At 54.3% G+C, this 132,866-nt stretch overlaps 3 protein-coding genes and 2 long non-coding RNA genes across 9 annotated transcripts; 2 read left to right on the top strand and 3 right to left on the bottom strand.

The window, feature by feature from the left end:
• The first annotated feature begins 3,377 nt into the window (after positions 1–3,377).
• Positions 3,378–84,603, top strand: ABCG1 (ATP binding cassette subfamily G member 1). 5 transcript variants are annotated; one of them, XM_058732090.1, is made up of 17 exons: positions 3,378–3,443; positions 4,411–4,458; positions 23,559–23,802; positions 56,214–56,331; positions 58,021–58,153; positions 60,010–60,060; positions 64,415–64,560; positions 64,845–64,968; positions 66,054–66,168; positions 68,082–68,266; positions 68,404–68,505; positions 69,374–69,542; positions 70,352–70,452; positions 70,567–70,725; positions 71,755–71,873; positions 73,517–73,741; positions 83,550–84,603. In XM_058732090.1, the coding sequence occupies exons 2-17, from the start codon at positions 4,456–4,458 to the stop codon at positions 83,746–83,748; spliced, it is 2,193 nt and encodes a 730-aa protein (XP_058588073.1). In that variant the 5' UTR covers positions 3,378–3,443; positions 4,411–4,455; the 3' UTR covers positions 83,749–84,603. The 5 variants fall into 5 exon arrangements, with proteins under 5 accessions (XP_058588073.1, XP_058588071.1, XP_058588072.1 ...); XM_058732088.1 differs by lacking the exons at positions 3,378–3,443; positions 4,411–4,458 and adding an exon at positions 16,760–16,926; XM_058732089.1 differs by lacking the exons at positions 3,378–3,443; positions 4,411–4,458 and adding an exon at positions 16,761–16,926 and having other exon boundaries at positions 68,082–68,230.
• On the bottom strand, positions 11,618–16,615 carry LOC131512897 (uncharacterized). The gene is made up of 3 exons (XR_009262369.1): positions 16,036–16,615; positions 13,154–13,342; positions 11,618–11,798 (listed from the first exon to the last, which is right to left on the bottom strand). It is a non-coding gene; the product is annotated as an uncharacterized LOC131512897 (long non-coding RNA).
• Positions 84,604–91,726: 7,123 nt separating the features above from the next.
• On the bottom strand, positions 91,727–95,005 carry TFF3 (trefoil factor 3). The gene is made up of 3 exons (XM_058732093.1): positions 94,872–95,005; positions 93,141–93,287; positions 91,727–91,959 (listed from the first exon to the last, which is right to left on the bottom strand). Exons 1-3 carry the CDS (start codon positions 94,951–94,953, stop codon positions 91,946–91,948), a joined length of 243 nt encoding a protein of 80 aa, XP_058588076.1. The 5' UTR covers positions 94,954–95,005; the 3' UTR covers positions 91,727–91,945.
• Positions 95,006–120,731: 25,726 nt separating this feature from the next.
• Positions 120,732–123,784, bottom strand: TFF2 (trefoil factor 2). Its single transcript, XM_058732094.1, has 4 exons — positions 123,657–123,784; positions 122,829–122,978; positions 121,783–121,929; positions 120,732–120,918 (listed from the first exon to the last, which is right to left on the bottom strand). Exons 1-4 carry the CDS (start codon positions 123,739–123,741, stop codon positions 120,905–120,907), a joined length of 396 nt encoding a protein of 131 aa, XP_058588077.1. The 5' UTR covers positions 123,742–123,784; the 3' UTR covers positions 120,732–120,904.
• Positions 123,785–124,044: 260 nt separating this feature from the next.
• Positions 124,045–125,626, top strand: LOC131512900 (uncharacterized). Its single transcript, XR_009262370.1, has 3 exons — positions 124,045–124,287; positions 125,148–125,386; positions 125,471–125,626. It is a non-coding gene; the product is annotated as an uncharacterized LOC131512900 (long non-coding RNA).
• Positions 125,627–132,866: the final 7,240 nt, after the last annotated feature.

Here is a 132,866-nt window from a genome sequence, read left to right on the forward strand (position 1 = left end):
TGAGCCGAAATCAAAAGTCAGTCGCTTAACTGACTGAGCCATCCAGGTGCCCGAAAATTAATTTTTATCTAGAGACTTGGTGTTGCCCAAGACAATTGAGTGTGGTTTGTGGGAGGGACAGACGCCTCCTGATGTCCAGTGACCACACAGTTTGGGTTATTGCATCGCTGTTATTACTGAGGGTGGATAGCAACGCCCGTCTCCTGACCGGTTCCTGGAAATGTACACCAGCACCCTAAGACAAGCACCCCCCCCCCCGAAACAGCCACACGCTGTAGGTGAGAAGTAACACAGCACCAGGAGCCGTATGAGTCAGGAGACAGGCTTCAGTTCACCTCCTCTGTGGAAACGGCTCACATGTTTAAAGGTCACACTTCAGAGAATGACTCAGAAAAAGCATTAGCAGCCCCTGACATCAAAATAGCTACGATACATATGTGAAGCATAGAGTAAAAGGTAGAGAAAATCAACGCAAAGAGGGGGCATTTCGCAGGAGAATTGGAATCTACGAAAAGCACCAAGTGGGACATTCTAGATGAACAAATAAATATTTTAAACAAGGGTGTTTCAGGCGGCTTTCACAGCAGACTGAATACGGCGGAACACAAGAAAATAAATCTGAAGAGAGATCGGTAGAAAATATCCAAAATGAATCACAGAGAGGAAAAAAATCATAAACCCAGAACAAACTGTAAGAAGGACATGACCGATAGCAAACAGGTGTAGGGGAGCCAGAGAGGGAGAGGGATGGAGAGAGAAAAGCAGTATTTGGAGAAAAAATAGCCAACTATCTTCCAAATCTTACGGAAGGTAGTAACCCATAGGTTCAAGAAACTAAATCCAACCAGGATGAATAATTTTAAAAAATTATTAAAACTTAGGGGCGCCTGGTTGAGCGTCTGATTTCTGCTCGGGTCATGAGCTCACGGCTCACGGGTCCGAGCCCCACGTCGGGCTCTGTGCTGACAGCTCAGAGCCTGGAACCTGCTTCGGATTCTGTGTCTCCCTCTCTCTCTCTCTCTCTCTCTCTGTCCCCACCCCCTGCTTGCTCTCTCTCTCTCTCTCAAAAATATATAAAACGTTAAAAAAAATTTTGAGATGGATCCTAAACTTAGCTGTGAAAGCAAAACAATGGTGCTTCTGGAAGAAAACACAGGAAAATATTTTCATATTCTTGTCGTAGGCAGAGATTTCATAAAGAAGGCACGCCTACAGATAGAACCCCCACCCATAACCATCAAGGAAAATATGGAGAACTTGGATTTTATGAAAACAAGGAACACAAGAAACTGAATGGCGAGCCGCAGACTGGGAGCACACACTTCCAACATACCTATGGGACGGAGAACACGTATCCAGAATACATCAAGAAATCCTACCCATCAAGGGCGTCTGGCGGGCTCCATTGGTGGAGCGTTCGACTCTGGATCTCGGGGTTGTGAGTTCGAGCCCCATGTTGGGTGTAGAGATTACTTAAAAATTTAAAAGTCTTGATTAAAAAAAAAAGAAATCCTATAGACCAAGGCTAAAGACAAAACAATGCAATTTTTTTTAAATTTTTTTTTTAACGTTTATTTATTTTTGAGACAGAGAGAAACAGAGCATGAACGGGGGAGGGTCAGAGAGAGGGAGACACAGAATCGGAAACAGGCTCCAGGCTCTGAGCCACCAGCCCAGAGCCTGATGCGGGGCTCGAACTCACGGACCGCGAGATCGTGACCTGGCTGAAGTCGGACGCTTAACCGACGGAGCCACCCAGGCGCCCCAAAACAATGCAATTTTTAAATGAGGGGAAATGGAACTGACGCATCACTAGTCAGTACAGGAAGGAAATTAAAACCTTGGTGATACAATCACCACACACCTGTCAGGGTGGCCACGTTTTCTAAAAAACCAAAAATGCCCAGTGACGGTACGGGTGTGAAGCAGCAGGGAGTATGAATCGGTAGAAACGTAGAAAGCTGATCGGTAGGATTTACTAAAGTTAAACCTTCTTACTTCATAGCCCAGGGATTTCGCTGCCAGACTTTTCCTCAAGGGAAATGAATGTCCGTGTCCCCCAAGAGGACGTGCAGGAAGGCCGATATGACAGCAGTTTCACTCTAATGGCTGAAAACCGGACACAGGCCACCTGCCCGCCTGTGGCAGAAAGGAAAGCAAACTATAAAGGAAGGAGCCGGGGGTGCGCACACATCCACGTGTGAATGGGTTTCAAACACCCCCTGTCGAGTGGAAGAATCCAGACATGAAGAAGTACGTTCGATAAGCCAATTATATGAAGGTGCAGGACAAACAAAACTCATCGATGCTGATCAAAGCCAGAGTAGTACTTGTGTTCAGAGGCGGGGCTTGATTGGGATCGGGCACACGATACAGGTCACACGGTGAAAATGTTCTAGATGGAAATGTTCTATATCGCGATCTGGGCGGTGAGTATCCAAGTGTAGAGACATGTAAAATTCACCCATCCTGACATTGACATTTTTGTGCTCTACTTTAAAAAGTGAAAAGAAATCCTTCCTACGGGGGGAAAAATGTTGCGATCTCTGGAGCCAGCCTTGACTGTTTAGGCTCTGAGATTGGGTCCTGGGAGAGTGGGACTTCAGGCAAGTTACATAACCTCTCTGTGCCTTACTTCCCCACTGTGGATAGTAATAGTGTCTGGCCCACGCAGTTGTGATGAGGATTAAGTGAATTAGCAGCTGTAAAGTTCAAAGCACTATTCTCGAAACCACCATGGCCTCTAAGGTTATCAGTTTTTGCTATTAGGTGATGGCTGCTCTCCCCTAAAGCCCTGAGCTCTCAGAAGCTTCACTAGCTCACTTTGTCCCCACTTTGCAGCGACGATCATTGACCAGAGTTATCATGATATGATGTTATGTAAGTTATTCTAGACCTTCCACTAGGAGATGCTCCCTTTATCCTTGACTATTACCCTCAAGGCCCTGATGAACTGTAGTCTTTGCTGTTAATTGTTTTAAACGTGTGTCATTAAAAAAATAAATTTCACAGCACTCCAAAAAGTGAAATCTATCATCTGACCAAAAGCGGGAAGCTACCCGTAGACGGGCACTCGGCCAGTCTGTGGGCAGACAGGTGCTATTTTGTGACAGTAACCCCAGAGGGAGCAGACCGACCCTTAGTAACCTCTCATGCTTCCTGTTTGCTGCAGGAACCATTGCACTGGTAATATTATTATGCATGTGATTGCATTATGCCCATTTTAAAACAATTCGTTTTGTATGGACACAGAACAGAAACTGAAATCGTGGCTTCTGGTTTGGGGGTTTTCACATGTCTGCAGTGATGAAAATTGAAATCCTGGCCTGCATAAGGCAGACGTTACTTCCCTTTCTTAATGGCAAAATAAATACGTTGCGTGCAGAGGGGTCTGTTTTGCAGCAGAAGGGCTCCCTGGGAAGTGTTTACATCTAAGCTTGTGGGTAAGTCGCTGACAAGGGGCTTTTTAGTAAAAAAAAAAAAAAAAAAAAAAATTTTAATATAAATGTATACAGTAAATGTAGCCAGTTGTAGATCAAAGAAACGATGTCGTGTGTGTTAGCACGGGCACCGACAAAAATTTATAATGTAAGCTGTGACGTGAAGTGCCTGTGACTGAGATCAGTCAGCCGGCAAATACTGGACAGCCATGTAGGAGGCAGGCATCTGCTGGATGTTGGGGCTCAGTGAGAATGGGCCAGAGCCTCTCTGTCCTCCGAGCCCACAGACCAGTGAGGGAAACACGACCAGTCCGTAAATGTGGATGAGTTGCCTGTCAAGGAAAAGTAAGATGCCTTAATTTTTTTCCAGTTTTATTGAGAATGAATCGACAGGTAATATGGTACTAGTCCAAAGTGTGCCATGTAACGATTTGATAATGTTTGTATCTCCAAAGAATCACCACAATAAGCGTAGCTGACACCCATCACCTCGCATAGTTACGAGTTTTTTTCCTGTGAGGAGAACTTTTAAGATTTATTCTCTTAGTGGGGCGCCTGGGTGGTTCCGTCGGTTAAGCGTCCGACTTCGGCTCAGGTCATGATCTCCCGGTTCGTGTGTTCGAGCCCCGCGTCGGGCTCTGTGTCGACAGCTCGGAGCCTGGAGCCTGCTTGGGATTCTGTGTCTCCCTCTCTCTCTGCACCACCCCTGCTTGTGCTGTGTCTCTCTGTCTTTCAAAAATGAATAAACGTTAAAAAAAATTTCAGATTTATTCTCTTAGCGGTTCTCAAAGACACAATACGGTAATGTTCACCGTGCCCTACGTACGTTACATCCTCCAGGACTTACTTATCTTATAACTAGAAGTTTTAACCTTTGACTACCATACTGACGCCTTAACATTTGATATTGAAATGTCACTCTGAGCTAGGAGTTCCTTTGTACATTTATGCACCCATTTTTCCCACACAGAACTGTTCATCACAGGAAGAAGAGAAGAGTAAGCCATTTGGGAGGATGGTGAGTAATGACAACAGTGGGGGAGGGTGGGAGAAGGTCATGGTCTGAGGACCTGGAAGGCAATATCAGAGGCACACGAGCTACCCACTCTTCCCTCTTCTCAGCTCCCAGGCACTGTAACTACCCCATCTTATCCAACTGCCACGGTGGTGCTCTTGATATTCCCATTTTGCTGATGAAGACTGAGGCTTTGAGACGTTAGGACCGGCTCAGCACCACAGATGGCTAACGATGGGGCCCGCATCCTATCCATCACTGTCCCTGCAGGTGCCTGGGTGCCTGTGCACGCACACACATAATTTCTAGTAGGGAGGAAGAACACTGTCCCATCCCTCCTCACCTTCTCACCTTCACAGTTGACAAAGAACGGTCATAAATGCTTCGTTGCCCAGCAGCCCACCGTGTGGTCCTGAGTGACCTAGTGCTCTCTGGTTCCGTGTCCTCTCCCTATTCATCCCTAAAACTCTACCTCCTACTTCCTCCCTCCCCATGCTCCATGCGACGTCTATTTTCTGCCACAGGGTGGTCTAAGGCCACCTCATCTGGAGTGGCCTCACTCAGGACTGTCCTGTGACTTAAAAAAAAAAAAATCAGTCTTTGAATTTTGAGTTAATTGCAGGCTCCCATGGAGTTGTAAGAAAGAACAAAGAGAGACCCTATGTGCCCTTTACCTAGCTCCCTCCATGGTAACATCTTGCAAAATTGCAGTACAACGTCACATCCCGGATACTGACACTGATAGAGTCCAGATACAGAATGCCATCCACACAAGGGTCCCTCATCCCCCCCCCTTCTATAGCTCCATTCTCTTTCTTTCCACTCAATCCCCTCCCTAACTCTTGACAACCACAAACCTGTTCCCCATTTGTGTAATTTTGCCATTTCAAGAATGGCACATAAATGGAATTATACAATGTATAACCTCTTAGGACTGGCCTTTTCCAGGAGAATTCTCCAGAGATCCATCCAGGTTGTTGGGTATTGAATAGTTCTTTGGTTTTTATCGCTGAGTAGCGATCCATATTACAGACGGGCGACAGTTTAACTATCTACCTATTGACAGACATCTGGGTTGTTTGTAGGTTTTGGCTATTACAGATAGAACTGTGTAAACATTTCTTGCTAATTTTTGTGGGAATGTAAGTTTTCATTCTCTGGGACAAATGTCCAGGAGTGCAATTGCTAGAAGCTGAGGCGATGGCCTTCTATTTCTATTTTTCTGAGTGCTTTTTTTAAAGCCATGAATAGGTGTTCAACTTTGTCAAGGGCTTTTTCCACATCAACTGGCACGATTGTATGATTTTTCTTCTTTAGTCTGTTAATATGGTGTACTACAATATGGTGTTCACATATTGAACCAGAGTTGCATGCTTGGGATAAACCCCACTTGGACATAGTGTATCATTTTAAATGTATATTGTCGAATTGTTCGCTAATATTTTGTTAATGGTTTTTGCGTCTATATTTATGAGGGATTTTGGTCTGTAGTTTTTCCTTTTTTAATACTTCACTGATACGAGGGTAATACTAGTTAAATAAAATGAGTTGGGAAGAGTTCCCTTCTTTTCTATTTCTGGAGGAGATTGTATAGAATTGGTGTGAATTCTTCAAACATTTGGTAGAACTCTCCAGGGAAGCTGTCTGGGCCTGGAGAGTTCCTTCTTTCTTTCTTCCTTCCTTCCTTCCTTCCTTCCTTCCTTCCTTACCTCCTTCCTTCCTCTTTTTGAGTTTTAAAATGATGAGTTCAATTTCCTAAATAGTTATAGGGCTATTCAAATAACCTATGTCTTTTTTGAGGAATTCATTCATTGCATCTAAATTGTCAAATTTATTGTGCAGAGTTGTCTGTATTGTTGCCTTACGGTCTTCCAGATGTCTGTAGGATCTGTATTGATGTCCCCTGCCTTGTCTTTAATATTGGTAATTTGTGTCTTCTGTGTTTCTTCTTTGTCAGTCTTGCTGGAGGTTTTTCAGTTTTACGGATCATTTCTAAATGATCGTGTTTCATTGATTTTCTTTATTCATCCATTTTTAATTTCATTGATTTCTGCTCATATCTTTATGATTTCCTATATTTTGGTTTATTTTTCTCTTCTTTTTCTACATTCTTGAGGTAAGAGTTTATATTATGGATTTGAGATTTTTCTTCATTTTTAATGAGGAAATTTTAACTTTAAAATATGCTTTTAGCACTACACATTTCCACTCCACACTGATGTAGTCCTCACATGTGTACTTTGATACAGGTACTTTCATTTTAATTCAGTTGACTGTATTTCATTTGCCCTTGGGATCCCCTCTTAGACTCATGGATTATTTAGAAGTGAACTGTTTCGATTCCAAGTGTTGGAGATTTTCCTATCATCTTTTTATTATTGATTTCTAGTTTGATTCCATTTGGGTCAGAGAACACCCTCTGCATAATTTCAGTTCTTTTGAATGTGTTGAGGTTTGTTTTATAAGGATAAGATCTATGTTGGTCAAATGTTCCATGAACATTTGAGAAGAATGTGCATTCTCCCATTGTTGGCTGGAGCGTTCTATAAATACTGATTGGATCCTGTCGCTCAGGGGTGCTACTGAGTTCTGTAACCTCGCTGATTTTTCTGTCTAGTTGTTCTAGTGGTTGTTGAGAGAGGCGATTACGTCTCTGGCTGTAATTGTGAATTTATCTATTTCTTCATTCAGTTCTATCAGATTTTGCTTCACATAGCTTGTAGTTCTGTTGTTTGGGGAATTTACACTTAAAGGTTTTTTTAATGTTTATTTTGAGAGAGACAGAAACAGAGAGCCAGCAGGGAAGGGGCAGAGACAGAGAGAGACACAGAATCTGAAGCAGGCTCGAACTCACAAAGCGCGAGATCATGACTTGAGCTAAAGTCAGAGGCTTAACTGACTGAGCCACCCAGGTGCCCCTGTAAGTATTGACATGTAATGTAAGTATTGACATGTTGGGCTTAAGTATGTATTTTATTTTTTATTTTCCATGTTCTATGTTTTTCGTTTTCCTGTTTTCTTTTTTCTGCCTTCCTAGGAGTCACTTGAACATTTTTTGTTTAGAATTGCTTTCTGACTTCTCTGTGTTTTGAAAGCATCTCTTTGTATTACTTTTTTAGTGGTTTCTCTAGGTGTTACATTACATGACATCAGTCTTTTAGTGTCATGGTTTTATAAGTTGGAGTTGTCATGTAGAGATCTTGTCTCCCCTTATACCTCCTCACCCTCCTTTGTTTATAATGTAATTGTCTTAAATATTTACTTTACACACATGTAGAAGCACATCAAACAATATTACAACTTTTGCTTTAACCATCAAATGCAATTTGAAAAACTCAAGAGTGAAAGGAAAAGTTTATTTTGTTTACTCATATTTTTACTTAAAGTGTTCTTTCTCTTTTTGGATGTACAAAACTTCCTTCTTTTACCATTTTCTCTATGTTTTGGAGAATTTCCTTCAGCCATTTTTTTAGGGTATGTGTACTTGTAACACATTTTCTTAAATTTGTCTTGATTTCCCTTTCACTCCTGGATTTTTTTTCTGGATATAAGAGTCTAGGTTGATAGTTCTTTTCTTTCCGCGAGTGAAAAATGTTGTGCCAATTCTTTCCAACCACTGTTGTTTTCAGTAAGAAATCTGCTGTAATTTGAATTGCTTTTTCTTTCCAGGTAAGATGTCATGTCTCCCTCACTGTCTTCAGTATCAGAAGTTTGACTATGGCATGTCTTATTGTAGATTTATTTGGATTTATCCTATTTGGAATTACTTAACTTCTTGAATCTTTTGAATCTGGAGGTTTCTGTCTTTTGCCAAATCTGGAAGTTTTTAGCCATTATTTCTTTGAGTATTTCCAACCTCCAAACACCCTTCTGAGACTATAGGTATTCTGTTAGATCTTCTGTTAGGGTCCCATAGAGCCCTCAGCCTCTGCTCATGTATAGTAGTCCATTTTCTCCCTGTTGTCCAGACTGGATAATTCCTGTCATTCTATTGTCCAGTTTGTTGATTCTTTCCTTTCTCCTCTCCATTCTGCTGTTGGGCCCATCTGCTGAGTTTTCCATTTTAGGTATCGTATTTTTCAGTTCTAAAATTTCCATTTCATTTTCTTTATATCTTCTATTTCTTTGCTGAGACTTTCTGTCTTCATTTGTTTCAAGTGTTGTCACAATTGTTAACTGAAGCATTTTGATGAAGGTTGCTTTTAAATTTTGTGAGGTAATCATGGCATTTTTTGTCATCTTGATGTTAGCATCCAGTGACTGCTTTTTTTCATTTGAATTGTGATTTTCTTGGTTCTTGGATAATGAGATTTTTGATGGAAACCTAAATATTTTTGATATTATGTAATGAAACTTTAGATCTTATTTAAGCTTTCTGTTTCAGTTAGCTTCCTCTGATATCACGAAGGTAGGAGAAGTGGGAGGGCACTGCCTCGTTACTGCCAGATGAGGGTAGAAGTCCAGGTTTTCTGCTCAGTCTTTGTTGACCTCCAAGGGAGGAGCTCCTCATTACTGCTGGGAAGGATTGGAGTTTGGATCCCCTCTTGGCTTCCACCCATACCTCCCCGGCTGGGAGAGATAGGGGACCTCATTATGCTCCCCACCTGATCTCCACTGGCACCATGGTTGGGGGAGATTGTAGAGTTCCTGTTGACACTGGGCGGTGGTGAAGGTCCTGACTCTACTGGATCTCCTCTGCCACCGTCCCAGTGAGGAAAGGGGAGGCTCCTCATTACTGCCTGGTGCGGACGGATTCCAGCCTCCGTTTATGGTCTTCTCTGCCACCATGTTGACCAGGGATGGGGACAGGTTCTGGTGCTCCATTATGGCCTGAGGAGGGTGGAAATTAGGCTCGCCACTCATCTTTATTGGTGTAGGTGGGATGGGGCCACACTTTATCATGTGGTGTTTGACTGGAGTAGAGCAGTAATTGCCGAAAAAACGTCTATATTTCTAGGGTGCCCCTTTTCTGTTCTTTTGGCTGTTTGGGGTGGGGGGCTTTTTTTTTTTTTTTTTTTTTTTTTTTTTTTTTTTTGCTTGTTTGTGCCCATTAGCATTTCCAGGTTGTTGGTTTCTTCAAATGAGTGTTTGGGATATATGAGTCACAAAGAAAACCCGGGGACCTCAGCCAGTGTGGTTCCTTGCGTCCCCTAAGGTGTGCATTGGTGGTATAGTGGTGAGCATAGCTGCCTTCCTTGGGTCCCCCAAGGTCCTTGGGCCATGGTCTCCTCACATTTGTTTTGTATAATGTCCAGAGTTTTTAGCCGTGCTTCGGTGGGGGGAATAGAGAAAAGCACATCTGCCCCATCCCCACCCCCACTAGCATGCCTGTGATTTTTAACACATCGAACACGCACTTCTTTTTTTTTTTTTTTTTTTTTTAAATTTTTTTTAACGTTTATTTAATTTTGAGACAGAGAGAGACAGAGCATGAACGGGGGAGGGGGCAGAGAGAGAGGGAGACACAGAATCGGAAACAGGCTCCAGGCTCTGAGCCATCAACCCAGAGCCTGACGCGGGGCTCGAACTCACGGACCGCGAGATCGTGACCTGAGCCGAAGTCGGACGCTTAACCGACTGAGCCACCCAGGCGCCCCGTGAACACGCACTTCTTCTGATCTCTCTCCCTGTTTGAAAGAGGTGTGGTGCTCAAGTGCGAAGAGTACTCAGCAAGAGTCCGGAGACCCGGGGTTTCCAAACCTCAGGGAACCCGCATCACCGTGTTTCCAAGGCAGGATCATTTACTGAGATAATTTCGGAAGCTGATTTCCTTGCTTTAGCTATTTTCCCCTCCCTTCCCTTAAAAAGTAGCCAAATCTTTTTAATTAAATTGTTTCTCTCTTGCCTTGGGGACTTGTGAGTTGCAGGGGCCTGCCCAGAAGTTTCCAGCCATGCAGAAAATAATCTCCCCAACCAAATTTTTGCTTCCAAAAGCCCAGGTTCAAGTAGGTGATTGCCCAGGTCTTCCTGGGGAGTTGGGGGGGGGGGGGGCGGGTGAGTGGAGGAGAGAGGGAGGCGGCTCAGGAAAAACATCCCCTGGCTGGGGAGGGGACAGGTGGGGTTTGCGGATCACAGGAGAGCTCCGGTGTCTCGGGGAGGCAAGAGGACTTCAGGGCAAAGAGCACACTGGACTCCACCTGTGGTCTTTGGAGCAAGGAGAGTAGGTCTGTACCAGAGCTGACACAGTATGGAGGCCTTGCCTTCCAGGGACCAGGGGCAGATTATTTGACTGCTGAGAAAAACAAAATGTGGTCTGCCCTGTACTTGGGGCTGGAGTGTCAGATCCTAGTGTGTTCCAGTGAGGGCATCCGCCTTCTTACCTTGAGGGGACGTCCTGAGTGTCACATGGGACAATGCCTGTTAGAGCACCTTCCAAAACATTAGAGGTTGTTCAACATAACTCATGATTTTTATCAAGCACCTACTCTGGCTAGATGCCAGCATGATTTTGGAGACAAAGAAACATTCCAGAAGCATTGGGATTTATGACCTCCTGGGGGAGATAAGGCACGTGCCTAGGTGAACAGAGGCTAAGGCAATAAAGGGTTATGAGGTTGACCTATAAACTCGTTGTGAGATCTCCTCCATAGACTGGCTTAGGGGCCCTGACTTTTAACAGACTGTGTGTCCTAATCAGGATTTTCAGGCTTCAAATGACTGAAACCTAATTCGTACTAGTTCAAGGTCAGAGGGAAAGTGCTGGGTCTCTTAATGAGGATGACCAACATTTATTTATAAGACACACACTATGAGTCAGACGTGATTATCAAAAATTTGACTCATTTAATCCTCCCAAATGATCCTATGAGGTGGACACAGCTGTCACTCTCTTCACAGCTGCGGTCAGGGAGGTGCCAAGAGGCACGGACCTGTTCAAGGTGCCCAGCGGGTCCTGCCGTGCAGGCAGGGAAGATGGCCGCCACATGGGGAGGTCAACTCTCTTCTCAGGGCCCTGGCGAGTCCCCGGGACAACTCTGATGGCTCCATGGGGCTTGCAAGTCCTCTCCAGAAAAAATGCAGTGGCCCGAGGGTTGGAACGTTCCGACTGGTTCCCGGTGGGGGTTGCGTTCTAGGATTGATAGAGGGAGGGCAGCTCCACAGAGGAAAAGTGGGGTGCACCCTATGGGTTTGGTTATTTCCCAACTGGAAAGCTCGAAAGGGCTCAGTGGAAGGTTTTTATTTATGTGTGGGAGGAGGCCTCCAGGAGTTTTCCTGTGTCTGTCTCTGAGACTTCCCCCCTGATCTTCAGCTTTGGAGGTCATTTCATCGCCAGATGTTATTTTCTCTTTCTTCATTTGTGGAGATTGTTTTCCTAGAACTTTCCTGCCACTCTCTATTCTGTGCTAATGGAGGAAAACAGGAATAATCTGCAACACTTACTACTTCCTAATTTAGTTTGTGAATATTTACCTGCATTTTTCTTTTCCTGCAAGCATCCCTCATGGACCTCATCTTCCCATCTTCTGGCGCGCCCCCTCTCCCTCCCTCCACCCTGCGTGCACCTGCAGCCCCTCTTCTGCCCCCACCTCCCAGCAGGGTGAGGAGACAGAGGCCCCCTGGGGGACTGGGCCAGAGGGTGCCATGCGGGACTGGAGACGGAACGTGGCAAGAGGCGGGAGGGCCAGCAAAACAGGAACCCAGCAAACCATGGAGACGAAAACAATGTTTCTTTAGAATGAAGCAGCTTATAGAGAGTTTGCTACGCAGGTCCAGCCTAGGCTGCCCTCCCTGACACCCCGTATGTGTCTTCCGCTATTTCCCATCTCTGCCCACAAGGGCTGGGACATGGTTTTCCTTTGCACCTGCTTTAACCTCTTAATATTCTGTGTCTTCCTTCCCTCCCCACCCCTCCCGCCTTCTCTCTCTTTCCCTCTTTCTCTCTCTTCCTATTTTAAAGTGGAGGCATTGGCTTTCATGTAAACAGAGACAGAAAAGGCCCAATGGCCCTAATTCTCTGCTAACATGGCAGAGAAAGGATCAGAAAAGCCAACAGGGCATGGGCCACGACCCCAGGTAGGTCTCTAGCACCTGCTGCGAGGTCGTAGGTCTGGGATACAGCAGGGGTGGGATTTACCCCGCTGGCCCAGCCCAGGGGTCCCCACCACGTTTCCCCCCCCCCCCACCATGAGCCAGGAGTCCAGGAGGAGTGACAAGCCCCTTTCCTGCTGGCTATTATGACACCATATTTGCTTTTACTTGTCTGAAAACGTTCACCTTCAGAGTCAGAGCTCTGGGTGGTAGAAAGCAAAGCTAGCAAACACCTCTCTCCACCGTCCCCTCCTAAACCCACTTTCCTTGAGGCTTTGGGGAAAGAAGTCCCATTAGCCTCCACGTTGTCACTGTGCAGAGACAGGTGTAGTGGAAGGGGCGCTGGAGACTGGGCAGGGAGACCCGTGTGGTTTTGTGTTTTCCTCCATGAAATGGTGGTGTGTGAAATGAGGGAGATGTTCTTATGCTGGAAGATGGGCAGGACAGGCACTTTTCCACCCCGGAGGGGATGCCGGGAGGCCCGTGCACCCCACTCTGCCTCTCCCTTAAACCACACAGCAAGTGCGCAGCTCAGGTAAAGAAGGATCCCTGAAGTATGGTGAGTTCACGGGAGAAGTTACAAACATACCCAATCTGGATAAGAACTTCAACTTTCCACCGTGACTACCGCCTGACTACACTATAGGGCAGGGTTTTCTCTGTTTTGTACCCTGTGTTCCAATGTGGAGATCAGCTCTGGGCAGAGCAGGCAATCTCTGAGTGTCCGCTAAGGCGGGGCAGGGGGTGGGGCTAAAGTCGTAGGTTCTGGAAAACGAAGTTGAGGTTGGTGTAGCTCTGTTGTTGAGCAGAAGAAAAGCAGCCGATAGAGTCCGCTTAGATCAGTTCAGAGCCAGCCACCCTGTAAGCAAAGAAGGTTCAAGGTCAAAATTGCTGGAAACCAAATTGCCAAAATATGAAGAAGACCGTTTTAATAGAGAATATGTTCATTAGATGTCTTCCTCGCCAGCTGGGAGTGGGGAGGCTGGGAAGCCATGGGATGTCCCCAAAGATTGCTCTGGAGGGATCTTGTGTTGGGGACCTGCAGGGGTGGGGCAGTCCAAGAGGCTAAGCCAGCCTCACCCCTTGCGGCCGGCTCCCTGCAGACGTTCACCTGTGTCAGTCCGCAGGCCCGTTATGAGCCCGTCTGGATGTCTGACCAACCATCCCTCCCTTCACTGGACACCAAGGGCAGAACACTTGCACCCAAGGCCAAGTCCTCAGGGTGCCCCCCCCCATCTCCCAGCCTTAGTGGCTGGCCATCTTGCAGAGATAAATCGGACAGCCTTTAAAGTGGAATTTGGGGGATAACAGGCCAACTAGGCAACTGTGAGTACGTAATTATAAAGAAAGTGAATTCAGTCCCTGGTGATTGAGTCCACTGGCCTGCGTGTGCCCAGGGTATCAGGGAGCTGGTTCTGCCCCGGGGAAGCTTGTCCTTATTGGTGGTCTGAGTGGAGCCTGGGAACACTGGCTTCCCAGTGAAAGGAGGGAGTACCTTGAATAGGCAGTCAGTGGTTTACCCCAAGCTTCACGAGGGACACTGGGTAAATGGAACCCGCACAGGGGAAGGTAAGCAGGAAGAAGGGGCATGGTCCAAGAAGCAACGATGGGGGGCTCAGGGACTTTCCGTCTCTAGGCAAAGGCCTGGAGAGAAATACAGGGCCTTGATCGAACAACTCAGGGCCTACCGTGGGGAGGAGGGCTGGCTCTGTGACCGTGGATCACAGATCACCCAGGGTGACTGGGAGTCCAGTTGGGCACATGTTGGCAATGACATTGCTGGCAATGACAGCTACTTAGTGTCGCAAGGGCCGCATGATGGGTGAGTGCCTCTCCACGGGAAGTTTTCAAGCTCGGCCCGGCCCGCCTGTCAGTGGTGTCTTAGCAGAAATTCCTATTGGGTTTGGGCTCTGGACTGGACAGTCTTGTGACGAGCTTCTCTTGTGTTTGCCTGCGTGGCACACGCACGTCCGCTCAGAGTGCTCCAAAATGGCCTCGGTGAAGCACCCGTGTCCTAACCTTTCTGCACGGTTCCCCTGCTCTCCCCTGTGGCCTGTTTGACCGGGCTAATCGATGTTTGGCACGTGCAAGCCTGAAGCTGCTGGGTGGGCTGGGCAGAGACAGCGTTGCTGGGGGTGGGCGGTGGGGGGGGGGAGGTCAGCAGAGGGATGGTGGAGGCATGGAAAAACCTAGAGATCAAGAACCTAGGACAACGCATTACCTTTAACATAACCCAGTTGGGGTTGAGTTTCTGTTACTTACAACCTAGAGTCCTGAGACAAACATCACAGATCTGACTTAGTCTGCTGTGTGCATATTCCCTGCTTTGGCACCAGAGGATTGGGATTGGATTGCTTGCCAGGGGCCATGCATGGTGGGAAGTGCTCAACATGCCCTAGTTCCCGTGTGGCTGAGAGTCTAATTACCCAGTGTGCAGATGTAGAAGGGAGTACTCTTTGAGCACCTGCAATGGGAAAGCCGGCAGCTCGAGTCACGCCAACAAGGCCCCGCTTTCCCGCTGTCCTCCCTCCCTGGCTTCATACTCAGCTCCTACATGCTGTCCCCTCGGCCATCCCCTGAAGCCCAGCAAGCATCGCCTTACATCTCTAGTTCCTCACCAACCAGTGCTATAAATTGCATAACACAGAACTGGGGGGGGAGGGGGGAGGTTTCCAGAAGGAAATTCCGGACATGTCCCTGGGAGTGAGGAGAATGGATACTGGACAGAGAATGGAGGCCAGCACAACGGGACCACAATGTCACATTACTTGCCCTGACCACAGAGCGGGGCAGTGTCCAGGCATGTTCCAGGAGAAATCCCATCTGCCCCAGAGCAGGTGCTGGGCTGCAGGGCTGGTCAGCCACCCTGGGCCCCAGAAGCCAGGCCCCTTTGCCTCTGCCTTTTGGCCTCATCTCTCCCCAGGAGGCTTCTGCATTTGAATCCTCTTTCCAGAACACTTGGAGTTTTTTGGCTTCCCCGTTCACTACGTTTAAGGCACCACACAGCCTGCTGGGCCCGCCGTGCACAGTGGCCCCTGAAAATACCGTGGTCAGGATTCCTTCGTCTTGGCCAAAGGTAGAATCGAGGTAATGCGTCCACCTTCAAGCGAAACTATTCGGACAAAAGCAGGGCCACACTCCCCTTGAACTCGTATATTGTAACGCCCTTTCCTCCTTTGATCTGAGAGGAGAATTCGGCCATGGTCGTCAGACCCCTGGGTGTGAAGTCCACCTGCCTGGCAGGAGAAGCCCTGACTTCTTTCTAGGTGAGGAGAAAGATGGGGACTTGGCTCCTTTGAGGTGTGGGGGGACGGGTGAGCCAGGTGTGCTGGGGTGAGAAAAAATGCGTTCCTACCTGCGGACCCAACATGCAAACCGCTGAACAAAAGCATTAGCCTCCGAGACTGGGAGTAAGAATGTCTTGTCACCATGGTTACCAGGAAATGGACCCACTTATATATAATAAGGGCTTTAGCAGACGCCAGGCCATCTGATATTCCAGTCTGGGGCCAAATGAGAGGGTGCCTGGAGTACCATTCCGTACGCAGTTACCTGAACACAGCTGTGGGCCGTACTGAGCCAGGCGCCGGCAACAAGCCGTGTCTTTTTTTTTATTGGGGTGCGGCCGATGGGCGGGGGCGAGGACAGAGGCCTGGGCACCTTCACCTGGCGTCCCCTTGTTAACCAAAGAGTAGTTCTGCATCTGGCCACAACAGTGCACCAGGAATGCGAATTTGCATCGTCTCAGTGTGTGGAGGAGGAGGGGGGTGTCACCCCAGATACTGAGCTGTAGTGCGGAGGGCAGTGGACCGGCCATCTCTTCTTCTCTAGTCCTCACGCTCCGACCTGGCAGAAAGGTGCTCAACAGTGAAAACAGAAAAGACGCCCTGTCCCTCTACCCTCCTTCCAGACGCCCCCTCGGGCCCCATCCACATAGCCCCGCAGGCTCGGAGGCGGCGGTCCTGGAGGGAGACCCCGGCCGTCAGTTGGACGCCCAGGGCCTCCGGCCCAGCCCCCGCGAGTTTCCGGACCCCGGGGGCTCCGGGGCTGGGGAGGGACAAAAGCTGGGGAGGGACCGCGATGCCGGCCAGGCGGGGGCGCGGGGCGCCGGGGAGAGCGGCGGACTTCAGCCGGCGGGCCCGCCGCCCTCCGCAGGAGCAAAACAAGAGCACGCGCACCTGCCGGCCCCGCCCCGCCCCGCGCGCCGGCCAATCGCGGGGCGTGGGCGGGGCGTGGGCGGGGCCGGCGCGGCGGGCGGGGCCGGAGCCCCAGCGGCAGCAGAAGCCCGAGCCGGCGCGGGGCGCAGCGGCCCAGCCTGGAGCGAGCGCAGCCTCGTGCCCGCCGCCCGTGCCCGCCGCCGCTGCCGCCGCCGCCGCCGCCCGTGCCCGCCGCCCCCGGGGCATGGCCTGTCTGATGGCCGCTTTCTCGGTCGGCACCGCCATGGTGAGTGAGGGCATCCTTCGCCTCCGGGGCTTGCTTCTGTTTTCCAGGAGAGCGAGAAACGCACAAAGCCCCGCACCCTCACCCTGACACCCGCCCCCTGAGTCCCCGGGGAGAAGCCCGGTTCCCATTGCCCCCAGCCCCGGCCACCTGACGCCTCGGGATGCTCCCCGCACCGGCAGGGGACGCGGGGCAGGCGGAGGGGCCAGGAGTGTGCGGGAGGCGGCCGGGCAGCCCCACCAGTGCACAGATGGCCTCGTCTGGGTCCCCTCTGGCTAGGGGCGTGGGGCCTGGGTTCCTGAGCGCACTGAGCTGGGTGGCAGCCTGGGCCCGAGGGAAGGGGGGGGGTCCCTCCCTCCCTGCCGGCGCGCGCGCGGCCCGGACGCGGGGAGCCCGCACTTCCCGCGCCACCCTCCGGAGTGCCTGGCACGGTCTGGGGGAACAAAAGAGGAGGCTGCTCCCTGAGAGCCAAAGCCTGCGCTGCCCCCCGCGCTCCTCAGGGACAGCCTCTCCCGGACGTGCTCGGGAGGGGGTGGCGGATTCCGCGGAGGCAGCCCAGGGGCGAGCCGGATACCTGCAGGCCACCTTCTCTGCACCCTGGAGAGAGCCCAGGGTGGGGACAGGGACGCGGATCTCCCGTTCCCGAGGGTGCCAGCTCCGTAGGGGGACCACCGGGTGCCGGCAGATTCAGCGCTGGACCCAGTGTCAGCAAGTGCTGTTCTCATTGGTGGCCCAAAGTCTGTTTTTGCTCCTTTATACGAGCTCCAGAAACTCACATTAGGAAAAAAAAAAAAAAACAACAAAGTAGCCATCGACCCGTCCATCCTAGGGCCTTTCATTTTTATGCCTAGCGCACCGACCTTGCAGTTAGGTACTTACAGACTAGATTTCAGGTCACCTAAAGTACAAATAGAAAGTATTCCGTTTTCCAACCCACCTTGCCCTCCCTCTCCATCCCTCTCTCTATCCTCTGTCTGTGGATTTACTATCCTGCTAATTACTCCCCATAGGCTGTAAGCCCACGGTGCACAGCACGCACCCCCACCCCTCGCCTTATTTCATTTTTAGCATCCTGTGTTTGAAGTCAGCAGGGCTCAGCAGGATCTGACCGACAGTTACCTCTTGCCTTGAGCCCGAGGAAAAAAAAAAAAAAGTAGCTGACGGTCTGCGCATGCTCTCTGCTCTCACAACCGCATCCTATGCTCCAAACAGGTTACTGTGGAACACATACCGAGCGGCGCCAGCTCATTATGTAATGATTTTGTGTAAACCGATAGAACGGGGCCGCAGACATGTTTAGGAGGTTGGTGGAGCAGAGGCTGGCGGGAGGGGGACTCACTGACCAGGTCCCCTCTCTGGGCGTGCCCTGCCTTCATTACTTGGCTTCTCACCCGGAAGGGGATATGGAACCACAAAAAAGGCAGCCCCTCTCACATTTGCTTTTATGTGATTGAATGTTTGGGGAACACTTGGTAATTCTTCCTTTCACATTTGCCCATCTCTTTGGGTTTCCTAGATTATGTGGATAATGGAAAATTAAGGCGATCCTTATTGTTAGTCGTAGGCAAAGAAAGTTTCAGATCTTTGAGATGCCGGGTAACTCCTGAAGTCCTTTCAAAGCTGCAAAAGTGGTTTATCCGTGTGGAAAAACCATGAATCCAAACGTTTTAAGGTATTGATGTTTTTATGTCAGGATTTTCTAATGTTATGTTATAGTTTGATGCAGACCCAGAATTCCACAGTGTTCTGAACTCAGATGGACACACTAGTGGCTGGGCTCATTTTTTCAGGAAACATTGTTTGGTTTGAAAAGCATTTTCCTCCCCCCCAAAATCGTGTAATTTTTTTTTTAATTACAAAAATTCTACCCAAATCATAAACAAAGAGCACTTGAGGGAGCCCCAGGATCCTGAGCTCTTTCATTGCCCCCTGCTCTGGGGTCCCACCTGGGACTGAGTGCGCCGGCTGTGAACCTGGAGAAGCTGGTTTAGAGGATGAGCAGAGCACCCAGCCCTGAGCTGGGCTGGGAGGGGCGGGCACGAGGTCCCAACGGGATGGTGGTATTTGGAGCCGTATGAAGTGGCTTTTGGTGATGGTGAGGTCAGCGGCCTGAGTGACCACGCAAGTGGCACTTGCCTTTTGCTTGGTTAAGGGTGTGACATTTGGATCAGTCTCCCCAGGGCAATGGCCTTGAGGATTCTTGGCCGGCATTGTCCTCTGATGTGGCCAGCGTCCCTGGGAGGGATCTGCCCTCCAGTGAAGGGCCCACCGGTTCCAGGTGGGGACCAAGCCCAGCAGCTACCCGCGGAAGAGAGAACCGAGAGAGAAGCGTGTGCCAATGCCTGGCGCCTGCGCCTTCCTCTCCTTTTCCTCCCTTCCCCGTGAGCTGCGGGAAGAAGTTGCTAGCTCTCACTGTGTGTTCCCGGGTAAACAGAGTGAACCAGCCTCACAGTGGACTGGGGGCGGTTGCTGACTGTCAGAGACCCTCCCCAGCTAAACACGCATCTCTGTATGCTTGCCTGCCAATTGGTATGAGCGCCCAAGAAAATACTCTCATGAACGGCAGGCAGTAACAATCCAAACAGGGTCTCCTCGGCATTCAACACCACGCATGGACGTGTTATTATTTACCACGTATTATGTAGCACACACTGTGTGTAGATGGGGAGGTCAGAGGCAATGTGTGGAGAAGACAGGGAAACATACAATGAAAGGGAACAAATGTGCAGGGAAGATGTATTTGTTTCATTTTTAATGAGCTCAGGAGGCTGAGGACAAGTTAGCTGTAACCTACATTGCCGGCCGCTCTCATCTGAGGATGTGTTTCCAGAGAGCTGGTCTATTTCCGAGTGACAGCCACTGCCTCTCATCATACAAGATTCCATGATTTTAGTAATTGGGCGAGGTCATTGGACACCCGCGGAAGAAAGGTGGGTAACGGTTGGTTTTTGGCGGGGGCGGGATGGTATGGTTTCCTCAGTTCCTTGTGGATTTTCCTACAACGGGCAGGGGCTGGGATGACCCCGGGTCACCTACAACTTGCCTCGAGACAGCTGAGCAACCTTTGAGCCCCGTTAAGGACACTGGCCAGGAGAACGGGGCCCAGAGAGGAAACACAGGGGGCTGGACCCTGACTTGGCCACTCATGAACTGTGGGGTGTCGGGGGCAGAAGGCGGTCTCTGTGCCTTAGATCCCAACTCCAGGCGGAGTGGGAGATGGTAATACCCCCTTCGGGTGGAGACAGGAAGAGGCCTACTCCTGGCAGTCTGGAGTTTACAGGCACTTGTAATTGCTGAATCAATAGTCACCATTGTTTGTAATCACTTACCTAGTAGGCGGGAGGCATTATTATTTAATACTTTAAATAATGAGTGCTTGACGCGCGCTCTCTCTCTCTCTCTCTCCCTCTCCCTCTCCTCTCTCCCAGATCAGTTTAGTTACCCAGCTTTGTCTTACCGGGCTTGTCCCCTTGTGTCCCTCCCCACGGCCACTTGCTGGTTAAGGCCACTGTCACCCTCCCATCTGCACGTTGAGGCAGGAGATGGTTTTTAATTACAGTTCTGGTCTGCTACCCCCCTTTTAAATCCCTTGGTGCCCCCCCGCCCCCAAAGGACTTGTAGATAAAGTACAAAACCCTTAACAGGGTTTGCAGACCCTGTGTCTCTAGTTTCATTTTACCCTCCCTCCCTCCTCCCCACCACCTGGAAGGGGGCCCAGCCTCTGAATTTCTCTCAGATCCTCCCCCCCCCCCCCCCCCCCCCCCCCGCCACCTTGTTCCACTCCCTCCTGCCGCTGAGCCTCTGCACCTGCTGTGGGGAACATCAAGCACCCTCCCCCCACCTCACCCGGAGGATCTCAGTTTAGATTTGATTCCCTCAGAAGAAATTGGTGCTGAGTGCCCCCCACCACACCCCGGGGTCTGCTGCTGCTTTGGAGGTCCCTCTGGGTCTCTGCACAGGGCTCATTATAGCTCTTGCCTCCTGGCATTGTGATTGCCTGCATTCTTGCCTGGGGCCCAACCTTGAAGGGAGCCTGTGCTGAGGCCACAGGCCTTGTCTGCCTGGCTGACTGCTGACCCCCGCAGCTCTGCTTGGTGCTCTCATTCCTGAAGGAGCCAGCGGGGGAGGGAGGGAGAGAACAGGTAGCCTTGGAGTCTAGAGGGGAAGTCAGGCCCTCATCATCACGTGGGTTCGGTATCCGCGGCAGCCGGCGGGTGAGCGGAGTGGTGGCCGTCACCCCTGCGTTCCCGTGGGTTTTTATCAAAAAACGAAAGACACCACCCATCCCTGGAACTTCCTCGAGGGCGACGCCTGTGGTGGGTGCCGGGGAGAGGAGGGCGGTAGGGGTGGGCCGTGACAGCTGGAATGCCGGGGTGCTGGTCCTGGGGGCCACCGCTGGAGAGGGGCTGCTGGATGCCCCCTGCTGCCAGCTGAACCCAGTGAGCGGGGACCCCCAGGGTGTGGGTTTGGTAGCAGACATTTAGCCTTTCCACTAAGGTGGCAGGTGGGGGGTGGAGAATGGGCTTTGGGGACCGGCCCTGGAGCTCACGGCCATCCCCACGGCTCTCTCCTCTATCCTCCAAAGCCAGAATTTGCAGTCAAAGCCGGCCGTCAAGCTGGAGCATGTGCCCCCCAAAGGGCAGGATGGATGGGCAAGGGGATAGCATGTGGTGCCCGCGGTAGGTGCCGGAGTGGCCTTGCACATGCTTTCCCAGGGGCCAAAGCCAAGAGCGAGCTGAGCAAGGGTGGGCTCCCGTTATTCCTTCAAGAGGCCCCGGCACAGAAGGCACTGGGCAAACCCAGGCCCGGAGGTGGTCCGGCAGCTTCCTCTTGGGAGCGGGACGGCCACATCCCCACGCCAAGGCTCTCAGGAGTCCGTTGTCAAGCCTTCCCGGACTCTGCGTCTGGAACGTATGAACCGACTTATGTTTGCATTTGAAGCGTTTCACATGCTGGGTGCCAGCAGCCAACCAAGCTTAATTTTCTCAGTTTTACTTTGCACTTTAATTTTTATCCACAGAATGTTATAGTCAGTGAGCTAAGTTTTGATCTCAGTGAGTTAAGCTCTTCAGAGGTAGGAGATGCCTGGGAGGGGGGTGTGCGTGTGTGTCTTTCACTCAAATGGCAAAACAACACTTGCAAACATCACAGGAACCAGAAATCTTGTGCGCACCTCTCCCCTCGCCCCACGTGTACTTCAGATATTCAAAACCTTCAAGCCTTCCAAGACTTCTGAGCCTTTAAATCCCATGATGGAAATTATTTCAGCTCTTCAATGATGCAGTCACGTACCCTAAAGTGGGCCCTGTAGGTGGGGGGAGAGCTGGTCCGGCCGCTAGAATTCCCAGGGTTTGTAGGCATGTTCATCGACGATCCACTTTCTGGTTTTGTTTTGGGGTTTTGATTGGAAACAATAATGATCAAGAAGCTATCGCCTCTAGAGGAACACCTAGCAAACCTAATGGAAACAGAACAGTGTGGTGCTGTTCTGCTTTAGAACAAACGACAACGTGGCAGTGTGTCCACAGTCCCGTGGCCTGAATTATCAAGGATGGTTCTCGATGGGCTCTCCCAATCAGGCCGACTGTCCTCAACGGTATGGAGGACAGTTGCCAAAGGCTCACGCTTTCGGCACTGTGGAACGTTCTCCTTGGGGTCGAGAGACGGCCAGGAAAGGCAGAGCATAATATCTGTCCACCCCAGGGTTCTTCTGCGTTTTGGGGGGTGGCTGCGGCACATTTATCTGTTCGGGGTTGCCAAGCCATTAGATGAGGATATTCCTTCCTTCGCACAAACACTTTTGAATCTTGGCACATCTGTACCAGTTCAATTGACTCCCCATGGAAGCTTTAAAAGCCAGGGTAGGTACAAAAGATCAGGTCCCCTGGCGTTGCAGTGCAAGGAACCCCTGTTGTTTTGGTGATTCGACCCTAGGAGCCATCGTGCCCCTGCCCTGATCCTAGGGCTCAGGGCAAGCTCCTCAGACTGGCTGTGTCTCCATTGCCTCGTCTGTATAATAGACAGAGAAAAAAAAAAAAATCGACCTTTCCAACTTCCCAGTGCTACTAGGAAGATGCAGTGAGAGGGAGAGTTGGAAGTGATTTGCAAAATTTACAAGGAAGACACAAATGCTGACTCCCACAAACCCCAGCACTTGATGTAAAGCCACTGCTCTTGAGAAATGTTGATGAGCCTACACAGGAAGGCACTAAAAGAGCTCATTTTAAATAAAATGCTTTCAATTACACACTTCTTAGGAACCCCAAGCGTTTTTATTGGGTTTTTTAACCGGTATACTTAATGTAAACAGATCATTTTTTTTTTTATGGTGGCCCGTGTTTGATTCTTTGAGACAAGCAACTCGTTTCTGTTACAGTTTGGGGAGATTTTGACTCCAAAGTAAGACTTTGGCAGGTTAGTTTCGTGTTCTCTCTTAGCGTTTTTTGTTTTTTTTTTTTAAACGGAAGAGGGAGTCATGGCTGGAGATGACAGATCCCTCCAGGTAAGCACCTTGACGTAGTTTCAGAAGCGTTGCCATGAATACTCAGTGACCCCGAGCCTCAAGGCCAGTCCCCTACGCTCTTCCCTCTATGGAGATCGTGACGTCTCTTGGTGCTTCTTCCCCGGTTTTCTAGAACGCCAGCAGCTACTCTGCAGCGATGACGGAGCCCAAGTCCGTGTGCGTCTCGGTGGACGAGGTGGTCTTGGGCAACATGGAGGCCACCGAGACGGACCTGCTGAACGGACATCTGAAAAAGGTGGACAACAACCTCACGGAGGCTCAGCGCTTTTCGTCCCTGCCCCGCAGGGCGGCCGTGAACATCGAGTTCAAGGACCTCTCCTACTCCGTCCCCGAAGGACCCTGGTGGAGGAAGAAAGGTAGGGAAGGCTGTTGTGTGCCTCGGGCCGGGAGGAGCCTGTGGAGGAGGTGACAGGTGTCTGGGGCCATCTGGGTCTGGAAGCCAGGAGGCGGGGAGTCTTCCCCCCCGGGTCACTGCCACGGCCAATTTCTTCATGCCCAACTTTTTCTGACCTCTACTACAAACAGCTCGGATTAGAGACCTCCGGACTTAGGGTGGCTCTTACAGCCTGATATGATTACAGAGGCTTTCACAAGGGCTGACCCGTGTCTGTGTGTGCTGGTTCCTCATCACAGGCTGCTGTTCCCGTTAGCCCTCCGAGAGGGGACTGTTTCATAACGTTTCAGAGCAGAGAGGAAGGCAGGCGCTCCGTCCCAAGTTTGAGGGGCTACGAAGTAGCCGTGACCTAGAGTGGCCCCCCGGGAAACCAGTCATCTACATTAAGAGTGGTGCCGGTGGGCTATAAATAAACTGTTATCAAATGAGCCACAGAAATAAAAATAGAAGGGAGAGAAAGGACGGGAGGCTCAGGTATTTGCCGCGGCTTGTCACATGTTAACGAGAATTGACGACCCACGGTATTTCCAGCTTCCTTAGCAACCTGGATGTCCCTGCGTTAGCTCTAGATTTTCAAAGTGTGTAGAGTTAATGCCTCCCTGGGCTGGCGTTTCCTTTTCCAGCCTGACCTATTTCTTCCCACGGAACTTACTCCGCATGTCCGTGCCCCCGTCCTGCACCCCTCTTTCAGGCGGGTGGGGGGCTGGTTAGGAGAGGGCACGTCAGACCTCACCAGGGAACATCTACTGAGTCACTCGGAACGGTGTGTGGAACGATGATGGTGACTCAGGTACCGCTGGAATATCGTACGTTAGGATTCTCCGCTCAAATCCAGAGTCAACCCTTCTTCCTTTTTGAGGAAGACCCACGAGGACTTTTTTAGTTTTCGTTTTCCTGTCTTTTCCCGCCGTCACCTCTGTTTTGTTCTCCTCCTCCCTTGAGGCCGAGTCGCTGAGATTGTTGGCCTGGGCACTCTGGGCTTCCTTGTGACCACGGTGTTGGACCCTCGGCTGACTGGCTGCTGGGACCGGCAAGCCGCGTTGGTTGCTGGATGACTTCTGTCTGTTTGTACAACTAGGAACAGACCCTGAGCCTTATCGATGGCCGAATGGACATGGCTGATACTTCCGTTATCCGAGTTTGCCAGCCAGGGTCATAGAGGAAGAAATTCTGTGAAGGCTCCCGGGTGGGTCCATTCGTGTGAGCCGACTGGAATGTCAGTACAGGGTTACAGCCTTTTCCCAACTCTCACGGTGAACAAAAGACTTTAGGGCAAAACTCGCCTTGTTGTGTTGGCTCGATTTGTCTATACAGACACATTGCGGCAAACCCGTGAGAGGCAGAGATGGGATTCTGTACACCTGTTAGGTATGGCCGGACGTCCCGGTGCGTGGACGGGTACCCTGTAAGCAGAAGGTGGGCTTGCGGTGCAGACATGGGAACACTTGCAGAACCCTGGCAGAACCCAGGAAGTACTCTGCATTTGCAAGTATTGTTTCTTATTTAGGTAAGGGGCTTGTTAACCCTGTATTCTCTCAGTGTTAGGACCGGTCCACATAATTGTCAAAGCTAGCCAAAGGTGACGGCATCTTAACGAGTGAGGGAGGGGCCGCCGCTGTCCATTCCCGGTGGCCTCCTTGGAAACTCCACCCAGGTGGCCTCCAGACAGACACTTGCCCTACAGTAACCTGTGTGGGCTCGGGAGGGGAGGAGTAGGAAGTGAGCCCCACGGGACCTGCCGGTGAGTCAGAGATGGCGAGGGCCGGAGATAGATGGGCATGATCCGTCTGGCGTGTCCCAGTTGCTGGTTTCTGAACCGGCGGGGCCTGATCTCGCTGCCTGGCTTCCTTCCCCGCTCCCCTCAGCGGCACCTGTTTCTGCTTTGCTCCCCCTGCCCTTCCCCCACTCGGTGCCCCATGGTTTCCTTTGTTCTCGGTGCCCTGTGATTCGGAATTTCGATGGCTTTCCGCTCCCCGTAAATTCAGCGGGGGAAATACTTCTCACAGAATAGAAAGGAAGCTGAGTGGTCAGGGGGCTTGTCCGCGCACCTGAGCTAGTCAGCCGGGGTGGTTTCTAACTCTGTAGCCGGGCTGCAGGGCCTCGGGGGTGCCAGGGTCCCTGTAGCCACAGGGAAGCAGCGTTCCTCCTGGAGGCTTGGTGCCCACAGGGCCTCACTGCTGGCTGCTTGGCGGCTTGGCTGCCCCGTTCGGCTGCAAGCCGCGGCCAGGGAAACCTAGAGCTTCCCGAATGAGGGAAGTTAGCCGCCCACGTGGCTCGAGCTCACTACCTCATCGCCAGCTGGCTCTTGAGTGGGGCCCAAGTTCCAGTGGGGTCAGAACTTGGGGACCGTAGCACCCCAGCTAAGAGCCCCCGCCCAGGATGAAGAGTAAAAGTAAGCATTGAATCTGGAGGCAGGCATCGGGGCTGTCCCCCGACGTTGGCGGCGGGGGGGGGGGGGGTGTCCTTAAGCTGGTACGTGTGTGTCTGCTCGTTCTTTTCCTGCTTGGTTCGCCGCGTCCTCTTCGGGGAGCCTGCTCCTTCTCGGGGTCCGTCTCCTTCGCCCTCAACGTGGGACCCTGCCTTTCCCGATTTTGTTCCTCTGATTGCTGCTGATTGCCTCAGCCCCCAGCAATGATTAGGCCAAGCTGAGAAGTCAGAGCCAGCCACCCTGCACCCCCCTTTTCTCATCGTGGCCATTCTATATCTGGCGACACTCTTGTAGAATTCATGTCGTTTGTGAGGCCCCTTGGCTGTGCGGCCGACCTTCGGGGCAGGGGCTCTTTCCCTTGCTTCTCTCACCATATCAGTTTTCAGTTTTTTAAAATTCGGCTTTACGTGTTGCACTCCCTGTAGCGATCACACAGGGCCTGGATGCCCTGGCGTCTCCGGACGCTGAGTTCCCGGAGGGCCCGGTGACCGCACCAGGTCACAGCCAAGAATGGACCTGCGGTCCGACTCCTGCTCCAGATTTCTTTCCATCACAGAGACACTGGACCGCTCTGTAGATTCCACGGTTTCTCCCAGAACCAGGCGCTGGGACACAACTCGACACAGAAGCTGTAGCAAAGCTTGGTGTCGCGATGAGAATAATGTTATACACTCCTACGTGATCGTTTCCAAGAAAGAGAGCTTCGTAATCCTTAGCAGCAAGGTGTCCGGTGAATCAGTGACACTATTTGTGAGATGTCAGGCACTGGCTCTTTAAGATCCTTGAGCGTGACAATTGCCAACCCCTGAATACGGCATTTAACAAAACATCTCGCATTTTCAATTGTAGTAACGTTTTCACCATATGATTAATGATGTCTTTGGAGGAAAAACTAGATCATGTAATAGATTCCTAGTAGAGAACACAATTGTGAAAGGAAGTGTTCTCAGGAGAACACAGCTCACCCCAAGGATAATCGCACCGGCTTCTGATACAGTAATTACTCTTCCCCAAGGAGTTCGCTCCCCTAGCACAAGTCGATGGGACAAATGTTCTGGAACGGTGTGGACGTCGGCCCCATCACACAAGCCATCGTGTCGGGGATGCGTCGGAACAATCCGGTCCGGTGGTTCTCATTCACCGTCAGCGTGACTTACTTTGAAAGCAGCTTTGGTTCCTGTAAAGAAGGCGCTGCGTTGGGAATATTTAGGAGCCCTGATTACGAACAGAATCCACATCATGAAATTCTTAGGTGCACGTGCTACTGCCACAGGGGGCGACGAGGACGTTTTACACCGAAATAGCACCTCCTGGCTTGGGGAGCACTTACTGGGATGTGACCGATCGGAAGGAATGGATACTCAGGGTACCAGAGGGGTGCTGCTCGCCTGGGGGACCAGTGCCGTCTCCATTTGTAGAATTCATGTCGTTTGTGAGGCCCCTTGGCTGTGCGGCCAATTCTGCCCTTTCTCCCCGTGGGATCCCTGAGGCTCAGAAACAGGGCCCAGATCACAGGATCACAGAAGACAGCCCTTGAAAGCGGGTCTGTACAATCTGAGGCCAAGATACAACAAGGAACCTGGCAAGCTCCTGGCCCTGAGGCGAAACGCCACAGGGCCACTCTGGCAGGGATGTGCCTCACCCCACTTTATGAAACCGTTACGCATCGCCTTGACCGTTAACGCCGATGTATTTCCCTTGTAGTTGGCCTCCTGCGTTGTCCGTCCCCTTTGCCATCCGTGAGGACCCATAAAAGACCTCCTGGGCCTTTGGAGAGGCTCCAGCTGTCCTGTCCCGTCACCAGGGGAGGCTGATGTGCACGGCATGCTGTCACCCAAACAAGTGACATGATTCTTAGAAATTAAATACACCTCCCATGATTACCTTGTGATGAAGTTCAGGCGGAGACTGAAAGTAATCGTATCTGGGGCTTTAGAGAGCCTGGCAATTGTCTCAGCGTGGTGAGTCTCAGACGGAAGGGCAGAGAATTGCCTCCTCTGGAGCCCTCCCTCCTTGCCCGGGATACCGGGATGGAGTTCAACATTCTGGGCGGGCCCACCTCAGATTATTGGTCCTGGTTTGCTTCTAAGCTTTAAACATGCGTTTCTCAAATGAAAGTTTGCTTTTTCTTACTTTCCAAAGCTATTTCGTGGGGCCTGCAACGACAGGCCGGCGAGTATGAGTGGAATGTGCCACTAATAAATCCCTTTCAGGAATTCCGTTAAGGGAAGACTGGATTCCAACCACGCACTGGCCGGCTTGATGCGGCCCACGGGAGCAGGGGTGGGGAGGAGCGCCGTGGGGATCCCACAGCAGCCATGGGTCTTCCGAGGGGTGAGCCGCTCAGGTTCAAGGGGGTTTGTACTCCCCAGCATGAATGAATGGCTTTCGAGCTTCTTGGGAACCATCGCACTAAGGTGGATTTTCTTTGGGGTACAAAAGAATATTGTCTTTAATACTCTGCCTTTGTCTCTGTCTGAGGCTGTAACTAGTCTGTAGGGCAGTGTGGTGAACCTACACCTTGCTCACAAGGGCTCTTTCCTTGAGGCTGGGGTGTTTACAAAGGAAGCCCAGTGGTCCTACGTAGTTGCCGTGGTGAGTCCAGACACTGGAGAGCTCCTCCCTTCCCCTCCTGGGGCCAGTTCTTAGGTCCTCAGTACTGGGTGGCTCCCCGGGGCAGGCAGGCAGGCCACCCACTCAGGCCCCGTAGTGGTGAGGTCTTCTGGAATAGTTTTGATCTTCTGTTCTCTAGGCTTTGAAAGAGGCTTTGAAAGACGTGTTGAGAATGGGGCCGGCTCTCACACAGAATCACGATAGATACAGTGACTGTGTTCAAAACCGGAAAGGCCTGCTAGTTTACAAGAACTTTTAACACCCAGGGGTCAGGGTGCTCCCCTTTCTCCAGCCAGCACATCCTGTGCCCTCGAGCACCCTGCGTGGAAGCCGGGGCCTGGAATCAGGTGCCGGGATGGAGAAGGTGGCACCGTCCAGCTCGATGGCCTCTGCAGACACGACTCAGGTGGCCCGGCCATCATGGGCCTTAAGGCTTCCTTTTCTCCTCCGCCTCGATGTCTGGCCACCCTGTCACCTTCCCATCTGCAGGCTCTTTACCCGGGCATGCTACCCTTTTGTCACTTTCCCAGAGAGTCTGCTTCATTCTTGAATCATCTGGTCTCTTCGATGAGACTTTGCAGGGCTGTGCTCTGCTTGGTGGAGCGTTGGTGTCACTGTTTCACCTTCTAAGGACGTTCCGGCCACACTTATTTTCACCTGCTGCCCTCCTTTAACACCCCAAATATGTTTGTATCTTGAGAACATCACATTCTTGAACTAAAGTCCTCTGTTAGGAACCAGAACCTAATCTTCCAGGGCAAAGCTATAACCCAAGGTGATATTTTGCTGAACCTGAAACCATTTCTGTTGTTTCTGAATTGGCAGAAAAAAAAAAAGTTTAGTAACCATACACCTGCTCTTTTTGAGTTCAGTTCTGGAATCAACAGATCTGCTCATTTAAGGAACAAAGGTAGCCACGTGGTCAGATTACATCTGACCTGTTCCATCCAGGGGTTTGTAGAAAGGTCGTGCATTCTCTCTGTCAGCCCCGTGCTGCCCAGCTTCCAAAACCTTTGTAGGAAAGCTTACCTTCAAGTGAACTATATCTAATACTGACTGTCTTGCTCATGGGAAAAGGCACCAAGAGGGGTTTTCGGAGTCAAGGGTGGAGGCCGACATGCCTGCTGGGAGCCAGTCTGACCCCAGCCATTAGCTTCGTTCCTCACTCTTGGGCTGTTCTGTCGGCCACCCAGTGCTCTGTGGGGGTAAATGGCATCTGATGTCAAGATTAAGACATGCCAGAGTCACTTGAACACTCTTATTATGTCCAGCTCAGGCCTGTATTTAGAGTCCCAATCTTGGAGGCCCAGGGGGACCTCCGAGCTCCCTCAGGCCGACCTCTTACCGGTGGAGGAACCTTCCTTGCTGCATCCCCACCAACGGGTGGCCAGCCTTTCTCTGGAAACTTCCAGCAACCAGGCACTGGCACCTCCCCGGGCAGCCAGGTCCTTGCTGGCACAATCTAATTCTTAGAAAAGGCCTCTGTCTGTTGAGCTGAAATCTGCATTCGAGTTCATCTGTTGATCCAAGTTCTGCTTTTTGGAACTCTGCAGAACACATATAACCTTGGTCTTGAAACGAGCTCCCCAATGAGGAACAGAAAAACTTAACCAAGTACCAAACAGCAACCAAGTGCATCAAGGCCAAGGACGACCTGAGGAGGAAGAGACAGAAGCACGTAGCCCCAGAGTCTTGCTTTGGGTGTGGGCATCCCAGTGACATCCCTGGGGGGGTGGGGGGTGGGCAGGGCAGTGAGCAGGAGCCTCTGCCCAGAATATTCTTGCTCTCTCGGTTTGCAAAGTGACGAGTGGAGCTTAACAGAAGAGGAGCATGTGAGGCCCCCTTTCTGTTTCTTTTACTGTCATAAGGCAAGCAGTGTGCTCGTCCAAAAAGTCCCTCACCTTCATATATCTCCATGGCCTATCTTGAAACCGAATCTTTTTAGCAGGAGTTTTATGGGCTTTCTCATTGTTATGTCTGTCCTCCCGCTTTTTTTCTGGAAGGGTTTATTTTTTATTACAAAATAACTGTCCACTAAGCAAAACAGTTTGGCTTTTTAGCACACTGCATCCTTAGGCACTTGGGGAAGAGTCGTGGGGGCCTATCTGTCTGGACATCCTACCCAGGAGCAGTGGAGGTTTCCAGGAAGGTACATCTTAGATTCAGGCTTAAACCTCAAGTCTTAACTACAGTCTCTCAGCAAGCTCCACGGAGAACTCCCCTCCTTTTGTCATTTCCTAGGCCCAGGTAAAATGAACCGCGTTATCTTTGCCTGTGACATACACAACCCCAGGCCCTCGGGGCAGCTGAGGTGCCACAAAAGGCCTCCCCACTTCCCTGGGGCGGGGTTCCCAGATTTCCTTCCAGGCTCAGGAGGGGCACTTCCCTCTGTCCTGTGTAGGATCGCTGTCCACCTGCCTGCCCTCACCCTCGAGGATGGGGGTATCGGGCCACCCGCCCTCCTCCCGGACGGCCCTTCCGAGGGCCGTGAGACTGGCCTGTTCCCAAAGAACGAATTCATTTTGGCCAATTTTCACCTGCACGTTCTCGGGGGAAAAATGAGGTTCTGGCCATCGGCCTAGCGGAGGCTCTCCAGCAGGCTTTCAATACGGAGTAAAACCCCATCTCTTTCCCGGTGCGGGGGCCGCGCTGACTCTGCGGGCCTGCTGCCCAGGGTGGGGTGGGGGGTGGGGGTGACGTGTGCGCTGTCCCCGCCAGGCGGCCCGATGCACCTGCTCCCACGTGCAGATCTAGCCGCGGGTCTGGAGGAGGCTGCCTGGAAGACTTTCGTGTTCTTAGAGACCCTAAATTCTGAATGGCTGCGAGAGAAGAACGGGGCCGGCTCCCCAGCGCGCGCAGGTGCGGGCGGGGCAGGTGCGCACCCCCGCGCGTGCGCAGTGGCCGCCGGCCGCCGCCGCCGCCGCCGCCGCCCGCGCCGGGGTTACTCTCGGTCAACGCTCGCTGGTAACCTCGGCGGCGCGGCGCGATTGGCTGCGCGCGGGGCGCTGCTACCAAGCGGGAGCGGAGGCGCTGAGCGCGGGCGGGATGCTGGGGCCCTGGGGCGGCCGGGTGTCCCCCCTCCCCGGCCCGGCGCCCTCTGATCCTCGGACCCCGCCCCGGCAGACCCCGTGTTCCGCCCGCACCCGCACCGACAGACCCCGGCGCCCAGACCTCAATCTCTCTCTCTCTCTCTCTCTCTCTCTCTCTCTCTCTCTCTCTCTCGTGTCGGGGAGCCTAATTTTCCTCCGGAGACGTCCCTAAAACGGACCTGATGCACGGAGAGACTCTACTCCCTGCTTATTATTTTGATGTCCGTTTAAGCATAATTGGGCGCTTGCTTCACCGGAGTGGGAACAGCGCACAGACATTTACAAAGGCCAGCCGCAGGAACACGGGCAGGTGTCCTGTGCAGTGTCTGTGTCCTTGTAGCTTTCATCCTGGGCAGGCTCCACGACTTTTCCAGACTTCTATTTGAAGTGGAAGGTGGCGCCATGAGGTCGGGTGGCGCACGTTCCCTTTGAGGCGACCGACTTCTCAGTCCTCCTGAAAGGTTCTTGTTTTGTTTTGTTTTGTTTTGTTTTGTTTTGTTTTGTTTTGGGCTCACCTGTGGGTGAGGTGCTATGAGGCCGGCCTCTGGGGGTGGGGCCGAGCGGGTTGGGAGGAAAGCACCCAGCCCCCCTCTGGGCGGTCAGGTCAGCCTTCACACATGACCCCGGGCGGGCGGGTTTTGGAATCCTGGAATTCCCCTTAGGAATCTGAAGCGGGGGATCCAGTAAGGCGGCTGGCATCCAGAGAGCCAGGCTGCTGCTTCCCTGTCTGCTGAGTCACTTCCACCCTGGGCGTGTCCCCGAGGCCAGGAGAAATAATGGCTGAACTTGACCAGCGTGTTTTCTGGAGCATCTAGTGCACGTTTTTTGCGAACTCACAAACAGCGGCGATAAACATAGTTTCTGCGGTTGGGCTCCGTTCCAACACCGCGAGGGCCTGGGAATGCCGTGATGGGATCGGGTGCCCTGTGTCACCGTTCCTGGGGACCGGGGCCCTCCCTGTCCAGACACACGCTGGTCTGGTTCCTTTGGGCTTAATTTCCGTGTGTCAGGAAACCTTAAACACTGTCATTCCTATGCTCTCCTCAACCTTTCGGTTTCCTGACCCGATGTCTAATGATTTTTCTCGTACTCTTGGGTTTTACTGGGCTGCTTACGGGTTCTGTGACTGTAGCCTTGACATTTTTGTAAACCTGCGTAGAGACCCTCTTAGTCCTCTGAGACTCGCTGAGCTGAAGGTAGCATCTAGGAAGTCGGAGACGGCGGGGGGCAAATTTCATTACCAGAAATTCCCTCTTCCGTTTTCTTGAGGTTTTGCTAGTGAGGAGGGTCCCAAACCTTTGCAAAAAGAAGGAAGTGTACGTTTAAGACAGCTGCGACGCTCCATCGTTATAAACAATAACAATGCATATTGGCAGCATAAGGATATACTACGTCCAAAATTCTAGTTGACGAGTGGGGAGCCCTTAGGGCGGTTTTCAGAGGCCCCCATCATAGGAAAGGAAGCTTGTGGGTTTCCTGTTTCTGAGACCTGCATATCAGCTCGTCCAGAAAGTGGTTACGTTTTAAATGGGGTGAGCTTTCTAACCATGTGCACCTCGTCCTCCTTCCTTTTGGTCGTTCATGAATGTGTCACGTGCTCTGAGCCAAAGTTCAGACGTCTCCTGCCTCTCGTTTTGATAAGGCTCAGGGAGGAGAGGGATCACGGTCATCTCGTCCCTTTCTGTCTTCGTAGGAGCATTCTGTACCTCTTGACTTTGGAACTGGCCGTGTCTCTCAGGGGCTCTCCTCGGCCCCTTCCTGCGTGCCTCCAGCCTGTCTTCCCTGAAGCTGCTCTGCAGGCAGGGTGGACTGGCAGAACTGCCTGGTGAGAAAGACGTCTGCTGGCAGTATATGTGTAGTTCTTCTCCCGCGCCGTGCCCTCGGCCAGGAACCCCGGCCGGGGAGGTGTTCCTCCTCCCATCCTCCCCTCTGTGGCTTGTGCCTCCATACCCTTGTGCCCCGTGGTCGTGGCGCTCAGCACACGATTTTGTGTCTTTTTTTTCTCCGCTTCCGAACAGGAACTATGTCAGTGACCCCTTATGGCTGCAGTCCAGCCCAGGGCCTGACTCAGCCCGGCCCGCAACGCCAGTCCAATGAATGGTGTCACAAAAGCCTAGGTCACAGCAGACAAGCGCGGCCTCAGCCTGGAAGAGGTCTCGGGGACATGGGACGCTTTGATCTTCCCATGCTGTATGGAGCCCATGAGCCCCCTCTGACCGATCACCCAGGAAGAGGCTGCCTGCTGTTTCCTTGGGTCATTGCAGCCCCGGGCCTCACCTCCAGCAACCTGGGTGGGCAGGCAGGCGGGTGGGAGATCGGTGGTGGCTAAGTCTGGCGTCTGGGGCAGACACCCTGCTCTTGGATCCTGGCTCCACCCCCCTCCCCCCGAGCCATGTGGCTCTGGGTCTGAGTTCCCGCATCTGCAGAATGGGGTGAGGAGGGTCCCACCCTCAGTGGGTGCCAGCGGGGAGGGGCGGAGGTCCACCCACACACAGTGGGGCACAGTGCGTGTCGGTACGGTAGGTCAGACTTTGCTGAAGTCCTGGTTTTTGTGGTCTTGCTTCCCTGGGGATTTTACTCATGAATAAGAACGACCAGTGTGTTTGTCTTCCCAGCATCCGCAGGGGAAGGTCTCCTGACCCCCTTCTCTTGTGGCTCTGAGCAGTGAGGTCCTCTGCCCGAGCTGCACAGAGTGCCCTCCCTCACCTGGGACCCTCGACCTCGTGTCCCGATGCCCTGGGCTCTCTGCCCTGTCCGAGGAAGACCGTTGACAAGCATCCCAGAGTTGTGCTCTGGGGGAATTTCTGTACTTCTCTAAGGTGGCTTCCTGCTCCTGGTGGCTGTCAGGACTGACCCCCACCGCATCAGGGATGTGAATAAATACCTTATTTAAGGCTTGTGCACGTCCGTGGATGAACTAGACAGAGGTTCCATTATTTCTGGGAGGTCCTGCAGGCACGTTCAGCTTGCCGGCTGATGAGTCTACTGACACGGAAGTGTCTACACTTGGAGTGACTGGATGGAAATTTCCACCGCAGGAGCAAGGCGCCCAGCAACATTACCCTTCAGCGGTTGGCTCGGGAGCTAGGTTCATTGGGTTATCTTAGGCGGGTGTGAGATGTTACAGGGCGCTGTGCGTGTTCCTCTTGTTGGCTAGAGTTTCATGGCTGGAAATGAAGGACGTCGTGCCCAGTGCTGAAACGTGGCGGGGTCGGCCGCCTCTCGGGCATGCGCGGTGACGGGCCGCAGTCTCGGCGTGGTGGCAGATCGCCGGCGTGTGAATCTCTTGGATTTGCAGATACAAAGTGTGAAATCCTGCCAGGTTGTAGTTTTGTAAAAAACGCATATTCCTTCCTTCGAGTCGTAAGTTAACGTGTAACGAGGTGGAGGAGGGTAAGACGAACTGAAGTATATACACGGGGCTTAGTCAGAACCTCTTTCTCTTTCTCTCTTTTAATAAAAGGACTGCGGGTCCAGCACCTCCTGGCAACGTATGCTTTGTGGCGGAGCGTTTGGCTTGGGAACGTGGGCTCCAGAATAAGGGAGTCTGTGTTCGTTCGAAGCCTGGTTCTGCCACCTACCGCCTGGGCAACTGGGTGAGTCCCCTCGCCTCTCTGTGAAAGGCCATCATCATCCTCACCGTCATCATATCCCTCTTACTGGATCCAGTAACCTCATATATATGAAGCACCATGCCCAACACGTCGTGCGGAACAGACAGTAGCTACAATCCCTATGAATGGTTCTGTATGCGACATAATAAAATAGTCATAATAGCCTTGAATCGAGGGTGGATCAAAGCCCTTCAGTTATCATTCTGAGAGTGAGTTGGGGGCAAAATCTTAGGCTTTACAAATAAGAGCAGTGGAGTTGGTTCACGGTGACGGTAAATGACGTGTCACCACCTGTGAGCTCACATGACCCTCACCTTGGCCCCACGGAGGGGAGGGGCCCTCGTGAGACAGCCGGGGTCACAGGCTGTAGTCTTGGAGGCTCCGCCCGTGGGTGGAATAGGAGAGAGGTAGGGTGACCTGTCTTGCTGTGTCCACAACACTGTGTCCGGCAGCCTGTTCCCGTCACCCATGAGGAGACTGTGGCTGGAGAAGTGTAAGCCACAGGTTCAGAGTTCCTGCAGGAGCCACTCAGACGCCCGATCACGGCCAGCCCGGCTGACCCCACTCTCCTCCTCTTTGCCCTTGATCGTGTGAAGCAGGTCCAGTGCCCACACTCGCCCATGGCCATGTTGAGTCAGCTCCCTACATGAAAATGTTCACTTCCTTCACGGTTGTGCCCTGCAGCCCTGTTTTCGGGGAGAACGAGGCAGTGTCCTCAGGGAGTAAGTCTGAGGAGCTCAGAGCACAGCCGAGTGGTGGAGGCTGCAGCCGGGGGTTCTGACGGGGCCCAGACCGCCCCCTGCCCGTCCCCGGGGACGGTGTGGCACTGTGATGGGCACACACTGCACTCGCTGCCCCGCCTGGACCCGGGGCGGGCCTGGGCAGGGAGGGGTGAATCCAGACGCTCTGTCACCTTGTCCGCTCAGGGCAGACTCACCAGAGGAGAAGAGGGGCCTGGGAGGACCAGGGAGGGCCTCTCCGGCCATCCGGTGTCCACTGCGACAGCTCTGCCCGCCTTCTAGAGAGGCTCAGGACGCCGGGCCACCAGCTTTCGTGCACAGCAGTGCGAAGTGGACGTGCCTCGTTCTTGACACGTTGGGGAGCCCGCCGTCAGCCAAGAAGGGGGGACGCGTCGGGCCCGTGTTTCTTCTGTTGGGGGTTTGAGAATCCACGGTAGCCATGCAGTGTTTTCTTAAGAAGTCCCGTGGTATCAGGAATGCTCCGTGGCGAGATGCATTTCTAAGACCCGAGGGGCCAGTGCTACGGTAGACTCCTTAGTGCGTTTTCTTTAAAAAAAAAAAATTTTTTTTAACGTTTATTCATTTTTGAGAGACAGATTGAGACAGAGCGTGAGCGGGTAAGGGGCAGAGAGAGAGGGAGACACAGAATCCGAGGCAGGCTGCAGGCTCTGAGCCATCAGCACAGAGCCCGACGCGGGGCTCGAACTCACAGACCGCGCGATCGTGACCTGAGCCGGAGTCGGTCGCACAACCGACTGAGCCACCCGGGCGCCCCACCCTTAGTGCATTTTCTTCTAAGCAAAATGACCAAAGCGTGTGCTGTTCTCTCTACTTTATTTTGACTTTCTGAGCTTCCGGTAGGGGACACTGGCTTTTTTAAAGCTGCGCAGCAAGAGGGAGGGTACTGTGGTGGGCAAGAGCCTGGGTTCTGCTATCAGACCCAGGCAGGGGTGTAACGATGCGGGTAATGGGGTGTATTGGCTGCAGGGAGAACACTGGCGTTTCGGGGCCTCTTCATTTCCTCTTGCTGTTTTCTTTCTTCTTCTTCTTCTTCTCTTTTTTTTTTGCTATTAAAAAACTTTATTCTTACTGTATTTTTTTTTAACCAAGAATACGCCCAGCTGGGGTTTCTCTAGCTCTTTTGTTATTCACGCCTCCCACACGGCCCCCCTCAGAGCGGATGGAGGGGCACCAGCCTCTGTGTTGTTCTGTTTGTTCCTCGGGCATCTTCAGAAGCTGAAGTGACGAGAGGCAATCAGAGGAGAAGGGGCCCCACACCTGAGTGAGTGCCAGAGTGGCTGCGAAGCCTGCGAAACGCAGGTGGCCGGTGCCACCCAGAGGGTGGGATTCAGCATCGGGGGGCAGGCGAGAATTGGCACGTCCCTTAGGTGTGGGTCATGCTGCCTCTGCTGGCTCAGGGACCTCACTCTGAGAACCGCTGAGTTCAAACAAAGAGGAGCTGGTGGCCGTTTGACAGCCACACTGACCCTGTGGGAGCTGGCCCAGGAAATGGCCCCGCCCACGCCTGCACTGGAGGCGGGACCCAGGGGGCGTCAGGGTCTCAGCAGCCCTGGAGCTCAGGGTCAGCTTCCCTGGGGGACCTAGGAGGGTGGGACCGGGGTGCAGGTGCCGCTCCGCGTGCAGCACAGGGCCGGGCCCAGGCTTCTGAGCCCCGCTGTGGACTTGGGGAGCCTGTCTGTCCCCTCCTCTCCCCTCCCCTGAGGACTAAAATCTCACTGTCCTCCCCCGGAACATCTCTGGGGAATAGCAGGCTTCTGGATGCTGGGTAACAGGGCGGGAATGCCTGGATTCAGCGATTTTTAGTGTTCGTATTCAAGAGAACACACATTGCATTTTTGTCTCTGTCTCACCCAGAGCACAGTATTTTAGATACTCTGTGTGCGTGTGTGCACGTGTATGTGTGTGTGCGCCGTCTGGTTTGAGACCTCACCCGTGTGGGATAAAGAAGATAAGGCTTCCTCCTGCTTGTTTGTAAAGCTTGTTCAAGCCCCCAAAGAAAGCTGTTCTGATCTCTGACACGGCTGGACTCTTGTCCACTGGCCAGTTCCTCTGTGAAATCTGGGAAGAGGGCCGTGTGAAGGGACGGGGGTCCGTTGTGGGAACCCCGGCACTGGCCGGACAGAGGAGGTGGGGGAGCGTAGGGGAGCCCACTTCCAACCTTCCAACCTGGACGCCCTCTTTCTTTGTCTGTAAACCTGCCTCGTCTTTGACTAACGGAAAAATTCCTCCCTTCTGGCTAAAACGTCACTGTAAGCCGCAAAATCTTTTGCGGAGGCTGGAGCCTGAGGTCGGCCCGGGTGGGAGGGCACGGCCAGAGTAGACAGGGGGGCCCACGGGTGTTCAGAATGGGCCCTTCGGACCCCGGGCTTCTCCGTTTCCCTCCCGGAGCAGGGTTCCAACACGAGCCTACCTGAGCCGTCTGTCGGTGTTTCGTAATACTCGCTCACAGCAGAATAAGGTCACATTTCCAAAGTCCTCTGCACCAGCTCCAGGGACTCGAGAAGAAACACCGCGGTCGGCACGGCCACCGCTTTGCCCGTAGGCGGGCACATGTAAAAGCCCCCCAAATCTTGTTCTCTGATGCACCACGTTCCCTGTCGTCTGCTGTCTTGCTTTGCAATCCCCACCCCCTTCTTGGCAAAGAACCTGAGCATCTTCCTCGTCTCGCAGCGGGTAGATTCTGAATCGCAGGACGGTAATTGACGAATTTAAAAAAATTATCCTGGGAACACAGAGGCGGTCCTAATGGTGGGAGCGTGAGCGGGGCGACTCCAAGGCTTCTCGCCTCTGTGCTGAAGGGCAGGGGCTGTTGGCGTGACGCCCCTTGCCCCACCACCTAATAGTTGACTCTGCCACTGAAGTGTCTCCGTTGGAAAAAACTTGCTGAGAACCGGCCATGACCTTTACCACGGGGGAAGCACCTTCACATGCGGCGTGACCGAGGCAGAGAAATCCCCAAGCTTGCTGGCAGAACTGGAGGTTCACAGAGGGTTGTTGACTTGGCAGGAGTCATGCGGGGGGGACATGTAGAAACCGGAAGCGTGAACTCTCTCGTTTTCGACTTGCCGGCTGAGGGTGACTTCCAAGCAAGAAGACCCTGTGCCTGGCGGGGTCCCGGGTCCCCCAGTCACCGGCCCAGCTCTACCTCCCAGGTGCCTGCTGCAATTCAGACCCACCCTACGAGCTCTGCTGAGCCTGTATCCCCTGGGCTGCCTCTGGACCTCTGGAGCCTCCTCCAGTAAATTCTGGATGCCCCGTGCTCTGTGCCAGAGTGCGTAGGGGGAAGCAGACGTCGGCATCTGAAGACTTCTGGGACTTCGTAGATGGAGGAACCAAAGAAAATGGGATTTACGTGAAAACTCGAGCCTCTCCGTTGGCTTGTGGATAAGCTTGGTCTATAAAGAAGCTGTTGGATTGGGGTTTTGGCATCATAAAAATTAGAAGGGAACTGGAAAATTACATTCTTCTCCAGCTGACTTGAGGCCTTCGGTGCAGATAAGGGGATTATTAAGGGGGGGTGGGAAGCAGGACTTCACCCCAATTTGCTTCACCATACACAGCAAGCACTCTCGTGGAGAGTGGGGTCCATTTGCCTGCAAGCTGGGGCTTGCCTCGCGTCCTGCAACCCCACACAGACGAGGGGCCAAGCAGGGCACAAGGAGAGGTCAGGGCAGACGGCAGAACAGAAACAAAGACTGTGGGGGGGGGGCGTGGAGAGGCCCACGAGGCTGGCAGGAAAAAGAGAACAACTCAGGGCTGGGATGCGGCCAGGCCAGGTGGGCAAAGCTGCAGGGGAAACCAGGCAATCCAGGCACTTCCCCGTCGGTTCCTGGCCTCCGCCCGTTATGGCACACCTCCACAGCCAAGCGAGTGTCTCGGGGGGACCCTGATGGCCGAGCACCAGTGGGGGGCCATGCCTGCCCTCTTCTCCCTGGGGAACATCCTGGAAGTGGGTCAGGAACAGTGGCCCGGGCAGGAGACCCCAGAGAACCCAGGGCGGATCGGGGAGGAGCAGGCTGGTGGGGGGGGGGGGGGGGGGACAATGACACAGACACATGTCCAGTGTCCAGTCCAGTGACTGGACACAGACAGTGATCCCGACCCCCGGGGCGGCTCCCTGCATCTACAGGTGTCAGCCTCGAGCTGTACGACCTTGGCCATCCATGCACGTCAAAGGAGTCAACGTGGGGGTTTTGACGGAGGCTGGGTATGGAAGGCAGTTTCTTAAGAGGAAAAAGAGTCCTCGGTGGATGTAAAGAGGCTTGAAAAAGGATTTATTGCTCTTGAGGCCTTCTTCACTCGTGATGCTGGCAAAACATTAAAACTGTTACAGTAAATTACCTGGTGATGAACGTTTTCATAGAGTAGCCTCAGTTCAGTGCAAGAAGCATAAACAGCTGCCGTGGCTGAGAGAAGGTGGTCAGCCACAGCCTAAAGCCCCTGATGTACAGGAATGAGCGATCTCATGAGCTTTCTTCCGTTTCTTCGTCATAATGTTGCCTTACAGGGAGTCAGAGATGTGATTTCAAGATACAGCCGCATAAGCAGGTATCAGTGCTTGTATGTGTGATGTATTCACGTATGATTACTTTTATATGTGAGTATTGTGTTTTAAATTTTTTTTAAGTGTATTTATTCTCGAGAGATAGAGACAGAGCACAAGCAGGGGAGGGGGAGAGAGAGAGAGGGAGACGCAGAACCCGAAGCAGGCTCCAGGCTCCGAGCTGTCAGCACAGAGCCCGACGCGGGGCTCGAACCCACGGACCGCGAGATCATGACCTGAGCCGAAGCGGGACGCTTAACCGACTGAGCCACCCAGGCGCCCCTATGTGAGTATTTATTTTTAAGTAAGGAAAAGAACTTAAAGATTCACCGAATCCAGTTTTCTAGAAAAATAAGGCCTGGGTTGACAGAGTTGGATTTAAGATAAATCAGCTTTTGAGATCAAACACTGTCCCTGCCACATCTAAATTTGTATCTCATGTGCGTATCTTTATTTCCTTCTGAGTGAGAAGGTGATATATTATTGCCTCTGCTATCAGCACCAAAGCCGCATGTAACCAGCTTAGGATAAGTGGGGCGGGGGGTGGGGGGGAAGGAAAAGCCTAGGATCACGAGATTGTAAACTTGACCATGATTTTTAAACTACACCAGGGAAACCCTTTTCTGCTTCAAATTAGACAGGAACATCTAACGTAAGAAACGGGAGGTGTAGGGGCGCCCGGTGGCTCAGTCGGGTAAGCTTCCAACTTTGGCTCAGGTCGTGATCTCATGGTGTGTGGGTTCGAGCCCCGCGTCGGGCTCTGTGCTGACAGCTCGGAGCCTGGAGCCTGCTTCCGATTCTGTGTCTCCCTCTCTCTTTGCTCCTCCTCTGCTCACACTCTGTCTCTTCCTCTCTTAAAAATAAATAAACATAAAAAAAAAAAAGAAATGTGAGGTGTTACATACTCTTGAGAAACAATTTTTAGTCAACCCTTCTTGGGGGGGTTTGCGTCTTTCTCCATTTGAGTAATTTTCAGGTTAGAAAATATTTGAGTTTTTTCCCCATGTTCTTAACAAGTTCATAAAGCATCTGTTCAACATTCAACAAATTTGTTATTAGTTATCTGTTATAAGCAAAGTGCTTTGGCTAAGTCTCGGGAAGGAAAAAAGTGGATAAAGCATGGCCCTTGAGGGGAGGGGAATTTACACAGGGGAGGGGGGTCACTGGAAGCGGGAGTGATACATGGCAGGGTTCTAGAAACCAGGAGCTGAGAGGGGTGGGCACCATCCCCTTGGGAGGAAGCAGGGGCGGGGGACAGAATGTGTAATGGGAGGCCCACTGCCCAGGAAGGAAGGGGGCCAGAGCCCGGCCGAGGGCCCGGCATGGTGTCCAGATCTGGGGGGGTGTGGGGGGGAGGGGGGAGTAGAAGGATCAGTGGTGTGCGGGCACCAGGGTCTCCAGGGCCACCACCTGACCGGTCTGTGTGCCATGAGGGAGACAGGCTGCGGCCCACAGAGAGCGTGGGGACCCCAGGAGGGCACGGGGTACAGCAGACACTCTGTTTCCTCACCCGGGTGGTGGGCACGTGAGTATTCATTTCTTTTCCTTCCGTCTGTGTCGGAGAGGGAGTTAGCATCACAGATACACTCGGGACCAGGCCAGGTGGTTTAAGTGCTGACTTCTCAGCCCGCTGGCCCCGGGACCCCGGGAAGGTTATTTTAGCTCTCCATCCCTCAATGTTCTCACCCGTAAAGTGGGTGTATTAAAAGTACGTCCCACGCAGGGTCGTGTGGGAATCCGCTGAGTTAGTCCGCGTGGGAGCGCGGAATGGTGTCCGGGCCCAGGGAGCCCGGAAGCCGGGGTGGCTGCGGTCGCCAGCGCCCTGCGACTGAAGCGGTCTGCGATCAAGAAAGGAAAAAGCAGAAGGGATGGATGGAGGGCTCCCGCTGAGGGAGGGCCGGCGTGTGCCCGTCCGTGACGTGGGGTTCTGACCTGCAAGCCCGGGGATTGGGGCTCCCGGCGGACGATGGGAAGGGAAGACACAGGAGGAGAGCGCCCTAGAAGGAGGTGACGAGGCCTCCTTGGCCGAGCGGCCTTCCCCCTGGATGAATCCTGCCACCCTGCTGACCAGGGACCTGGGGGACTGTGGCATGTCTGGTCACATTTTGAAGGCCTTTAAACGGGCAGACGCCAGATTCAAGCTCAGCTGGCTCCCCCGGCCCCGCTGGGCACCTCATTGGTCTCTGCTCTGTGGGTGCCTGTGGGGTGTCCTGCTCACAGGCGAGGACTCCAGGGACAGGAGGCTGCGTGTGCAGTGGCGCTCAGACATTCAGGAGCCACACTCGGCTTGCTCCTCGGAAGTGGGCGCTGAGGACACGCACCGGGCCGTCCAGAGAACGAGTCAGTCCATCCAGGGGCAGGGCCTCCTCTCCGGCCGGCTCGCCAGTCCTCCCTGTGGCCGCGCGTGGTCCCCGGAGTTTCATTCGTGGGTTGCACGTGCCCTTAGCGCACGGCTGTGTCAGCCTCTCCCATGTGGTGCCCTGAACCCGGCCGTCTCTGGGTCCCGTGCTCCCCGAACTGCAGGTAACACTTAAGCCTGCGTCTCTTGCGATTATGGCTTCTCGTCACGCCTTGTTGGTTGGAGACTTGGTCAGGAGCCAGGCCGAGGATTGGACGGGCGCTGGGTGTGAGGCCTTCCCCGGTACCCAGGAGGACCAGGCTCCCGGGAGGGACCCGTCTTCCCCCTGCAAGGGACGTGAGGGCAGAGCTGACAACAGAGTGACCACAGCGTGGTGGCAATGATAGCACTCGTGCTCCGACGTCCCACACTGCCCCAGGCACCGCGCCCCACGGACGCCGGCCCCCGGCCCCGTAAGGGACTGGGTGGCCCTCCCCCGGCAGGTGGAGAGCCTGGAGGAAGGCGGGAGTGGGTTCTGACCGGCCTGCCTCCGCACCTGCCGCCTTGACTCTCAAGGTGGCGAAAGAGTTGGCCAATGGAACAAATAGATGAAAATGGCCCAATTGCTTGGAGGAAGAAGCCTGTCTAGTTTGGAGGGGGTTGTTTCACTGAGGGCCAGCCCAGCACCAGAGGCCCCCCCCCCCGCCCAGTGCTCTCCTCCTTTCACCTTCCAAGCAGGTAGGTGTGGTTATCCCCACTTTAGAGATGAGAAAACAGAGAGGTAGATTTGGGATTTGAGCCATCACCAGTCACCCCGTAAAGGTCACTCTCTCCCAGGGGCCACGTCCCTGGCCGGACCATGATGGTGCCAGCACAGGGGGCGCGTTCTGTGGGGTGAAACACACCAGTCAAGGCATGTTTGGGAGACCCCAGCAGACTGGCCTGGTGTGCGGGGAAAGTTGAGTTTCATCACTGGGTGGTGGGAGATGGGCCTGGCAGGGCCCAGTTGTGGCAGGAAGGCCCGGAACCCTGGGCCTGGCCACACGGAGGTGGTCCTGGAGGGGGAGATAGTGGGGCCCCATCCAGAGGGCCACCCGAGAGGCTCAGGATGCCACGGGGAATCCCCACTGGCCCAGAAGGTACCGAGCTTTTACTCACGGAGCCGGAGTGACCCTCTAGGATGGGTGTCAGGCCTGCGTCTGTGTGTGGGGTCCTTTCCACGGCTGTGTAACCCGGAACAACAGGGAAAGTTCATGAAGCTGGTGGGGTCAGTGGCATCCCTGGCTTAGCCACCTCGGTCATGCCACGGGGTCCTTGGAAATGCCAGATGTGGAAATACAGTGTCCTCCAATCTGCGTCTTTTGAAGCTGTCCTCAGAACGTTTCTCGGATGTGGCCACGCACGGTGACGCGTGGCTGAGCTATCTCCAGCTCTGCCTGGGTGCTTGCAGGAGACCGAGCCGTGGCTGCCATTTCCTGTTGGGGAAATGCCATCAATGTTTCCCAATGAGGGAGGGGAGTAGAGCCCAGCGGTTGCCAGCCATGGCGTGCTTCTGGAAGCCGCCCAGAGCCCTCTGTATGTACAATTGCACATGTGCTGATTTGGGCTTAGTTTTTCCTTTCCCCTTTCAGACTTTGAACTTGGGATGGGGAAGCAGTCATTGGACAGATCACAGCGGTAACCACGACTTTCCTTAAATAGCCCCGCTAAGCACAAACGGGTCCAGTAGGTCCGGGACGCCTCAGAGCCCGACGAGCATGGAGCTCGGGCGACTGTGACGTGTTATGGCAGCCAGCCTGGCTGATGGCGAAATGCGGCAACACTTCTAGGTTGTCCCGTTTGAGAGTCTCTACTGTGCCTTTTTGGAGAGCGTGTGGCCTCTGGTCCGAGTCGTACTGTGATGTTTCTTCAACAGAAAACACCGGTGAGTGTCCTCCGGTTCTGAAACGTGTCCCGCGATAAACTGTCATTCACAGAAGAGCTGCTTGTGGGGCCGGGGGCAACCTCCTGGTGCAGCGACTGCAGGGTGGAGGGGACGGTCCCTTTTCCAGCTCGGTGACCACGGCCTCCTTGGGAAGTCATTGGAGGGAAGCCCTCCCCTGACGTCATCCTGGCGGGCGGTGGCCGCCCTGAGCGCGGCTGACGCTGGTGCTGCTTGGGGCAGGCAGCACCAGCAAGAATCTTTGCTCCAGGGGCTGCCACCCGAGTGCTCCGGTCTCCCAACGTCCCCGCAGGCCTGCGTGCAGCGTCGGCACTCGGGGAGGGACACGGCAGGAGCTTCAGGGCGCTGGGATCCGGATCCCAGCCTTGGGGCCGCTGGCCCCGGGGAGCGCATCCGCCCTGCCCAGAATCGAGGACTGGTCACCACCCCGGTGGGAGACAGACACCGGGGTCTGAGTGGGGCACGTCGGCAGAGAACGTGGGTGGTGCAGACATGTGGAGACCCGGTCAAGCGCGGCATCTCCAAGGGCAGGTGCCCGGAGCAGGTCGCAGGACCAGACTGGGGATGAGCTGGTGCTCGCGGAGGGAGGACAGCCCCAGCCACCGCGGAAGGTGGGGGACTAAATCCCGGCCACACCAGGCGCAGTTCAGCAAGGCACCGGATGATGCCCGTTGCATGGTTTTCTTGCCCAAAGCCCTTCCTCAGAGGGAGAAAGGCCCTCGTGTGGCCCTCCAGGGTGTCCGTAGCCCACCGACCCCTAGGCCAAAAGCCCTGCGCAGGGAGGAGCTGGACGGAAACCCTTGGTGCCGCGACTGGCTTCCCGGGGAAACGGAAACCACATTTATGCAGCTCTGCCCAGCGACCCCAGATGCACCTGCTGGGCAGGAGGTGAGATGGGGCGTGTGCGCCTCCCTGGGGTGCTTGCTGGACACTGAGCGCCGTCTCCCGTGACGTTCACTGATGTGATCGTTCCCCAGTGCGGTTTAAAATCCTGAGGCCGAAGCCGGCAGAAAGAATGAGGGAGCTGCTTAGGGGCGCCTGGGTGGCGCCGTCGGTTAAGCGTCCGACTTCAGCCAGGTCACGATCTCGCGGTCCGTGAGTTCGAGCCCCGCGTCGGGCTCCGGGCCGACGGCTCGGAGCCTGGAGCCTGTTTCCGATTCTGTGTCTCCCTCTCTCTCTGCCCCTCCCCCGTTCAGGCTCTGTCTCTCTCTGTCCCAAAAATAAATAAAAAACTTAAAAAAAAAATTTCTTCAAAAAAAGAATGAGGGAGCTGCTTGGGCCTAGAGCCGGGCCGAAGTGGGGCGGCAGACAGACAGACGGACAGGGGAAATGGGCGGTGAGGGAGACCATCAGCCAGGGACAATAAAGCAGAGAGGCTCTAGGGAAGGAAGGGTGGAAAGGCATCCTGAACTGTGGCCGGGTGACCATTTTGGGTCCATTAAAGTCACGCCCAGAGGAAAGCCCTTGGAAAGTTCAGCGCTTTGTCTGTTATCCAGCTGCTGGTGGGGGGAGAGGGGGCTGTAAGACCAGTGGTAGACGGTCACGGTCGGACCGGTTGAGTTAGCCGTGCTGAAGCCGACTGGACTTGCTGCCCCAACACTCGCTGGGCCGGCAGAGAGCGGGGACGTGCTGTTTGCACGGTTTGGGGACACATGGTAACGTCTCGGAAGCCCTCACCTACCCCGTGTTCGGGCCCGTGTTCACGTTACGAGCCCGTCTTCCCCGCTGTTGCTGTCATGTCAGAAGCCCCCTTCACTGTTTCGGAAGGTGCATAAAAAGGGAGAAAGAGGGTTGGTTTGTAGGCGTGGCTTTGCCACTTAATAAGGAAAACCGAGGCGTGAATGTGGAGGCCCTTGGGTGTTGCAGGAAAGAAGCAGGTGGGCTAAGAGCAAAATGTCTGGATTTATAGGAACACGGAGTTCTGTCCTTCGTGCCTTGAGGTTACTCTTGGAGGGGGAGGGGGAAGGGGCTGGAGAGAGACACTTTGAACAAGAGATCCTTTTAGCTCTGGGGCCAAGAGTAGTGGGAAGAACAGGAGAGGGAGAGGGAGAGAGGAGGGAGAGGGAAGAAGGGGGAGGAGGGGACAGGGAGGGAGGGGGAGGAGGGAGCGAGAGGGAGGCGGACCAGGGAAGGAGAGGGAGGGAAGGGAGGAGGGGGAGGGGCATGGGGGGTGGGAGGTGTGCAGCTGGGCTTATCTTACAAACGTCGGTCTCCATAGAGAATTCCGCGGTGGGCGTGGAGACCAGGTACTGCGCGTGTTCTGCTCAGGTGAGGATGATGGGGTGCCTGGGGGATTGTTTGGCACCCTCGCGGCCCTGCTGGCATCATTTGAAGAACCAGGATCGTTTTCTTCATTGTTCTGGCCAGGTTTAGAAGTGTGCGAAAGAAACCAGTTCTGCTTTTAGAAGTATAAAAATAACGTGGTGATAAAAACCTGCTTCGTGCCTGACAGGCAGATGTAAATGACTTGCGTCCAATTTTTAGTGGCTGTGCTGGGGCAGGGCTGTTCCACTGACAGTGTTCTCACGAACTGGCTGGCGGTGTGGTGTGTGTGGAGTGGGGTGTCGGTGTGCCTGTGTGTGTACATGGTGGGGTGCGGGTGTGCACGTGTGTGTGGTGGGGTGTGATGGTGTGATGGTGTGTGTGGTGTGCATGTACATGTGTGCGTGTGTGTACCAGGGTGTGGGCATGTGGTGGGGTGTAAGCGTGCCTGTGTATACCTGGTGCGTGGGCACGTTCGTGGGTGCACGGCGGCCTCGTGCAGGTAAGGATCACAGAGAGGGCACCTGAAGCGGACACGCAGTCAGAATTTCATTTGTGAGCTTCCTGCCCACCGCTCGGGGCGGGGACTTTATGGAAATCACGGAGCGACCCTCGGAGACTCTGCTCGTCATTCTTGTTGGTTTGTGTTGCTCTTCCCCTTTAATCGCGGCTCGGGCTCCCTCTGGTTTCAGGAGGGGGGTCCTGCTTTCGCCTAAAGTTCTTCATGTTCCCCGATTCCCGCTCTTTGGTGTCCCAGAAACAACACTTCTCAGTCGTCCTTCTGACGTGATGGCTTTATGCCCTGACGGATTCTGCGGTGGATCCAAGAGAAGGAATTCCGATGTGGTTTTTGAGACCTTTTGCTATTTGGCAAGCCCTCGGCTTTGTCCTCCGGCCTGTGTGCCGACGCCCTCAAGGGGGGGCTGGCTGGGACCCGGTCACCGGGCGCCGCCTCCCCGTCTCCAGAGCAGCACTGGGAAAGGGGTGGCCCCGACTTGGATCCAGGGGTGGACACTTCCTCCCCGTGTGCCCTGGGCAAGTCCCTCGGCCTCTGTAAGCCTCGGTCCCCTCCTCTGACATTCATTCTGCCCCCCGCCCCCGGGGCTGCTGGGCTCACTGAGGCTGATTTAATGACATATGCAGAGGGCTTTGCCTCAAAACAGCCCTTGATGGCGATGCAGGGAAGATGTTGACGGTGTCATCGGCAGGACCCTGTCTGTCTTGCCACCGGAGCCAGTGGGGTTTTCAGCTGCTGCGCCCGAGGCCACAGGGGACGGCGGGCACTGTCGGCCGGGCTCCAGGAGCGGTGGCTGGGACAGAGAGGTTCACGTACCGGGTACTGTCGTCCTCGCGGCTCGACTGTACCCAGGCCGCTCACGCCTTCGTGCCCCACGGCTGTCTCAGCGGGTCAGCATCTCAGAGAACCCCGATGCGATATTAACCGGGACGCCATTTCCCATCAGCCAGGTCACACAGGTCACCTGGGGCCAGCAACCACGATGTTGGGCGCTCAGAGCCACTCTGATGCTGATGTCAAGATCCAAGCCCTCACGGGAATGCGTTTAAGTTAAGGGCAAGGGAGAATGTCACGTAATTTAGGATTCGATCGAACTGGCCTTGACATGCCCCTGGTCCAGAGATGCCTCCCTGCACGGTGGGAGGCACTGTGCTTCTTGAGAATAAAGCTGTGTAAGGAGGGAGCACGTGCATATGGGCTCCATGGGCTGCATGCTGTCTGGATACAGATGGGCAGCTTTGGCGTGCACAGGAGATTGTACACTTCGGTGTGCCGTGAGCGATCAGAGCCCCGGGCCCACGCTGGAGCCCCCGAAGCCAGCCCCCTGCCCCAGAACGCAGAAGCCTTCTCTGTACCCCACCTGCTCCCCTCTCCCATCTTTCCACTGATTTGCTCTTTCGAGAACGATCCGGATCACGCAATCTTCGGATCGCCGTCGCGTCGGCGTTGATCTTCGTCAGTTGGGTAGGAACGTCTGACTGTGTCTCTCCCTCATGGCAGAGAAGACAAAGCATTATTGAAATACAGTTCTGGGTAATGGGGGGGGGTCACGCTGTGTGTGGTCTGAGGGACTGGCTGGCGTGAGTCTTGCCTGGCAGAGCTGGAAAATGACTCGCTCTAGGATTCTGGGCATTAGCTGTGGGAAATTTTACCGCTGAAAAGATCTGTAGTTAAATCCCATACATTTAAAAATAGTCGACGGTCTGTGTTTATTACCTGGCTCTTCCTAAGCCGCTTGGGGCTCCTTTCTTTTTTGTCGTCATTACTCAGAGCTGATGAACATGTGAAAATATATCACGTGCTCGGACTGAGGGAAGGTTCTGTGTCAGGCCCTGCACGATGACGAACCCGGACCTGGCCTCAGTCGCAGACGCTCGCCGTGAGCTTGGCGCGTGCAGAGGGGACTCCCAGTCTCAGGACCCCTTGGCTGTGTCAGTGGGAACCGCATGTAACCCCCAGCCACCATTTGGTTGTCTAGGGAAAGAAAGCCACATGTGACTCCTGGAAGAATCTAGAGGATTCTAGTGCCAGAACGGGTTTTATCCTGGGGAAACTGAGGCCAGGACGGGTAGGCGGTCTGTCCATGGCCACTCCCTAGTCGTGAGCAGAGCTGGAGGGACCCTCGGCTGCCTCCCACCACCTTACTCTTCCCTCTCCTTGTTTTTCTGTTCACATTTAATTGCAAGGTTTAATCTGCTTCCTTTAACCTCATTATGAAAAGTCTACACTGGGGACCTGGTCTAACCAGGCTCTGTGCCATGTGGATGACCCGAGAAAGTCAAAATGACACTGGATAGAAGAAACACTCGTTCTAGAAGATTTGCCAGATGGTACCACTCATCTCTTCTAGAACAGCCCGGGGCTTCCTTCCCGGAGGGAAGACCGTCCGTCGAGCTGCTCCTCGTGAGGCTTGCTGGCCTGTCCGTCCTGTCCACAGAGGAGGGGGGACGTGGTCCTCGGGGGGACATGGCCCCACAGGCAGCACCTGGGCATCGGCTGAGCGGGGCGGGGAGGGGTTTACGGGTGTCCTGGTGCCGAGGTAACAAATCACTACAGACCTGGCGGCTTCAGACAACGCACGTGGATTGTCTTCAAGTTTGGGACGTTAGGGGTCCCAAATCAGGGCTGTGTTCCTTCTGGAGACTTCCAGGAAGAATCTTTTCCTTGCCTTTCCTAGCATCCAGCGGCTGTACTCCTGGTCTTGTGGCCCCTGCCCCATCTTCAGAGCCCACAGGGGGGCATCACCCGATTTGTCTCTTTCCTCAGCCTCTGCGTCCTTGGTCGTATCTCCAGTCCTGCCTCCGACCCGCCTGTCTCCCGCTTTCCCTTAGAAAGACTCTTGTGATTATTTTGAGCCTGCCCGGATAATCCAGGGTAATATCTCCATCTCAAGATCCTTAATTTAATCCCATCTGCAGGGTAACACAGATTCTCAGGATTAGGATGTGGACTTGTTTGGAGGCTAGTATTCGGTCCACTCCAGGGGTAGAGCACATATCCCCCCATCCCTGCCTCTTTCCCTCCTTCCCTCCCTCCCTTCCCTGTCCCCCCCACAACTCCACCCCGAACCCCCAACACTCAAGGCCTGAAAACCACCCTGGGAGTTGCAGCTGGGGATTGCTTCGAACCAACGTGTTTCTAGTATACCTGGGTAAGCTTTGGAGACGGGGACTAGAACATTCTATCAGAGAATGGGCCCTGAGGTCACCTTTTCTCGGGCTCCCGTGGAAGTGGGGTGCTGATAGCAGCTGCCCTGAGGGCCCGTGAGGAGGTGACCCCCGTGGGTGGCTCTGGAGACCGCGGTCTTAGGGGGCTCCCCCCGCCCCGCCCAGGGGCATTGTGGCTTCCTGGTCAGGATGTCACCATGGGGAGTCTGGGTGTGATGGGGGAGCAGCGGGCACCCTGACAGGCCGTCTCATTCATGCTGCTGAGTTGGGTCTGGGCTAGCGTCCCCCTCGCTCCGGGGTGTAGGGTGAAGTTCGTTCCCTCTCAGAGCTGCCTCAGTTCCCCCATTCTCCCCTAGAGCAGGCGCACGCCAGCCAGCCCTACCTGGCCTTCCCGCAGCTAGCAAGTGCACCCGCCTGAGAGAAGCGACCTGGCAGGAGCCCGGCCGCCTCTGGTGCCGGGCCAGTCCCCGCTCCAGAGTTCTAGAACAGGGTCACAAACCACCAAATCGGCCCGCCTCCTCGGTTTGTAAGTCAGGTTTATTGGAACGTGGCCACACCCATTTGCTTCTGCAGCAAAGCAGGGGAGTCCGTGGTTTATTCTGTGGGCACAGCCACCTGGGCTGGGTCTTGAGTGAGCGAGCAGACCCAGGAGGGTGGCCCCTCTGTGGCCTCTGCACAGCTGCCCGCGTGGGGACTGTTCCTGCACCATTATTTTTATGGCGTGAGTGCCCCACCCCCGGCGGGGTCAGCGCGCTGGACCGTCAGGATGGCATTCGGCCCTCGGACGAGCGCGGAAAGAGCCCCCTCTCTGGGGGCGCCCGCTTCTCCGTCCGCTGCCCGGCGCGGTGAGACAGCGCGCTCTTGTTTGCCGCGGCTCAGAAACAAAACCTAGCGACCCACTGACCCTGGAAAACTCTCTAGAAACAGCCGCCTGTTCTAAAGCCACAACTCAGTCAATGAGGCCTGAGCCAGCGAGTCACTGGCTGGAGCCTGCGGGACATGCTGCTTGTTATTTTCTGCAGGTCACCAGGATCGGGGGCCTAACGGGTCCCCGAGGGCTCCGACAGCGGGCCCCGATTTGCAGAAGCTGCTCTGAAACACGTCTGCCCAACCCCTTTGTCCCTGCGCCGCCGGGCTGGGTGGCTGGAGGCACTTTAGTATCAGGGAGCGTCTGTTCGGTCAGAGGACGCCTGTCTTCCCACGTGCACCGAGGGGTCCCTAACATACACAGGGCTTGAGTCCTCCCTAAACCACAGAAGACCCTCCCTCACCCCGGCAGGAAGTGTTTGTTTTTACCTTGAGGGCGTTTTACAGAATGAAGATCTGGAAGGGGAGGGGAGGATTCAACCCGCTCCGAGCTCTTTGGGTGCACACAGGGCGTTTTTGGCCCCAGCCCCCACCCCGGGAACTCTCAGCTCCGCCTGCCCCTGGGTGGCAACCTGGGCCTCCGGGGAGGGAGGGGATCCTGTCTTTGGGGGGGCGAAAGGTGCGTCATTTCTTCCCTTTCTCTGTGAAGTGCTTCACACAGTAGCAGACGGAATGCACCGTACCTGGGTTGAGCTGACACTGATTCGGGGTGGGGGTGGGGGGGGTCAGGCCACGCTGGGGGGTGGGAGCGACGCCCAAACCCCGCGACGGCATTGCTGGCACTGGCGGCACATCAGGACCCCGGCTGCAAGAGCCCCTGCTGGAGTTTCGCACAGCGCTTGGAATGCTGGCCTTCTCTGCTGACCCGCTGTGGGACCTTGGGCAGGTCACACGCCCTCTCTGGGCCCTGGCTTCTGCTCTGCAGCTTATGGGGAGGAACGCAGTACTCAGCTTGCTGTGGGGCACAGAGGGGAAGATGTGAGCAAAGCGGGTGCCGCGCTCACCCCGAGTGAGCGCGCCCAGAGCTGGCACTCACCCGAGGGCTGGGCTGTCCCCCGTCCTTCCCCTCCAAGGGCACGTTTCTACAAAATGAGACGTCTGTGTGCCCCCCCCCCCAGGCTGAAGCTTTGCCGCTGTGTGTCCCCAGCACCTTGTGGGGGCCGACAGACGCCGCTGCCCCCTGAAGCACTGTTCGCCAACGTGGGTCCCCGCGACAGAGTGGCGCTAACCTCCTCTGAGGTGGAAGGACCGGTGTCTGAGCAGAGTTCTCGTCCCTGGGCTGGAGGGATCTGGGGCACTGTCCTCTCTGTCTTTGTGTCTGTCTCTCCGCTCCTGTGTTGTGCGGGTTTTGATCTGGCTTCTTGCCCGGCTGTTTTAGGGACGGGCTGTCCGCACGCGGCAGGGGGGCCCTGCCCCTCTGTGGTTTCCGCACTTGGCGATCCCCGGAAAATCACTGCCTCACCAGAAGCAGCAGGGAGAGCACGCGTATCGAGTGTCCACAGCACACGAAGGAGGTGGCTCCCCCATCGTGCCAAGAGCTGGGCTGGGCCGAGCTCAAGCTCGGGACGTAGGGCGGGGGTTTGGGACGCCTCATGTATTCTCGCATTCTGTATTTCTGCAAGGAGTCAAGTGCAAGGCTCTGCAACCAAGGACGAGTTTGCTGCACAGATAGAGTGAGCACGTGTGGGACACTCGCAAACACGATTCTAATGGGTGCGCCCGGTCCTTGGGCACCACACTGGGGGCCCCACGTCCGAGTGTGAACTCGGACCCTTGCGGGTCCAGACAGACTGGTGATTTCTTGGTTCCGCTGTCACTTTTACGATTCTTCACTCCCGAATGTGTGTTCGCTGTTTCTAAAGAAAAGCAGGTTTCCGATCTTAAAGAAGCACAGCCCCACGCCGGGTCTGGTACCTTCTCCGCCACCGGACCCGTGCAGGACCCACTCGGGAGGACCCCCTCGGCCAGCCCGCCGCATGCACCTGGCCTCCTGGCTGCCCTGGGAGCCAGCGCCCCTCCCCGAGGCATGAGTCGTCAGCCTCACCAGCCTCGCTCCACCTGGCCCTGGCCCACGAAGCCAGTACGGGGTTCGTGGGCACATGTACAGTCCCAGTCGGTGGCTCTAAATGACAAGACCACAGGCCACACCCCTACGGGCCCACCTTCTCTTGAAAGGGCCAGATGAGTCCACCGCTCCCGTGGGTTTGGTGCACGTCCCGGTGTGCCGGCCGTGGGCATCACCGCCTGTGTGAGTTGTGCTTTTATCTGGTGCCCAGTGTGCACCCCAATACCAAGGGGCAGCCCCAGGTGCTGTCAGAGGAGCCCCCATGGGCTCTGCCCAGAGGGAAAGGGCCTCTCGGAACCCCGAGGCACGAGGCCGCCCCCAGGCCGTCAGACGGCCCTTGGCCCGCACATGGCCATCTCAGTGAGTCACCTACATCCTTGGGAGGTTACTGGTTCACAGGACAGACTCAAGGGAGGGTTTGCTCGGGAATAACCCTGATCCCCACCTGAACTGCCCACCAGGAGGCCAGGAAGGAGCAGACGCCTGCCTGGAATTAGTGCGCCCTCAGTGATGTCATTCGGGTCCCTGTGGCCCAGGCCCCGGGGCGCCTGATGAGGTCCCACCGCACGGGGAGCTTGACCTTGCAGAGGAGAAGCCTCTGTTGACCCCCAGCTTTTCCACGTGTCCGTCCGCCACGGGGCAGATGCAGACGCCGTCCTTGGGGTCCCAGCCCCTGCCTGCAGCTGGTCTCCCTCTGCTCCTTCCGCTGAGTCCCCCACATCCCAGCGGTAGGAATGTGAGCTGCTCTGCCCCTTCCTACCCGGCGCGGTCTCCCCAGGGGACTCTGCCGCTCTCCGTAATGAGGCAGATCGCGGGGCCACAGGCTTCCTGCCTTTTGCTTCTGCTTCTCTCTGCCTGATTAAACAAGTCCTCGGGGACTCCCTGTCCAAATTGAGGTGGCACATGGTGACAGGTGCGGGGTTGAGGGGCCCCATCTGTGGAAGATGAGTAGACAGCTGGGCAAGAACCCCCCTAGGCCGGTGCAGGTTTGGGGGTACCGGGAGCATACAGCCAGCGACTAGGAAGAAAGTCGAAAGGAGGGGCTCCCTGCCTGGAGGGCTTCACCGGCCCCTGTAAGTGTTGGCCGTGGGGGGTGAAACGCTTCGTTTGCGTGACTGTGGTCCTGGAGGGGTCCCTTCTGAGCACGTTTCTCAGGAACTGAGAAAATGGGTCCGAATCAGTCTTTACCTGTGGGTCCAGCTGCCTCTGTTTTATTGCCATACGTTGAACCGTCTACTCGAAGGCGGGCGAACGTGGCTGTCTCTGTGACGTGTGGTCCTTCTCCTTTTACGAGGCTCTCGGATGGAGACTTGGCAGAGCTTCCAAAGCAATTTGATGTGGCTGCAAAACGATAAGCCCTTAATTATTAATTAATTAATACTATTTTAATTATTTAATTAGAAGGCGATGGCTTATGAAGAAATCTTGCATGAATAGTTCGTGTGTGTCCAAACTGTAAATAAATGAAATAACCGTTTCGGTAATAAACCCACTTGCGGGGCGCCTGGGTGGCTCAGTCGGTTGAGCGTCCGACTTCGGCTCAGGTCATGATCTCACGGTCCGTGAGTTCGAGCCCCGCGTCGGGGTCTGTGCTGACAGCTCGGAGCCCGGAGCCTGCTTCGGATTCTGTGTCTCCCTGTCTCTGACCCTCCCCCATTCACGCTCTGTCTTTCTCTGTCTCAAAAATAAATAAACATTAAAAAAAGATTTTTAAAAATAAGTAAATAAACACACTTGCTCCCCATCGTGGGGGCGGAAGTGACATGGCTGGCGGTGTGGCCCTGGGTTGAGATCTGTTCACACAGGCCGTGGGGGTCCTGAAGGAGACACCAGACCCCCTGGTCTTATTCCAAAACGAGGTGGTGGATTCCCTGTAGGCCAGGTAATTAATGCACACGCAAGGCCTTTACGAACACTAGAGCAGCGCACGCGTGCGGGTCGCTGCTAACATAACGCCGGGGGGTGTGCATCTGAGGAAGACGGAGGCACACGGGCGGTGGGCTTTCGCCCTCAGAACTCAGCATTTAGGCCACGCGTGTAAGATCTTGCTTTCTGGCCGTGGTTACATCGTCGGGTGTCCTCGTGGGTTCGCCTGTATTGCCTGGCGGAAAAGCCCACGATCCCTGCGATCGGCAGCTGGGAAACGGGTGTGATGTGCTCTCTGCAGGATACAAGACCCTTCTGAAAGGCATCTCCGGGAAGTTCAACAGCGGGGAGCTGGTGGCCATCATGGGTCCCTCTGGGGCCGGGAAGTCCACACTCATGAACATTCTGGCTGGATACAGGTGAGCACGCCTCTGCGGAGAAACAGGTCCTCACCCCGTGGTTGGCCTGTGGGTGGCAGTCGGGAGAGAGAAGCCCCTTCTGTTCGACCTGTCACTTCTTAAGGTTCTGTACAGACTGTGACCTGTGGGGTTTAGCAGTGAGAGGCCTTGGGATCCGGGAAGGAAGCCCTGCAGGGACGGCAGTGACTTTGAAAGTGTCAGAGGGCAGCACCTGCTCGGTGTCACGTGACTGTGGAGAGTGGACGGCCCACGTGCAGGGGAAGGAGGCCACGGGACGGAGCAGCCGGGTGGGCTCCCTCGTGGGCTCAGCCGCGGCCAGGCGCAGGATAGGAAGAAGGAGGAAGGTCAAGGCTGGGGAGGGGACGGCAGGAGAACTCTAAGACTAGTGTGAGTCAGGGTCTAATGTAAGATGAGCAGGAGGACCGTCAGGCTGGGTCCCCGAGCTCACGCACTCCTGCCAGTGCCTGTGTTAGCCCCGGACGTCCTGCCCCGTGTCATTCCTGGGGGCGTCACCGGAAAGCCCAATCCTCATGGGTGTTAAAACTGTGCTCCTCAAGTCACCTGTCTTCAGCTCTCTGGCTTGCATTTGCTAACTGTAGCAAACACTGTTAATACTCAGGAGAATTTCATCTCCTGGAAACAAAAAGACACTATCACCTCTTTCCTTGGGACCTCTGCATTACTCCTTAATGCCAGAAATTAGGATTTTTAAAAACCTGACAAAGGTTGAAGTCAACGTCCAGCACCAGGGGGTGCATGGGTGGGGGGAAGAGGGGGGGCAGCCACTATCAGCACATCCCACACCCACAGTTGCTGCCTGGCCTAGGGGTGCTCAGGCAGCCTGGGGCTGTGGCCCACTGCCTGGAGGTGGCTATTCCCTGGGTGGAGGGGGGGGGAATCCCAGCCCGTTGCCTGGAGGAAAGAGCCCAAGGTCATAGTAACGGCCGGGATGAGGCTGGAAACCAGACTCCGTAATTTCACTGGTCTCCACTATCCCTCGGTGTTTCTGTGCCCCGAGACATCCAGGAGACACTTCCTTAGGGGGCTGTCCCGGCCTCCCCCACCTCCCTGGGCCAGCGCAGATGCACTGTGGGTCTGGGAGGGGGAGGCCGTGCCCTTCAGGTCTCCAGGGTGCACACGCCATGTCCCGACCTGTCGCTGGGCCAGGGGACAAATTCCCCTGTGGAGAAGGAGCATCCGCTTGGCCAAATGGATGCAGGGCCCAGACCCCCTCCTCCGAGCCACCTGCACACAGGGAGCCTGCTCGGTCTCCGCCCTCAGGAGCTGGTTCCTATATAGCGGCCACACCCCCAGCTGCAGAGTCTTGGCCTTCGGGATAGCCTTGGCCACTCACGACATCGCTCAGAAGCCAATCTCACAAACCCCAGCACAGTGGCGGGGGGGGGGGGCACGTCCCACTTGGTGGCCGCGCGTGGGAGCACCCACATGCATCTTTGTTTGTAAGCGCTGGTTACTTACGGATTCGGTTCACCTCCCCGTCCATCCCGAGCATGGTCTCCGTGCAGCTCCTTCCTGCGAGTCCTGGTACTGTTCTGGGTCCCCATCCCCTTCTGCCTGCCCCTTGGTGTCCCTGCGGTAAACGGTCCGTCGGGAAGATGCTGGGAGGGGCCTCCTCCCTCCCCAGGACCCTGGAGGAGGAGCTGACGGTGTCCGCTCTCGGCTCTGCAGGGAGACTGGCATGAAGGGGGTCGTCCTCATCAACGGCCTGCCCCGGGATCTGCGCTGCTTCCGGAAGGTGTCCTGTTACATCATGCAGGACGACATGCTGTTGCCACACCTCACTGTGCAGGAAGCCATGATGGTGAGCCGCCCACCGGCCTGAGCCCACCCTCTTCCCCCCCTCCCGCCCCGTTAGAGCAGTGCCCGGCGTGGGGCTGGGGGCTCTGCCGGCCACCTCCCTCCAGCACAGCTCTCACACCAGGCATGCTGTTTGGACAGCTTCATCGAAAACAAACTCCCAAGACCCTGACTTCTCATAGACTCTGGATGGCAAATTCATGGCCAAGTTTGTGAGGTTACTGATACACCATCAGACACACCCCTATCACCCCTAAGGGCCATCAGCTGCTCTTAGTTGTTTGTGGCTTTGGGCCCAAGTTCCCTGATCTGGTGCCTGGGTTAGGGCCTTGAGGGTCTCGTCCTCGGCCCCCCGCTGGTTGTGCATGGGGCTGCTAGCTTTTCTGCCTCACCCGCTGCAAAAGATAGTGTGCGGCCCCCAGGTCCCTCTTGGCACCGTGGGGAATGTTCTGGAGTGCTCTGCCTGGGGCCTGGTCAGTAAACAGGCTTTTACCTTCACTCTCCTGCCCAGAGAGGTCTTGCCCTGTGCTCCTGACCCGGACAGGGCAAAGCTTCCTCTCTGCGGGCTTGGAGAGGGCTGCCTGCCAATTTATCTGAAGGGCAACTCCAAGGGCTTCTCAGATCAGCAAAGGGGAGCAGGTAAGATGTCGGATACGCCACCTGTCCCCGATCTGCTCTGTGGGTTGTCTTCATTCACGTGCCTGGTGCTAAATGTCCTGGAAGGAGAGACCTCTCCACCAGGCTGGGCCTTGCCGGCAGGCACACATGCTCAGTGCCTCTAATGGCTTATTCTGCCTCCAAATGGCCATTCTCATGGGGCACAGGGAACGTAGGAGGGGTTACAAAAAGAACAGTCGATTTAGAAAATTCAAACTTAGTTTTTCGCCTTTCTCCTGGGAGACCAGAGTTTAGCTTCTTGGCGAGTTATTGAACTAAACACTTGGTTACTTGACTGAGAAGCTTCATTTCGATTTCCAGCTCGATCACTGCCTTCTTTTGCAGACAAGATTGGTGACTCTCACCAAGCTGTCACCAGGCTGTGCTGTGAAATCCATTTTCAGCATGAAATTAAATAAGATTTTGATTTTGAGAGTTGTATGATACCTTGAAAACCACCTCTCTCTTGGGGAAATCATGCCTTTGACTTCAGAAGGTCCTGTCACAGGGGTGGGGGTGACACCAGCCACCCACACCCAGTCCCAGGCATGTGTTGCGACAGCTGTGCCTTTCCACGTGCTGCTTCTGATCCTTTCCACCACCAGGCAGACCACCAGGTGGCACTCGGTGTTACCCAGCAGGCAGCCGGCCCTGTGAGCCACCCAGGCCTGGATGGGAGGTGTGCCCCTGTCTCCCAGGGTGGCCCACGGAACCCGGCAGGGCAGAACCAGGGCTGACACTGGATGCCGGTTGCTACTCAAGGTTTTACCCAGCAGCATTGTGCACAGCCAACCGGATCTCAAACAAAACAAAACAATGACGGGGGGTCCTAATATTTAGCACTTGCCAATTTCTGCGGTGTCAGCACTCCCACTGTGGATAGCGTTAAGCTGTCCAGTGGTTTAACGGGTGGCCTGGTCTTTAAGCCCCTGATGCCTGGGGTTTCCTTGACTGTCAGCTGCCCCTACCCACCTTCTCTTGTGGGCACAGCAGAGAAGCCGTCTGAGATGACAGGAAGCAATCCAGACACGTGCTGCTCTCTGGGACCCCGCCTTTGTTAAGCCAAGGGGGGTAGGAAGCCAAGAGCTCCAGGGGCTTTCCTCCATTATCTGGCAGCGTGGCCGCTCAGGCTCCAGCCCACAGCAGACCAGTGAGTTAGCTTGCCCTGCTGACCGCGGTCTGTTCTGATTCCCCACCCTGCAGGTGTCTGCACATCTGAAGCTCCAGGAGAAGGACGAAGGCAGAAGGGAGATGGTAAGTGTGGGATTGGGCCACAGGTGTCCAGAAAGTGCGTGAAATCCCTTTGGCGGAGGCATGGGGAGGGACTTTGTGGCCCTGCTTTTGTTTGCTGGTTCGTCACCTAGCCTTCTGCATGGGGGACAGTGACATCTCAGTGTGCGCCCCAGGCTTGGCAGCCGGGACCCAGGGGTGGCCGCCTTGCCACAAGACTTACAGCTCTTAGCATAGCCACCAAATGGCAAGGGCGCGGCAGGAAAGCTTAGGTGGTCAGAGGACACCAGCCTCAACACTAGACCAAGCGTTCTGCCCCTTTTTAGTGTTTAATGTGCTTTGTACTCCATTGTTATTGTTTTTTATAAAACACTAACAATGAAGATGGTTAGTCACTCGCTTAAAAATAACCAGCCTCCACCCACACGCACTCACAAGAAGATATTTGGTTCTTAACGTGTTATTAAGCAGCCTTAAAAAAATCAAACAAGTAAGTTTCCAGGATGCTGGAGGCCTCCTAAACCTTTTCATCCCCCTCCTCGCCGCTTCCCTAAAGCCCAGGGCACAGGGAAGGTGCCGGGTCAGCACCCCATCGGGAGTGGGCAAGCCACACTCGGCGGTGGATGTGACGGATTTATGTTTACACAACGTCTGGGGGAGACTCAGCTTCCCTCCTCCGCTCCCCGGCTAGCCTGGTGCTAGTGGGATTTCAATGGAAGAGTAAAATTGGGCGAAATCCCACTCTCGCAGTACTCTCTTGTCTTCTGACACCATCAGAAGACGACAGTCCGGAAGCAGGAAGAGTAGGCTGCAGGTTCAGCACCAGCGGTGCTGGTCAGCGCCTTAACGTTTGCCTTAATCTGCAGTGATGAGAGGCAGGGCCCGGTTAAGGAACATTAATAGCAAGTCTATTTCCCACGTCTGTTCCCTCTCCCATGGCACATACTAGTTCATGTTCCACAAGTGTGCCATGAAAACAATGCTGGGCATCGCTGGGGCTCCTTCTCTCCCCTGTGCCCCCCACCCCGACCCTGGCCTGGCCGGCGCCCTTCAGATCCCTCAGGGTCAGCCCCGGGAGTCCGAGGTCAGCCACGCGGTGGATGCAGGTGGGAGCGGAGCAAAGACCCCTGCTGCTGTCAGGATGCCCCCTGTGGCGTTCTTTTATTCTGAAGCCCAAAGCAATGAAATAGATTGCCGGAACCCGGGACAGAGACGGGACAAATGTGGGGACCCCCTTAGGAAGGTGGGAGGGGTGGGCTGGGTCGTTGGTGCCGAACGTGGAAGGCCCCCAGGAGTGAACAACCACCTCGGGCCCACCGGGGAAAGCCGTGGAGGGAAGGCCCCTCGGAGCGAGGGAGGGCCAGGTTATAGTTCCGCTCAGGACTACACAATACGGTGGTGAGTGGACAGGGGTGGTGGAGGGTCTTGCTGACACAGAAAGGGCCCTGCCGTGAGGCGGAGCTAGGTCCACAGGGGGACCCCTTCAGCTCTGGCCTCCTAGGACCCTCTGGACAACCTTGGGTCACTGCCTCCAGCGCTCTGGACCGTTGTCTGTAATGAGGGCTAGAGACCACGGCCGCCCCTGCCCTCCGGGCAGTGTGAAGCTGACTTAGCTCGTGGATCCACAGAGCAGACTCGAGGTGATCTTCCTGCAGCACGACTCTCCTGGACAGTCCTCTCCGTGCGGAAAGGGAACAGGAACGTAGCTTTCGCTGGAGGGCTGGGAGGGCAATGCGTGCTTCTCGGCTGACATTCTGTATCACACACAGGCCCTCTTGCCTCCTGAGCCAGGTCTTCAGAAACCGGCTTCCAGCCCCCATCGGGGAGCTGGTCGGGGTCTTTGGGGAGGGCTGTGGAACCCACTCTTCCTGCTCTAGCCGAAGGGACGGGGCGAGAAGGCCTTCTTGGTGGGGCGAGCAGGTGTCTCCCGGGCAGGCCACGCCCGTGCACATGTCCTCCATACGCCTGACCTAAGACACGAGCAGACCAGAGCCTCATGCTGTTCTCAGCTGGGTTACAAGAGCAAAGACAGCAAGTCAGTGAGGGTCTTGTCTGCCAGCTGTGTGGCTGATCGTCCTGAGGGAGCAAGAGGCTTGCCCTGTCTTCAGATTCGTCTGCTGCTGGACCGAGCGAGGCCGTGAGCATGCACGCCTAGAGGTGGTCTTGGGTCCCGCACACATTTCTTACTGGAAGCCCCCGTTCTGCTTTTCAGCCAGGTGTGGGTCCCGCCTCCCCCGAGAATGCATCTGCCGGATTGGCTGGTTATTTCCAGGATGAAACAGTGGCGAGTGTGACTCACCTCCCCCCAGCCTGAGTTATAGTTGTTTGTATCTTGTGGAAACACAATAGAATGGAATGTTCTATTTTTTAAAAAAAAAAAATTAGTGTTTATTTTTGAGAGAGAGAAAGAGAGAGCACAAGCAGGGGAGGGGCAGAGAGAGAGGGAGACACAGAATCTGAAGCAGGCTCCGGGCTCTGAGCTGTCAGCACAGAGCCTGACGCGGGGCTCAAACTCACGAACCGTGAGATCATGGCCTGAGCCAAAGTCAGATGCTTAGTCGACTGAGCCACCCAGGTGCCCTTAGTATAGAATGTTCTACTAGGTAATGGAATGTGTTGTCCACAGCCTTCCTTGGTTCCCAGAAAAGCAGCCTCAGCCCTCGAGGGTCCCCAGCAAGGGGCTTTCTCAGGAGCAAGGTCTCCCAGGGCTGGGACATTGTTCTTTCTGACTAGTTTTAGAACAAAACCAACCAGCAGAGCATGACTCTTGAGAGAACGGTGGAGAAATGGGCTGGACAGGCAGGAGAAGGACAGGCATCGATATTTGCCTCCACCTCCTGCGTCCTGTCTGTGGGGGCCGAGGGTACATGGAACAGGACCATGCCTGACCACAAGGAGGGATCCCCAAGAGGACAGATCGTGGACAGGACAGGGCATGCTCCGTGCTGCGGGGGGACCCCAAAGACGAGCCTGGAACAACCAGAATGACCCTTCATTCTGCAAGTTCAGTCTGTGTTCCAGAAGACTGAATGAGCTTGGTGGCTCTGGGAAAGCCAACAGGTGCTGTCTGCAGGCGAAGGAAGTGGGCCAGGGCACACACGCCCCCCATGGCCCCCCTTCGATGGCCCTTCCCGGGAAACCTCGCTGACCTTCTTTCTAGGTTGGGATCCCTCAAATGCAGTGTGTCCTAGAAGGGCCGTGGGTTGGGTTTATGGGTCAGCAAGGGAAGAGCCTGGTGGGATTCAGACCCAAGTCCGTTTGACCTGACTGCCTCCCGGGCTGTGGGGCAGTGGTGCCCCAGCTCTTGTCATCACCCAGGCTTGCATTCTGTACTGACCGTGCATCAGGAATTCAAGAGCTGGAGTGAAATTTTTCTTCCCTGGGAGTTCTTTCTCCTTTGGGATGACCTCATCTCCCCAGAGAAGCCACTGGACTGGGGTCCGCCCGCTTCTGCCACCAGGGGACAGGATGGTGGCCGGGTGTGTTCTGGTGGGACCTCCAGGGGGGCTGGCCCTGGGCGGCGAGCCTGGTGTGGACGCGGGACAGCGGCGGTGGACCCCCGCCTTCCCAGGGGCTGCCTCCGGGAAGACACTGCACTGAAGCCTGCTGACTTTCTGTTCCCTGAGCCCATGCTGGGTCAGTCATCTGGAGCGGACAGGAAGGCATCGTCCCAGTGGACTGTTTGTATCCCGGTGCCCAGCCTGCTTCCCGGGGGCCGGGCTCGGCGGGGCCACCGTGGAGGGTGGTGACGGCTTTAAGCGGTTTCCTGGCCTTGCTGGCACGTCGGACACCTGGTTCTTCTATTGACAAGTGCCAAGGGGCAGCTTTCCTTCTTCCGGAGAGACCCGGCCTGCGTGGGGCGGGTCTGCAGGAGCCGCGTGCGCTAAGGATGGTGGCATTGGTCGCTGCTGTTGGTTACATGCTTCCTGTGCGCCAAGCCCTGAGCTGGGTGTTTTGATTCCTTATCCCATTTAACTGCCACGGTGGCCCTCCCCTCCGCGCTGGTCAGAAACCTGATCATCCTCTGTGCGTCTGCCGGTCTACCTGTTCCACAAACGGTGATTGGGCACCTTCCCTGACCTGGGCCCTGAGCGAGGCTTAAAGAGGCCCGCAAGGTCACCTCTGCAGGAGGCATATCGGAGACTCTGCCCAGGCGGGCCTGGCTCCAGCACTGCTTCCCAGCCTCCTGGGCCCAAATCAGGACCTCGGACTTGGAAACTCGCCTGTCCACTCGGCAATGGGCCCCGCTCTGCAGTCCCATCCGTGTGTATCCACGAGTGGGATGCAGGAGGCAGCAGGTGTTTCCACATGGGCCCTGTAGGTGGTGAAGTGTGGTGGGCAGTCCCTGACGGATACTCTGGCCCCGTTGCTCCCTCAGGTCAAGGAGATCCTGACGGCTCTGGGCTTGCTCTCTTGCGCCAACACGAGAACCGGAAGCCTCTCGGGCGGCCAGCGGAAGCGCCTGGCCATCGCACTAGAGCTGGTGAACAACCCTCCCGTCATGTTCTTCGATGAGCCCACCAGGTAATCAGGAACAATGAGGGAGGAACCCCGTCCTCCCCATCAGCAGCGTCCACGGGGGGCCCCACAGTAGCCTCAGAAGGGGGGAGGCATGTGCTCTGCCTGCCCATCTTTTTCTCCTATCCCGGGGTCCCCGAGGGGAGGCCTGAATTCCTTCCCTCTCTCCATCCACTTCTAGAAGACATGACAGGCTCAGGCGTGCATCACAGGCCTCCCCAGTGTGTGCTGAATACCGGGTATGGTTGGGGGGGTCCCACAGGCATCTGACGGTGCCCCTTGCCTTGCAGCGGCCTGGACAGTGCCTCCTGCTTCCAGGTGGTCTCCCTGATGAAAGGACTGGCCCAAGGAGGGAGGTCCATCATCTGCACTGTCCACCAGCCCAGCGCCAAGCTCTTCGAGCTCTTTGACCAGGTGCACAGACCACTTGATGATAGCCCGAGTGAAGCCAAGTCCCAGGGACTCTGCTTTCTGTCGGTTCCCTGAGGCGTCTTCATTTCTGAATGGCCTTAAGTGTTATTTTTCATAAGACTTTGGAGTCATTGGCAGCTAAGGTGGCAGGGCAGGAGGGGGTCGAGAGAGCTGGCCAGCTTTCTCTCTCTGGGGCTGGTATCTGGCCAAGGGGTCTTGGGCAAGTCACTGACATTGTGGAAGCTTCATTCTCCACCCCCACCCCTGTAACCATGGGGAACACCTGCTTTACAGAATTAAATGGCAGGTTATCATATGTGCACGACATCATCTCTTTTATAAATCTTAGGTTTCAGTATTATAATAAGAAAAAAAAAAAGGCCCAGGGATGAAATGTGTATAGCTTCAAAAATCTTTCTTAGCAGGCAGTTAGTGCAAAGGGGCAGGAAGCGATATAGTAAAGTTAATGCCTGTCCATATAATACCTTCCCTGACTTAAAGTTTCCTTTGAACTTTAACAGTTTGGGGGAGGTAATGTATAGCTGTCCTGAAAGTGAGAAAAATTGACCGATGGATGGGTGGATGGATGTAGGATGAATAGATGAATGGTTGAATGGGTGGTGGATGGATGGAAGGATAGATGGATGAAAGGTTGAATGGGTGGTGGATGGGTGGGTGGGTGGGTGGGTGGATGGGTAGAAAGGTGGATGGAAGGATGGATGGATGGATGGATGGTTGAATAGGTGGTGGATGGATGGATGAAAAGTTGAATGGGTGGTGGATGGGTGGGTGGGTGGGTGGATGAGTGGAAAGGTGGATGGATGGATGGATGGTTGAATGGGTGGTGGATGCATGGATAGATCAATGGATGGATGGATGGGTGGATGGGTAAATGGGTAGGTGGATGGATGGGTGGGTGGTTAGATGGAGGGGTGGAGGGGTGGGTGGGTGAGTGGGTATAAGGATTGGTGAGTGGGTGGGTGGATGGTTGAATGGGTGGTGGGTGGAGGGGTGGACGGATTGACCGCTTTTGTTGCTTTACAAAGGAAGACAAGGTTGGTGTTCTCCCTTTCCTTACTTTTTTCCAGCTTTATGTCCTTAGTCAAGGACAATGTGTGTACCGGGGAAAAGTCTCAAATCTTGTACCATACTTGAGGGAATTAGGTCTGAATTGCCCAACCTATCACAACCCTGCTGATTTTGGTAAGTAGAGCCTTGACCGGCTGGAGGGGAAAGAAAAGGGCTCTTCTCCACTATCAGTGGGTTTCTACTTTTGCCTGAAGCCCCAAAATCTGGAATTCCTTCACTATTCCAAACATGGGTCAAGTGCCATCCTGCGGTGGAGCTTTTAAGAACAGATAAGAGGTTTTCTTTCCTCCAGATAAGATACCTGGGAACCAGAGCAAGAGAGCTGTTAGGAGCAGAATTTCCTAATGCTATGCTGTGTTAGGCTTCTGCTTTTAAAGAAGTTATTTCTGGAAAGAAATAACCTTTAAAAATAAAAAGTGACCCTTTTGCGTCGGTTAACCGAATTGTTAAAATGCTGATTTAAATTTTGACCAAACATAGCAAAAAAGGCGATGCTCAGGGGCGCCCAGGTGGCTCAGTCGGTTAAGCGGCCGACTTCGGCTCAGGTCATGATCTCACGGTCCGTGAGTTCGAGCCCCGTGTCGGGCTCTGTGCTGACAGCTCAGAGCCTGGAGCCTGTTTCAGATTCTGTGTCTCCCTCTCTCTGACCCTCCCCCGTTCATGCTCTGTCTCTCTCTGTCTCAAAAATAAATAAATGTTAAAAAAAAATTAAAAAAAAAAAAAAGGCGATGCTCAGTGTCCAGAGACTATGTTGATGGTCTGAGCTCCTCCTTCTGAGCCGGTGGTCCTGGGATTGGTGGCCTTGGTGCTTGGAGGCCAGTTGAACCATTTCACGGGCCTTGAGACGCAGGGGCCCACACCTCCGTGCTGGCAGTGCTCCCAGGCATTCTCCTCTCTACCCACACCCTCCCGGGCACTGACCATTGCCAGCCATCACTTTCCCCCCACCGGGTCCCCATGCCCAGCACCGTCCTCCACATCATGCTTCCCCGCATAGCTCTCAGCAAACCCAACAGCCTCTCCAGGCCGTGTCCCCAAAACCAAATGTCCTCCACCTCGCTTTGCAAGCTGGAGTCCCCGGCATCCCTCTTGCCTTCTCTTTCTCTCCAGCTTCATGTTTACTAGACCCCCAAGTGCTGGAGATCCCCGACTCGGTGCTGTTTCCCCACCTCAACCCTGGTGCCAGGGTCCAATCTTTGCCAGCACCTCCTGCCTTCCGTGCCTGCTGAGCCACACACTGAGTGATCTAAAACCTCGTGGTTCTGGGGGCCAGAAAGAAGTCAAGGCGTGGGCAGGGCCGTGCTGCCTCTGGAAGTCCCAGGGGAGGCTCCTTCCTGCCTCTTGCAGCTCCTGGTGGCTCCAGCGTTCCTGGGCTTGTGGCTATTTCCCTCCAGTCTCCAGGCAACATGTCCTGGTTTATGACCGGACCTAGGAGGGCTTGACCACCCTGGTTTAGGGGTTCAGGCTCGGGGAAAGCAGACAGCTGGTTTTGCAGAGGACAGAACCAAAAAATCAAGGCCGGGGACTTTGGGCCTCAGCAAGGATGTTAGGAAGAGGTGGGGCCGTGGGAAAGAGGCACCAAGACCTCAGGTCGGGAGCAAGAAGGGGCAGCAGTAGTGTGGGGTGTGGAACCAGGGGCCAAGGAGAGGCCAGTGGGAGCCAGAGACAGCGTCTGACATCCCTGGGGATAGAGAGGTGGGGTTGATGGTCCCACGCAGCCTGGTGCCTCCAGGGCCCTTCTCCATGGTGCTGAAGAATCACTCCCGCCTCGGCCCATAGGGACACACAAGCCCCCTTCTGCTATGATGAGTGGCCTTTCTGGGTGGGGGGGAGGGGAGTTTAGGGCTAAAAACACACTGGCTGTGAAATGATTTCATCATGTCACACAGCGTCCGTATAATGGGTTGAAAACATCCCCGCGAGGCTAATGGCTGTGCTGTCGCAAAATGAGCACCGCCTGGCTCCATGGGAGGGACCTGGGGGCACCTCTCCGGGGCCCGGGGCTGACCCGCCTGTGTCTCCTGCAGTCATGGAGGTAGCGTCCGGTGAATACGGTGACCAGAACAGCCGCCTGGTGAGAGCCGTCCGGGAGGGCATGTGTGATTCTGACCACAGGAGAGAGCCTGGGGGGGATGCCGAGGTGAACCCTTTTCTTTGGCACCGGCCCTCTGAAGAGGTAAAGCAGGCAAAACGATTAAAGGGGTTGAGAAAGGTAATGCAAACCCCCGGCCCCCCGGTGGGACGGCTGCATGATGCACCTTGCACGCTGCTGCATGGGGGCTCCGAGCCGGGGGGAGGCGCGTCCCGGGCGGGCGGCTCACCCCTCCCCCTTCCCGCGTGTGTCCCCAGGACTCCACCTCCATGGAAGGCTGTCACAGCTTCTCGGCCAGCTGCCTCACCCAGTTCTGCATTCTCTTCAAAAGGACCTTCCTCAGTATCATGAGGGATTCGGTAAGGGTGTTTGCAGATACTCTCCCGTGTCTCGTGCGTGTCGGGTCATTTTCCGCCTTGTTCATCCCGATGGGGCTCTCGGATTGCTTTCCCTGCATCTGCATCAGTCAGCTTTCCCTCCACGATGCTGCTGTGACAAACAGCCCCCAGATGCCAGTGGCTACAATAGGAAACACGTATGTCTCACTGGTGTCGTGTGTTGGTGGCTGTGGCTTGTGGCCCTGCCTCACGTGTCTCATCCTGGGACCCAGAGCGGACACACGGCTCCTTTTCTGGGACGCGGCAAAGGGCAAGCGTGAGAGAAATCCAGGTGGCCTGTAAAACTTCCCGCTGGGGGCGGCAGACCGTCTCCCGTGCGCACGTCCCACCGGCCAGGCCCAAGTGGGGGTGCTCCTCCCTCGCGGAGTCCCTGGGGGCCCAGGTGCTGGCAGATGTACAGAGCCTGTCAGGCGGGAGGTGGTGAGTGGCCGGGAGCTGTGATCATGTCCACCTGTCCCAGTGGACAACCTGACGGGCTACCTGCCGAGGACAGCTGAGTGCCCAGTGGGGCTCCGGGACCTACTTGGAAAGTTGGAGGGCTGGGGGCCTCCCGGGCCAGCGTGCTCCGAGGAGGGGCCTCCGATGGACCCATCCTAGCAATTGCTTCTGTTTTCACAGCAGTTAAATGCTGTGTGTGTGTGTGTGTGTGTGTGTGTGTGTGTGTGTGAGAGAGAGAGAAAGAGAGAGAGAGAGAGAGAGAGAGAGTTGGTTTAGGGTTCAGGCTTGTTTTTCTGGAGGAGAAATCAGCAGTCGATGCCTCCAGAGGCCTTGGCCCTGTTGTCGTTGCCCGACCCCCGCGAACACCAGTGAGAGCCGTGTCTGCCCCCAGGTCCTGACGCACCTGCGGATCACGTCTCACATCGGCATCGGCCTCCTCATTGGCCTGCTCTACCTGGGGATCGGGAACGAAGCCAAGAAGGTCCTGAGTAACTCCGGCTTCCTCTTCTTCTCCATGCTGTTCCTCATGTTCGCGGCCCTCATGCCCACTGTTCTCACATGTGAGTGCCTGACCCTAGACCCACCCACCAATGGGGCGCTGAGACCGGGGCGTGGCCCATAGATGACTTTTCTGACACGTACTGTCTTGGTTCTTCGAAGTGCCATTTTCTTGGTTGACAGGTACTATCATATTTTCTCTTAGACGAGAAAATACATACCATGTTTAAGCCAAAGGAATTAATCACTAATGACATATCTGTAAGCATGGAGGAAGGCTGATGGGGGTTTCTGAAAGGTGTTCTAATCAGGAATCCCTCAAATTTTACTGGGGTAGCATGACCTCGTTCACTTATTAAGGGAGCCTGCTGTGGCCAAGTTTGCGAGCAGGTAAAGCTATTCTGGATGGATTTCTGTGTAGTTCCAGATTGTTTGTGAGTGCACTGCCCTTGCTCACTTCAGGCTGACCGTGAACTCTGGCGTAAAAACCGCCCCCCGGCCCGAGTGCTGCCGCCCTAAATGGCCCTGAATCCTCAGGACCAGCTTGGGGCCTCTCGCGCACGGAAGGACTCACACTGGTCAGTGGTGAGGTTAGCCGTAACCACTTGAGCGCATCTCTAAAATAACGCTCAGTCTCCGAGGAGACGTCCTCCGCTCTTTGATTTTCCGCTCGGTGACTCTTCGGGTTATAAAACCAGTCGGCAGTTTTTCCAGGCTGGTGATTCACTTCACATGTTTTCGCTCCATCTCTGAGCGCTGCACGCACACAGGTCCAGGCCGCGGCCTCCAGCTCAGCACGGGGTCGCCTGGGCGCGTCTCCAGCTGGCCGGGGACGTCCGCCCGACCCCTTTTCCGTCCTTCTGTCTCCTAGTCCCCCTGGAGATGGGAGTATTCCTTCGGGAGCACCTGAACTATTGGTACAGCCTGAAAGCCTACTACCTGGCCAAGACCATGGCCGATGTCCCCTTCCAGGTGTGTGAATGAAGGGGCGTGGTTGGAAGAGGGGCGGGAATTCTCCATCACTGCCGGCAAGGGGTGGGGGGAGGCAGCCGTTTGCAGGGGGCGTGACGGACCCTGTGCTTCCAGATCATGTTCCCGGTGGCCTACTGCAGCATCGTGTACTGGATGACGTCACAGCCGTCCGACGCCGTGAGGTTCGTCCTGTTTGCCGCACTGGGCACCATGACCTCTCTGGTGGCGCAGTCCCTGGGTCTGCTGATTGGAGCTGCCTCGACGTCCCTGCAGGTACCGGCAGAGGAAACACCACCTGAGGGGCCTCCCTTCCCCCACCTGGGCCAGTGCGGCCGGGGCTGCTGCCCTGGCGGGGCTCAGTACCACCCCTCCTCCCCAAACCCCCCTCTCGCTTCTGCCCTGACCGCCTGGATCGGCTTCACCTGGTCGCTCCCTGGGGAAGGACTCACACTGCTGTGGCCGGTCAGGGTTGGTACACTGCCACCAACAGGTGCCCTCGGGTGGCACATGATAGCTCATGGAGCATTCCCCCCCCCCACGCCCTCCCGCTAGCTGGGATGCTGTCCCCATTTTGCAGATGTGGAGACTGAGGCCCAAGAGGCAACACGGTCTGGTCAGGCTCACGCAGCTGGCTCGGAGTCCTACGGTTTGCAGCCTCTGGGGAATCCACTCCACTACCCCGTGGACCGCCCCCCCCCAGCTGCAGTCTGTGCCCCCACCCTGCCCCGAGCCCCTCCACGTGCTCTCTGGGGCTTCATGTGCCCTTCACGTGTCCGGCACCGCCCTGCCCCCCAACCCGCCAGCCCCACCTGCTTAGCCCCTAGGGTGGCCCCCCGCTCCACGGACGGGAATAGCAATGGTACCCCCGAGATGGCCGTGGAAAGTGCTTGGGCCCACCGGCCGCAGGGGGTGCCCAGGGGATAGCGCTCACGGCCCTTCCTCCCTTGGACGCGGTGGCAGCACCTGGCTGTCCGACCCTCCAGGTGCTGTTCCTGCTGCCTCACCGCCAGTCACTGCGGTCCCGCTGCAGCCCTGCAGAAGGCTCTGTCTCTTTGCCTCTGTCCCCTCTGCTGGGGCCCGCTGATCTCCAAGCCCAGCATCCCAGCCGCTCCCTGCTGCTGGAGGACGGGGGCTCCGTCGTGCCAGCTTGGCCTCGTGGGCCCCAGCCTGACACCCTGGCCCGGCCCCGGCTGCTGCCGACCCTGCAGACACGTGGGGGATGGCCTCCTGGGGACACTTGAGGAAATTGGGCGGGACCTCCCACCTGCCGCCTCTGAGCACGTGCTCTCTGTGTCCCGCCAGGTGGCAACCTTTGTGGGCCCTGTGACGGCCATCCCCGTCCTCCTCTTCTCGGGGTTCTTCGTCAGCTTCGACACGATCCCAGCTTACCTGCAGTGGATGTCGTACATCTCCTACGTCAGGTAGCGTGTGTGACGTCTCTCATCACTCGGAGCGCTGTGCGCACAGAGGGAGGGGACAAAAGCCACTTCTCAGCCGTCAGTTACAGGCCAGCGTGATGCTTGCATCACGGATCCAAGGCCGTTGGTGCCTTTCATTTTTTTCCCTAAGTCTTACATGTTCCCATTGTCACCAACACACACACTCACACGCACACACTCACACGCACACACACATAAGGATAAAATAAATACTAACAGTTTGTGCCTTGGAGGAGCCACTGTGGACCCCCAAATTCCGCCTGTTTTGGAGAGCTGCCGTGGGGAGAGTGTTTTCATCTTAGGAACCTCGTTCCTCTCGGGAACGAACAGCACCCGTCACTCTGACCGCATGTAAATCCAGAGAAACCAAGTCATGTTTTAAACATCCTACTGTTTTCGACCAAGAGCGTCCTGGCCCCTCGGCACTGTGGCGCCCGGACCTCGTCCTCTCTGCTGGGGGCTTCCTGGCACGTTGGCCTCACTGGACAGCGCCTGCCTTCAGAGCTCGCCTCCCCCAGCTGTAGGGACTCCGGGTGACGCATGAGATCCGAAGCTGGGAAGAAGCTTTCCTTTTCTAGAATGTCAGTTCAGACCCAGATGTATTGTTCAGGAAAACAAAATGAAAACAAAGCACTCGTACAGAGTTTCAGCAATCGGTGTGCGTTCCAACACCAAGAAATCAGAAACCCAGGTCTTTCTTCCTAAAAATTGGTGTTTTTGTTCTGGCGCTGTAGAGCTGGGACAGAACGAGAGCTGGCACAGAAGGGTTTTATTTAAATGTTCTACGGTCCTTTGGGGCACCTGGGTGGCTCAGTCGGTTGAGCGTCTGACTTTCGATCAGGTCATGATCTCACGGTCTATGAGTTCGAGCCCCACATCGGGCTCTGTGCTGACGGCTCGGAGCCTGGAGCCTGCTTCGGATTCTGTGTCTCCCTTTCTCTCTGCCCCTCCCCCACTCATGCTCTGTCTCTCTCTGCCTCTCAAAAATAAGGAAAACTAATAAAAAAAGATGTTCTACGTTCCTTTGAAGGTGATCAGGTCCTGACTATTTAAAAAAAAAAGTATGTAATATCAGAGGTGATCAGAGAGCTTTTTAAAAAAAATTTTATTTATTTATTTTGAGAGAGAGAGAGAGAGAGAGAGAGAGAGAGAGAGCATGAGCAGGGGAGGGGTGGAGAGAGAGAATCCCAACCAGGCTCTGCACTGTCAGCGCAGAGCCCGACACGGGGCTTGATCCCACGGACCGTGAGATCATGTGACCTGAGCCAAAACCAAGAGTCAGATGCTTAACCGACTGAGCCCCCCAGGCGCCCTGATCAAAGGGTTTTCAATTCATTTCCCCATTGAACAAATCCCTACTGTGCGTCCAGTTTGGTTTTTCGGGAGGAGGCTCTGGAGGAGACAAAAACTGGACAAACCTCAGCCAAGCCGCTGGATGCGTCTGTCTTGGGACGACGTTGCAGGGCTGGGAGCTATCTCCATGACGACAGGTCTGGGGAAGGGAGAGCGGCCACGCTATGGGTCAGGGCTGGCTGGGGGCCCACCCAGATCCCCCCCCGCGCGGGGCTGCGGGGTCCCCTGGCCGCGGACAGAGCCGTGCTCACGTTCTGTGCCTTCCTCCGCAGGTACGGGTTCGAAGGGGTCATCCTGTCCATCTACGGCCTGGACCGGGAGGACCTGCACTGTGGCATCGACGAGACGTGCCACTTCCAGAAGTCAGAGGCCATCCTGCGGGAGCTGGACGTGGAGGACGCCAAGCTCTACCTGGACTTCATCGTCCTGGGGGTTTTCTTCATCTCCCTGCGCCTCATTGCCTACTTCGTCCTGAGATACAAGATCCGGGCCGAGAGGTAAAACACCGGAGTGCCGGCAGAGGGCGGAGTAGACAGTGCGGCCCAGGGTGGCTTGTAGGATCGCAGTGGCAGGGCCGTGCCCGCGGACACAGGGACCCCCGCCACCCAGCCCTGGCAGCGCCCTCGGGCCGCGGACATCAGGCCGCCCGGTCCGCGCAGCCCGGCCAGGCCTTTGCTCCGTCCCCCTTTCTGGCTCCGCCGGGAAAGCGGGTGTAGAGGTGTGTCCGCGAGCAGCATTTCACAACGCAGCGGCGGGGCGGCCGGGGAGGAAGGCCAGCGCCCGCGGCCCCGCTCGTGACTGTCGCTGTCACCCCCCCACGGTCTGCCTCCTTCTCCACGGAGAAGTCACGTTCCAAGCCAAAAGCCCATAACTCTCATCCATTTGAAGAAACTGTATCTTTTTAGTACTTGTCGAAGAACACGATTCAGGGTAAATAACACACTTTGCTTCGAGAGGTGAGGGGTTGAACTTCACCGCGGGGCTGGTCTCGTTTTTCGGGCTGAAGCTGTAAAAGATGGAGACGCGGTCCCCGGCGGAGAGAAGGTTCTGGAGCTGCACGCGCTCAGCTGCGCCGGAATTTCAAGAAGTCGTGAAGAAAGCTGGAGGGTGAGGTTGGCCGACGCCCCCCAAGCCTTCTGTTTCCCCCCGTGCTTCTTATCTTAAGCAAAACATATTGTTTATTTCTTCCTAACTCTCTGAACACCTTAATTTTGCCTACAACATGTCCAGAAAATTGGCTCTGTTGATGTTTTACCCGTGTGTCTCTCTCCCCATGTATCACATCACCTACCTCCATGGAGCTGGGGGTGCTGGGTTTGCGGAAAGTCCACGGGGGCACACGGAGGGCCGTGAGGGGACCCCACTGTGGCTGGGGGGAGGCGGTGGGGAGGGTGCCCAGACCCCAGAGCATCCAAGGCCTTTGCAAGAAAGCGGCGAACACCGTGTGGCCGAGACGCCTGTGGTTTGGCCAGGCGGTGGACAGGGTTGTGGGCAATGCCACCTGCCAAGCCCTGTTTCGGTGGCATCTCCTCCTTCTCAGCCCTGGCTGGGCTGGTGGCGATGTCGCGGATCAGAAGCTCCTTCTTCCCCGTGAAGGAGGTTGAGGGTGCATCTAGGGGAGGGGTAAACGGCCTCTGGCTTGCTTCCAGGTGCCTGGGCGCCTACCAGCCGTCAGAGGCAGTGTGACCACAGGGTGGAGGTCGGAAGAGGCCAAAGAAGGGAATGGAGTGTTGCCCCCTCGGAATCTCCTTGCCCTGGGGCCGGGGTTTCCTAGCGATTCTGGCTCCTTCCCGCCCTGAGCCTGGATCTCCTGGTCTGTGAACGGTAGCAATGGGCAGTCTTCAAGGCTGCTTTCAGCCCTGAGAGGTTCTGCGCCTCCTCAGCCGTGTTCCCAAAGCTTCTATTTGCTACTTGAAGAGAATGGAGAGCGTTCAGATTTTGCCGGCACATGGATTTGACTCGCAGATACTTGGTGATCCCTTTGCTCCTCTTGGTGATCCCTTTGCTCCCGCTTTGATCCGTTTTAGTAAACACAGTGGAGACATGTTACAACGTAGCTTTGAGTTTCATGGTTCTGTGCAAATGGGGCATCACCGGCCAGATGAAGCGATTTAACCAGGATCGCTTTTTAGGCGCCATAAAAAGCCTTCGTTTAATTTCAAGACAGATTTGCCTGCAAGATGTCGCAGGTAGGAAGTCCCGCATGGGAACAGCCTGGTGAAATAGAGAGGGGGTGGGGCCAGGGGGATGGTTTTGGTCACGCCACAGTGACATCAGGTGCGCTGGGTATTTAAAGACCTCTTTCCCTCCAGGTGAGCCCTCTGGAGGCAGGTCTGTGACCCTGCCAAGGACAGGCTGGCCGGGAGCTGCAATGCAGGACCCAGCCCTCCCCCTACCAGGCACCATTTTGTGACCCGAGCCCACCGTGCGGTGTCTCAGCCATTTCAGAAGGAAACAGATTCCTTGAGACCGAAAATCTAGTTTCCAAGTGTCCCTGCGTCCTCAGAAGGAAATATTTCCCTAGGAGTGCATGCTCCCTGCATTTTCCATTTTCCACTCTTGAGAAATTACATTTGTCCCTTAATAGATGAAGACGGGTAGGGGGCAGATTTGGCGGATGTGAGGCTGTCCGCTGTCGAGGAAAATGCACGTGCAAAGCAACAGGGCGCTGACTGGTGTGTGGCACGAATACTGTCGTGGCCAGGCAGGGGATTTGCTCAGAAAGGCCTTGGGGTGCCTTGAGAGAGGCGGTCAGTCCCGGGATGCCGTCCCTCCCCCATCAGCGGCAGGTGCCCCCCGCTGGCGCCTTCACACAGACCCTGGGCGACAGTGAGGCAAACGGTGTTCTTTGCGTCCCCAGGTAGCTGGGTACAACGTCTCACTCGGATGACCTAAGCTAACATCCAGACCACCTGTTGACTTGTTTTTGAACTCGTTGCGGTTAAGAGGGGGGTGTCCACCTGCTGGGACTGAATCGAGACCAGCTGCCCGGGTTTAATTCTCGTCGTGAGTTCTGAATGCAATGCCTCCTCTCGTCTCTGTGATTCTTCATTTAGAGGGAAGAGTGAAAACTTGCGTGAGAGATGTGAAGCCCCTCCGGTATTAGGAGAGGCAAAAGCGCGAGTCCAAAAGGTCTCGCTGCTAAGTTCGGCCTGTCAGGCAAGAAGGGGGAGCAGCAGGTTCCGACAGCTGCGGGGCCTGGGGTCTGGTGCCAGCCGCACCTTGGGAGCCTTCCATGGGTGCCACCGTAGGATTGTGCCCCTTTTTGCTCCTGATCTCGCTGAGGACCAGCCAGAGGGGGCAGTTCTTCCAAGGGTCCCGCGTGGGTGCCATGGGGAGCTCTCCCCAGGGAGGGAAGAAACCCTGTACATGGAAGATGCTGGAGTCTGGTGATGTCACCTTGGGCAAGGGGCCTTCGGGACCAGGAGAAAGCTCATCCCAGAGACCCACAGAAAGGCCACGTTCCCAGGGAGCATGACCGGGACGTCAGGGACAGGTGGAGCCACCTTCTGTGGTTTGGCTGAGAGGACGGAAAGCCCGGGCCGCCGCGTACTGAGCGTGTTTTCCCTGCTGGTTGTCCGGACACTGAGCCAGGAGCCGCGGGGGCCCTCTGTTCATCCCCTCCCTCAGCAAACACGGTCACTGGTGCTCCCCACGTGCTTGGTGCTAGTGTCTCAGGCCCTGGGGGCCCAGGGGGAGGGAACCCAGAGGTGGCTTGGCCTCCAGGGCGGCAGGTGATGGGGCGGGGGTTGTATTCATTCTGCAGATGCAAAAGGCCGGGCGGGGGAGGACGGGCGAGGTCTCGGTCTGACACCAGGGAAGAGAGCACCGGAAATTTGAGTGGGGGTCTGACCCCAGGTCTTTTTTTTTTTTTTTTTTTTTGCTTTGCCCTGTTGCCTCCTATTTGTGATGTACAAATACACATGAAAATACTTCCTAAAGCATAAAGTGCAATACTAGAATACTAGCTTAGTGGCTGTTCATTATGGACTTGGCTGCCACCAAACAGAAAGCCGAGACAGGAGGGTGGCCCATGCCCCTACCCTCCCCCCCACCATCGCCCGGCATGGGGTTGTCCCTCTGGCCTTGGAGGCTGAGTGGACTCCTGTCTCGTGGAGAGGTGCTTTCCTCTGCCCCGGCCTGGTCTTAGCTTCCTAAAGCTGTGTACCTGAGAATTAGCTCGGGTTAGAGAGGGCTGGTGTGTGTGTGTGTGTGTGTGTGTACGCACACGTGCTCCGTCTCCAAATTCTCCGTCATCCTTTGTTCCCAGAAGGTGGGAGAAAATTCCACTTCATGCCTGCCGTGCAGATGGCCAAGAGCGTAGTCAAAATCCGCTGAGGCTCCCACATCCAGTGCCGTGTCAATGTGACCAAGGGTCAAACATAACACCCAAGATGGGGAAGTGCAGAGTGTGCGAATATAACGTTAGATACTTTTAAGAAGTCAAGACTGCTAATAAAATATTTTACATAAAACGTTTCACTTGTGTTCAGTGTTAAATGCTTCCAGTTCAGAATGATTTGCTTAAATCTTACTAGGTAAAATGGGTTCTTAGGTTGCATTTTGAATACATTTGTCGTGCGTCTAGTAAGATTCTTGCTTTGTTACTTGGCGTTCTGGTCTAACACCCCCGCTTGTAAATTCACCTTCCTCTCCGGACACCATGTTGTGTCTTAAAGCTTTGTGCTTTTGCTCTGTTCTCCCAGACCTCCACCCACTTCCTCCTGCCCTGTCAATGTCGGCCACAACCTCAAACAGGGCCGAGCCCCCCAGTGCGCTGTGGCCCGTGTGCCCCTTCCTCTCCAATCCCCTCCGTCTTGGAGTGAGCTCCGGGGACACAGGCACTGGTGGCCATTCTTCAGAGGAATATCCCCCTCTCCTCGCTCTCATGTTCCCGGACACCCACTTCTCTGGCCTGGCCTCTGTGGAGGCGGCTGTGATGGGGAAAGCATGTTCTCCCTGGGTTTGGCTCCCCAGGCGGACATGAGCGGGACCCAGAAGGAGGCCGGTGCTGTGCACTGCTTTAGCTCCCCCGGAGCAAGGACTTAAGGGGGGTGGTGCTTAAGGCCTGGCCTTCAAACGGGTCTTCGCTCCCACCTCTGGTAAGCAAGCAGAGAGCCGGGCCGAGCAAAGTGGCAGAACGATTGGCCCCTGCAAATCCTAAGTGATGGGGACAGAAGGGTGGCCTGCAAGATCGGAGGGCACCCCACGTGTGGGACCGGCTCGAAGTGGCTCCGTGTGCTCACCTGCTCCCTCTGCTTCTCCTTCCGCGCCCGCCTGCCTCCGCAGACCCTCCAGTCCCGCCTCGGCCCTTCTGGGTCACTGTCCTTGGACTCCTCTGGGATCATCGCCCTCTGCCAAGACCGGGGGCCTCCCTGAGGCCAGAGGCGGGCAGGGCAGGGAAGACGCCTCACGGCGGGCTCAGCTCAGCCCGTTTGTGAAATCCAAGCGTCCAGGGCAGGAAGGCAGAGCGAAGGTGACGCCCACGCCCGCCCTTCCAGGCGGTGTAGCTGGGTTTTCCGAGAACCACCGCACATTCTTCCCGTTTCTTTCTCTCATCTTGGTGCAGACAGAAGGGTTTAGCCCGAGCCCGATTTCGTATGCTACCTCTGAACGTGCCAACCTGCAGTCGTTCCTCCAACAGACGCTTGTGTGGCCGAGTCGAGGGCGCACGGAGGCCGGCCGAGGGAATCCGCGGTGCGTTTATGTCAACCCGCTTTGTAGAAATGAGCTTAGGTCAGGCTCAGCCCCTGATGCCTCCCTGTTCTCAGAAATAGTCCCCCTGGCGTCGCGAAGGAGAAAACGACCAGGTACATTAGGTACCGTGTTGCGGCCCGGGCAATGGACTGTCACTGGTGGGGGCACAGCTTGGGGGCTTTCCCGCAGCACAAAGACCATCGTGAAGCAGAAGAGGAGGAAGCGAGAGCATGAAGTGTCCTTGTTTGATCGCAGGGCGGGTGGGGGGAGTCTGCTGCTGTGTCCGGGCCCGGCTTTCTGAGGCTGCAGGACGGAGGAGGCAGAGCCCTGGGGTCCTCCTTCCCGGGAGACCCCCCACGGTCTCGACCGAGGACATGACCCCGGGCGCGCAGTGACTTTCTCACCGAGCTTGCAATTCCGGGTTTCCAGAGGGTCCTCCCTCAGCCCCTAAGCAGGAGCACCAAATCTTGGGAGCGGCACGAGCCCCAAGCCACATAAAGAAGCAGCAGCAAAACTCGACATTACTACACGGAGCTGAGGTTTTCCTCCGTGGGGCAGCTCCTCCCTGTCCTGGAGTATCTGCGTGAACGGAAGAGAGAATCCCGTTCGTCGCCTTTGGGTGCCTTTGGCCTACACTTTGCACATGAACTTAAACGTGGCCCTGGTGTCGTGTACAGTTAAACAGCATTTCACCTCTGTACGCGGGAGGCGTTCGCCACGCGCAGCAGGGCCGGGCGGGCCGGGGTGGGGATGCTGGGGCCAGGCCGGTGGGCGACAGAGCGCCCCGGTGACGTTCCACTGCAGGCCCGCTGGGCCCAGTTCTCAAGCCCCCCCCCCCCAGACCAGTCCCCCCGGGGAAGGAGTTGCTGGAAGCCCTTCCCAGCAGCTCACAGGTGGACGGTGTTCCTCTGCGCCACCTGCCCTGAGGGCTGGCCCAGCAACAGATCCCAGCACAGCCTGGGGGCGCACAGGGAGCTGGGGGAAACCACTTGCCCATTTCTGCCCCACAGGTCACCAAAACGGCCTCCCCTCCTGGGCTGCCCCGAATGTGCCCTCTCCCGCTGGACGGAATGATTAGGCCGAGGGGGAGGTAAAAGTCATGGGGAACACAGGGTGAAGGTTGGGAGCCCCAGGATCTGGGCTTCCTGGAGATCTCAGGGTGCAACCCGGTCCGAACGGTCCCATGGGTCTTGGTTTTCCTGAAAGTATTTCAATGGTCGTGGTAGCTATTTTGTTCTTACAGTTTTACCTTGTATAATTGTCTTTGACAATTCTGTCCTCGTGTACCCCAGGGGTCTCTTTCCCATAACATTTCCATGACGCCCGAGCGTCGCCATCAACATGTCATTTTTAAGTTCTCGGCCACTCAAAAACGGTAGAAAGGGTCCACTGGTCCGAGTTGCTGATAAAATGGGCCTCCGAAGCCGCACGGTGGGTTTTCCGTTTTTATAATCTTAGGATCACTGTAGAAGGGGGTGAGAGTATGTTTAAAACAAAGTTACTGTCTGTAACCAGCCCTTTGAGCCTTGTTTGCATTTTCCTTTGCAGACGTAGCGGGCGTGTGAGCAGGTTGCCGGTTGTTGCCTTTCATTTGATGAGTCGCTACTGAGTGTTACCCCTTTGTTGTCCCAAAGCAACAGTCAATGCAAGCAACATTTTCAATCAGCGTGCAAACGCGTGCATATATCTGTATATCTAATCTGTGATTGTATAATCCCTGGTTTTTAAAATACGGTATGGATGACTTTGCAACGATCTTGCCATTGTTATTTAGGGAATACCGTCGCCTGCGCTCTGCGAGAGGTTTGCACCGTTGTAGATAAACACCACACGTGTACGTACATACGTATATATAAATATATATATTTAAAAATAACGTCGGCTCTCTCGGGTACCTGTTTCAGGGGCTGTCCACTCCGTTGGAACAGAGACGCAAGCAGACCCTAGGATGTGAGCTTTCTAACTGTACCTTACAGGCTTCGGTCCTGTCGTGTACATTTCTGTAGAGTTACCTCCTTAGAAGATTTGTACGTGCATTTTTTGCAGACCTGAACTTTGTTTTCTGAAACTAGATGCCACTTAGGAAAATGTGACATAAATCAAATAAAGCATTGTTATTTTCAGATTTCCCCTTCTCTCTCCTTGCTTTCCACAGTGCCAGTGCTCGCGCCTGCCGGGCGAATGGGGCCTGGGGTCTGGCAGAAACTCGCTCTTGACGGAGCCATTGGCTCAGCCGGTGTTGTAATGGATGGGAAGAGGAACAAGAGTGGTGGTGGTGTGGTGGGCAGCCCCCACTGGTTCTGCGGGAGGACGGGTCAAGTGCGTTTTCGTGGACTATCTCATTTAAACGCCCTCCTCGGGCGGGGCCGGAGAGTCACAGATGAGGAAGCGAGGTTCTTATAGATTTCACAGCTGGCCCAAGACGAGTGATGGAGGCCGAATTCAGATGGTGACAGTCTCGCAGGTAGCCAGGACTTTTGACCCCCGCATCGTCCTCCCCACGTGGGAAGAAGACACTGTGGGGTTGAAGGCTAAGGAGGAGAATCTGTTTTGTCATAGGAAGTGGCTGCGGGAACCCATCCCCCATGACCAGAGGAAACTTCTCCCAGGTACTTTGCCGAGGGGCACGATGATGGGCGAGTGTCCCCAGGAGTCAGCTCTGGTGGCTTTATGTTCTAAGGGCCCCTGTATAGGTCAGCACTGGGGTTCAGGCTGAGCCTGGGCACAGGTGTCACTCTGGGATCATCACCTGGGTATGGCCGTGATGGGGAGGACCAGATTACTTCTGCAGGTGTGGAGGAAGGTGTGGACGCAGGGACACACAGAGAGAGAAGCCACCGCCCGATGACCCAGCATTCATCACCCCTTCTTCCTGCCCGGGTTTCTCTGCCCCCAAATCTTGTGAGATGCTCCCAAACCCCTCTGCTCCTTCCCCCATCAAAATCCCCATTCCTTCCACACTTTTTCCAAAATTATCTTCATTTGCATCTTTAAATTACAAAAATTCTACATACTTGTTTTAACAAATAATACAAAAGTGAATGATCTTGCCCCGAACCCATCCCAGGCACCCCCCTCGAGGTACCCGGAGTGGACAACCAGACAGCAGTCTGTTCACCCAGAGAGGCGGACACAGCACCCCCACCCCACGCCCCCGCTCGCCTCCCCTCCCACCGGATTGCAGACGGTGCTCCAGACCGGAGGGCACAGCCCTCCCTATTCTCACTTCAGCAGCTGCGTGGCGCATCATCGCGGGAACGTTCCAGAATCCCTGCAGCCATTTCCCTTCGGAGAGACGCTGTGGTTGTTTCTACAATAACAAACGGGCTTTAATAAATCTGAAAATCTGGACAGCATTCTTCTACTGATATCCTTGTAACCCACAATTTAAATCACAGAAGGCTTTCTGGAAACGCAAGTGGAAGGAAGGACAGGTGCACAGAGAAGACGGGGACCCGCGGACCCCACGTGTGCCCCCCTCACTCTCACAGTGGCTTTGGGGCAGTCCCACGTGGCTGGCATCTCGTCTCCAGCCCTCTGGCCTTCCCTTACATGCGAACGTGGTGATGCTTGGGAGCTGCAGGTGTGCGGGGGACAGGAGACCCCCAACAAAGCCGCCAGGCCCGGGGGATGTTGTTGAGAAAGAGGGTCCTACCCCACCCAAGAGTGCTAATCCTTGCTGACAACATCGCCGTGGCCTTGGCGGTGAAAGCAACCCCGTTCTGTAGAAAGACAATGATGTAAGCAGTAGAGACAAAACCCTGTGGCAGGGCACTCTTCCTGATGGACAAACCCTCTTCCCCCCAGCTGCCTTCTTTCCTCTGCTTGTCCTGCTATGCGAGCAGCCGGCCGGCCCTGTGGGTCTGTGCTCTGTGCTCCCGCTCTTAGGAGATGCTAATCCGGCCACACCCAGGAGTGACCTTGGAACTTGATTCGTTTCTCCCAATTTCCTCATCCGGGTGTCACAGTTGAGAGCAGGTGGCAGGAGGAGAAGGGATCTCTGCACATCCCAGGACAGAAAATTCCGCTGGGTTGGTGAGAAGTGGGGGAGGGGTGGCTGGACCAGAGCAATGACAGAACAGACGTGGGCGCCAAGGGCTCCCTCTAGTGGACGCCGGGGCTGTGCGCCGTGGGCCACGGAGCGGCCCAGCCCTCCTGGCAAGGTTTGTAGGTCGGAGCAGAGGGGACCATCTGTACCCCACAAAAGCGAACAGAGAAAGGCTGCAGCGTCCAGGCCAACAGGGGCAAGGGCAGCTGTCTGGTGAGAAGCAGCTAATTCTTGCACCTTGAGCTGCAGAAGGTGGAGAGAGCCCTCGGCCCGGGGTCACCTGGAAGGGGACGAGGCCCCCTCAGAGGCCATCTGGTAAGGCCAGTGGCGCGGAGGACAGGATGCACCGGCCCCCACCGTGGCCCTTGGTAAACTCTTGGAAGTAAACTCAGTTCTTGGAGCAGAAAGTCTGACGCTGTCCAAAGTCAGTAAATCCACAGAGAGAGATTAGAAGCACAATTCTGTTTATTATATATAACGTATATGGAAAGAGAGAGAGAGAGCGAGGTCATTCAGTGTGAAATTTGCCCTGTTAACGTGTACGGTTCACTGCTTTCCAGGATCTCACAGACTCGTGCAGCCATGGCCAGTCTCCAGTTTCCGAACTCTTTCGGCGCCTGCGGAAGAAACCCACCACCAGCCCGTCACCGGCAGCCACGAATGTGCCTCCTGTCTCTGGATGCGCCTGTTCTGTGCACGTCACAGAGATGCAGTCACGCTCTTGCCGTCTTGGCGTCTGGCTTCTTTCAATTAGCATAAAGCTCGTTTCGTTTTCAAAAGTAGCCTCTCACACACATGAAGGACTGTCAGCGGCTCAGGAAGGTTTGAGACCCCCGCCTCCCCCCACGGCGTTAAGGCCGACCAAGGTGTGCCGGCTCTGGCTTTCCAGGTTTTTCCCAGCCTGCGTCTTGCGGCCACAGCTATCAAACACGCTCTGATGTCACCATGGCTGCTGTCTCCAGTTTGCCGACGGGGTCTTTGAAGCTCAAAGGATGTCTCTTTCCAGGGCACGACCGCACCTCTTCAGCCCTAAAGGCCAGCGGTCCGAGGGGAGGATTTCCAGCCCAGGTTCCGGAAGGGCCTCAGAGAAAACGCACAGCGAAAGAGGAGCCTCTGTGACAATTCCTGGGCCACACGCCATCGAGAAGTCCATCCGAGAAAGTCCGGCAGAGGTGGACGAACTCCCCCAGCCGATGCCCCTTACGATGCAACATGGCGACAGTGCCGGGCCCTTCTTGCCCCCAGAAAGGATTCTTGTAAGGGGTACTTTGGCTCGCTAGGACACCTCGTCTGAACTTGGCCGTGGTCTGAGGCCCTGCCCACCCCGTTTCGTGCCCTCCCTGTCTGCGTTCAGAGGTGCCAGACCCTCAGCAGTTCTGAGACTCCCGGCGACGCCTGACCCCCTCCCTCTCGGGGTTTCCCCACAGAGTCTGTCGCCAGTCTGACCCTCGTGTCTAAGTGTGAAGCAAAAACCTTCCTCTGTATGCCATTGAACGTTTGAAGATCCATAGAAGAGAGTGTGAATTCCAGTGAAAAGCCAACATATCCCGGGACGATCCAGAGCCACGCAGCCTATGCAGAAGGAACCATTACCAAATAAATGTTGTAGCCGCACTGGTTCAAAAAAATTTTTGTTTAAGTTTATTCAATTATTTGTGAGACAGACAGAGACAGAGGCAGAGAGGGCAAGCGGGGGAGGGGCAGAGAGAGGGAGAGAGAATCCCAAGGAGGCTCCACGCTGTCAGCACGGAGCCCAGCGCGGGGCTCGAACCCACAAACTGTGAGATAGCAATAAGAGTCAGATGCTTACCCGACTGAGCCACCCGGGCGTCCCTTAAAGCCACACTTTTAGTGTCCAGCTGTACTTAAACTCAAGAGGTGGGGAAGGCATGTACACATCACCGGAGATAATAATCAGGTTTAATGGCCACGGTGGGTGTGAATTTCGGAGGAGCTCTGACCAGCAGGTAGGAGGCTTATGGGGCACCATGTGGGGGCCCCGGTGTCAGCTGAGTGCCCAGGGAGCCTGATGAGGCTGTGGGGGTGATCGTGTCCGTGTAGCCCCCACAAGAGCAGTCAGCACGTCCCAGCTTTGAACCTCAGCAAGGCTGGGTCCTCGGGTAAATTTCTCTCAACTTCCGCATCAGTAAAGTAAGAATAAATATATGATTTCTCACTGCAGTTTGGGGAAAAGGGAAAAAGAGTTTCCGGCCCACACTGTAGCACTTTCTAGCCCCCGATTTTAAAACTGGTTAACGCTCTCTGGGCGCTCTATCAACTCCGGCTGTCCCCAGCCAAGAATGTTGTTTAAAAGTCCCCAGGAAGATTCTGCACCCCTTGGAGACCTCCGCGGGCCCCGTAGGACTCAAGGGCAGAACTGGGCTTGGGGGGAGGGGACCTGTGGCTCCTGGCAAGCAAGTAATTAGAGGAAATCGCTCCCATTTGGTTTGTCTGGATTTGGGTGTTTCATTTTTAAACCTAGCAGATTACCGCGGGGCCTCTACACAAGGTTGAAACACAGGAACTATTTAATTTCTTCAGCCAGTGTCAGGAGACAGACACTGCTGTGGCTGAGAACAGACCAGAACGGCCTCTGTACGGCAGGTGCTGTAATCCAACCACGCTCTTCTAGAAGGGCTCTGAGCCCCGGGCGGCCTCCTGCCGTAGGGATGTCCTCACAGCCCAGCCTTGCTGGCTGCAAACTCCCGACCAAATTACTAACTGGCTCTGTGTCTGTTTCCTCCTCTGCCAAGGAGGTGGAGACGCCCCCCGCCTCGCGGCTGGTTCCGGAGCATTCAGTGGGTTTGCAGATCTCGTGTGCTCAGTCACCATCTGACACACGCCAGGTGCTCAGTCCGGCCTAGTTTCCACGTCCACAACCTCTCTGGGCATCGGCCACGGTGAGGCGGCGCCTGGAGACGGTCAGACCCGGGGCAAAGGGGAAAGACACCCCAGCCGACAGAGGCCACCTTGCCCTGTGCACACACGGAGCACTTCGGGGAGCCAGGCCCCTGTCCGGACGCCTCCTCCTGCCCGGGCTGGCCTCCCCACGGCTCCTGGGAACGCGGGAGGCAGCTGCAGACTTGGGGCAGCAACACAAGGTGTGTAGCGAACACATAACTCACCTTCACCCCAAAACTCCTTGTACAAAACAGCGACCTGATTTTTCTCTGTTGCCCCCACCCAGGAACTTGTGGGTAAACTGGGTCCGGGTTCTCCAGCCCAGTGAGCTGGGGGGCTTGCGGGGTCCTGGCTTCCACCAGGGGGCGGGGTCCTTGTCGGTCTGTCCTGGGGGCACTGTTCAGTGAGTCCCAGGGGGCTGGGGTGGGTGGCTTCCGCAAACGTCCCCCAGATATCTGCTCCTCTTGTCCCTCCAGCTTGCCCTGGGCTAGTGTACACCTGGGTGGGGTCCCAGGACATTGGGGTGCCCTCAAAGACCCTTCGGCAGCCTGCAGGTCGGGGGGCTGCCTCTAGCTCTCTCTGGCAGGACGCAAAGTAGCCATCCGGCCACTGCCCCTGCTGGAGCCATCTGCCTCTTCCCCCTCTTCCCTCCACGGACTACCCCACCCAGTGCCTTGGCCGTGAACTGAGAAGGAGCCCCTCTCCTCTACTCAAAGAGCTTGGAGCTGCTGGGGACCCTGCGGACCAGACTCTGGGCTCCGGTCCCTCTCTCTGCTGTGTGACCTTGGACTCTCGGCCTAACGTCTCTGTGCGTCCACTTGCTCACTTATAATCTGTACCTCGCAGGGCTGCCGTGGGGCTAACTGAAGTGGAATATGTGAACCGTAGCGGGGACAGCAATGAGCCTTAAAGAAGGCTGGGCCGCTGCTTCATCGTCTGTGGGGGTGGGGGGGGGGGGTGGGGGGGAGGCAGGACGCCAAGTGCTTCCCTGACACCGTCCTCCCCTCCAATCTGTTCTCTCCCCCAGCACAGAGGAGATCTCCAGGGGTGGGAGGTGGAGGCATGGGCCACACCTGGGTTAGGCTCAAGCACAGGAGGAGAAGGAGGAACTTTGAAATTTTGGCAAAGATAAAGTTTCCCCTTAATTGGTGGAGACTGGAGGTGGGTTTGTACATGGGGCCGTGAGGGGGTGTCAGTCATCCCTGCAGGAGTCTTGGGCCTCGAGGGCACACACTTTGACATGCAGGTCAGGTCAGCCAAGATCTCCTGGAGTTGGAACTGAACCCCTTGATCCTTTAGTGGGGACAGAGGGAGGGACCAGGGGGTGACCGAGAGACAGACCATGGGGTTTAGGGTTTTCACCAGGCTCCATCACAGCCCTGGAGGGGCACAGACTCCCCCCACCCCTTCCCGGATGCCTGCTTCTGGGCCCCAGCAATGCGCTTTGGGCGGGGCTGGGCTCAGCAGTATGGGCTGGGGGTTCATGACCCCAGGTTTTACCCACTCGGCCTCCATAGCTGCAGGGATACAGGGGAGAAATGGATTGTTTGGGAAAGAGGGAGCACGGCCCCTGAATGGGAAGTAAAGGTACAGGGTACCGGGCAGGTGGGAGCCGAGGTCATGTTATCCACGCTTCTGTGGGCCTGGTGACCCTCCCTCATCTGAACTGGGGACAAGGGGGAGGGGCTTTAGGGAGGTTGTCCTGGGGACCAGAGAACACATTTGTCAGCCTTTGGGGTTTTTTAAGTTCAAATCCATGACCCAGGTTTCAGATTGAAAATACGGGAACGAAGAGAGGCGGGGGAGGCAGGGGTCTCCTGGGGCTGTCTTGCTCGGGACCCCGGCAAGAAGCGGCAAGAGGCCCCCCTGGGAGGTGGGGAGTCTCATCCCAGCAGAGCCCCCTTCTTGACAGCAAGGATTTCATAAGACCCCTTTTGATCTCCTGAACTGAAGTTATACCTAATAATTTTATACTTAATAACTTAGTAACCTGCCTACACACAGAGTTTAAGAGAAATAAACATGCAGCCTGCCCTAGAAAAAATGAGAAGTAAAGGGAAAGTAACAATGGAACGATAATGCTACATGTTTGTGTAGCTGTGCATGTCAGAGCTGGAGGAGGAGACAGAGGTGAGGGCGGGGGCTCGCCCCTGCACCAACCCCCCCCCCCCCTTGTTACGAGTGATGCAAGGCGTCGAGGCACCGAGGATACAGGCAGCCCCAGGGTGGACAAGTCACAAGGCACGTGGGGCACTGTCCCTGGTGATGGCGTGTCGGGAATGACCCGCTCAGCCCAAGCTCCGAACTACGCAGAAGGCTTCCCTTGCATTCCTGGGAAATCTGGTATATCCAAACTTGACAACAACTTTGCTTTTAGGATTTTATTTTATTTCATTTGTTGACTTAAAAAAATACTTTTAAGTTACTTTATTTTGAGAGACAGAGCGAGCAGAGGAGGGGCAGGGGGAGAGGGAGAGAGAGAATCTCAGGCAGGCTCTGTGCTCTCAGCGCAGAGCCTGACGTGGGGCTCGAACTCATAGACCGTGAGATCATGACCCGGGCTGAAAGTAAGAGTTGGATGCTTAACGGACTGAGCCACCCAGGCACCCCTGTTCATTTCATTTATTATTATTGTCATTTTCATTTTGAGAGAGACAGAGTGAGTGGGGGAGGGGCAGAGAGAGAGAGAGAGAGGGAGCGAGAGAATCCCAAGCAGGCTCCACACTGTCAGCGTGGAGCCCGATATGGGGCTTGAACCTCTAAACCGTGAGGTCATGATCTGAGCAGAGATCAAGAGTCAGACGCTTGACCGGCTGAGCCCCCAACGCGCCCCTGTGCTAGGATTTTAACCTACTTCTAGTCTCCAACCATTACAAACAGGTCTGTGGCTGCCTGAGCATCCAACAGGACACTGGCCATCCACAGTACCCCCCAGCACACTGCAGACCCCCCATATCTGGCTTTGTGCCCACTCGATGCCAGCAGCCCCTCCCCCCATTCATATGGCATTAAGAGACATGCCCACAGATCTCCAAACATCCCCTATGGCCGTGAAGGCCCCACTGAGGACCACGGGTTGAGACCATGTGTCCCCACGCCCCCGTCACCCCACCAAGCCTTCAGCCTGTGTCTTGACGACGTCCTCCTGCGAAAAACCACAGGAACACAGCACATTATGGGGCATCTCAGTAAGAAGGTGTTAGGAAGGATTAACTATAGGACTCAGGTGTGCGTTATGCAGTTTTGAGGGTGTTCAAGGAAATGGGGTTTTGCTCAAGAGGTGCCGGCAGGAGGTAGGTGTAGCGGAGAGATCGGGGATCTTAATACATCTTTTCTAGAAGGGGAGAAAGGTAGGGTGGCAGCCGCGATGGGTAGGAAGCCGCAGTACTCGTGGTGACCTGAAGAGGGAGCCGGTGGGCCCTGGGGGCTCGGACGAGGTGGATGGATTGAGCGGCGGCTGGGGGTATCTCCCTCCAAGGCGGTCGGCGGTCTGGCCGGTTGCTGGTGCTCTGTGAACTTGTGCATGAGAATATCATGGCCCCCATGGGCTCAGGACGGGGCGAGGGAGAGGCACAAAATTGGAAGGTTGCCCTAAAACTCAGCGATCAAGATAAATGATATTTTTAGTGGAGTCTTTTTTTTTTTTTTTTTTTTTAAGTGGCCTGGCAGGGTCCCCAGATGTCTGTGGCCTTTTTGGCCCAGAGGCTTTGTGGGGACAGGTGAGCTACAGGTTTTGCTTGTTCACTTCGTTTTTGACACAGGCTGGAGAGAGGAAGGATCCTGAACCTTGGGTCAGCGTCCGAATCTCTGACCTGGAGACCCCGCCTACCCACCAACCCACTTTGCTCTCGCTGTTGGGTGTCCGCCCGGCACTGATGGAGGTGACCAGCTTCTCTGCCTGGCTGGCCGGGGCCGGGGCCGAGCCCACCCTCAAGCCTGATCTAATGGCCTGGCCTCTGAGGTTTCCGGAAGCCTCTCAGATGCCTCTATCATCTGGATCCATTCTTTGGAGTATTCATGAAGCTGTTGGCTTTGGGGGGGGGCGGGTAGCATTCACACTGCCCGGGACCCCCAGGGAGCATGGAGCAGACAGTCCAAAGCCTGACTTGCGTGAGGACCCCCCTGCGCCCGCTGTGGGAACAACAGAGGGAAGGTTCAGGACAGACCTGTGAGCCCCAGGATGAAACACTCAAGTCCCCCTCCTCCAGATGGTTCTCCTAAGCAGCAAGGTCTCTGGAAGGAGACCCCTGTGCTGGGTGTGAAGGTTGTTTCCGTATGTGAGTCTGGCCTGGGATCTCTCCGAGGTCCCTGGGAAGACCCTGTCAAGACTGGGGCCCAGAATGCAAGACAACAGGACAGAAGACGCTGCCTGGGGGGTGGGGGTAGTGGGCAGGACCGGGATGTCCAGGGCTCAGAAGGAGAAGCGGTAGCTCTGATCTGGCCAGCGAGTGATGACACTGTGGGTGGTGACAGCACCGTCTCTGAGGGGTGATGGCCGCTGGGCCGCAGCTGCATCCAGGAAGGGCGGGGTGCCGAGGTCTGGGGTCCTCGTGCCTCCGTGGTGGGGGGGGGGGGGGCTGTCCCTTGTCACTGGCCAGGACGTGGCCCTCCCCTCACCCAGCAGGCTGTGTGGCATAGCCCAGTCACCAGGACCATGGCTGACGGTCATCGCCATGGCCTGAGGCCAAGGCCCAGGGCCCGGGGTGACCCCTGAACCCCTCCAGCTAAGATCCGGCCTGGCCTCAAAGGCTGGGCTCGGTCTGTGAGGAGAAAGGGACACAAAGGCAGAACCAGGGGCGCGTCAGGGCAAGAACAGCTCTGGGTAGCAGCGTCCCCAGGAGAGGAAGCTGCACTTTGCACGTGCTGCTTGGTCGGAGATGCTTCTGGAAAGGTTCCCTCCCTCGGCCTGGCAGGAGTAGCTGCTGGGCTTTACGAGGAACACACAGAGCTTTGGTTTCAGAGGCCTGGGCGTCCTGACGTGGTCCCCTCTCAGCAGAAGCCACTGGCTGGGTCTTTTTAAGTCTTTCTCCTAATGTTTCCTTATCTGTAAGACAAGGGCAACCGTATGTCCCTTCCAGGGATCGAGTCAGCTCTGGGGGCCTGGCCCCAACGGCCCAGAAACAAAGCTTGTTGTTTTGATGGAAACCGGGGTCTCTTCTCCAGTGGGAACGGTGGCTCGGACCAGGCGGCCCATCTGCTCGAGCTGCGCGCTTGGCTTCCACCCTGGAAACCCGCCTCGCGGGGGGGTGGGGGTGGGGGGACAGTCCGCGGGGAGCCACCTGTCCCAGGAGGAGAGGGGGCAGGTGGGGTGCTCTGCGTCTAGGCATCATTGGGACCCCGTGAGGACTTGGGACGGGATCGTCATGGTGAGACCCGCTCCCTTACAGAGCTGCAGCCATTTTCAGAAGAAAACGGAAAAAGAAAGCCGCCCGAGGTGTCACGGGTGTTAAACTTGACCTGCAAATAAGTACAGAAAAGTGCCAGTTTGGAAGATGGCTTTATTGGCTTGCTCTCTTCCCCAAGGAAGACACTAATGATCTTTGTTTTTTTGTTTGTTTGTTTTGAAACTTACATTTGCAGTGTCTTTTCTGAATTTACACGAGGTGGTGGCCGCTGAGAAGGCCGCTCGGGCTCCCTGTCGTGCCAGGGCTCGGCCTGGGGCCTGTGACATCCTCACGCAAGGGGCATCTCCTTAGGACCTGCCTTTCGGGGCCTGGGGAGGCCCCGGGCTGGAGATGCCATCACACCCTCCTGCCACCCCCGACTCCCCACCGTCCGGGAGAGGCTGAGAAAGGAAATGCACTTGACAGAAATAAAACTCAACAGCACAGAGGAGTCTCAGGAATGAGGCACAGCCCTCATGCTGAGCACAGGATCTTTATTCATTAAGCCATCAGGCCCCAGGCATCAGCTTTCAGCGGAAGGGCTTGCCAGGAGCAGGGTGGGAGAAAAGCAGGGAGGGGCGGCCGCGGCTGGCCCCACAGAGGACGCAGGCAGGGTCCCCCGGAGCATGGAAGGTCGCATTCCAGGGTGTCCAGGGCCGGTGGGCGTCGCTTCAAAATGTGCATTCTGGAAGCAAAGCGCAGACGTGCATCACCACCACCAGCCTTGGCTCCACCCACCAGGTGCCCGGCTTCTCAAGGTCAAGACAGCCTCCAAGGTCAGTGCCTTGGGCTGCATTCTCCCCCAGTCCCTGGAGAAGTGTTGAGGGTCCGGCCTCGTGGAGAATAGCACATGTCCCACCAGAACACAGGGGTTCAGACAGATGATCAATGAGATGACATCATCTCAAGGCCCCCACCAGCGCCCAAAGGAAAGGGTGTAGTCCCCCCATCGCCCCCACTGAGGGGCCCCAAAGTAGGGCAACAGCCAGCAGCGAGGCAACGGGCAGCTCCCTCCTGGTCCCAGAGCTGTATCTGGGCCTCTGTCCCGATTTGCCAGGAAGGGGCAGGAAGCCCCAGGGCCGTGGGCAGGGCCCCATCATTGCTCAGGAGGCCGGCCTCCGGCCTCCGCTGGCTTGCGGCCCCACTCCCCGCTTACGGTGGGGGGGGGGGGACACAGAGCGAGTGCTGGCTCCAGGAAGGTGGAGCCCGTGCCCTTCTCAGAAGATGAGCTGGCATTTGGACTTCCAGGGGGTTCACAGCAGACCTCACGCCCAAGATTCGAGGTGGGACCGGGGAGCCGGGCTACGAACCACCCACGTGCACAGACACCTGCTCGCGGCCGAGGCGGGGTTCCCCAGGGCGGCCGTCCCGCACCCCGCTGCACCCCGAGGGAGGGAGGGGTGCATCGCGGTGGGGGCAGGGCGGAAAGGTCGCGGGGCATGGACAGGCGCCAGGGCTCCGTGCCCGGTGCTGCCACCATCTGCCGTCTGCCGGGAGCGCGTCACAGATGACGATGCTTTGTTTGCCGAGCGAGGCCTCGAATGTCGGCCCAACTTCCCAAACCCGTGTGTTTTCCACTTCTCCCCAGGATGGTTTTTAAACTAGTTCCCTGGACACAGTGCCTTGACTTTGAGCACCTTTTTGAAAAGACTGCTTTCATAGTTCGCACAAACCGCCGAGCAAAGGGACGGCAGGGGACGGCCCCTGGCAGCTGACCTCCCTGTGCACGACGTCTCTGGCTGAGGCCCCCTCCCCGATGGACAGTCACGGTGCTGGCCGTCCCGCCCGGGTGCGCGCGGCTTCCTAGGGATCTGGAGGCTTCCCGGGGGGGCCCGGGAGGGACACGGGGCTCGCGGGGCCTCTCACCTGTGTCCTGCAGAGGCTTGAAGCACCAAGGCACCTCGGGGATGCTGGAGTCAAAGCAGCAGCCCCTGTTGACACACTGCTCGGGGCTGATCTGGGGGTAGCCGCAGTCCACCCTGTTCTTGGCCGGCACGGCACACAGGTTCTCCGCTGTCCCAAACAAAGCCCGGTCAGCGGCCGGAGCCCTTGCCGGCCCGGGGTGTTGGCTGCTGCCTTCATTTGGCAAGTTTGCAACCGCCCCCAGCCTCTGGGTTCGAAGCACGTGACCCCACCCGCACCCCAACATCGGCTCGAGGAGCACCCTCCTCCCACGCTCACTTCTGTATGCTCTCTGGGGACTCTGGCCTCTGCCAGGGCGCCCCCCCTCACTCGTGTGCCCCTGGAGCCTTGTCGGGAAGTCCATGGGCCTCGGGTCCCTTCAGCTGGCAGGAACCCGTGGGAATCTGGGGGCTCCTGAACCCCGAAACAAACTCTCCTTCACTGTGTTATCAACACAAACTGTCCCCTTAAAAAAAATGAATAGTGTAAGAGGAGATGTACGTTCAGTACAGAAAACCACAGCGCATGCTATTTTCCATTTCTTTCCTGTGTCCCCCTGTCCCCCAGGCACTTGGCTGGTCACGTCCTCCTGGGACATCCTTCTGTCCTCAATACTCGTTGTTGAAGCAAGCCTATAGTGTCTAAAGTTCTGCAAAATCTGGGACGCCTGGGTGGCTCGGTCGGTTAAGCGTCCGACTTCAGCTCAGGTCACGATCTCGTGGTTCACGAGTTCGAGCCCCGCGTCGGGCTCTGTGCCGACCGCTCGGAGCCTGGAGCTGCTACGGATCCTGTGCCTCCCTCGCTCTCTGCCCCTCCCCCCACGTGTACACTCTCTCTCCTTCAAAAATACATAAACGTTAAAAAAAAAATTCAAGTTCCGCCAAGTCGGCCTCATTGCCTAGTGGGATTTTCCTTAGGAAAACAGAGCCATGTGAACTGTCTAAAATCCCACTCTATTGTGCCAGGCAGTAATGCCTCAACCCGCTGGTTTCCCCAGCCAGATTTGCTCACACTGGGATCCCAGAGGCACCGTGGCACGAAGGGCACCTCCTGGGCTGTAGGGGTCGCAAAGCTGTCCTGGTGACTCGGACAGGCACCACGTTTGGGAACCACCGCCTTTGGCCCCTGATAAGAGCCACACCCTAATTTCTTCAAAGCTGGGTGGGCGGGACAGCCGCCCTCCCCCCACCTGCAGGGACAATGCCACGGCCAAATGAAAACCGTGTGCTGAAAACGCTCTTCAGGAAACCGTGTTCCTCGGCCTTTCCTTTCTGCCTTGCAAGTGGGCCAGAACGGTGCGTGAAGACCTACACCGTCGCTCAGAAATCTGCAGCCAAGAAGGTGGTGGGGTGGCCGGCCGGCCAGGCAGATCTGGGTTCTAATCCCGGTTTCAGCACTGGCGGGGAGGGGGTGCCTGCAGCCAGTTACTAACTTTCTGAGCCTCAGCTACCTCGTCTGTAAAACAGCAAGACCCAGTTTGTAGGGCTATTGGGAAGGAACATGCGTGTCTGGTAAGTGGCGATTATAAATCAATGTGGGGGCTTGATCACTTTCCTCTAGCCCCCAGAAAGCCCCCCCCACACCCCCCCCCCAAGCCCGGACCTAGCGTCTCTTCTCCTCCTCCTATGTCCTCCCCACCCGCCCCCCCCCCCATGGCCCCTCCTTCCTACAGAGCGAAGTCAGAACGGTACTCACACAGGCCCACATACTCGTCAGCCAAGCTGGAGGACCCCAAGGCCAGGACCAATGCCAGCAGCCAGAGCACTCTGGCCTCCATGGTCACGGGCGGGCTCTGGGGACCCGACTGCTCAGAGGACGTGCCGCGTCGGCCGAGCAGACTCATTTATACCCCTGTGTTTGTACAAGGGCTCTGCCTTCTGTTTGTTTGGGGACGGCCCTTCCCTCTGGGTCCGGCTGTACCTGCTTCTGCCTGCACGGGACTGTGAAGTCCCCCAGCGGCCCATCTCCCTGCGGGGGAGAGAGTAAGTCCACCCCACCGCTGTGGCAGCAAGCAAGCCGGGAGGTCAGGCTCCAGTCTCCGGGTTACAGTCCTCTAGCGGGAGCCGGGATTAGCCCGGCCTGGAGGCCAGGATGAAGGGTCAGCACCTCCATGGCCACAGCGCCCAGGCCACTGAATCCCAGACCCTCAGGTGCTTGAAAGGTCAGCGAGTCAGCACTGTGCGCACGGGTCTCGTCTCTCCTTCGAAACTCTTGAAATTCCCACCCTTTCTTTTTGTATTGTTTCCGGTAAGACTTATTTCTACCATTAACTACACTTTAATAAATGTGTTAAATAAACGAGTTCGCTATCGTGATAACATTTAATGTAATCAACTGTAATCTTTTGATAAAAACAGAATGCACGCAGTAAGTTTGAAACATCAGACCGTGCAGGGGCGCCTGGTGGCTCAGTCGGTTAAGCGTCAGACTCTTTGATCTGGGCTCAGGTCGCGATCTCACGGTTTGTAAGGTCGAGCCCGGTGGCGGGTTCTGTGCTGATAGCACAGAGCCTGCTTGGGATTCTCTCCCTCCCCCCCTCTCTGTGCCCCTCCCCTGTTCTGTCTCTGTCTCGAAAGAAATAAACTAAAAATAAATAAATAAATAAAAATAACACGATACAAAAAAGCCCTCTCCTGTCTAGAGGTATCGGTTTAACACTTTCTTAGGTATTTTTCCAGAAATGCTCTCTCTAGATCTAAGCACATTTTTAAGCCAAATGAGAACTTACTGGATACCTTTGCTCAGCTTGCTTTTTTTTTTTTTTTTTTAAATAAAGGAGATTATTTTATAATAGCCTGTCAAAACAAGGTGGGGAAAAATATACCCATTTTCCGGAGGAATGAACTATGGCTCACAATGTAAGGTGCCTGTCAGGGGTTACTCTCGTAGACCTGGGATTCAGGGAGCAGTCTTGGACCCGGAGCAGGTGCACCTGGCTGGTCGCCTCAGCCCCTCGAGGTAGGGGGGTGGGGTCGGAGGGAGACCTGGGCCACCCCGGAGTTTGTGCACAGAGCTGTTCTCCACCCGGTGACTGACGGGGCCTGACCGTGCACACGCCGGCACAGGGCTGGGGCCCACCCTGTGCAGCAAGCCCATGAGAAACGGACCCGAGGCGAGGCTCACCGTCTGGTTTCCCGTTCCTTCCAAGACAAGGGCAGGCTGAAGACAGAGCAAAGTCTGTGTTGTTTTCAGAGCTTGCTTTGTTCCCAGAAGGAGAGCATGCACCCAAGCTAACAGATGGCATGGTCTTTGTTATTAAATATCATCATATGGGGCGCCCGGGTGGCTCAGTCGGTTAAGCATCCGACTTCGGCTCAGGCCATGATCTCACAGTTCATGGGTTCAAACCCCATGTTGGGCTCTGTGCTGACCGCTCGGAGCCTGGAGCCTGCTTGGGATTCCGTCTCCCTTTCTCTCTGCCCCTCCCCTGCTTGCACTCTCTCTCTCTCTCTCTCTCTCTCTCTCTCTCTCTCAAAATAATAAATAAATATTTACAATAATGGTCATCATAGAGAAAATCCCTGGGAGCCTTTTCTGGCCAGACTGCTGCCTTCCTGCCCCCACAGTACCCCCAGGCCCGGCGTCGTCGTGGAGCTGAGCCAGGTTCCAGGAAGATGCGAACACCCCAGAAACGGGGCTTAGAGGGAACACCTATCTGAACTGTCAGAGCACCTTGGCCTCTATCCGACTGCACTTAGAATCACCAGGGGAGCTGGAGCCTTGTCGGAGCTGGTCCCCTGCCCCCCCCCCATCTCGGGAAGACCCCTCAGATTGCAGCCAGTGCCCAGAACCACCCCCACCGCAAAAAAACAGCTGGTGTTTTGCTTTCAGTCTAACTCAGTTCACGTGGACAGAGCCTGGGGCTTGGGATGAGTGATAAATCCCTGTCCTTGAAGAGTCCTCTGTGGGGAGACCGGGCCATGTGGTAGTTATGCTGGGAGGGTGAGACATTTGGTACTGAGTCACTTTACCACTTGTGCCTCGGTTTCCCAGCCTGTCCCGTAGCACCTCAGCCACAGGGCTGCCCACTTAGGTAATGCGGAGCTAAGCCAGGCACCTGGGGACACACGGCGATCAGCAGGTGTGGCACGGCAGGTGCAGAGGCGGGGGGTCTGGGCTCGTGGACCCCAGATGTGATACAAGGGCAGCTGTGGTCTGGCCAGGGGGGGGGGGGGGGGCGTGCAGCAGGAGCACAGCTGGGTCAAAGGACAGTGAGCTTGAACTGGCACAGGGGCGCTGGAGCGTCGGGTAAATGTTTGTGGGGAGGGAATTCCTGTGTGTTCCTTTCCTCGGTGCCAGGGAACCCTTGACCCAGGGGCAGAGGATGGGATCCAAAGAGCCCGCCCTGCCTTCCAGAGCTCGCGGGCTCGCTGCCTTACCCCAGCCTCCCTGTTCGGGGCAGGGGGAGGGCGGTGGTTCAACTTCTAGGAGTGAACGAACACCAGGGCCAGAGCTGGTCGCCAGCCACACCCTGACAGGTGGCTGCCGCGGGCGTCCCTGAACCCAGGGTGAGCACATCCTGGCACCTGCTGGGATCTCTCTCCTTCCTCCTGCTCTGAAGCCTTAGCTCTGCCTGCACTGTCCTGGGATCCCTCCCCTACCTGCCCTGGGCCCTGTGCTCTGGTGTCCCAGGGAAGGTGAGGTGAGGGTCTCCTGGACGGGTCCAGAAGCAGGCCGTCTGGCCCTGAGTGCTGGGGCTGCAACCTTCCCACCTGTGGAGTGCATGGCCACTGGCATGTATATGTCACGAGCGTGGACTGACCGTGGATCAAGGGCAAGGTGGGTGGCCTGCTAACGTTGGAGCCTCCGGACCCCGGGTGGCACCCCTGGCCTCAGAGCCCACAGCCCACAGCCCGCGGGGGAGAGTAAGCCTCGACACGTGCATTGTGATACACTGCGGAAGCTTCTCCCCGGGAGAGCGATCTGAACTGGGTTTTGAGAGTGAATAGGAGCTCCCAGATGGGTGAGGGTCACAGGGCGCTCCAGACAGGCACTGCTAACCCACACAAACACAGAGTCAGCGTGGCCTCCCAGGCTTACATGCTCCGGGCTACCTCTCAGCTCACTAGCACCGTCCCTCCTGGTTCCTCCAGCCAGCAGAGAGCCAGATGGAGGGGTGGACCCGCAGTCCTGTTAATCGGGGCGCTTGGGTTCGCCCCTGGGATCACACACCTCCCTGGGGAGAGTCCTATCCACCGGCTGTCATACCGTTCCACAGCTGCCTTGGGTGTGGGCACCTCCCTCTGTGTCCTGCACAGAGTTTCCTCCTGCTGCCTGGAGAGAGACTTCCAGACCCTTCCTGGAGGCTCCCGTCTTTGGCGTGGTTTACTCGGAGGACAAATCGGGGGAGTGGAGCTGTGCAGATTAGTCTCCCCACAACTCTGGAGGGGGAGGGGGAGAGGACAGAGGGTCCTGGTGAGTCAGAACAGAAGCCAGGAGCCCTAGGATGCCCCTCAAAGACCTAGGGTCTCCTGCTCCCAACACTGGGTCACTGTCTGTCCTGCTACATGCAGGCGCATGTGACAAACCCGGGGTGTTTTGGAGAAACCAATGTTTAGCCCAAGGTCTACAGCTGGCGGTTTCGGCCACAGCACCCCTCACCCCGGAGCGCCTCTGGGTTTGAGCTATTGCATCAACCCCAGGTGCTGTTACGACAAGGAAGCTTCCCAGCCATGAGTTAGCCGATGACCAGGACACCCAAAGGAACAGAGATAAGTCAGGAATAAACAGAACTAAGAGCCGGGAGGCAGATGTGCCTGGGGCGCCAGGCCCCTCCTTGACAGCCCCTCCTTTCAGACCCGGATGGGCCTTTCTTGAGCCGCTGGATGGGCTCCAACAGGAAGCCAAGGTTCTGGCAGCGCACGGACACCGGGACGTGGATGTGCCCCCAGCTGGCACCTGGTGCAAGCCAGCCCTCAGCGCTGCTCTGAGCCGCGTCCCAGGAGGACAGCCGGGGAAGGGCGGAAGATGGTCCCCTGCCAGCCGAGCCAGACAAGCCCCTGTGCTCTCGGGCTTCAGATTTGCCTGTGAATCAAATCATTGTCACTAAGTGACTTCCAAGAGTGCCAGGATGGATAGCATCCTCCCCAGATTCATACCCTTCCTGGAAGCTCAGAGCGTGGCCGTATTTGGAATTGGGTTATTGCAAGTGTAATTATTTAAGTTGAGATGAGGTCAGACGGGAGCAGGGTGACCCTTCATCCACTATGACTGGTGTCCCTGTAAGAAGAGAAACACAGACACGCAGGGAGACAGCAGGTGACCACGGAGGCGGGGGCTGAGGTGATGCAGCTAAGAACAAGAATGCCAAGGGCAGTGTGCAGCCACCAGGCCTGGAGGAGGCAGGAAGGACCCTCCCCCAGTGCCTCGGGAGGGAGCACGGCTTGTACTGCCTGGATTGCAGACTTCCCACTGTGGCCAGAACCACCTAGTGTGATGGCCTCTGCCATGGCAGCCCCAGGGCTCAGCGCATCTGGCTCTGAGATCTACCTTCTCTGGAAATTTTCTCACAAGGGGGAGGGAAGAACACAGTTAAAAGACCCGGGCCTAGGTCCCTTCCCTTACCCACCCTGGCTGGGCTTCCGGGGACCTCTGCCTGCCACTTGGCGTCCCTGCACCTGAGACCCTGTCCGACCATAGGCCTGTGCCTCCACAGTGTCCCGGGCCTGCCTCCGCCCTCCCTGTGCACATTCCATTGCTGGTCTCTGTGAATCACCAATGTTTGCAGAGTCCTTTCCTGCGCTCCGCACCTCACCCAAATAATCCCCATGGAGGCTTTGTTCTAACTTCCTCGTCTCAGGGGAGGCTAAGACAACACCAGCGGGAGGGCAGCTGCAAGAGCCCCACATCCTGGTCAAAGCCGGGCCAGCCTCCACCCCCCTCGAGGCCAGGGGAGACCCTTTAGGGAGGTGACCGTGTCATGACTTGTCCAAACTGGGACGCTTCTCAGAGCATGCGGGGCACTAGTAATGATTATGCTTAATGATTAAGAAGACTTGTAAACAGGGATCGATCGTCCTAAGCCAATGGGGTGAGGGCCACCTGCCGAGAGGGCCACCCACCAGCCCCCGCACTGGGTGGTGGCCATTTTTGAGTCCGTGGACTTTGATGGAGCACAGGAACAGGCACTCAGCAAAGCTCGGAAACCACACGAGCCGTGTGATCAAACATGAGTGGGTCAGGGTCCGCCATGTTTTGACTTACGTGTTGGGTGCGCCGATGGGCAACTTGCGTGTGGAGACGAGGGTGCATGTCCGGCCCTTAGTGTGCTCAGGCTGCCGTAACAGAAGCCCATGGACGGGGTAGCTTATTAACAGTGCTGATTTCTCATGGCTCTGGAGCCTGGAGGTCCAGGGTCATGGCACCAGCACGGTCGCCTTCTGCTGGGGCGATCTTCTTGGTTCACAGATGGTGCTTTCTTGCTCACAGATGTTTCCGCCTCACACGGTGGAAGAACAGAGGGCAAAGGGGTTAGAAATAAACAAAGCCTCTGGGACAGTATCACAAGGTCTAACAGAAATAAAAAAGAAAAAAAAACAGACGAGAAAAAAACGAACAACGCTGGGTTTCTGAAAAGGCTAAAAAAACAATACATTTCTTTAAGTTTATTTATTTATTTTTGAGAGAGCCAGAGACAGAGAGAAAGAGAGAGAGAGAATCCCAAAACCCAAGCAGGTTCCACGCTGACAGCATGGAGCCTGACACGGGGCTCGAACCCACGAACTGTGAGATCGTGACCTGAGCCGAAGTCGGACGCTTAACAGACTGAGCCACCCAGACGCCCCTTGATATGTTTCTAATTAGACCGATCAAGAAAAAAATGATAGAGAACACAAATTACTAATATCGGAAATGAAAATGGGCTATCACTATAGCCCTACAGACATTAAAAGGAAAATCAGGTTATGTTCAGAATAATATTCATATTAATTAATATCTACACCAACAAATTTGATGACTCAGATAAAACGGACAAATTCCTTGAAAAACACAATTTATCAAGTGGACACAAGAATAAGTAAAAAATCTAAATAGCTTTATTTCTCTGGAAAATTTTGAAGTTCCTATCAAAAAACCTTTCTGCGAAGTAAATTTCAGGTTCAGGTAGTTTCACTGTTTGATTCTATCAGCAAGCTCCCTTCTTAGACAAACTTAGAAAAAAGATGAGGAAGGGCCATTTCCCAACTCATTTTATGGGACAACATATACCTAATACCAAACCCTGACAGACCATCATGAACATAGATCAGGAATATTAACAAAATATTAGCAAACTGAACCAGAAACATACAAAAACAGTAACACACCACGGATGAGAAGGGTTTATCTAATGTAAACAAAGTAGGGTTAACATCAAATAATCGATCAATGCAATTCATCACATTAGTTAAAGAAAGTGAAAATTAAAAATGTGATCATTTCAATGAGTGCTTTAAAAGCATTTGATGGGGGCGCCTGGGTGGCGCAGTCGGTTAGGCGTCCGACTTCAGCCAGGTCACGATCTCGCGGTCCGTGAGTTCGAGCCCCGCGTCAGGCTCTGGGCTGATGGCTCGGAGCCTGGAGCCTGTTTCCGATTCTGTGTCTCCCTCTCTCTCTGCCCCTCCCCCGTTCATGCTCTGTCTCTCTCTGTCCCAAAAATAAATAAAAAACGTTGAAAAAAAAAATAAATAAAAAAAAAAAAAATAAAAAAAATAAAAGCATTTGATGAAGTTCATACTCACACATGATGAAGACTTTTAGACAACGAGGAGTAGAGAGGAACATTTTACAGCTGATAAAGGGCATCTACCAAAAAACATCACAGTGTCATGCTTCGTGGAGAAAAATGAACATTCTCCCGTAAGATTGGGACCGAGGCAAGGATTCTTAGCTTCATTTCAATTTAACATTGTCATGGTGGTTCTGATAGATGTAGTAAGGCAAGAGAAAAAAAGGCATAAAGATCACAAAAGAAGAAATAAAATTGCTTTTATCCACGGATGATCGTTTTACTTCCAATTGTTTGTTGCTAACATGTAAAATCACAATTCTTGTTTTTTTAATGTTTATTTATTTTTGAGAGAGAGGGTGCAAGTAGGGGAGGGGCAGAGAGAGAGGGGGACAGAGGACGCGAAGCAGGCTCCTTGCTGACAGCAGAGAGCCCGATACAGGGCTCGAATTCATGAACCTTGACATCATGACCTAAGCTGAAGTCAGACGCTTAAATGACTGAGGCACCCAGGTGCCCCCACCATTCATTTTTTTAAGTTTATTTATTTTGAAAGAGAGAGAGAGCATGTGCACACGTGCACATGCACGAGTGGGGGAGGGGCAGAGAGAGAGGGAGGGAGAGAATCCCAAGCAGGCTCCATGCTGTCAGCATGAAGACGGACAAAAGGCTCCTTCCCACAAACTGGGCGGTCACGACCTGAGCAGAGATCAAGAATCAAACACTTAACCGACTGAGCCACCCAGGCACCCCAAACACAATCCATTTTTTATATTAACTTTGTATCCTTTAAAGATTTCTTGGGATTTTCTAAAATAGTGCACATTGTGAAGGTACAGTTGTTAGGTTTGATTCGATTAAAATGAAGGCTATCTATTCCGGAAGCCATGACAGATGAATAAAAAAGCCAAGCCACCAACTAGGAAAAGATATTTGAAACCAATGTACTTGACAAAGGATCACTATCAAGGATACATAAAGAACATCTACAAACCAACGAGAGCAAGACAAACACGGTTTTGAAAATAGACACATAAGTAAAGGATGGAGAGAGGCCCAGTGTCACTCATAGTTGGGAATTACAAAATACACTGACATTAACACACCATTTCACTCACATGGTTTGTACCCATATCATGAAATACTGACAAGGGTATAGAGAAATAGGAACTCTTCCTCAAAGTCGCTGAGTGTAATTAGCACATCTACTTTGACCACCATTTTGACAACTCCTAGTAAATGGAACAAGTGCGTATTGTTTTGATAAGAAGAAATCGGGAATAATAATAATCTAATCACTCAGTCGGTTGAGCACCCGATTTGGCTCAGGTCATGATCTCATGGACTTGAGATTGAGCCCCACATCAGGTGCCACATCTGGCTCTACAATGGGTGTGGAGCCTGCTTAAGATGTTCCCTCCCTCCCTCCCTCTCTCTCTCGCTCTCTTTCCCTCTGCCCCTTCCCCACTCTTACACACGTACCTGTGTGTTCTCTCTCTCTCAAAAAATAATATACCTAATTGCTTACCAATAGGGGAATGCATCCCACATTAAAATGGATGAATCAAACCGATTTTTATCAATAGGGATAAATTTCAGAAGTTAAGTATAAAATGTAAGATGAAAAGCCTGCATATTATAATACCATTTCTGATGATTTAAACCACAATAACAAACATTACACACTGTTCACGGATATGCATGTGAATAATATACAGTGACTTCAGAATGGTGGTTGGCTCCAAGAAGGGAGAGAAAAGAATGGGTAAAAGGGGCATTTTTATTGTTTTATTTCTTTTTGTAAAACGAGAGCTATCAAGGTGAATAGAAAAAAGCCCAACATGGATAAATCTGGGTAGTGTGCATTTGGATGACTACTGCATTATATACAGTTTGAGGAAAATCTGGCTACGGAAAAAAGGTTTTTAGAAAAAAAATAATCTTAATTAAAACATCATGAGCTTCCAAACAATTTAAGCAATTTTTTAAATGTTTATTTATTTTTTGAGACACAGAGAGAGAGAGAAACAGAGCACAAGTGGGGGAGGGGCAGAGAGAGAGGGAGACACAGCATCCGAAGCAGGCTCCAGGCTCTGAGCTGTCGGCACAGAGCCCGACGCGGGGCTCAAACCCCTGAACTGCGAGATCATGACCTGAGCCAAAGTCGGACGCTCAACTGACTGAGCCACCCAGGCACCCCTAAGCAAATTTTTTAAAATATCCGATTTTGAAGGATACAAAATTTAAGATTTCAACTTGCGACCAACATTCTCCTTTTTTTCTTCCAAGTTTTTATTTAAACTCAAGTTAGTTAACGTGTAGTGTTGTATTGGTTTCATGAGTAGAAGTTAGTGATTCATCACTTACACATGACACCCAGGGCTCATCACAACACATGCCCTCCTTAATGCCCACCCCCATCTAGCCCCTCCCCCACCCACCTCTCTCCATCAACCCTCAGTTGGTTCTCTATCGTTAAGAGTCTCTTGTGGTTTGCCTCCCTCTCTGTTTTTATCTTATTTTATTTTTCCTTCCCTTCCCCCTATGTCCATCTGTTTTCTTTCTTAAATCCCACATATGACTGAAATCATATGGTATTTGTCTTTCCCTGACTGACTTCTTTTGCTTAGCATGATGCACTCTAGTTCTATCCATGTCATTGCAAATGACAAGATTTCCTATTTTTTTATTTTTTTTAATTTTCTTTTTTTATTTTTTCAATATATGAAATTTATTGTCAAATTGGTTTCCATACAAGATTTCCTATTTTTTGATGGCTGAGTAATATTTCAGTGTGTGTGTGTGTGTGTGCGCGTGTGTGTGTGTTTGTACATACATACATGCCACATCTTCTTTATCCATTCATCAGTCAATGGACATTTGAGCTCTTTCCATAATTTGGCTATTGTTGATAATGCTACTATAACTTTTGTGGTGCATGTACCCCTTCAAATCAGTATTTTTGTATCCTTTGAATAAATACCTAGTAGTGCAATTGCTGGGTCATAGGGTAGTTCTATCTTTAACTTTTTGAGGAACCCCCACACTGTTTTCCAGAGTAGCTGCACCACTTTGCATCCCCCCCAACAGTATAAGAGGGTCCCCCCCTTTTCCACATCCTTGCCAACATCTGTTGTTTCCTGAGCTGTGAACGATAGCCATTCTGACAGGTATGAGGTGGTATCTCATTGTGGTTTCGATTTGTATTTCCCTGATGATGAGTGATGTTGAGCATTTTTTCATGTCTGTTAGCCATCTGGATGTCTTCTTTGGAGGAATGTCTGTCCATGTCTTCTGCCCATTTCTAAACTGGATTATTTATTTTTTGGGTATTGAGTTTGATAAGTTCTTTATAGATTTTGGATACTAGACCTTTATCAGATATGTCATTTGCAAAGATCTTCTCCCATTCTGTAGGTTGCCTTTTAGTTTTAATGCCTTTTAGTTTCCTTCCCTGTACAGGAGCTTTTTATCTTGATGAAGTCCCAGTAGTTCATTTTTTTTAAGTTTATTAATCTGTTTTGAAAGAGAAAGAGAGAGTGGAAGAGGGACAGAGAGAGAGAATTCCAAGCAGGCTCCACACTGTCAGCGCAGAGCCCAACTCAGGGCTTGAATTCAAGAACTGTGCGATCATGACCTGAGCTGAAATCAAGAGTCAGATACTTAACCAACCTAGCCACCCAGTGCCCCTAATAGTTCATTTTAGCTTTTGTTTTCCTTCCTTCAGGAGACATGTCTAGTAAGAAGTTGCTATGGCCATGATCACAGAGGTTGTTGCCCGTGTTCTTCTGTAGCATTTTGATGGTTTCCTGTCTTACATTTAGATCTTTTATCCATTTTGAATTTATTTTTGTGAGTGGTGTAAAAAAGTGATCCAGTTTTATTCTTTTGCATGTTGCTGTCCAGTTTCCCCAGCACCATTTGTTGAAAGGACTGGCTTTTTTCCATTGGATATTCCTTTCTGCTTTGTTGAAAATGAGTCGACCATATAGTTGTGGGTCCATTTCCAAGTTCTCTATTCTGTTCCATTGATCGATGTGTCTGTTTTTGTGCCAGTACCATACTGTCTTGATGACTTCGGCTTTGTAATATAGCTTCAAGTCCAGAATTGTGATGCCTCCTGCCTTGCTTTTCTTTTTCAACATCACTTTGGCTATTTGGGGTCTTTTATGGTTGCATACAAATTTTAGAATTGTTTGTTCAAGGGGCACCTGGGTGGCTCAGTTGGTTAAGCGTCCAGCTCTTGCTTTTGGCTCAGGTCATGATCTCATAGTTCATGGGTTAAGCCCTGAGTTGGGCTCTGCACTGATAGTGTGGAGCCTGCTTGGAATTCTCTCTCTCCCTCTCTCTCTCTCTCTCTCTCTGCTTCTCCTCCACACTCATACAATCTCTCTCTCTCTCAAAGTAAAGAAATAAACTAAAAAACTAGAATTGTTTGTTCTAGCTCTGCGGAAAATGCTGGTGTTATTTTGACAGGGATTGCATTGAATGTGTAGATTGCTTTGGGTAGTATAGACATTTTAACAGTATTTGTTCTTCCTATCCTTGAGCATGGAATGTTTTTCCATTTCTTTGTGTCTTCTTAAATTTCTTTCATAAGCTTTCTATAGTTTTCAGAGTACAGATCTTTCACCTCTTTAGTTAGATTTATTCCTAAGTATCTTACTGTTTTTGGTGCAATTGTAAATGGGATCCATTCCTTAATTTCTCTTTCTGCTGCTTCATTATTAGTGTATAGAAATACAACTGATTTCTATACATTGATTTCATATCCTAAGACTTTGCTGAGCTCATGTATCAGTTCTAGCAATTTTTTGGTGGAGTCTTTCGGGTTTTCTACAGAGTATTACGTCACCTGCAAAGAGTGAAAGTTTGACTTCTTCCTTGCCAACTTGGATGCTTTTTATTTCCTTTTGTTGTCCAAATGTTGAGGCTAGGACTTCCAAAACTACATTGAATAGCAGTGGTGATAGTGGACATGCCTGTCTTGTTCCTGACTTTAGGGGGAAATCTCTCAGTTTTTTCCCATTGAGGATGATATTAGCTGTGGGTCTTTTGTATAATGGCCTTTATGTTCTTGAGGTATGATCCCTCTATCCCTACTTTCTTGAGGCTTCTTATCAAGAAAGGATGATGTATTTTGTCAAATGCTTTTTCTGCATCTATCGAGAGGAACATATGGTTCTTATCCTTTCTTTTATTAATCTGGTATACCGAATTGGTTGATTGGCAGATATTGAACCCCCACTGCAACCCAGGAACAAATCCCACTTGATTGTGGTAAATAATACTTTTAATGTACTGTTGAATTCGATTTGCTAGTATCTTGTTGAGAGTTTTTGCATCCATATTCACCAGGGATATTGGCCTTTAATTCTCCTTTTTAGTGAGGTCTTTGTCTGGTTTTGGAATCAAGGTAATGCTGGTCTCATAGAATGAATTTGGAAGTTTTTTATTTTTTTGGAACAGTTTTAGAATAATAGGTTTTAATTCTTCTTTAAAGGTTTGGTAGAATTCCCCTGGGAAGCCATCTGGCCCTGGACTTTTGTTTGTTAGAAGATTTTTGATTACTGATTAAATTTCTTTGCTGGTTATGGGTTTGTTCAAATCTTCTATTTCAGCTTTTGGTAGTTTATACATTTCTAAGAACTTATCCATTTCTTCCAGATTGCCCAATTTGTTGCTGTATAATTGCTCATAATATTCTCTTATAATTGTATTTCTACAGTGTTGATGGTGATCTCTCCTCTTTCATTTGGGATTTTATTTACTTGGGTCCTTTCTCATTTCTTTTTGATAAGTCTGGCTAGGGGTTTATCAATTTTGTTAATTCTTTCAGAGAACCAGCTCCTAGTTTCATTGATCTGTTCTACTGTGTGGTTTTTTTTTTTTTATTTCTATGTCATTTATTTCTGTTCTAATCCTTATTATTTCCCTTCTTCTGCTGATTTTAGGCTTTATTTGTTGTTCTTTTTCCAGCTCCTTTAGGTATAAGGTTGTGTATTTGAGAATTTTCTTGCTTGAGGTAGGCTTGTATTGCTATATTCTTCCATCTGAGGACCACTTTTTGCCGGCTGCATCCCAAAAGTTTTGTACTGTTTTCATTTGCATTTGCTTCCATGTGTTTTTTTTTATTTCTTCTTTAATTTCCTGGTTAATCTATTTATCCTTTAGTAGGACATTCTTTAACCTCCATATATTTGTGGTCTTTCCAAATTTTTTCTTGTGGTTGACTTCAAGTTTCATAGCATTATGGTCTGAAAATATGCATGCTATGATCTTAATCTTTTTGTACTGGTTGAGACCTGATTTGTGACCCCGTACATGATCTATGCTGGAGAATGTCCCATGTGCACTCGAGTAGATACATGTTCTGCCGCTTTAGGATGAAAAGCTCTGAATACGTCTGTTAAGTCAGTCCAGCCCAGTATGTCATTCAAAGCCATTGTATCCTTGCTGATTTTCTGCTTAGATGAGCAATCGATTGTTGTAAGTAGGGTGTTAAAGTACCCTACTATTATGGTATTATTATCAATGAGCTTCTTTATGTTTGTGATTGATTTATATATTTGGGTTCTTCAAGATGGGGGCATAAATGTTTACAATTGTTAGATCTTCTTGCATAGACGCCTTAATCATGATATAATGCCCTTCTTCATCACTTGTTACAGTCTTTGGTTTAAAATCTAGTTTGTCTGACATAAGTATGGCTACTCCAGTTTTCTTTTGACATCCATTAGCATGACAGATAGTTTTGCGTCCCTTCACTTTCAATCTGGAGGTGTCTTTGGGTACAAAATGGGTCTCTTGGAAGCAGCATATTGATGGGTCTTGTTTTTTTTTTAATCCATCCTGGTACCCTATGTTTTTTTATTGGAGCATTTAGCCCACTTACATTTATAGTAATTATTGATAGATATGAATTTAGTGCCATTGTATTACCTGTAAAGTCGCTATTCTTGTAGATCGTCTCTCTTCCTTTCGAGCCTTTGTTGCTTTTGGTCTCTCTTTCCTGCCCCTTAATATTTCTTGCAGGGTTTGGTTAGTGGTCATGAACTCCTTTAGTTTTTGCTTGTCTTGGAAACTCTTTATCTCTCCTTCTAATCTGAATGACAGCCTCGCTGGATAATGAATTCTTGGCTGCATATTTTTCCCGTTCAGCACTTTGACTATTTCCTACCACTCCCTTCCAGCCTGCTGAATTTCAGTGGACAGGTCTGTTGCTAACCTTATGTGTCTAACCTTGTAGGTTAAGGACCTTTTGTCCCTAGCTGCTTTCAGAATTCTCTCTTTATCTTTGTATTTTGCAAATTTCATTATGATATGTCTTGGTGTTGACCTGTTTTGGTTGATTTTGAGAGGAGTTCTTTGTGCCTGTTGGACTTGAATGCCTGTTTCCTTCCCCAGATTAGGCAAATTCTCAGTTATAATTTGTTCAAATAAACCTTCTGCCCCTTTTCCCTGCTCTTCTTCTGGGACTCCTATGATAAATATTATTGTGCTTTCTGGAGTCACTGTGTTCCGTAAGTCTACATTTATGATACAATAGTTTTCTATTATGAAAGCTTGTATGTTTCCTGCTCCTGAGTGTAATGCTGTATTAAGAAGGGGTCATACTGTGCATGGACTGGCACTTCAGGAAGTATTTCTGGTGTGTGCTGTGTGAACCCTGCTTTGCTACAATACACCTGATATAAAAATAAAAAAGCCTGATCCACAAAAGGAGAAAAGGAAAAGGAACAAAAAACAAACAAACAGAGAAACAAAGAACTACAAACCCAATTCCAAAGAAAAAGAAAGGAAAAAAAGAAGAAGAAGCCTATCCAAAAAAGAGAAAATGAAATAAAAAACAAAAACCAAAGACTATACGCCTGGTTCCAAAGGGAAAAGGAAGAAAAGAAGGTGGGGACCTATTTCCACCAGAACTGCAGCTGATGCTGTGGACACTCTGTGGTCAGTAGACTTGGGGCGCCTGCGTGGCTCAGTTGGTTATGCATCCGACTCTTGATCTCAGATCAGGTCATGATTTCATGGGTTTGTGAGTTTGAGCCCTGCATTGGGCTCCTCTGGCTGATGGTATGAAGACTGCTTGGGATTCTCTCTCTCTCTCTCTCTCTGCCCCTCCTGCACAAGCTCTCTCTCTTTCTCTCTCTCAAAATAAATAAATAACCATAAAAAAAAGAAGAAATTATGATCGGTAGACTTGATGCATGCAGGGGGCTTGTGCTGGTCCTCTGGGAGATGATCCCACTGTGCTGGGGCACAGTCAGACCTGTCGTAGTAAAAATGCACCTGCACGGAGCAGGGGGATAGGGTTTGGTGTAAGCAGCTTCCCCCTCCACTGGGGAAGCCGTGCTGCTCGCTGAAGTCTGACCATGCCGGTGGGGGAGGGGGGAGGGGAACAGTGACACCCTGCTCTCTCATTCCCAGAGAGGGGACCAGGCACCTGCCGCGGTTCAGGTAGCCCTCACAGACAAGCAGTCTCCCCTCCTGTGTCCCCGGCTTCCGTCGGATCCCTGCCCTCAACCTGTCTGCCATCAACCCGCCAGCACCACAGCTCTCTTGTGCTTTCTCTCTGGTGCGGCTGGAATTCAAAACCCCAAACCTTAAAGGGCCTGACAAGCTGGAGACCCACTTGCCTCCTCCAGAGGAGAGCCTCGCGGCCTCGCAGCACTGTGCCCGGCACTGTTTCGTCCCAGAAAAGCAGTCGCACGGCTGCATAGGTGCCTGGAGTTTATGGTGAGGCACAGTGACAAGCTGCGACCACTCTATCTGCCCTCTTGCCAGTGAACTCAGGGAAGGGGAACATTCTCTCCCAGAGGGACCCGGGGGATCCTCACACCCCCCTGTCTGCCGCCCACTCCCGGGCCTCTGTTCTCCTCCCCAGGAGCGTGGCCACGGGCCTGGCTTGACTCTGTCCAATGGCTCAGACTTTTAAAACCTCAGAACTTGAGCTCTGCTGCACGTAAACACTTGCAATCGTTCCCCTCAATTCCCCAGTTAATGGTTTTGGGGAGTGTGTTTCTGGAGCGAACCCAGGGCGCTTCTCTCTCTTTTTCTCTCTCTCCTCTCTCCGAGAAAAGGGCTCCCCCCCGTTACACGCCACCTCGGCTTTCCTCTCCCCTAATTCACATCTCCGCACCACGTACCTGCCGTGTCCTCTCCCTCTGGGTGGACAGACTGTTCTCTTAATCTTCAGATCGATTTCCTAGGTGTTCAAAAGGATCTGATGTTAATGTAGCTGCGTTCAAGGGATGAGACGAGCCCTGGGTTCCCCTACTACTCCGCCATCTCAACTCCCCTCCTGGCTGCTGAAAATGTTTATTTAGAAAATCCAGACAATGTAAGGTGGTTTGGGAAGGAAGGAGGGAATGTGCTGAGTGTGGCCAAGCCTGGGACAAGCCGGCTCTGAGGCTGGGGATCAGAACACTGGGGTCCCGGTTTGGAGAAGCAACTGTAATGTTCCATCTGGGATGCCGGGTCAATATCAGAGAGGTTCATCTGGTCAGGGATGAGGGAGGGGACCACTCTGGAACCTCTCCCAGAATTCCATCTTAATAGGAAACAAAGCCTCCAGTCATTTCAAGTTTTCCGACTTTGAGTCCCAGGTCTTTGGGCCTCCGCGAGGCAACCTCAGCTTTCCCTCTATATCAGTAGGCTTGACAAATCTGCCAGGTATGGAGGCCTGGCTGTGTCCTGGGTGGGGACGAGGAGGCTGTATGTGTGTGGCTCGGCGTCCCAGCGACAAGTGCCAAGTAAGTGATCAGGGTTCGCACTATTAACCCCTGGATCGAACGTGCTATCGGTTTGTCCCCCTGCTGTACCTCATCTCGTCCTTCCCCCTCGAAGTCCATCAGAGAATAAGCTAGAGATGATGATTCTGACTTTCTGGAAATGAGCACTAATCCACCAGACGAGGCTAAATGGCCTATTAGATGTTTCACTAAAAGACACAGTAAGAACAATAGAATTATGAAAGCATCTTACATCTCATAAAACACAACCGTATGCCATGCCTGGTTCTTTCCAACCACACCTCAGACAATGTTTAGTCCAGCTGCAATAGTTCTTAAGGACTTCAAAAGAAATGGAAAGCAGACGCCATCCTTAAGCAATGCATTGTGTTCGGGGCGCCGGGGGGGCTCAGTTGGTGGAGCGTCCGACTTCGGCTCAGGTCACAATCTCACGGTCAGTGAGTTCGAGCCCCGCATCGGGCTCTGTGCTGATGGCTCGGAGCCTGGAGCCTGCTTCGGATTCTGTGTCTCCCTCTCTCTCTCTGCCCCTCCCCCGTTCATGCTCTGTCTGTCTCTGTCTTAAAAAATAAATAAAACGTTAAAAAAACTTTTTTTTAAATAAAAAATAAAAAAGACATGCATTGTTTGCCAAAAGCAAAAAAAAAAAAAAAACCCACATATTGGACCATCAAAACTACAAAGAGAATGTACAAGATGGCCTGGACCAGAGTCTCCACTTGCTTCCTTGAACGTGTCTGTGCAGGGGAGGGGGAGTCCTCTGCATGGAGGAGAAACTCCCCACAGCCAGCCACCTCTCCGGGGCTGCTGCTCACAGTGACTCCGGCTGGTTTGCGTCAAAGGTGCCACATGGACATTGTTGGAGCGAACGTCTCTCATGTACACCCTTCTTGTACTCACCATCAATGCTTTGAGGAGTGCTTTTTCCCTGCTGTCACGCATTCACCCCGTGAAGCATTTAATCCACCAGGGAATTGAAAACAAAGTGTGTCACATCACAAAGAAGGCAACATCCATAGGAAACAGGTGGCCTCAACAGCCGATGCGTCCCTGTGGTTCTTAGTCATGAAGGTGCCCACCTGCTCTCAAGACTGGTGCCTCAAAAGGCAAAAAGCTAAATAGCACGGTTCATTAGCAGATTATTCGTACAGAGCACTCTCCGAGATGTTGTGTTTGAACGTCTTGAGGGGTTTTACCAAAGCGTGTGTGTTTGTTGAACTCCTACAGGTGGATAAGTTATTGGACAAAGAACAATCAGTCAATATTTACCAAACATCCTTTGTGTGCACAGCCTTCAGCCCAGGTGCTGTGGGAGCCTATAAAGGAAGAAGATGTGATCACCCCTGATAAGAAGACTGCGGTCTGGAGGGGGCGTCAGAAACTTCAGAAACTCAAAGTCAAAGGCCACATTGTGGGATCCATGCTGCGTTCTCGCGGCTGCAGCTACCGCCCTCTAGTGGCTCGGGACACCGAGTCGGTGACTGTGTTAATTGCAAAAATAATTTCACAAACACCCATGCCCCCGGTGGGAGGAAAGACGCGTGGGGGTCGGCTATGAACATTAGCACGTTGCTCTTTCCAACAGAGGCAGTAGTAAAGGAACAGGAGACCCTGCACTGACTTCCACCAGGCAGGCGGGATGTGAGTCAGTCAGTGTCGCCTGAAACGGGAAGGCACCTCTCTCCAGGGCACCAGGGCAGGGTGAGACATCCGGAGACTGGGAACAAACGTGAGGGGAGGGACCCTGGGCAGCCCCGGGGGGGCAGAAGGATCTCCAGTACTTGGCCTCCTTTTGGCAAGAGCCGAGCACAGTGGTCACGGGCCGGGTTCTTCACCGTGATCTTTGCGGTGGGGTAGGAAGGTTGAGAGAGGATGACCCTGGTGGGTCTGGAGACAGAGACTAGGATTCATGCTTTCGTGGGTGTCCCTGGACACCCGAGCCGCGGTTTCCTGATGGATAACCGTGATGCCTTCCTTCCGAGGTGGAGTGACTCGAGGAGCCACCCTCGGCACAACCTAGTGGGCGAAGCACCATCCACCTGCCAGCGCCCGGGGTCGTCACCAGCACGACAGAGACCCGCACGGTGTCTGCTTTACCACGACTGTGATGATCGGGGGGGGGTGCAGACGATAAGCATTCTTGGTCCCTCGTGACTCAGTTCCGCGGGACTTGGTCTAACTCGCTAACCAAGCCCCTGAGTTTTATGCCCAGAGCAGCTGGGGACAGTCCTGGAGCAGACGCCTGGCCTCACCCGACCTTCCCACTCTTGTCTCGAGCCGCCCCCGCTTAGCTGGCAGCCACTGGCTGCTCAGCTCCCCCCTGCTCTACGGGGTCTGTGGACGGAGGATGGGGAAATGAGCGTCACCCGGACGCGCTTGGGGAGGAACCTTGTACCACAGAACTGCGCCCTGAAGCCAGAGGTGAGCTAGGCAGCACGCGCCCAGTGGCTTCGGATACGAATGGAAAACCATCCGCAGAGGCTGAGCACTTTCTTATCATCACGCTCTTGCAGACCTGGTGAAACAAACTGAGAGCGGGCACACGGGAGCCCTGCGTGGTTTATTTGCCACGACGAGGATCATTTGGATCCTAGTTCGATACGCCCAGTGTGCCGAGGTGCATTTTGCAGAACAGTGTCGCCACAAAGCACAGAAGTTCAGATTCTAGAGTCAATGAGTAACGCATGGGGGTGAGAGGTCGAGAGTGATGGGGGTCGAGAGTGGAAGGAGAGTAGAAGCAGACTGAGCAACCCTTCCCAACCCTTCTGTCTGTGAACACTTTACATGGGGAAAAAAAAGCCCCAAACCCTTTCTGATGGAATTATAAAAAATAATTGCCAATAAGTTTGTATGGCGTAGGATAAAGTAAATTGATATAAAAATCTCTTATTTCAGATACGTGTTTCATTTGAAAAACACAACAGCGTAGGGGCGCCTGGGTGGCTCAGTCAAGTTAAGAGAGCCCAATGCGGGGTTCGATCCCACAAACCGTGAGATCATGACCTGAGCCGAAATCGGAGCCACATTCCTACTGAAAAGTTAACTTGAACAGTGTCCTAAACCCAAAATGCAAAAGCTATGAAACTTCTAGAAGAATATATACCAGCAAGTCCTTGTGGCCTTGAATCAGACAGATTTTGTTTGAGCGGGGACCCATCAAGTGTGAGTCATAAAGAAGGCGGGACGTCAGAAAAATGAAAACCATTTGCTCCTTGAAAGGTCCTGTTAAGGAAATGGAAAGGTACCTGGCGGACTGGGGGAAAGCGTTTGCACAACACACACCCGATGAAGAACTCGCTTGCATAACAGGTGAAGAGTGCTCCGACTTGGTATAAAGACCACAAAGCCCCCTGAGTAAAATGGCGTAAAGGTTTGAGCAGACGCGTTCACGGAGGACAGGATGTAACACACAGATGGGCCAACGAATGGATGTTCCATATCACCGGCTGCCAGGGAGACAGAAATGAAAATAAAATACTGTATCCCATCCACTAGCCTGGCTACGATTAACACATGACGGCAGGTGCTGGCGAGGACAGGAGGACACCTGGGGTCCTCATACGTTGTTCCCGGGAAGGCAAAGCCGGCCGATGACTCCAGAGAACAGTCTGTTACATTCTTAGGAAGCTGAGCAGAACACTACGCGGCAATCTGACCACCAGATAGTTGTCATGAGTAGAGGTGTCTTCCCAAAGCCCACTGAAGACCATCCATAGCACTTGGTTCGCAGTAAAGAACTAGGAACTGCCCACGTGTCCAGCAGCTGGCAAGCCGTTCGCAGCGTGCGGTGTCCCCGCGGTGGGGGGACGATGGAAGGGAGTCCCTTTACCCGCAGCGACCGGGATACGTCTCGAGAGCACGGTGCCGGGTGAAAGGAGACAGGCCCAGGAGCACACACTCTTCAGTCAACTTGTGAAAATCCACAGGAGTCAAGACTGTCCCGAAAGAATGTGGATGGTCGGTCTCTCGGCGCTGGAGGTGGGAGACGGGGACCGACCGCCAAAGGGCGGAGGGCATTCGGCACCTTCGTGCGGTAGTGTTCCCGTGACCGCGTACGATTTTCCAAAACTCACCGAATCAAGTCACTTAAATTAGGCACGTTTTATTGTATTGAATTATACCTCAATAGAGCTGATTTGAAAAAAAGAACAAACTTTTAAGGTACAACCGTTACAATTATCAGCATCACTCGTGTCAAGTCAGTGAGCTGAGGGCTGATGCTACGACTGAGTGGTGCCCCCAAACCCATATGTCGAAGCCCTGCCCCTCAGGTTGATGGTATTTGGACACGGGGGCCTTGACAGATGTAATTCAGCTTAAATGAAGCCATAAGGGTAGGACCCTGATCTGGTAGGATTAGGGTCAGAGAGACTGGATCTCAGTCCTCCCCTTCCCTCTTTCCCTTCCCCTCTGTCCCTCTCCCCCTGCCTCCCCTCTCCCTTTCCTTCCCTCTCCCTGCCCTTCTCTCTCCCACCCTCCTCTCTCCCCTCCCACCTCCCTTTCCTTCCCCTCCCATGTGCAGACACATGACTGTCTTCCAGCCACAAGAGAGCCTTTTCTAACCCCCCACCGCCCCCTCCAGCTGCTTCGTCGGACACAGAATCTCGGCTCTGTGAGCCCACATCACTAAATCTGGTCCAATCTGATTTACGTTATGAGTTCAGCAACTTACACTTGTTACTGAGATCGCTCTCTTGACATTGGGAGGCTGTGTGGTCAGACACCAAATCTTGGCAACTGCCTGGGGAAACCCACAGGTGCCCAACGGGTGAATGCTGGGGACGTCCGCTCCCAGGGTGGTCAGCAGAGGGCACCAGAGGACTGGCGTGGGAGCTGCATGAGCGCCCTTGGCCGGAAGGTCCTTCTAGTCACTAGCCCTGTGTCCCAAGTAGGACAAACAGAACAGAATGGTCCTTCTTTCCCCCAAACCACATTTCTGCCTGTGCCAGACAAAGGTTGAGCACCTATGAAGTTCTGTGCTCTCTTTGGGCTACAGAGAATCATGGAGTCGGCCAGCCGTGGGACCTTGTAGAAACCTGGTCATCCAGCCATGGTATCAGCACGTCCCTGTCTGAGCTGCCAGGGGAGCCCGGCTGGGCTGGAGCAGGGGTCAGACTCTTCCGGGTGCTGTGGACAGAGGCTACCCCTCTGTTCCCAACCCATCTGGGCGGTGGGGAAAGGCAGCAAACTCCCAGGAATGTCCTGGAAACCTCCCACAGATGTTCACTTAGAGGCAGACAAGCCTTGGGCAGGGGACAGAGGCTGTGAGAAGCTGGTGATGGGACCGAAAAAGCCCTCTTCACCGGAACACCTCTGGCCAGTGCCTGGGACAGGGACCACTGCCCCCAGGACCACAGCACAGCCAGGGCCACAGGAGAAGCCCTGGGGAGGGGACTTGGAGGGACTGGCCTCCTGCATCAGCAGGCAGGATCGTGGAGGGTCTGAGAGCTGTGTCCTGAGGCAGTGGGGACACATTTGTCTCCTGGTGGGGCCTGGACTTCTGGGCTGTGGCTTCAACAATGACTGTAACTGGCATTACGTTCTCACTGAGCCCTTCCTATGTGCCTGACACTGTGGTCGGCATGTTGCACGAATTGGCTCATTGACTCCTCACGACAAGATGCTATTGGGGACACCTGGGGGGCTCAGTCCATTGAGATTTCAGCCCAGGTCATGATCCCAGGGTGAGCCCCACATGGGACTCTGGGCTGGGCTTGGAGTCTGCTTACGATATTCTCTCTCTCTCCTTCAAATAAAATTTAGAAAAGATGCTGTCAATACCCCCACTTTGCACACGAGTAAAATTAGGCACAGAACATCTACGTAACTTGCTCAAGGTCACACAGCTGCGAACTGAGCTTGAAGCAGAAATCATATAGAATATAAGTGCAGCATATGTATTTTGGAGATCTGATACTTATGCTCTCACTGCCACAGCCCGATTCCAGGGCTCCCCACGGAGGCTCAGATTGTGCTGTGGTCTTTCCTTCTCTTTCTTTAAGCAAAAGGGGCGGGGGGGGGGGGGGGCCCGGGGCCCCTGGACCTCAAGGCAACAGCGAGGGGTATTTGTGTGTATAAACCACACCTCCAACATCCGTGTATTGAGCATGCAATACCTATGATGAATATATAACCGATCCTCATAATTCAGATCCCCTATGTGCAAATTCACCTGCTGGCTAACGTTTATTTGTGACACGAACACTGCCAGCCGAGGTCTGGCAAGGTGACACTGTGCCTTCTCGTTACAGCTCTCAGACTGTAGACAGGAGACCTTTCATGGCCGATTTAGTACTTCATTTTTCGCATCTTTGTGCTTTTCGTTGATTTCGCTGTTTAAATGGTTCCTGTGCACAGTGGGGAAGTGCGATCTGTGGGCGAGAAGGTCGTGTCGTGCCGTGCAGAGAAAGCAGGTGTGCATGTGAGGTACGTCCGGGCATGAGTTATAGTGCTGTTGGCTGTGGGTTCAATGCTAATGAGTCAATAATACATTTGAAATAAATTGTCTTTAAGCAGACACACACATCAAGCACCGTCACATTGGTCATTGATGAAATTGGTTAGGAGGCCCTCAGGAACCTTGAACAGAGAATCGGCTGCACATATATATTCGGGACATGGTGACCGTGTCGTGAATACGAGGTGTAGATACGTATTCGCCAGGCTCCCTCCACATTCTGGACACAGCCATGCTGCTGTGTGTGGGGACGGGCTTTCCTACATGACCCCACTTGGTGTCAGGATGAGAGCAGACGGTCACCTCTGCCCAGACTCTCCCGAAAGAGCCCACAGCGTACCAGGCACCAGGCAGTTCACAAAGATCAGTTTTAATTCCCACCACAACACGGCTAGGAATCTAACTCCTACCTATGTTTTACAAACAGAAAAGCGGAAGATCTTGAGAGATAAGAGAACCCCCCCCCAAGGTCACACACATGGGATATCAACCCACTTGTGCCCTGTGGCTCGTCCTGCTGTTCCCGCTGCCAAAAGGCTGGCCGGTCCCCTCTTCTGTGAGCACCTGTCACGGCACCTGTTACCTGAACCAGCCAGGAAGAAGCCTGCAGGACACTGAGAAGCCAGAGACCAGGACGGTGGGATCGAGGGCCGGAGATGGCCTTCCCCTTCCTCTGCTCGGGCTCTGGGGGCAACCGCTGGACCCTCTGCACCCCTGCCCGGCCAGCGGGGTCCCATGGGAGGGAGGCGGAAGGAGGGAAAGAGAAGCAGACACGGCAAAGGGGTGAAGGAACGACCTCATCGGAGGAGGAGAAAGGAAGGTTGGTTTTTCTCATGGGGTGAGTTTGAATGTCACCAGCTGTTGCTCCTGGGACAACGAGGACCCTCCGGTGGCCCATCTGGAGGGGGAGGAGGGAGCACAGCCCCAGCCACCACGGTGGGGTGCAGCAGGATGCAGGGTATCTGACACGGGGTAAGTCGGCCAAGCCCCTGAGCCCAGGGCGAAGGCCATGGCCGCTGTTCAAGAATCCACCCTTGGTCATCAGACGGGCGGTGTAGGCTCCGCTCCTCCAGGTAAGGCGTGCTGCACCAGGAGACCCTCCAGGAGGAAGCGAGGCTGGGGGCGGGGGGGCACGAGAAAGCTCCGAGAAGGATGCCACGTTCCCACGCCCGCCGATGGGTGCAGAGGGCCCGAGGACAGGAGCGGCGGGCCACGAAAGGCCCACGGAGGGCATGAGACCTGGAGCTTCCCGAGCCCTGCAGGCAAGGCGGCCCTGTGCCAGTTCCGGGAGCAGAACCCCAAACTCTCGGTTCCAGTCCAGGGGCAAGACCCTTTCCGAAGGTCGGGGCCTGACGTGGCTGTGCCTCCGGCGTGAAGTACACGGTGAGGGACACGGTGCTCTGTGGTGAGTGACGTCACAGGCGCCAGGGTCCGTCTCCGCAGCCCATCTGTCCTGTGTCAGAGACCCCGGTCCCACGGGAGCCCTTGTCTCCTTGAGCTCACGGGTGTGTTGTAAGCCAGACCAAGATATGACGCTGACTTGGCTTGACTCAAAATAGGCGTCCCGAGAGGTGATGTGGGCCGAGGTCCTTCCTTGAAGAGGCGTTTCTGAGCATTCCTACCTTTGGATGCAGAGTGGGCACCCTGGGCAACCCCCAGCCCTGGAAGGAGAGGCCTTGGATTTCCACGGTGGCAGGCGGGCCCGTGGGTGACACCCTGGCTAAGCCGGTGGGTTCAAGCTGGAGGCGGCATCGGGAAGGAGGGAGAGGCCACAGAAAGACTGGCCTGTGTCATCGCCCGCACTCCCGCCCGACTGAAGAATGCCGGGACCCTTTCGTGGAGACCCGTAGAACGAGGTTTTGCGCCCAAACCTTCCTCCGGTCTGGCTTGATACGATGGAAGCTGTCAGCCTCCTCTCCGGACGGCTTCAGACCTCGGCACTTACAGGGGGAGGCCAGGAAACATGGAAGCCCATTTTGGGAAAGTGTCGCTGGGTGGGGGGGGGGGGGCGCTGAGCCGGCCCACCCCGCCCCACACGCAGGATGAACAGGTGGCTCCCACCCTCCGTGCAGAAGCCGCGGTCCGGGACGCGTTTGATACAAGCGAAGCAATTTTGTAACTATGATCGGAAATTATGTGTTACTCCAAGACTTTTTAAAAACTTTATTTATTTATTTATTTTTTAAACTTTAAGTTTTTAAAAAATATTTACTTATTTTTGAGACGGGGCAGGGGGCTGAGGGAGACACAGAATCCGAAGCAGGCTCCAGGCTCTGAGCTGTCAGCACGGAGCCCGACGCGGGGCTCGAACCCACGAATTGCGAGATCGTGACCTGAGCCAAAGTTTCAGTTGGCTTAACCGACTGAGCCACCGAGGCACTCCCCCCCCCCCCCAAGAGGTTTTCAGGGCTAAAGGCACTTGAGTTTTTATACAAGTGATCGGGAACAGGAGTGGTTGTGGTTTCTGAAATTCCCGTGCACACAATCCTTGATTGCGGCTGGCACAGCCTGCGTGTGCCGGGTGGACCCTTGTTCCAGCAGCAAATGAGAGAATCAGAGCCGTGCACCCTCTCACCTGCACACACACACACTCCCTCTCCCCCTCTCTCCACTTTTGCCTCAATGAAGCCAAGAGGAAATTTAGCAGATTTTAAGGATTTTCTTTATTTGAAGGAGTTGTATGTGGAACCAGTGGAAAGGACAGAAAGCCGATTCAGGAAAGCCAGGAAGTCAGGAAACCTGAGATGTGGTGGTGAGTATTCCTCATTTCCAGACATCCAGGGAGCTGCTGGGTCCTCGGAAGGGACTCCTCTTAATAATGACAGTCTGGAAATTGGAAATGGCGGAGGTTTGAAATGGGCAGCGTTAGGGGGCCGGGGGAGCCCGGGGGCTCCTGTCAATAGACTTCCTGCTGAAGGACCCCCGTTCTGGGGGGTGAAGGGGGACACTTCTAGGGGGTCCATTCTCCCCCCCACCCCCACCCCAAGAATGGCAGTTGTCCAGAATGACCCTTAGCGAAGGCATCGCTCGGACGAGTCTGAGAGAAGGCTGCACTCTCCGGAGGACCCTGAGGTTCTAAAACGGGGAAAGACCATCCAGCACGGTCAAGGCCACGGTGCCCATTTTGGGAAAGTGTCTGAGCTTTCCTTGGTGTGGCCAAACGCGGTGTCAGGAGACACGCTGCAGCTAATGGGGAGGGGGCAGCCAGACCCTCCTGGGGTGGCGCTGGGCAGGCAGCCGTGGGCAGAACGTGTCCCTGCGGCCCCCACGTGAAGGGAGCAGTAAGGCCCCGGGGGTTGGGGGAGGCCCACGTCCCCCCACGCGGCCCCCAGCACCGCACACCACCCTTAGTAAGTAGCACCGCAAACCGGTGGCCTGAGGACAGTGAGTTGGGCGGTGCCACCAGCCGCACCGGGACCCGGGGGCGTGACTGAAGTGACCTGCTCCCTGCGGCCGTCACACGAGCCACAGTGGGAGCCTGGGGGCTTTCGGCTTCTGGAAAAGCAGCCGTCAGCGTGGACAGCATTCCGGACTTGCCCTCAGAGCCGTTTCGTGCTGACCTGGCCCCCACGGGGCCCAGGGGCCTGGTGTCGATGGCGGGGGGGGGGGGGGGGGGGGCGGAGAGTCGGCTCGGGGCCCGGCAGCCCCCCGCCACGGCCCGGCTCCCGCCCCGCCCTGCACGGACATTACCGTCCACGGACATCGGGAAGAAGCACCAGGGCACTTCGAAGATGTTGTCGGAAAAGCAGCACTTGCGGGACGCGCACTCCTTGGGGCTGATGCCCGGGTACCCGCAGTTCCTACGGGCCAAGACTTCCATGACGCATTCCTCCGACGCTGGTCACGCGGCCCCCGGAACCGGGAAAGGAGCGACACGGAGACCCGGTTAGGGCAGCTAGCTAACGGCAACTTCTCTTCCCGTCCTCCCCGGGGGATGCGCTGGACCTCAGCCTCGGCGTGCGCGGGGGCCGCCGGACTACAACCCCCAGGCCGGCCGCCTTCGATCCACGCAGAGGCCGCACGTCAGAAGTTCTGGGGCCCGGGGTTAACCATTTCGCCTCTCTGGACCCGATATTCCCATCTGTAAGACCGGCCGACCCACCGTACCGTGAACTTGAGCATGTGGAGCATCTGGCCGAGGTGCTGAAAGCCAGCCCCGCTTCCGCCAGCGGGAGGGCCCCGGCGAACAACCACCCGTCTGTCTTGTCCCCTTCAACGCCCAGGGAGCCCGTCACCCACAGCTGCTGGCGGTGTGGACGGGCGGCCGCGGGCACGAGTTCCACCCACACGGAGTGCTATGCACACGCAACTTTCTCTTGTGCACGCCTTGGAATTAAAGACCTGGTATCTTGCTGACGTGCACTGACGTCAGACTCCTTCGCAAAGGAAAATCCTGGAAGTTTTAACTGAGCCTCTCACCATTTAAGGTCTATGAGCGGTCATGTGGATACCGTCCTATGAAATGCCTTCAGTGCCCTTAGAAGCTCCTTCCCAAGTCATACTTGCACAGCTAGGAGGGCCCCGAGAGCTGTTTTTCCTTCTAACACAGTAAAACTGACGGGTTCTCACAAAAGTCTGCAGAAGGGCAAGTGGCTGACCCCGGGGGCTCCTGGTGTGGACAGCGGGCCAGGGCCCCCTTTCTCCTCCCTCCTGGCTGGCCCGGGCGGGCATCCACACATACACACTGGGAAGCCGGTCAGGGCGCCAGAAGAGGGCCAGCTCCCCCTGGGGGTTACCTTGCTTCGGGAGGGGGTGGAAACACCAGGGGACCCCCACGACGCTGGAGTCGAAGCAGCAGCCAGAGGAGAAGCACTGGTCGCTGGTGATGCCCGGGAATCCACAGTTCTCCCTCTTGTGGGGGGCTATCCGTGAGCACCGGCAGGGGGCTGTGGAGAGAGCCTCGGTCAGCCTGAACCATACGTGCTCCCCGCCTGCCACGTGGGTCCTGCGGCCGCGCAGGGAAACAGGAAAGTCCCATCCTGCCTGTATTTGAACCACGTGATGCCCTTCTGAGAAAGGGCATCTGCAGAAATTATTTTATTAGTTTAAAAAAAAAAAAAAGAAGAAACCTTCTGGAAACAGGGCCGACAGAGGACCTAGGAAAAGTCAGAGTAAAAGGTGACCAACGTGGGCTCCAGACACCCTGGGGGCCCCTTCCCAGCCCTTCTCCGTAGCTGGCCCACCGGCTCCTGTGCTCACCCTGACCTTGTCCGCGAAGGATGGCTTTCCTGGAGGTGCCACACAGCCCCCCGTCATCAGGGTGTCCTTCCGATGGAAGGGTGCACGAATCGCATAGCCCACATCACGAATCTCGGGGTGCCTTTTTAGCTACTTCTGCGCTCAAGTGAGCCCATCACACCCCACCCCGGCGCTTTGAGGGCAACAACCAAGAGCACAGAGACCCAGCGAGGCCAAGGGAGGCACCGCAGAAAGCACGCAGTCTGCACACCTCCGTTGCATTTTGGGGGTGCGCGAGAAGGTTCTCGGGGCTCGCTGGCCCCAGTGCTCCGTCGCCCGGTCAAGGACACCGAGAGACACAGGACAACCTACAGCCGTTCACTTACAAGGTTTGTGGGCCCCTGCCGGGGCCCACAGCCCCAGGACCAGGAGAACCGCCAGGAGCCGGACGCCTCGAGGTCCCATGTCCATGTTGCACCCCAGGGCAGAATGCACAGCGCCCGCTGCCACGGGCCGTTTTATATTCTGCTCTCTGTTTGCTCACCAAGTGCAGATAACCTTCCTGTGTCCCCTGGGGCACCAGCCCTGTGGCTCCTTTGTTAGGAAAAGGGGCTGAGGTAGCCCGCTGCTCCAGAGACAATACGAGGTTTCCGCCAGGGGCTGCGGGCACACTGGCCAGGCCTCCCCCTGCCCTGGGCTGGGAGCCAGGTCATACCAGGATGCCGACGTGGAAAACTGGCCACGTGCACATCTGGCACTGGGCACTCACGGGATCACACCCAGGAAGGGATAAGCCATGTATGTCTCCTGATAAAGGAGGCGGTTACAGGATTTTTTTTTTTTCTTTTTAACTATTAGGCCCAAGGTTACTGGGGAAAATGACCAAGCCAGCAGGAGACATGGAGAAGACCCCACCTCCAAGGCAGCGGGGACGCCTCTGCCAGCCCCAGCCCCTTGTCTCCTGTGTCTCCTCGTGTCCGTCCCGGGGAGGGGCTGCTCCCCCTGGACACGGGGCTGGTGAGTAAAATAACAGGTTCATTTCAGCAACCCCCGAAACGCCTCGGTTTCTCTTCCATGGGAGCGCTTTGTCTCCTCAAGACAGAAGTCTGCCCACGCGCAGGGGTGAAATGCTCCGGGGAAGAGAGTCCGTGCCTGGGACGGAGGGAGAGGGGAGGGGAGGGAGGGGGAAACACCCCAAGGGACAAAGAGGGGAGATGGAGGGCAGAGAGGAGGTCGTGACCCCCTCCCCACTCCCGCCTGAAGTCCTGTAGGGGGTCACCCATCTGCGAGTCGCAGGTCGAGCCGCCTGGGACCCAGAGAGGCACAGAATCCCAAACCCGGCGTCCTCTGTGCTCCAGGCCTCCTGCCCCACCCAGTCCGGCCCCAGGATGTGCACACTCAGCATCCACACAGTCCTGGGGGCCGCGTGCCCGTCACCTGAGCTCGTGGGGGCCGGGGGGACTGGGTGCTGGCCGTGTGCCCAGATGTCTCCACGTGCGTGGGAAAAGCATGCTCCTTGGGGAAGAAGGCTGTGACCTGCACCACTTCCGATGCCCCTGCCCTACGTCATCTGCCAACCTTCAGCCAGTCACTTCTGTCCAGGATTTCAGCACTGAGTTCACTGTGTTCCTTTCACGCCAAGACTTAGCAACATCCCTGCTGGCTTCCGCATCCCACGTCCCCGTGGGCAGCTCATCCAAACTCATAGTCGCTTGCGGTTTCATCTCTAGGAACACCCCTCCCTACTCTGTGTCTGCTACGGGTCTCCCACGAGCACACTGGGGATCCACGCTCCACTCAGAAAGAAGACACGTCAATGTTCTTTCCGTTCAGGTGTCCTAAGCTTCTAACGTTTTCTCTGTTCTCCAAATCCCCAGGGACCCCTCGGTCCCTCTCGTTCCCTCTGTGAGCCATCGTGCCCGGCCCTTCCTCCGCCCCTCCTTCCCAGCCTGCTCCCCACGGTCCCCACTGCAGCCGCTGTGTCGCCCTGGTGCCCAGCGGTGCGCCCATCCACGAACTGTCTCCAGGCCCACTGCACCCGCTGAACCCACCGGACGTCCGCCTCCAACTGCGGCCACGGTCGGTGCGGGATCTGCATGGATCCTGGCCCTCACCGGTACGGACCCTTTCCTTTGAAGTTATTCTTCTCCACCCCCGTCACTTCCGTCCCACAAACTGCAGCGGTGATATCGTCTTTCAGTTCACACAGAAAACAGATACCAACAGACGGGAACCTCCACAGACGTCCCTCGTGGGGATCGCTGCCTCCGACTCTCGCGGAGAAACTGGTCCCAGACCATCCCTCCCGGCACAGGTAACTCGAAACATAGGAAATAGCGGGCACGGGTGCTGAGCATGTACAGAGCAGTGGCAGGCCGAGGGAAGGAAGCGGTGCGGGCGTCCCTCCATCACCCTTGTTCTCTGCCTGCAGGTGCCAGCTGGACCATAGGCAGCAGGCAGACTCGCCGGGCTGCGGGGACAGAGGCTGAATTAGAAGCCTCGGGGGGAGTGGATTTCAGGGGAGGGGTCCCAGAGAGGAGGGCGCTCCGGAAATAGGAGTGGGGGGGGGTCTCCCTGGGGTCTTACTGAAAGAACCAAGCTGCCCACGCGGACACAGGGCAGGTGGGAGCAGCTGCTGGGGAAAGAACGAGCCCCGAGGAGGGCGAGCGGGGTGGCCACAGGGCGGGAATCATCCGAGCTCTGACAGTGGGAGAAAGCCCATTGGTCGTGTTGGGCACTCAGCAGGGACACAGAAGGCCCTGCCGTGTCTTAGCCGGCTCAGGTGACCACGTCAAAACGCCACAGACGGGGTGCCTTGAACAGCAGACCTTTATTTCCCACAGCTCTGGAGGCTGGATGTCCAAGATCAGGCTCCCTGCATGAGGGGGGTGTGGTTCTGGGGAGGGGTCTCCTCCTGGTCCGCAGATGCCACCTTCTCGCTGTGTCCTTGCCTGAGAGAGAGAGAGAGAGAGAGAGAGAGCGAGCTCTGGTGTCAGACCATGAGGACATTATCCTCATGACCTCAGATGGCCCTAATTACCTCCCAAAGGCCCCACCTCCAAACAACGATCGTATCGGGGGTTAGGACCTTAATCTTATGGGGACACAAACATTCAGGCCACATTATGCCATAAGAGCAGGGTTGATCCAGTTCTAGAGCAAAGGCGCTCCATGCCCGTCCTCGCGGAACTTTAAAACAAGTCCTAAAAGCAAGTAATTTTACTAAGGGAGACAGCAAAACCCAGACACGTGACATTACATCCACGATGTTTAGCACAAAACCAGACATGTGAAGGAGCTGGAAAACAGGACCATGGTCATTGGAAAACACAGGGAATAAAAATAGACCCAGGGGTGCCTGGGGGGCTCAGTCGGTTGAGCGTCCGACTTCGGCTCGGGTGATGATCTCGTGGTCCGTGGGTTCGAGCCCTGAGTCGGGCTCTGTGCTGACAGCTCAGAGCCTGGAGCCTGCGTTGGATTCTGTGTCTCCCTCTCTCTCTCTGCCCGTCCCCTACTCACACTCTGTGCCTTTCCGTCTCTCTCAAAAATAAGTAAACATTAAAAAAATTTTTTAAAAGAAAAGAAAAGAAATGGCAGTTTATCTGAAGCCAGCGCAGTGCAAATTTTTCAGACTCTTGCGGAGAGAGAAAGGGGGCTGAGAACAATGAATAGAACCTCAGTGACCCCAGAGGCATTTTCAAGGGTTCTAACAGTCATGTAATCGGGGTGCAGGAGAGGAGAGAAAAAGTATTTGAAGAAATAATGGGCAAGCAGTTTAGGGGGGACACTTGTTGTAAACTCTAAACCCACGTATCTTAGAAGCTCAACAAACTCCAAGCAAGAGAAGTACGAAGAGAACCACATCCAGGCAAAGCTCGGATTGTTGAAAATGAGTGTTTAATATAATCCTTGCGACCGCTGGAGTTCTCCACATACAGGACAAGTCAGGTGACTTCTCTCTGGGCCAGTGCAAACCAGAAGGAACCGAGTGACAATTTTTAAGCACTGAAAGATTTGTAAAGACAGAATTCTATACTCAGTAAGAATACCCCTCAAAGGGGCGCCTGGGTGGCGCAGTCGGTTAAGCGTCCGACTTCAGCCAGGTCACGATCTCGCGGTCCGTGAGTTTGAGCCCCGCGTCAGGCTCTGGGCTGATGGCTCGGAGCCTGGAGCCTGTTTTCGATTCTGTGTCTCCCTCTCTCTGCACCTCCCCCGTTCATGCTCTGTCTCTCTCTGTCCCAAAAATAAATAAAAAACATTGAAAAAAAAAATTAAAAAAAAAAAAAAAAAGAATACCCCTCAAAGAGAAAGGCAAAAATACGCTTTAAAAATGGATTTTGGGGTGCCTGGGTGGCTCAGTCGGTTGAGCGTCCGACTTCAGCTCAAGTCATGATCTCACGGTGCGTGGGTTCGAGCCCTGCGTTGGGCTCTGTGCTGACAGCTCGGAGCCTGGAGCTGCTTGGGATTCTGTGTCTCTCTCGCTCTCTGCCCTTCCCCCACTCGTGCTCTGTCTCAGAAATAAATAAATACACCAAAAAAATTAAAAATGGCTTTTATTTTTAGAACCATTCTGGGTTCACAGCAAAATTGAGCAGAAGAAGGCACAGAGATTTCAGACCATTTGTTTTGGGTTTTTTTAGGCATGTAACAAAAGCCAAGAGAATCGGCCACCTGCAAACCTGTTGTCCGGGGGCTTTTCAAGGTCGTGTTTCTGGCTGAGGTTGCGGTGACCTCTAACGCAGGGTGTGAGTGCCCCCTTCTCAGCTGGCAGGATCCACTCAGCGTGGCACCTGCTTGGCACCTGTGTGTCATTAAAAACTTTTTTTAATGTTTTATTTATTTTTGAGACAGAGAGAGACAGAGAGTGAGCAGGTGTCCCAAGGAGAGGTAAGAGGAGAGGTGGAATGAAGAAGTTTAAATGCTTTTCAAAGTGTCACAAGCCCCCTAAAACCTGAGTAAGATAAAATCTCACATTTTTAAGTTTACTTATTTATTTTGAGAGAGAGAGAGAGTGAGCGAGGGAGAGAGAGACAGAATCCCAAGTGGGCTCCGCGCTGTCAGCACAGAGCCCGACGCGGGGTTTGAACCCACAAACCGTGAGATCATGACCGGAGCCGAGATCAAGAGTGGGACGCTTAACTCACTGAGCCACCCAGGCACCCCAATAATATATCATTTTTACACTATCATCAGGGGAAAATGTACTTTTACTTCCAGCATTTACAGACCCAATCTCCTCAAATCCAGAAGAGCAGGGATCCTCCAGCCCCCTCCTCAGCATGCAGGCGTCGGCAGTTTGGTTGTGCTGGTCAATAAATCAGCTGAAAAAGGGCGCCTGGGGGGGCTCAGCTGGTTAAGTGTCTGATCTTGGGGTCTGTGGGTTCAAGCCCCGCGTCGGGCTCTGTGCTGACGTCTCAGAGCCTGGAGCCTGCTTCGGATTCTATGTCTCCCTCTCTCTGCCTCTCCTCTGTTGTCCTCTCTTTCTCTCTCTCTCTCTCAAAAATAAATAAAATATTTTAAAACTTGCTAAATAATAGAATCTTTAAAGCCCCAAACTAAAATCATCCATATAATAAAAAACGTGGCTAAAACTGGGAGAAGAAATAAGCAAATGAACCAATGTTGATAGGAATTCTGATAGAGTCTGGGAGGGAATGACATTGGAGATTCTTGATAACCTATATTTGAGAGATATAATTAGACAGACATGAATTTTAGCACCGTTTTCAATGTGCTGTGTGATAAAATTCCTCCTTGAACTTTTTTGAAAGACTCCTGTTAAGATTGAAATTTCTTGAAGGGGCACTTGGGTGGCTCAGTCAGTTAACAGTCCCACTCTTGATCTCAGCTCGGGTCATGATCTCACAGTTCGTGGGTTCGAGCCCAGAGTAGGGTTCGGCACAGACAGCGTGGAGTCTGCTTGGGATTTTCTCTCTCTCTCCCTCTCTCTCTGCCCCTCCCCTCCTCTCTCTCTCTCAAAATAAATACATAGGCTTATCAAAAAAAAAAAAGATTTAGGGGCTCCTGGGTGGCTCAGTCAGTTAAGCATCTGACTCTTGGTTTTGGCTCAGGTCATGATCTCACAGTTTGTGGGTTTGAGCCCTGCATCAGGCTCTGTGCTGGCAGTGTGTGGCCTGCTTGGGATTCTCTCCCTGCCCCTCCCCGACTCCCGCTGACTCTGTCTCTCTCAAAATAAATAAATAAATTTGTTTAGAAAATTTTTAAAAATGATTTAAATTACTTGAAGACGTCTCTGTGGTATCTGAGTGGGTTCTTTGTTTTGTTTTACCCGGCACCTCGCTGAGACAAGCCATGATCTGGCCAATCTTAAAACTTAAAAATATTTGAACCATACAGGTCACTACATATCAAGGAAGAATAATACACTGTAATAGAAGTTGGCAAACCATGGCCCGTGGGCTCATTGTCTGTTTTTTAAATAAAACTTTATGAGAAGCCAGCATGCCCATTTCAATCCCGTTTATGACTGCTTTCACGTTACAGTGGAAGACCTTATGAGTTGTGATGGAGACTGTAAACCCCACAAGACCTGAACTATTTACTATCTGGCCCTTTATGAAAGAAAAATCTCCATACCCCGTATTCTAGTCTTAAAACTCTCTAACAGTGAACTTTCAAAATAAAGATGGAGAGAAATGTTTGTATTTTGTTTCATTTGGAAAGAAGATGTTGCGGGAACACGGCTCGATGTTTGTTCTCCTTCTTCTGTAATCTGCTCTTGAAAAACGCCTCCACGTTTGTTTTGTTTTTTGCTTTTTCTCTCCTTCCGTAATCTGGTCTCGAAAACGATACATTGGGTACACATTGTTGGGAGACAGTTCTCCACGAGTGTCTCATTTCTGTGCATGTGAACGAGGCATTAACGATCCATACGGTGTGGGACCTACAATCAAGGTTTAGGGGTACACGCTGCCTTGGCATCTGGTAGAACTGGAGGGCTTCGAGTGGCGAAGCTCAAGTTCCCCTCCCTGCTCTGCTCCCACAGATATGGCCCCCTGGCCAAACAACCCTCCTTATCAAGGGGCCAGGCACGGTTTCTGCTCACCCCTGAGTGGTGGGTCTCCCTCCCAGGCCAGCCGCAGAATTACTCAAACAAGCCAGCCACCCTCTCCTGTGGGAACCTCCTGAAGGCACTCCACCCTCTCTCGTGCCTCCAGAGAGCCTCCTGCCACAGCCCTCGGGGCTCTTTCTGTTCCCGGGGTTGCAACCCATGTGGCCCTGTGCGGCGTGACGTCTTCCCCCCCCGGGGTGAGTGTATGTGACTCATAAACTGCTCTTGATCTCAGCTGTCCAATGTTTGTGCAGCAAACAACCACGGAAGGTAGATACGATGCCTCCCTCCAGGACAAAGGCAGGCAAGCTTCCTGCCCCTGAAAAGACTGGAGTCCCTGAAGTGGTCAGAGCTCCCCGCCTCTACTGCAACCCACTGTGTGAGCCCGCATCCGTCCGGGCCCGTCCATGCCACCCCAGGAGGACTTGGGGGCAAAGGGAGGCAGCACAAAGATGCTGAGGCCCACGCTGTGGGCTCTGCCGTGAGTAACAAAGCCCTTTGCCTCTGAACCAGGAATCTCGTATCCTCTGCCAGCACCTGGCAGTCTGTCGGCTTGCAAGGAAGGTAAACTCAGCCCTTCCAAGTTCTCTGCACTGACTGAAATCCTTTCAATGTTTGCCTTTAGAGTACACGTCCCCAACTTTCAGGTCACTCAGTCGTGTTGCACCACATACGTATGTAGCTGTGTGTGGTTTTCCCCGATTCAATCTGCTACCCCCCAAACGGCCAGCTCAGAGCAATGTTACGAGCTGAGAACAATTAAGAAATCCCTTTAATAACAATGCCAATGCTTCCTGTTGCCAACTGTAACTTTCCATCTGCTCGGACCCTACATGAGTGACTGTTCCCTAGGAGCCCTTGACACCTTCCGGTAAGTTCCGGTGCTGGGCTTGCCATGTGTGTGTCTCTCTTTGAGCTGATGTTTCCTATCAGGCTCGCAGGCACTGAACCTTTCCACCAACCGCCTTTCCCCGAACTCACAGAGAAAGGTGAGGGAGTTTTCTTAAGCTAACAATATCCTTGTCAGTGACCCTACAAACATGATCTGAAACCACAACTTGGCTTCAAGAACTGGTTCCTGGTCTGGCGCTTAGTTCAACATTTTTCTGAACAGAACCCTGTTCCTGTGTGGGAAATCATCCGGAAGAAAGGGTCGCCAACAAGTACACAGAACAGGAAGGCTCGTGGAGCAAAGCCACAGAGCGTGGTAATCCATCTGTAACGCGTGTGAAAATCGAGAGGCAGGTTAACATTTCGCCTGAGGTGCAGGTGGGTTTAGAAGGACCACACACCTGATCCTGGGTCAGGAAATACTCACAGGTCCTGTCCTGTTCTCGGACTTTCCACCAATGCATGGTAACCGGGACCAGAATCGGCGTTTGAGCAAGGGGCCGGGACATGGATGGCACCAGGGGCCACCACCAGCTCAGGCTTCATTGGAGAGACCCGGGGTGAACGCTTCCCACCCAGCCATAGCCCACGGTGACCCGCAGAACAGCCGTGACATTAGTCTGTGTTTCTGGGGTTGACACATGGACCCCCATTTGGGCCCTGACGGGAGTCACGATGGATACCTGACCGAGGGGTGTCAGAAAGCTGTCAGCCCAGACATGCACAGTCTGCTTCTGGTGGCCTGGCCTCTCCAGCCCTGCCTGTTTTTGGCAACATTTCTGTTGTTTGTTCCCTTTCATCATGTCACATGTCCTACAGGTTACCGTCTACCTTTTTTTTAAAGTTTATTTTATTTATTTACTTTGAGAGAAAGAAAGAGAGCACACGAGCTGGGAAGGCGCACAAAGAGGGGGAGAGAGAGGATCCCCAGCACGTTCTGTGCTGTCCCTCAGTGTGCAGTCCTTCACCGAGGTGGCCTGAGCTAACACACCGACTCCAGCTGGAGGAGAAAGCGGGGAGAGGGTTATCTGGCTTCAGGGTGTCACTGGAACCTCAGGGCCGCAGCCCCGTCAGCCTCAGGGTCAGGACGTGCCCCCGCCCTGGCCTGGCCCCTCTCCATCGTCCTCCCCGCTCCTCTCCTGGGAGCTCCTCCGTCGTGCATTCCGAGATTCTGGGTCCGTTCCAGGGCTGACGGAGACCAACTCTCTCCCACGCCAGCTGTCTACCTACGAGATCCCCCAACTCCGCCTGAAACGTGAATCACTTGCCACGGGAGACTTCCTGAAGTCCTTCAAGGACGTGGAAAGTTCTGGAAGTTCCCCTGAGATGCTGGTTTCCAGGCTGGTGGGAAAAGGGCAGCAAGCGGGATGGGAAGGACAGCTTTGCCAGGGTTTAAAAGGATCAAGCTGGCATTTTAGCTTCGTGTCTAGTAAAACCAAGATCACTGTAAGCAGACACATCACTCCATTGCCTGTTCCTGAAAACGACATAGAAAATATACAAATCTTTCCACTGCCAAGCGATGTGTTCAAACAGAGCAGTTATCACGTGGCCTCCTCTCCTCCGACGGAAATCCAGCGGTGTAAGGTACGGAAGGTTTGCCCCAAATGGCCCCCTTCGCTGGGTTCCCCGG

Source organism: Neofelis nebulosa, chromosome 5, assembly GCF_028018385.1.
Source record: "Neofelis nebulosa isolate mNeoNeb1 chromosome 5, mNeoNeb1.pri, whole genome shotgun sequence".
Taxonomy (NCBI): domain Eukaryota; kingdom Metazoa; phylum Chordata; class Mammalia; order Carnivora; family Felidae; genus Neofelis; species Neofelis nebulosa.

Coding starts and splice junctions, on each gene's coding strand:
- TFF3 (XM_058732093.1), bottom strand. CDS start 94,953: ATGGAGGCCAGAGTGCTCTGGCTGCTGGCATTGGTCCTGGCCTTGGGG. Junction 93,288..94,871: donor TGACGAGTATGTGGGCCTGT/GTGAGTACCGTT, acceptor TGTTTGGGACAG/CGGAGAACCTGTGTGCCGTG.
- TFF2 (XM_058732094.1), bottom strand. CDS start 123,741: ATGGACATGGGACCTCGAGGCGTCCGGCTCCTGGCGGTTCTCCTGGTC. Junction 122,979..123,656: donor GGCAGGGGCCCACAAACCTT/GTAAGTGAACGG, acceptor CTCTCTCCACAG/CCCCCTGCCGGTGCTCACGG. Junction 121,930..122,828: donor CCACCCCCTCCCGAAGCAAG/GTAACCCCCAGG, acceptor CCGCGTGACCAG/CGTCGGAGGAATGCGTCATG.
- ABCG1 (XM_058732088.1), top strand. CDS start 16,885: ATGGCCTGTCTGATGGCCGCTTTCTCGGTCGGCACCGCCATG. Junction 66,169..68,081: donor TCACAACCCTGCTGATTTTG/GTAAGTAGAGCC, acceptor TGTCTCCTGCAG/TCATGGAGGTAGCGTCCGGT. Junction 68,267..68,403: donor GATTAAAGGGGTTGAGAAAG/GTAATGCAAACC, acceptor GTGTGTCCCCAG/GACTCCACCTCCATGGAAGG.